Source organism: Glycine soja, chromosome 1 (genome assembly GCF_004193775.1).
Source record: "Glycine soja cultivar W05 chromosome 1, ASM419377v2, whole genome shotgun sequence".
In the NCBI taxonomy this organism is placed as follows: domain Eukaryota; kingdom Viridiplantae; phylum Streptophyta; class Magnoliopsida; order Fabales; family Fabaceae; genus Glycine; species Glycine soja.
Window position 1 is genome coordinate 51,211,965 of NC_041002.1, and position 121,896 is coordinate 51,333,860.

Genomic DNA, 121,896 nt, shown 5'->3' on the forward strand with positions numbered 1-121,896 from the left:
ACTTATTGTTTTGTTAAAAGAAAAATTATATGCCCTAACACACATCATCAAAAGAAACAAGTTAATAAAAAAACAGATTTGGTTCATCTAAAATAAGTAGGAAAAAATTATTAATTTCAATTATTGTTGATGAGAAGATTAATAATCAATATTACAAAACATTCATGAATTATTATACATATTGACAGTTATTTATTTCATCAATAAACGAAGTTACTTATTTTATCATTTAAATGAATTGTTCACTTTAGAAGAATTAGATTAAAAAAAAACTCTTATAATTTTAGTGAGACTACTGACCAGGTCCTTTTCTATACACCCCACAACAATGAACTTTCAAATTCTAAACAATTCAGTGTATTTGGCTTGCGGTACGTATGATGGTTGTTGGTGGCGTATCCAATACATATTCTACTGACCAGGATATTTTTCTTTTCTTTTTACGACCAGTTTAGATATTTTTGTTAGATATAGATAGACTTAATTACATTTTTAATCTTTTTTATTTAGATTTTATTATGTGTGGTTTTAGTCCTTTGAATTTTTTTAAGCAAATTAAGTCATTCTATTCTTAAAATTTATAAATTTTTGTGCATGCTGTATCTATTAATTGATTTTCTTTTATTTAAAATGTTAGAATTTTTTATTCTAATAATTAATATGGACTAATATTATAAAATAATTATATTAACTATTTATTATTTGTAAGTTTTATTTTATGTGATTAACTTAAATGAGTCTATTAGACAATTAAATAATAATATGAAACAGATGTCAGTACTGACCCAGTAGAGATAATGAAAATCCTATTAGATTAAGAAGCTATAAAAAAGTTATGATCCACAATATATCAAACTGTCACACATTGAGGAATAAAGTGATTTCGATTGAAGAAAAATTATAATGACATTGTTCGTAATCATGATAAATAACCGTAAAGATCTTACAATAAACATCTAAAAATGCTTAGATTAGGAGTCAACTACGGATTTCGATATTTTATCTAATCTTTAATAATCAAGCATATTGTAGATCCTAGGACTTTTAGTGAATTATCATAGAATAGAAACTTGTGAATTTTTAGTTTCCACGTAAAGAATAAAGATTAAAGATATTTCAACATAAAACTCATATTTTCCTTTTCTATCTCAATATTTAGGGCTTTGTGATAAACTTGGGATATAAATAAATTTAAAAGATTGACCATTAAAAAAATAATTATAAAAATTTAAAAGTCATTTTTGTACAAATCTGATTAAATCTGAATGATTTTGTAATGTGATATTAGGGTTTGAAAAGGGGTTTTTTTAGATTTTTATTTAATTTTAAATAAAATTTACTTTGTGAGATTTCATATATCACTCAAATATAATTAGTGAATCCAAACAGAACATCAGCTTTTGTCATTAATATGTTTCATTTTTTTTATAGAAATTTTTACTTGAATTAGAATATTTTTAAAAGTATATTTATTTGTTTAATCGCTTTATTGTTTTTACTCTATATCTTTAGCTGATATGCACGTATCATAATTTTTTATTTTAAGAATATCATATACCATATCTTTACAAGTGTCACACTTATCCACATAAATTAATTAAAGGATATTTGATTTTGTTAGAAATGTTTTTATTTATTTTTAACTCTAAAACTATTACATCATTTTCAATTTTTTATATTTTAATTACATTACAAACAGTAAAAATAATTAAAAATGTTTTTAATATTTCCTAGGCCTGCACAATTTTTTTCTAAAAATAAAATAAACATAAGCTATTTTTTATAATTAAAAATAATAAATAAAAATATTATATATCTCATACCAAACAACTCTTTAATTTACTATGTTAGTGATAATGGTCATGTGCAGTGCAGACAACAAAAGGCATTACCAATATGGGTGGCCCTCTCCTTGACATTCACCAAATAACATGGCAAATTTTAAACTGTTTCTACGTTCATTCCAAAATATCAAAATAAGGACCTGTGTGGTGTCTAGCCATATATCTGATTCATTTGTATTTACCGGGCCAACAATTTGACTTCGTTCATAAGCTCGAATCAGGCCATGTCTGGGTCAAAAAAAATTATAATTTGGTTTATATTTATTTTGTGTGATTTTATATTTCCGTCATTTTAAATTATTTTATTATTTCAACAAATAATTTTATCAAATAACTATGATTTAATAAGTTAGCTTAATAATTTTTAATTATCTATTAAATTTTTTTAGTTAATTTTATCAAATATAATCTTACAATTTTCACCAACTATGATAAAATTCAATAATTAACTTTTTTAATCTCACATTAAAAAAATATTCTCTTACTTAAATATATATTATTTTATAATAATGATATTTAGACATCTCTAAATATGATATATCAAACACTGGTCAACATCTCATTTTTTTTTCTCTTTTTATTATATCATATCATTAATCGTACTTATATTTTTCTTTTCTCTCTATTTCTGAGTCTCATTTAATTTTTGGTGTTGATGTATTTTTCTCCCATAATTTTAAGGTAAAAAAAGAGGATGAGTTCTGGCACAATGATAAGGTTGTGTCTCTTAAGTGATTGATTGCTTATGTTTTATGAAAACAGTTTCTTTGTATGAGTAAGGATAAGACTATATACTACAATGACCATCCCTTATACTTTTGCATAGAGAGACCTTCCGGGCATATAACTTGCAGAAATAGAGGCCATATAATTTGCAGATAATAAAAATAAGCTCAGTGGAATATCTGCATTCCGCAGATACCAAGAGTAATTAAAGTAATTCTTTTTATCAAAATTGAAATAATCAATAGTAATACATCTAATTAGGTATAAATGATCGTTTCTACAACTTGACGTGGTCTGGACATCATCCTCAATCGCTACCTAGCAAGTCTCGGCGAAAAGAATGTTATAATATATCACTTACACAGTAGCCATTATTATACTTTAAAGTTTAAACAGGATGCTTATCCATTTTTAACCAATACTAATGAAACCCGGCATGCTTGGGTGCTGCACTCCTCCACAAATCTTAATTTCCAAATTGATGTATTGGTGCAGTCAATTATTGACTACTTGAGTTTCCTAGAGAGACAGTGGACAGACAAATGATAGTGAACTAGTGACATTATCCTCAACTGTAGGAGTACCTCCATTCTTTTCTTTTCTTTTATTATGTTCATATACCCCAGTTGAGGATCTTCACATCCAATTTCTGACTTTTTAAAAGTTCCACCGCCCATTAAATTTTTAAGTGCATGTACTTTTGATGTAGCTCGGCATAAAAATTCAGTAAAAATACATATATATAGGTGTGGGGAATATGGCATTACAAGGAAAATCACATTTCTATATATTCATCATCTTTACGCCTAGCTTTTGCACTCGTAAGATTAAGGAGCCGGTGAGTGATCATTAAATAAATTTTGGATTGGATCAGAATGGATGGGTTAATACAAATTACATCATTTAAGGTTCGGTGTAGAAAACAGTTAAAACATTATGGCCAATTTTTAACGACGGGATCTCCGGTTCATCATTCATAAATCATGATATTTAACTCACCTATTTAAAATTAGTTTTAATACACTCAATATTGACATATTTTCTTTCAAAATATGAAATGTGAATATATAAGTGTGTACGCGTATATAACCTAAATAATATATTTATATATCAGCACATTTTTTGGTCAAAGTTTTGTGTTTTATTTATATTTGAGATTGAATATGGACTTCACTTCATCTCATGAGTCTCAACAAGTCCATTGAATAGGTTCCAAATTGGATATCTAAAAGATATTGATTGATTATTATTTTAGTTGGTACTTTAACTAAAACTGACATTTATTGTTGTAAATATATGAATATTTGGATTGGATTTAGATATGAATAGATTGGAAAAATGATGCACTAATAAATCCATTTGTGACCCCTAAGCCATATGCAAATATTATATATGGAATTTGTAGCTTAGGAAGTGTTATTGCAGGGCAGTACTAAAACGGTGTTATCACGGAAGCTAGTTAGTGAAATGCATAGTATATGTACTTGTTTGGATATAAGTCATAAGCTCTTTTGAGAGTTTCTCTACTAAAAATATAGAGTATATATTCATAGAAGCTCTAAAAAAAGCTTATATCTGCTACAGTGCTCCTGGTGGTGATCTTAATTAAGTCATTGTTAATTTGGATAATCAAGAGTAGTGGATAACGCACTCAAGTTAGATCCACTAAATTCATGGGAGAATCTTTGTCAGTTGTCACATGCTAATTAACGATATGTGCTAGACTGCTAGGGCGAAGGTAATGGCAAGTTCGGATGTTGGGTGTTGGGGTACGGTGAGCACTGAGCAGAGAATATATATCAGACACATTCATTTCTTCAAGTATGGTTACGCAACTTGAATCACTACCAACCGCGTTTCAACATATTTTCTTGTATACAAAATTCTTACAGCTTGACATTTCTTTTATTCATTTGGTTACGGTGCTGCAACTGACTCTGACAGCCAACAACAATGTATTAATTAACATCAATTTTTCACAGTAGTCCCATTATATCCTCAATTGACTAATTACTTGTATTAATACAATAATGTATTAATTATTATATAGCATGTTGCCTCAGTCATGTGGGAAATCTATTTATCTTTAAATTGGTGCTGTTAATATTTTTTCTGAGAATATGTTAAAAATAAAATAAAAAATATATTAAATAGAAAACACAACTATTTAACATTTTAAATTAAAGTATTTCACATTTTCTGCAAGAAAATAAAATAAACAACACATATAACATGTATTACACAAGCAGGGCTTCTATATTTTTTTATCTATAAAGCTCAAATTTAATTGAAATATATAGTACTTAAAAGAGATTTGAAGTTATGGGACGAATATAATGTTAGTGATAATATACCTCAATCTCTAACTTAAACATAACCCTTTTCTTTTTATTTTAATTCAACTCCTAATAAAAGAACCAATTACTTTGACTTGAGTTTGTAAAAGAGAATGAAACTCAAAAACCAACTTGTGAAAGAGTATCATGAGTATCATCATATCTAAAACATCAGGTTATTACTAAAGCAGCTATTGGGCTTTTCCACCTGATAATCAGTTTTTGGGTTGATTCTCCTCCCATTAAGAATACATGATAACAAGTTTGATTTTTGGGTCCAGGCATATGTTTGACAAAATACTTCAAAATCTATTAGAAATCTCGTTGGATTAATTTGTTGTTTCAGTTTTTCTTAATAAAATAGGATTAGGATATGGTGTTCTAATATAAAATATAAAAAACTTATAATTTCAAAAGTATATATATATATATATTGTTGTATTCAATCGAAATAGAATTATCTCTAGTAAAAAATACTTGTGGTCTCTAAATATGATTATTATTCCATTCACAATTTATTTTTAGCAATCATTCCATTCAGTGATAGGAGATTGAGAATTTGTGTATCAGCAGGAGCTTGAGAATGGTGGTTCTATTCGATCTTTTTTACTTGGATACACATATCATTGTTAGGAGGAGACCTGGAGAAGATTAAGACTATATTCTCTAACACACTTCTTTAAAGTTTAAACATACTCTCTTTAATTGGTTAAACTTTATAGAAAACCGTAAAATTAGGAATGACAATCATTAAATATGATTTGAGAGCCATAAAATTTTTTCATCTTCAATTTAAATCAAAATGAGTTGCAAGGGGTATCCATGATTATTTAGTTTATTATCACTCATAGCCAGCTACTTGTTGTTTGGGTTCTATTGAATATAATAATAAATAAATAAATAAACAAGTCTTTTAATTTTCTTTGGGCCAAGCAATATATTCTGGACTAGGAGGCAATCGTCACGGCTAATCGGAGATACGCCCATCCAGAATGCTTTAGTAGTGGATTAAAATAGTGGGCCTATGAAGTTGCTGTGGGTTGTAATCTAAGTTCAAAATTAAAAGGGTACAGGAGGTGTGTTCAGAAAAAGAAAACAAATAGTTGGGCCCAAGTATTGCAGACATTAATAACGATGGGCACGGAAATTAAATAACAGGAAGTTATTTAAACTACATTTTTAGGAGAATTACTTAAATTTTACTATTACTAATATTGAATTTGAACAGGGAGTTGTGTTAAGAATTAATAGAAAGAGCTTTGTTAATTTGTTACTTCTATTATGTAAAATTTGTCTAAGTTTGAAACTTATGTATAGTTTGATGAACTTGTACCAAGAGAAATAGAATAATACATTCAAAAGGATCAACCTATGAACTAAAATTTAGAAAGTTGAATGCGTCATCCAATAAATTTATTTTAAATCGAAAATGATGGTTTGGATTACTTCATTAAGGTACGTGAGATTGGAAAGCACTCAAAAGCAATATCTTTTCGATAATTGAAATATCAGTTGAAGCAGTTACAGAGAAGTTGTACGAAAATCAAATGACATTAGATCTACGTATTTAAAAATATCATTATACATATGTCAAAATCATAGAGTTCGACTATTAGTATTAGAAGTTTATAATAAGAAACATTACTTAATTTATCAAACATTGACAACACTATTGAAGTATAATAATTATGAAAATTAACCTTTAGAAACATTACTATAAAAGTTACTTACAAATCATTTTTTAGATCATTGTAAAATATTACTATAATTAAAAATGAATATCTTTATTAAAATTACTATTATTATATGTATTAAGTATTAGATAATTCTCTAATAAGTTGAAAATTAAAAACTTGTTTGTTTGATTTAAAAGAACTTACAATCGAAAATGGATTCAATGTCTCATCTTCAAACATTTATTTGTTAATAAAATAATTTAATAAAAATTACTTAATTTATTACAAAATATTTTTTTTTCAAGAAATAAGTATAATTTTCATGATTAACATAATTTTTACCAGTTCCCTTTGGCTCGAGCTTCAATAGGATAAGTAAAAATAATGTTGAGAAATTGTACTAAAAAATATTCAAGGAAAACAAATGTTTTTAACATATTCAAATATTATTTGATTTTATTAAAATAATGGACCAAACAAAAACATATTGTTCTATCAGCAGATCAAAGGAGTCCTTTCTCAATTTATTGAAAGATGCAAGTTACATAGTTTTCATGATTCTAATTTGTAAAAATTGGTATTTAAATAAGAGAAGAAGAAAAAAAGTGATTCAGTGACCGTATAAAACGTTTTATATAACCATCCAAACATAATTTATGATATATGATAAATTTATTAACTTTTAAAATAATTATTTTAAAATAATTCAAACAATAATTAATAATTAAAATTTAATTGCATTAAATCTTTAAATAATTAGTGTTTATAGATGATGAGAAGTGAAATTAAATGCCAAATAACACCCAACTAAAGAAAATTCTATTTTAAAAGCAATATCAATATTGTAACATAAAATAATTATTATTAAAATTGAGACGTATACAATGTTTGATGATAGGTAAAACTGTAGAAGCTTGTGTACTTGTTGCAGAGAGAACTGAAACCCTGTGTGATGTGTCTGTAGGCAGTAAGACGATTATTTGTATTTCAATATGGCAACGTGATCAAACACCTTTTGCTACAACAAAATTAGAATTTATTAAAAAGGTAATTTTGTAATTGTTATGAAAAGGACATAATTGTATTAAATAATATGTAATCTTTCTATAATAAAGAACAAGTTATTTATTTATTTTATCCATTTTCATGTATAATGGTTGATCACGTGAAGGTTCATATCTATGGAATCATGCATACTATTCTAATGTCACCACTAAATCAAACTTAGTGGGTATTTCTTCTAAGTTTATCTATAAATTATTGAGTATCGACATAAATGAATTTGAGTCTAAATATATGACTTTTTAGAATTTAGAGTCAGGTAAATACAAGTTAAATTCATTCAAACCCTTCCTATCAATATCCCTAACATAAGGAACATCTTACCATTTCAAATTTTATATAGTAGCTTTTGTATTAAAATTGAATGTATAAAATTAATTAAGGGGCATAACTGCATATGATGGAGATCCGGTGCTAGGAACATCACATAAAGGTCTGAATGAAAATGTCAAGTGGGAACTTTTTTCACCACAATCGAATTGTTCGTTGTATTGATTGTTAACATTTGAAAGACTACCTACTAAAACAAACGCTACCAGATACAGATACCAATCCAAATAAGCGATTCTCTTCTAAGACACTCAAGTTAAACTCAATGAAGAAACCTTGAGTAAGTTCGAAAACAATGTGTAACCCTCCACGCTTTTTTGATCTTATCAGTTACACAGATTCTTTTCTTACCTGATGAACCGATCATTAATTCTTTAACAGTGAGTTAAGACTTAAAATAGATACCATTATTCAGTCTTATTTGTTTTGATTGAAAGAAAATAACATATTAACATCATATTTTATTAATAAAATTTTCTGTTGTGATTCATTTTAAGATGTGACCAAATTGCTACACAAGAATTATCATTACTCATTTGATTAGCTTTCTGCAACATCAATCCCTCAATTAATTGGAAATACGCTAATGTACATTACATCGTGGTCATAGGTTCATAGCCCTAGAGAATTTCCTCGCAAGGTTGCAACTTACAACCACATAAAATGCTAAGATATCCGGCTCTGTTAGTAAAGCACTTACAGTATACTGCTCCATCCGAACAATCTAGCTTCGTTTGGGTGTTCAGTTTTCAACAATTAATTTGATAGCTCTACGTCCTTTTACCAAACGTTGTGAAAGATCGAAGTCGATATGCTGATTACCATGATGCTATTTTTAGTGCCAATGATAAATAAACCCGAAATGTCATATTAATTAGCCACTCTATTTCATCCAACATTTTTTACATTATTGAGATTCCAATTTGCCACCCTCTTATTGTTTTTTGTAGGCCCACAGACATGGCGTGTAATACTTCAAAATCTTGTTTTGCTGTTACATTCCAGCAGAGGCATGGAAACGAAGTAAATAAATGGAAGAAATAGAATATTTCACATGTTTCAAGGATAAATCCAAATGAGAAAACCAATATGAGAGTGATTATTAATAAATAATTTTATTTTTTAAGCATGGGAAGATGAATTCCATTTTTTTTCTTCACTGGTATGAAAAAACATTTGTGAAAAATCAAATACCTTAAATAAATCTGATGGGACGGAAGAAGGAAGCTTGTTTCACTTATAAATAAACGGTGGTGCCCCACTATAACAGGTCAGTCCAAAATCAAGTGTCGCATAAAAATCCAAAGCAAGTTCAAGTTTAAGATTACTATGCCCCGGCACGTTACTTCTCACTTGTTGGAAGTGATGATGATGGCAAAAGAGGAACTTCATGATCATGGACCGTTTGATTTCTTTTGATACCATCCATCTTTGTGCAGTTTCCAAATGCTTTCGGTTTCCCAAAGTACGTCCAACTTACGACACAAAGAAGCCGTTTAGTTTAACCACTTCTCTTTGCGATGTTTCGTTCACAATGTTCATGCCTCTAAACGGCCACCCAGTTTCATTTCAATTTGTAAAACCACTAACCCAAACCACCCCATACCCATTATTACATTACATTAAATATGTTCAAATTAAAAATGAAAAATAAAAATAAAAGGTAAAAGGACTTGCATTACATATCAAAGTCTCCTAATGGGTTACAAAAGCTAACACATACCGCACTCAATACAAGGGAAAAAAATGTACACTAACTCGGGTCCCATTGAACCGGGTCTAAAGTCTGCGCTACCTTTCTCTAATCTGAGTAATCAATCACTACAGCACCTAGTTTTTTTTTTTCTTTTCTTTTCTTATGTAATAAAAAGAATCAGAAACTGGGAACAACATGAGCAGGGGCAAAACCAGTCTCATCCACAGAAACTGTCTCCTTCTTTTGCCGCATCTCGAGCACTTTACGATGATGGTTCGAGTGAAATTCACTTGAAAATGTTGGGCTACAAGCAGGCCTGTATTCGGGTAAGAGCCGGCCCGACTTGAAGCGGACCCCACACGCGTTGCATAGTGTTTTTGGGCCTAGCGGCCCAGTTCTCCACTGAGGGGTTTTCTGCACGCCGCAATGACTGCACCTTCGCGGCGCCAGGGTATCGGAAGAGGGTTTTTTCTTCATTTTTTTGGTATTTGGCTCGGAGCACAGGTGGTCGAGGCTTTGGGTGTAAATTAGCAAGGGGCTAGAGGGTGAAGAAGAGGAAGAGGAAGAGGTGGTGGAGCTTGAGGAAGAATCGGTGAAGGAAGGTGAACCGAATGGCCAAACACGAAGACCGTTTCTGGTTCGCTTGCTTCTTGCTTTGGTCTGAACCGGGGTTTTGAAAGAGAAAACCGGGATTTCCGGTTCAGGCTCTGCCTCTTTAAGGCATGCTGTTGGGTTCTCCGTTACGGTGGGGAAGGCCGCAGAGAATTCCGAGAAGGAATCCTCCACGAAATGAGACAGCCACTCCAAGTCCGCCAAGTCATCCGCCTGTAAAAATCGCAACTTTCTTCGTCAACCACTAACACAGAACAATTAAAATACAAATTGAGTGGAAAAAAAAGGTACCAAGACGCTAAGCTCGCTAGTGGGCACAGAGGCATAATCGTCTTTGAAAGTACAGGGCTCGTGGCTTGGGTTTTCATGCTGAAGGGAGACACAAGGAGTGTCTTCTTGTTGTTCGGGTTCTTCTTCGACGTGAGAGAAGTCAAGGAGGTCGTTAACGAAAAAGTCGTCGCAGGTTGTGCCGTTTTGGACACTAACCTCTTCCGTGAAGGTTTGTGGGCTCAGTTTTAAGGTCATTTCTTTCCTATAATTGCTCTTCAACGCTGCCTCCACGCACTCCATTTCTTTTTCGGCCTGACAGGAAAACCACGACCCAATATTAGAAAGAAAGAAAGAAAGAAAAAAGACAGAGACTTTAACAAAACTCGGTCGTTTTTGCTTGTTTTGAAATTGAGAAAAATTTAGATGCAGAGAGAGTGAATAGTGAATACCTGAGGGAAAGGGAGATAGAGAGGAGGTGGTGTGGTTGGAACTGCAAGGAGAGGGGAGAAGGAAGAAGGCAAAGGATGATGAAATTGAAAGGGTTGAGGATAGGGAGTTTGGTAAAGCATTGAATAAGGGGCGAAAGCGTCACTTGATTATTACTACTACTAAAAGCTCCCGTTTCTTCCTCTCTCTCTCTATATAGATATCCCCACTCCTACCTTATTTACTTTTTCCCACTCTCTTTCCGGTATTTATACGTTTTAAATACGTTTGTATTTTTTTATACGTAACTGTACATGCTCATAAATAAGTGAAAAAATCAAACACAAACCTGAAATTTCGAGCGAGGATTCCCATTTGCGTTTTGCGGGAGGACTAGGACGACTCGTTCCGTAAGTAACTATCCGCCACTATGTGCTACCAAATTTATACTACATTTTACCGTTTCTTCAAATTTTTATTTTATTTTCGAGACAAGGTTGGTACATACCATGTTATACAAGACTTACTGTTACCCTTTTCCCACCGGAAACCAAAATCGTGAAGACCTAGGAAACCACAATCTTTCTTTCTTTAAAAAAAAATCTCCTTCTCTTTTAACTTTTCCTTTTCCTCTTTGGGAATATTATGAGAGTAGAAAACTGGAATTTGGGCCAAGTCTTTAAATAAATTAACTTAAATACCTGCCTTACCTGGTTGTTGCTGCACATCGCCGCTCATTTTGGATGGTTTACTTTTCCCGCTCTCTGTTTTCTAAATTTCTAATTATCAGTTAGCAAAATTAACTAAATAAAAAGGAGCAAAGGCCATCGTAGATTCACAGGATAAACTCCTTAGTCTTATTTGAAAACACTAATGAACTTTTGGTGAAGCTTTTTAAATATTTCTTTATTAGGCTTTATATCTATCCGTAATAATGAAAATCTATTTACGTATGTCAAGGCAAAAGGCTAATAGAAACTTGGAAAGAGTTATGGATCTATACTCTTAATACAAACTTCGCGTTGGCGTGAAATACATGTATACACTGATACGCATAATGCATGTGCCTTTAACTGGCAATGGTACAGACCAATAGGAAATCAATCGTCTAATGTAAAGTAGTACTTCTTAGTTCTTACATTGGGTTAATTTGGGGGTTGCAAATTGATTTGTCCAATGTATTATTTCATCAATTAAACCACACCGTTTTTTGTCTTAAAATTGAACCTGCTTAAATAAAAGGGTTTAAGGTTTGAAACTTGAACTGGAGCGTAGAATAATTGTGACAAGAAAAACATAAATGCTCCGACAATGACTGTACTTCACATCGGTTAAAAAAAATGGAATTCCCTCTCGTTTCTGCGACTGCTCACCCGGGACAAATCGTGACTCGCATGGCCAATAAATAAATGAAATGGATGAAATTGTTAGCAGTAGGATTAATGTACAGTATCTAATAATCTTTTGATCATTATGTATCTAATAATCTTAAACTACAGATTTTTTTTTTGATGATTTTAAATCTTTCAATTTATTACTCCTATTATTTCCGTTTTTGTTTGTCTTTTTAAAATTTTACACACATGATAAGAAATATATGTAATATATTAAAATTCTATTTAAATTTTTAATACATCCTTAATTTATTTTATTCATTTTCTCCATAATTATCTATTTTGTTCATAAAAAATAATAATTAATGTCACCTATTTTCTAAAATAAGGGGGGAATAAGAAATACTGTTGTCTTAACCATTTAAAATAGCCGATGAAAAAAAAAATCAAAAAGTCGCAATTAAAAAAACAGATATAATAAATAATGAAACTATTTTTTAATAAAGTAATGAGTTTATTCAGAATTAACAAGAAGAGAGCATTATTCTAAGAGGAATAATAAATAAATAAATATTTAATATCTTAAAATTATGAAAAATACTGTATGTTTTATTTAATAAATAAATTAAAATTATTTGTATTGATTTAAAAATGGCTCCCTCGTGCTTTATGCCAGTTTGGGTCTTCTCCCAATCTCCCATGCCATATGGCATATGTTAATACTAAACACAATTCAGTGAAATTAAACCAAACCCAACTACATGTTTCACCGTGTCCGTAGGTTGAGTTGTGTTTTCTTTGTTCTCGAAAAAGAAAAAAAAAACAATAACATCATATACAGAGTATTTCACATTTCTAGGTATTTATTTGAAGTGAATAATAACTGAAAATAATAGGGTTGAAATTCCCTGTGTAGGCTTGATCGGTTTGGATTTGGGACATGGCATGACTTAGAAGCAAAGTGAGTAAAAGTGATGCCCAGCAATGACACCAATCAGCTTTTGTCGCTCATTAACACAACTGACATTATTCCTCACCCACACCCCGCTTCCTAAATTAATCTATAATAACCACTCTCTTGCCTAAATATTCATACTTTCACCATTATTAAATACTCCATTTAAATTAGGCTCAACTAGGTTCAGTAAGTAAAAATAGGTTACTAAATTGATTCCATCTTTTTATATGCCGCCCCATAACTTCTTTTCATAATATTTAGTAAGTTCATTTACTTTTAGCTCGCTATAATTAAACAAAACCCTTAAAATTTGTCTGAAACCCACACATTTAGTTGAAGTATTCCGTCTACTTTTAAAATAATTCGGATTAAAAATATAATTAATATTTTTGTTTATATTAAAATTGTTTTTAACTTTTGTATATGACTTTATTATTATTCTCATTTATGATAAATATATAAGTATTTAAAACTAAATAAAATGTATAATAAAAAACAAAACTGATATTATCTTTAATTTTTATATGAATAAATAAGTATATTTTTTCTCTAAAAGTAGTAGTATTAATTAATAGTCTGATGTCTCTTGATAAATTAATACTCCTTTCACTCATTTCGTAGTATAAAATAAATACTTATTAACTAGCTAGCCGCGCCCATAAATTTATTTATTATAAGATAACAATAATTCTTACAAATTTATCAGAAAAAGAAAACACAAGATCGTTTTTGACTATACACAGTCAAGCATAAAACATTTTACATGTTAATTAATTGAAAATTATTAATTATATAACTTTTAAAATAATTATTATAAAATCAATGTATATATAATAATTTATAATTAAATAACAGTATAAAATTTCATTAAACATTAAACACTAGACAATGCTGCATAGTGAGAAAAATAACCACCAAAGCTGTTATTATAATATTACAAGTTGTGTTACCACGGAATTGACTTAATATACAACGAGGGGATTGTTTATGCGTTTAGCATAGAAATTTTTTTGGGTTGCATTATAAATTTGAATATATATAATAACACTAGTAATTAGTAAATTACTTATATACGTAACAACCTAGTATTTTAGATAATATTTTTAAAAAAAAAATTCAGTGATCAAATTGTTTAATATAGAATCCATGATCGGATTAACAGCAAGTGAGAGTTAAAATAACTTTTTTCTAATAAATATGGTCTTTTTTACTTTTTTTAAAAACTAAAAGTAATTTTTTAGGTGAACCTAAAGTTTAAATTTTAATTGTTTTATTTTTGGACGGATCCCGTTAGAATCAAGTAATTTTTATTATTTTAACATTATTCGTACCTTTAATTTACTAACTTTGATTGTTTGTAATAAAATTTTACATATATTTCACTTTTAGTTATCTTACAATAAATTTTATTAATTTTATAATTCAGCAAAAAAACACAATAACTTTGTACTTTTTAAAAAAAAAATATTTATAATAACAATTAGCACTAAATGCACAATAAATTCAGATGTTGCAATTTTAAACCTTAGAATATTAACTTTTTCCTATAATACATCACATCTTCCAAATTCAATTCAATTACAGACATCAATATCTAAAAATGCAAAATTTAAAAAAAAAATCAATTCAAATTTCAATTTTGCTTTCATTATTTCCTTTCATCCCTTCAAACACACCCTTACAATTAATCGTTCAATTAATCAATTCAAAGTTGTTGTTATTTTCAGCCGACCCAGGTCGTTTTATATATTTTATGTGTATTGGTATGATTGAGTATGGAATTGATAAGTGACGTTGTTCACGAATCTGTGATTTGAAGGTTATCCTTTTCTTTTTCCTTCTTCTTTAGGCGTGATTTACTGCTTGCTCAGTTGCTTTCTTAATTTTCTTTTTCTTAAAAATGCCTTGTTGCCCAACAACGACAATGGGTTCATTAATCGTTATCCAGTAGGGTTTTTTTATATATAAATAAAAAGAATAAAAGGAAGAAGGTGGCGTTTAAATTCAAGAAAAAAAATAAATATCTAAACTTAAAAAGTAATAATAGCAAGCTTATTCTATTTACTCATACTAAGAAAATGAATTAAAGTTTAAATCTGCGACATGTTACGTGTGGGGTCTTATTTTAGTTTATTCAATCAACATTTTACTTTATTCAATGAATTAACGTTTTAATATACTCGTCATAATCCTTTTTAAAATAATAAAACAAACCTGATACCTGAAAACTTTCAACAATTTTAATTAAAAAATATCACTTCAGAGCCAGTGATATTACATGTTTTTAGGTGTTTTTCTTTATCTCAAAATATTTATTATTTTAGAAAATTAAAAATATTTATTATTTTAATAATACTATCATTTATTAAATAAGATCACAAGTGCATTTTAACTTTTTAGCGAAGGTAATTTAATAAAAAATATTACTTTATCACAATAATTTATGGAATTAATATTTTTAATAAAAAAAATAAACACTAGATTGAAACATATAAAGAATACGAAATGAAGGGAATACCTATTTGAAGTATTTATTAAAGAAAATAAAATATAATTAAAATTATAAAAAACATTTAGTGATTTCCATATTTAGTTTCTTAATAAATATCATTCATATGATATAATTCATAAGCTTATAGAAAAAGGTATTGGAATTAATAAAAACATTTTTTTTAAAAAAGGACTCAAATCAAACACGCGTTTGATACTTATTATAAAAAATGTTATTTATCTATGTATTTAAAACTTTTTTTGAGTAAATTCTTTAAGGGGTTTTTTTACGACATAAATGTTTGTTTAATATGAAGTAAAAATTATAATTCAAAATTCAATTGATTTATATTTTTTTTCAAACCAATTTTTACATCATATGAAACTTATCCTAAAAGAGAACAAAAAAAATAAGAAAGGAATGGCAAAGGGAACTCTGCGCGCGTGAAGCCTGGCTCCAAAAAGAGAATGACAATAGACTTGGAGATACCATAATTTGTCTCTGTGACGCATTTGTATATGTACACACACTCGAAAATTCGTCTATACTACGGATCTTAATAATTTCATTATTTAAACATACACCATTAACATTATATATAAGATTTATACTATTTTTTATTTTTATAGATTTATCTATTTATTTATTTTTATCTTTTTTCGCATGTATCTATCTAAAAAAACATATCTAAAATTATAGAGGGGGATTTCTTTATTCGCAAAATATTTTCATGTACCCAAGGGTAAATTAGGCGAATGACGTTGGCTTGTTCTCTTCAATTTTCGTAGCGTAACGTTGAAACAATGAATCGCATAATAAATGGGAATTAAACGTAGCTGGAGCAGGTACTACGGGTTACTATACGTCTTGTTCGTATGAGTTTGTACGTAAAAAGCAGAAAGTGATAAAGAAAGAAACCAAAAATACGGAACTTTGTGGAGTTTCCAATGAAAGGCTTTTCCTCAGAACTCAGAAGTGAACACGAAGAAAGAGTGAGCAAGTCAGAGATGGGAAAGAGTCCTAGATTATCATAAAGGACACGTATTTACTACGACTTGAGGAAAGCTCACTCAATACTACCAACCCTATTAAAAAATATTATATGATCTAATAAATTAGTAACTTAGTATTTGTTAAAAACATTATATTAACAAATGAAAAGGAGCCAAAATCAATTTTTTTTGGAGTAAATTTGAACTATTTTCAGTAGAAAAACATTAACTAATTCTTTAAGATATTAAAAATTAGGTCTAATTACTCTTTTAGTCCTTATAATTTTTAAATTTATTCATTTTAATCTCCATAATTAATAAGTGGATTTTTTAATTCTTGAAATTTATATTTTAATTCCTAAAAGATCCTAACGTTAAAATTCTTTAACTAATGAAGTTTAAAAAAAATTAACAATTGGGACATTAAAATATAAATTTCAGAGATTAAGAAATTTACTTATTAGCTATAAAAACTAAAAAAAAATAAGTTTAAAAATTATAGGGATTAAATAGATGATTAAACTTAAAAATTATTTAAAGAATTAATTTCTCTTAATTGATGCTATTATGGGTAGTATATACAAAGATCTAAGAATCAAACTTTTAACAATTTTGAAGTCTAAAGAGAAATAATGAGGATTTAAGACTAGAATTTTAAAACTCAAACCTTAAAAAGTTATCCGATAAAGATTAAATATTAATAAAAAAATGATAAATACTTGAGTTGTAAATTTTATAAATCCTAAACTGAAGCATACGAATGCCATTTGCTCTTTTACTTAAGGTTGTTATTATAGTACTGGCTGATAAATGCATTAGAGATCACTCATATTAAGTCTACTTTGTATGCTCATTTTGGTATTGAAAAGGTGGGACGCTTAAATAATTTTTGGGCCTCAAAATAACACACTCAAGGACTATTGTTTTATGTAAAAAATAGTACAATTACCTGGACCTAATTTCATATGTAGGCATTATTTGGTTGTAAATCCGTTAGTTCAACTAGAGTTGTTAAAATGAGTCAAATTCATGGGTCAATTTTATTTATCATAGGTTTGAATCAAATTGGATCAAAAAAGGAAGAAAATTATAATTGGTTATAAAATTTGATCCGATTTACTTGTGGTTCAACCTACCTAATTCGTCTAAAAAAAATAAACTATTAGTATTTTATAATATTTTTTAAAATTTTAAAGTGTTTTACTCATTTAACTAGAAATAGAGTAAAACTCACCTAAAATACACTTTTAGTATTTTGTAATATTATTTTATTTTGTGTTTTGTTTAAGATTAATTTTTAAATTTTTGTTATTATAGTTCTAGGCTTCTAATTTGTGATAATATATCTTACTGTGGTGTGTGAATAGTGAAAGATTTCATTTAACTAATATTTTCCTAATTTATTTAAATTTATTTTTCTAAAACAATTAAATTTTTGTTGAATTTGCTTGTTTTTAAAAAAGCAAATTTTTTTAGGTGGATTGGTGGACCAATCCATAATGGGTCAGGCTAGACCACTTTTTTTAGGAATTAACTTTAAGTGATTCGAATTGGACTGGTCCATTTAAGGGACATATCAAGGTGGGCTAGACCAGTTATTTTAACAATCCTAAGTTCAACCATGACTCGTGCGATTCTAATTATATCAAAATAATGACTTAGATTTTAAAAGTGGCCTATGGTTTCGAGGGCTCTACTATTAGGTCACAATTGCAAGTATGACTTACCATCGTTTGAATAAAATAAGACTTACCATCATTTAAACAAGAAGGGAAAATTGATGAATTTCCACAACCCTAGACTCACTTGGGCCAATATGAATATCAGGCATGTAAATTCCCACCTTTTATTGACTTATTTTCAAGCTTAAAAACAATATGGTTTATAAATGCTGAAAACATGTAAAATCAAGCTAACAAGTCACGCTTGTACGTTCCTCTTCCAAACCTGAATAAAGGGCTTTAGATTGTGAAACTTCTGAGTTGCAATGGCTTGTTTTCTTGTTGTGTGATATATATATATTTCATGTTCTAAGAAACATGTGTTATTGTGTTTACTGAGCTAATCTCAATGCAGCCTACATTGCTAAGAACTTGGTCTTTCACAAGTGCACGAAACATTTGGAGATTGACTACCATGTTCCACAAGAAGTGTCAAACTAGGCTAGTGCATTTAGCTCTCCATTCCAAATTTTGCTTTGCAAATTGGGGTTGATCAATATCTATCAACCTCCAATTGTGGGGTGTATATCACCTAATTGTGCAGGGACTAATAGTAATATATAATTAGTCTATTAATTCATCATCTTAGTTAGTTTTATCAATTACTTATTTTCAATAATTAAGTTTGTTAGTCGTATTAACAACTAGAACTAGTTGTTTAGCTGGTTCTGCTACTTTTTGTATCAGTTCATTGATCAGTTAAATAAATACATTTTTTTCTCTTATTTGACTAATTCTCTTCCTCTCCATTTTGTATGAGATGTAACATGCATAAGAACGAGTCTACAAAGCGTGCGTAAAAAGTGAAATGAGTAAGCAAAAGGGTCCAAAAGAACATTTGTGTTTATGTGTGACACGCACTCAAGCAATTCCAAAGTGCTAACCACCTAATCTTATCCTTGCATTACATGCAAAAACTTTACAAGCTACTTTTAGTTTTTATCAAAAGCTTATTATGGTTCCAACAATTTCAAAACTCTTCTAAATTTGAGTCGTGGTCACTTTGTAGTGTTGTGGTCTTTTATCCAATATAATTAAGGGTGGAAATAGATCAGGTCAGGTTAGACTTTGATAGACCTAAGCCTAGCCTGCACCACTAACATTAAGTCTAAGTCTGATTTGTTATCTATTAAAAATAATTTATTAAGGCTTGAGCTTGCCCTGCATAAAGGCCTAACTTGAAAGCCTATATACAAAACATAACCTAATTAAATACACAAAAAGACCTGAAAGCATATATACAAGGCCTGATCAAACTAGAACAAACAATTAAAAGTAAAAAATCAGCATAATAGATATCCTTTGCTTATAAGTTATAAATTATCAAACATGATCTTGTTAAACATAAAAGTGACGTGAGTCAAGTGACGGACAAAGAGTTCAAGACAAACTTACTATTGAAAGAAAGAAACTAAGAAAATAGGAATGTATTCAGTATGTAGGAATGTGAAAGTAGGAATGAAAGTGATTAACCGATTCTAAACTTACATACTATGTGACTCTTGTAGATCACATGTATTTTAGCAGAAAGGTAAAAGTCTTTGATGGACCACGTGACTCTTATGGCCTACAGGCAAGTGAAGCAACCGATAAATAGAAGTAGAAATATATTTAGTTTAGACAGGTCCACTATATAGGCTTAGTGGGCTTATCTTAAAGCCTATGACTTGACCTTTTTAATTAAAAAGACTTTTTAAAAAAACTCAAATTTGACATTTTCAAAAAACAGATCAGGCCGATCTAGGCCAGGTCATGGGTCTCTAATAGGCTGTCTAACTTATTTTCACCCCTAAATATGATCTAGAGTGACGTGACTATGGCGACAATTGCAAATGTGATATTGTTGCTGCATTAGATGATTTGAATCCATATATTTCAATCCCTAGCTTATACTATGGTGTATATCTTGAGTAAAAGTCATATTTAGAATTTTTTTTTAGTGTGGTCTCATATCATATCTAATTTGATTTTCTGAAAATACTTGGGATGATTATTAGTAGTTTGAGTTAATTTGGAGTAAATTGATGGTTGTAATTGAGTAGGCAAACTAACTGGAAGGTTGAACTCCTTAATACTACTAACACCACCCGATCAGTTCACGTTTCATGCCCAATCATTGCTAAACAAATTCGATAACCTGGTTTAACGTGGAAAAGCCTACATTTCTCCAGAATTGTTAATGGACTACCATTTGCACTTGATCCAAATCCGGAATTGGGGCTTTTTGCAGCTGGGCCATATTGTTTCTATACTAGGCCGAGCACTCAAGGCCATATTGATTTCAAAACTACATATTAAAAAAACCTAACCCAGAGTAAATGTACCAACAAAAAATCTTCGTAGAGTAAATCCTAAAATTCTTAAAAAAATAAGTAAAAAGCCTGCTTTAAAAACTTAACTCTGAAACTAATTTAAGTTAATTATTTTCTATTTTAAAATTTTGGACGGTTATATCGTAAAAAAAAACTGACGTGAATATGATTTTATAAAGTCATGATTTTTTTTTTTAAAAAAAAAAACTCAAAAACTAAATGGTCATGCAATGTACCCCATTAATATACGTCTGCTGATATAAAAAAAATTAAATTAACATTTTATTCGTTTAATTTATTATTTAGATTTAATTTAATTTTTTAATTTCAATTTAATTATCTAATTTTTAAATTGATTTAATTTAATCTTTCAATTTAAATTATAATAAATCACATGGTGATTCAAAATCACACTACTAAGCGGTTTTAAACCGTTCCAAAAAATATATATATATATATATATATATATATATATATATATAATAAATCGATTTTAAAAATTAGGAAATCAAATTAAAAAATCAAATTAAATTAAAAAAATAAACTTAAATAATAAATTAAAGTAACCAAATAGTAATTTAACCTAAAAAAATGGAATGTTATTTTTTGTTGAGAATAATATAAATTATATTAAACCCAAACAGGTGGATCCAAATCCAACGTCTAGGAGGGACAAAATCTGGCAGTGGATCATCTTAGCGTTGAGGCAAACCTTGTGATGATTGTGTTGCATTTAAGACAAGATCTCTCACCATAAATCAACAAAGAAAAGAACTATACAATACACGAGTTGAAACAGAGAGAATCTAGAAGTGAAAGTTAAAGAGGTTAAGGAGTGGAGGCAGGGCTAAATCTATTACACTGTGCCAAGGACTTCTGTTGGCCACCCTGGCAGAAAAAGAAACTATGAGGGCACCTGTATAAGCAGTTATCAACCAAACTCACGTTCGCAGAATCGCGTTTCAGCGCTAACAAGGGTCGAGGTATCCCTCCCAGCAAGTAATTCCCACCTAACAGAAGCCTCCCGAACGAAGACACCCCCTTTTCGGGAAACACCGTTTTCACCCCAAACTGGGTCGGTATTCTCCCCGTGAACTCGTTGTTCTCCAACGATAACGACGAAAGCTTCGGCATCACCGCCATGAACGACGGCAAAAACCCCTTAAGCCTGTTGTTGCTCAGATCAACCGCTACAAGCCCGCTCTGAGATTCCGTTCCCTTATAAGGCGCTTCGAGATTCGTGAATTCGTTGAAGGACAGTGTCAACTGCTGCAACGACGGAAGCTGGAAGAAAACAGAGGGAACAGCACCACTCAATTGGTTGGAGCTGAAATCCACCACCTGCAACCTCGTCAAGCTCTTGAAACTTTCACCAACTAAGACGCCGCTTAAGTTGTTGTTCCTGAGTGAAATCTGAACCAAGGAAACAGGGAGAGAAGCCGGCAATGTTCCAGTGACGGAGTTGTCGCTTAGGTAGAGAAATTTAAGGTTTCTTAGGGACCCCAGGTTTGGAAGGCGGGTGTTGAGTTTGTTTGACTGGAGTTCGAGTCTTTTAAGGTTGGCCAGGTTGTCGAAACTTTGTGGGATTGTTCCTCGCAGGTTGTTGTTGTCGAGGTAAAGCTCTTGGAGGTTGGAGAGTGTGCCGAGAGAAGAGGGTATCTCGCCGGAGAACGAGTTGGACGAGAGACTGAGTCGGCTCAGACGAGTGAGATTTGAGAAGGAATATGGAATTTGACCGGAGAAGTAGTTGTTGGAGAGATCGAGAGTTTGTAGATAAGGAAGGTTCCAAGTGAAGGAGAGGGAGCCAGAGTAACCAGCTTGGTCTAAGGCGAGTTCCGTGACTCGACTCAGCCCCGAAACGACGACGTCGCATCTGAAGCCACACGTGAACTTGTCGCCGAAAAGGTTGTCGCATGGGTCCAAGGTGAAGTCCCAGGAGCTCACGCACGAGCCTGGCTTCACCGAACCAGGCTCCAAACCTTGCTTCAGCTCCTTCAGAACCTCTGCATCTCCGACATGTGTTTTTGATTCTGCTCCTAACAATAGCCCCCAAATTGCCATGGTCGCAAATAGAGGGAAGCAGAGAGTCCCCATTCGCGATGTTTTCACTCTTCTCTGTGTGTGGAATTGGAGGCAAATTAGAGGAAGTGGGCAATAAATCAGGACCTTTGGATGCGGAGTGAAAGTGAGAGTTTTGATGGTGATGGAAGAAAAAGGTGAGTTTTTTTTTTTGTGTGGAGCGTAGGCTTCAATCCCACTCAAAGTGGTCAGAGATCTTTTTGGCTTCACGGGCGGAGCTGATTCAACTCAGAAACTTGTCCGATGCACCAACACTTTTCCAAATTCAGATTTTTGTGTCTGTGTTTTTATTGTTTCTTTGCTAGCTGTTTGCACAGAGAGTGTTGTGTCTTGGTAAAATGGTAACGACTCCTTCGCTGTTTATATGTATGAATCTCGGGTTAGTTTCGTTTCGGACATTATTATTTTTAATTTTTAATGTATTTTTTGTTCTCTAGCTGGGCTAGCCGTTATGTATGATTCTCCTTCTGGCCCCGCTTCTTATCCAACGTTGATAGTTTGTCCTTGGAAATGTCATATACTTAAGAAAAGAATGGGGTATGAATGGAAAACCTGAAATAGCTAGTTTCCTAATATTAATATTATTGTTTCACGAGGGGACGTAGAATAGGTTATTTTTATCTTTTAGATAATTTTTTTAAGAATTATAAAATTACGTATATGTTTATTGATCATTGTAGTTATTTATTATATTATATAATTTAATAAAAAATAACATAATATATTTACTGTAATTTAAAATTTTTAAAAAGTTAAATTTTCACATCTTTTGTGAGAAATTTTCGCAAAAAATTAATAAAAAAATATCATTTCTTAAAAATATTATTTTTTTAAAATACATATAAAACATGAAAAATTAACCTATAATTCCCCCATAAAGCAAAAATTTCTCAACTAGCAAATGGGCCTTGTTGTTAATAGGTAGTGGTGGGATGGAAGGAAGTTCTTAAGGTTGGTGAGGATTAGTAAATCAAATGGCAGGCAATGTGGCATCTTGTGCGATAGCGGTGGTTGCAATTGCAAAGTGGATTGGGCATCGGATCCCAATGCTAAAGCATAGTTATTTGTGTTTAGACATTTTTATCATTATCATAACTAACAAACTTTCAATTTTGGCAAAGTCATTCAGAGGGCTCGCCTATCTCTTACAAGCACAATTTCTATTGGTGCTTCCAACCAACTTATCAAACCATTAGTAATTCTGGAAGAAACAGTGTATTTGATGGATTAGGTGTCGCCCAAAGTCATGCATTTGGTACATGTCATTTCCTCATCAGCACAATGATTGCTAGATGAACAACAATTATAAACCCAAGTTACTTTCGACTTCTGTTCTAATTAATCTCACACATGTCTAGTAATAAAATTATTATTCTACAAATGTCAACACTGTATTTATTACACTTTAAGTTTAGGATTGCAAACCATATTCTAGAGTATTCATTATATTCTAATTCCACTGCAAATTCATCTTTAAGTAAATGTAGCCTAGATTTTGATGTTGGTTTTGCGAATTAAAAAAATTATGCACAACTTTCCTTCTTGGTTTTTTATTGCTTCTTCTTTTTTTCCCTTTAAAGATTCATTCTTATTGACATTTTCAAGGTTTGCCCCGGATGAGTTTTCTTTTAATTGTAAAACAACAACCGTCTAAAATCTCAAGTTTTAAAAATTCTCTCATTTTATTATAAACATATTTAATTACATTTTTAGTTCTTGAGGAAAAACCAATGGATCAAGATTTGGGGAATGAAATGATAAGTTGAACCGCATAACAAGTTAACTACCTTTTTTTTTATATTATTTGTCCTTATTTAACTGTTAACTATTAAATGAAATAAGTTAGGATTCTAACTTTTAAGCCCATTTATTAAATTCAGCAGCTGGACCCAGTTTGGGTGATATGGCTAACCTGTCTCGGGACCAGGCCTGCACTTAACCAGTTTTTTTAACTCTATTATTTTGGACTTGTGGACTAGTGGTACACTGTGAGTTTAAATAATATAACTGGACCAAAAATATTAAGAGTATCTTTGCCATATATTTTTTAGTTTAAGAAAGCTATTGAATCAAGAAAAGCTGTCTCTGTTAGCCTTCTTTCACGTTAAGATAATTTAATTATAATATTTATTTATTTTTCTTAGAAAACAACCCATTTTATAATAAATAAAATTTTCAAATTTTCTGCGGAAAATTCAGATATTTTTTTTTTGGTTTTTTTATCTCTAATAATTAAAGGTTTTTAATATAAAATTAGTAATTAGAAATAATTTCACACCTTCCTATAATTTTACTGTAAACAATGGTTATTTATATAATACAAAAAAATTTAACACAAAACCAGTTTTCACTCGTCAGATATAAACATAGAGTTTATTTCATGTTATATAATAAATTGTTGAAATACATTTTTTCCACAAATGAATTCAAACATACACATACTTTTTCAGCTTTGGAGAATCGGTGATAGAAAAATAGTGTTCATGAATTTAATTAATTCTATTTTCAAGAAAAAAAAATATTGGATTCAATCTGGTGATTTTTTATTTTATTTTTAACATTTAAATAAATTTATTTTAAATTTAATTTTAATTTAGTTTTTTAAAATCAAAATAGCTTGAATTAGATTATTTTTATGCTGCTTATAAAACTATATTTGAGTTTTCGCTCTATTTTATTTTAATTGATTCTCACTTGCATAAGACAGGTTGACTCCTTTGTTTTTTTTTTTTAATAATAAATTTAAAAACTTAATCCACCCCTTTTGGAGGTGGGCGGTGATCCACTAACTCAATTAAAAAATTAAAAATTAGACTAATTTGGCCCACCCAAGCCGAAAAGAATATAAAAAAACATCAAATAAATAAAATATCAAAACTTAATAAAAATCATTAGTTTTTGAAATATTTTTTATCCTAAGCTTGCTTTTTTTATGGGTAGATTAAACGTGATAGATTAAGTGCAGTAACTAATAAAAGGATAGGTTAAATGGGCAGGTTTGATGAATAAGCTCATTAGATTATCCAAGTATTTTTTGTTCACAAATTATAAGTATCAAATTCTTGCAAAATCATATAAAAAATTATAGACTTGGTCTGTTCAATAAAAACATTTAATTCAATGATTAGATTATTAAAATTAATTTAATATGCATAAGTTATTGAAGAGAATAATTTATTTTGAAAAGTTATTGATTAACAAAACCTGCAAAGTAAAAATGTCCTCTCACATCATTAATTTTTAATAAATCTTGATTTTGTTTTATCTACTCGGGTCGGGTAGACTAGTTTTATCTATAAGTAGTATGATTACACTTAAGCAACGTACCAAGCAATTAACATAACATAATCACTCAATGTAAACTTATACTAACAAATAAAGTACAGTCTTTCTGTTTTTCATAGCACGCTCTTGCCAAACACTATATAAGCTTAGCTAATTCTCTACCTGGATAGAAACTAGAGAGGTTGCAAGCAAAGTTGGGTTTAACAGGTCCAATTAATACAAATTAAAGCATAAATAACAAGTGCTTAGTGCTGGCTAGCTAGTTAATTTACATTATTGCTAGTTAATTGTTGCACTGGATCAAGCAAGGCGAAGGTCATGATCAGTTTTAAAGGGTTGCTCTTCTCCATTAGAATGGTGGGAGAAAAGGTTCAGATGAGAATGGTGCTGATGACAGAATGCATACAGGGTGGAGGCACCGTTGGCCAGTGCAACTGCTGCTGCTGCTGCTGATTCCTCGTCTCCTTCATCGTGCAAAAGAAATTGTGGATGGATCACACACTTTTCCTTCTTAATATTCAATCAAACATCAATGAAACCAAATCAAAAACAAAATATATATGCAACAACTTTCATATCTATTATATTCAACTCAAAAGAAATAACTAGTTCTTACAAGTTCAAGCAGCAGATTTCCATTCATCTGCTTCAGGCTTTTAACCTGTATATTATATTATTCCCATCAATTTCATCAGATTATCAAGAGATAAAAGAGTGGACCATAACCAAGAAAAGCACTAATTAGTACTAATTATGCTACTAAACTTGAGCTACTTATTAATCATTACAATATATTGCTGACCTTTTTCCTACAGGTATCAGTCCGAGTTTTGATCACGTGAAACTGTGAAATAAAAGTGCATGCACAAAAAAAAACACAACATGTCAGTTTATAGCCTAAGGACAAACAGTCACGCAGCTAAATCAGCAATCTCACTTAAAAAGTTGGTTTACGATTCCTTTTTATTGAGAAGAAACAACACAAAAATATTGCTAGATAAAATTGGAAAGAAAGGAAAATTAATAGTTTATAAAAAAAGGATGAAGAAATGGGAAACTACTGAATTGAACGAAGTCAAACCACATTAACCCTAAACTCCTTTACCATTCCACTATTTAACTAAAGAAACATTATCTTTGTCCCGCTAGATAAGTTGTGCTCTTTTTTCTTTTAGTAACTAGTATGATAAATATCTTGGCACCTTTCTTCTTCTGCATAATTAATTAATTTCTTCACAGGTTTGGTCCTGTACTTACGTTTTTCCAGCTTCCAATTTTAGAGGCCATTTAAGAAGTCATCTTAATTAGTGAAAGGGAAAAGTCTGGAGCAGTTGTGGATGACAATATGATTGGTAGTCACATGGTGTGTTTGGATTCATAGAAATGCAATACTTTTTAAGAAGGAAAGTTTGACTTAATCCGATTATTGGACCTTATTAAGGTTTAAATCATGATTGACTGTCTTCAAACTTTGTAGTTAGGGAAATCTTTTCCATTTTAACATGCTGCTGTGTTAATCCTTTACAGCGTTTGAAGAAGCTATACAGTATTATTTTAGCTCATAAACAAAAACTGATTAACTGAAGCAAGTGTGAAAGAATTTTGTACCTTTCGTTCGCGTATTTTCCCTATGGATGAAACCATATCTTCTTCAAGAGTGCGCAGTTGCTGGAAGCTCATGTCGTCCATGTCCAAGCCCTCACCTATCCTATGCCTTTTTCAATTCACACAACACAACTCCACCAATGAGCTTACTTCAACCGTACCAAAACAGTGAACACGTGTACAAAGAACATCAACTATTTTTTTCATGTTTTATTTACCTGATCTGTCTCCTGAGCTTATTGTTAATATCTTTCAGCTTCTTCAAGTTTTCAAGCATTTTCTGATACCAAGAAAAAACCTAACAAAGTCAGAAAGCAAAACAAAAGAGAGAGAAATTAAGAAGAGTGATTGGTTAACCTCATAGTGAGAATGCCACAGATCAATATCCCCCAAAGTCTTCTGATACTGATCAATGATCTTTTTTGTCCTATTTTACACAAGTGATGACAACCAAATGGAATGAAAAAAATAAGTAAATAAAAAAGAAGTGATTTTCCACAACAAGAGATAGAAAGAGTAGGGTACGGACGTGAGGCCAGGGCTAATGTATTCATGCATCTTGTTGTTTTTAGAGAACATGATGAGTGAAACCTTGGCATCACAGAGAACACTGAGTTCATGAGCTTTCTTGAAGATACCATTCCTTCGCTTGGAGTAGGTGACTTGCCTGTTGGTGGGGTTCTCAATCAACTTTATCTCAATCTTGCCACGACCCATCTCGAGATCTATCTTAGCTATGGATCTTCTCTTCTGCTTTCCAAGCACTGATATTTATTAATAAGAGTGCAGTGAATAGAGTAGAAGAGAAGCTCATACACATACACACAAAAAAGGTGGGAGAGCAGTGAAGAGGGTTTCCAAAATAGGAAGGCTAAGCTGCCAAAGAAAAAGTAGACTTGGAGTGTAACTGCAAATAATTTATAAATTGGTGAAAGTGTGTGGAAAGCACTATTTGACAGCTGGTACCCTCCCTTTAATTAATATCCAGCGACCTCTTCATGCTTCTATTTATTGGACACTGCCACAATCTATGTTAAATACTAACCTTCATATATAGTACTTCACTTGCTTAAATCATTATCAATGTGTTAATTAATACTAAACTTCACCCTCGTGTACATACATATGTGTAGTCTTAATTAATTAATCATATATAGTTGAGATGGAGCTTAAGATTAATCATGTTGTTAAAGTTGCAATTAACCATTGGTTGAATTGGTCGTGGTTTTGTCAATTAGTAGTACTATATGTATAATTTTCTGCATTGAGTTTTCTCATGCTTAAGCTTGATGGCTATTTGCGGTGTTTAATGTTGCCTACTAACTTCCGGCGTGCTTTATTTGAGTCATGGTGACACTGGAAGTTTTATAATTAGTTCAATTAAGTAGATTTCCTCACTCAGGTTAATTGAGGATATCAGATTAATTTACGAATTATATAACTGGGATTAAAAAGGTTCTTCTGTTTCAACATATGAAGAAAACACGGGCAAGACACAAAGAAAACCAGTACAGTAGTTTATTCATTTTCAAGGGGTGACTGAAGGGAGAAATATCAACTCACTAATCACAATAAAACACGACCCTTAGAGTATCTTTAAACCGAGCAACTCAAGCGAGTTTCTATATATACACTAAATTTTATATTTTTATATAATGTCATATCATTTTTATTATTTTAAACAACTTCAGTAAGTAAGTTGTTTCTCCAATTTAACAATTCTATTTTTTTTTTAAAATAACCTCACAATTTCATATTGCATTAAAATTGCTACATTAATTTACCTAGTTTTACATAAGAGTGATGGAGTTGCCGTCATGATATTTTTACACGTTTTATAAACTTATTTTATAATCATTTTCGTCACTGATAAAACTTCCCAACAAACACATGCTGATGACCATAACTTGCTCATGTAAAATATTTACCTAACCATCGTATGCTTTCCACTCCAACTTTTGCCTTTTGTGTTTATTTTAATATGGGAATAAATTGGACCCAAATGAGACAAATTAAGGTTTAAGGCACAGATAAGATAAGAACATTCAAAGTTTCAACTAGTAGGTCTATCTATCTATCAGGTATATATCAGCAACACAATACAACACAATGATGTTGAAAGCAAACAGCACAGTGGCGGTATGAGCATGTGGTGTCATTACACTACTAATATATAGGTTGTATAGCTACCTGAGCTTGTCACTGCTTACAAATTACTCCTTTCTTTATATATAAAATTTAATTATCTAATTTATTATGATTAAAAAAATAATTTAGTTAATAATAATAAATTCATCTTAAATTCATAATTTTTAATAATTATTCTTTTAATTAATATTTTTCTATTTCCTAATTATTTTTTGATATATTTTTTATTTTTTAAATTAAGAAATATTTCCAATCTAAAAATAATAACAAATTTATAAATTAAGTCTTATAAAAAAATATTTTAAACTTGGATGAGAGGGAGAGATTATTATTAATCGCTGATGAATATCGAGGCACGGTACGGCAATGTGATAGAGAAAGTTCGAAGATATTAACGTTGTTGGGTTGCGTACGACCCGTCCCATCTTTCTCTAACTCAATGCCCACAGTCTCCTTCCTTCCTGCCTTTCTCACTTCGATCACATGATTTTCACTGTAAATTGTAAGTTTTTTTTACCACTGATTCAAGCTGCTTCTCATTCTAAGATCTTATATAATTAGGAGTAACATTATTTACGCCATAAAATTTCAAGTCAATTTTTACGTGAGACAGATTAAAAGAAAAAGGAAAGAGTACTCACTAAAAAAACGAGACGTGCGTGATGAGATTTATAAATTTTTGGTTTACAAGACCAGATATATAATTTGATAAAGAGAAACAAAAAAAGTATATATATATATATATATATATATATAAATTTATCTTTTTTCAGTAAAAAATAAATAAATTTACCGTGTTAGTAACATTAATAACAACCACCAGTATGAACCTCTACTGTCTCTCCATCAAAGGCTTCTTTACCCGTTTATTATATTTTCTCCCTTCCTTGATTGTTGTGCAATAAATAATGAAGGCTTAAGATCGATGCTGAAACTTGTAAGACATTGGCTGCATGATGATTCGGGGAAGGATACAATTTCATCAATCAATCATGCCATCGTCTCAATCTATCTATCATAAGTGAACAATATTATTATTTGTAGAACAAATCATGTATCCAATTTTACAACAATAATTGAGAAAAGGATAAATGAAAAACATATAGAAAACTAAAAAACGTGACAGATGATATAACCAATAATAGATCGAGGTAAAAAAAATATTAAATAATTGTTATCGGAATAGTACAACTCATAAAATTCTTCTGTTTGTGATATAAATATAGATACTTGTGATAAAAAAAAGAAGCAAACATTCTTATTATACAAGATGGAGCATAAAAATTAATAATTAATATAATTTTATTACTCATTATTTTATGTATATTGATTAAGAAATTGAAAATAAAAATGTAATATTTAATGTTATAAATATACTCCATTTTTAATAAAAATTATATTTATTAATTTATTAATCATTATCCTTTATGTTGGAATTTTAATGTAAAAAAATTACTTTTAATTTTTCAAGTATTACTCTGAAACCCTTATTATCATTCATTCTGTTTTTGTTATTTGGTAACCCAGTAATTAACCACAATCCTGTTTTGATTCTCTTTTTTCATCATCTGTTATGTTAATAACCCAACCAAAGCAAGTGCATGGATTCCTTGTGGCGTGAAAATGTTGTTTATTTGTGGAAGCACAGAGCCACAGCAGACAGAAGCTAGGCGTAGGTCTGCTGGATTTGACGTTCAGTCTAAATTCTGACCGTGTCAATGGACCTCGATTGGACATGAAACCCAAACCTTGCCTGCCTTTGTTTTCGCATATACTTATATTATGTGAAAAAATAATAATAAACGTGCACAGCATTTTAGTGGGGCGAAAGGACGAGAGAGACGTATAAAGAATAATGATGTAATAAGTAAAATTAAGAAAAAAATATGTTGTGTACGTTTATTATTACTAATAATTTACTATTCATAAAATTTTTGATATTAATTTGATTCATGTATAAATAAAACATATATTTTTTTATAATTCTTAGTAATAACTCTGTTAGATAATAATCTAACATGACTATTAAATTTTCACATGTAATTTTTTTTTTTCAATTAGTCAAAAATTATAATTTTTCATCATTTTTTGTGTGATTTTCTCATGAGATTAAGGGACAAGATGAAACAATAATAAAATAATACATTATCAAAAAATATGTTGTCATTGAAGCCTATCAAAGTTGTTATTAAAAACCCGTCTAACAAAGTTATCATTGAAGACTATAAAAAATATGTTTTATTTTTATAAAAATCAAATTAATAAAAAAAATTATAAAGACCAAACTTTTTTTTTTCAAATTTTACGAAAACCCCAAACTTATTTTATCAAAAAATTAGAACAATAAAAAGACAAAATGTTATATACATATATATATATATATATATATATATATATATATATAATAACTCTTGTATTCAAAAGCCATAACCCAAACATTCACAATAGTAAGGACACAGAGGAATGGAAAGACGAATGGAAATAGGAAGATAAGAAACTGAGAGAAAAAGTAAATAATAAAAAATATAGCAAAAATAAAATTATTAGTTTGTTTGATCTGAAAGAAAGAAAAAAAATTAAATTATTAATAAAAACATCATTTTACCTTTACAATGCTAATATTTTTTGACGTATCTCCCCATAATTAATTATTAGCATATTTGGATAAAATTTTGGTTTATACGTGACGTGAATTTTGTGAAACAACTATTGTTAACTTTTGCATCAAAATAAGAAGCCTTAAATATATTTTTCATCCTTGAAAAAGATATTATTTTTAAATTATTATTTTAAATTTATTTTTGATCAATTACGTACCTGAAAATTTCTTATGTTTCAATGTAATATCTGTGATTAGTCTCATTTTATTAGGTGATAACATAACATGTTGTCACGTCATCAAGTCTAATAACTAACACCTTGATGTCATATCATTTTTTATTATTTAAAAAAATTCAATTCTCCTTCTTCTCCTCCTCCATCAAAAAATAATCTCATGCCATCACTGTCGCTCAATCTAGTGTCACCACTGTTGATCATGCCGTCGACTTTTTCCTTGGCACTGATCTCAGCCTCCGCCTCCCCTCCTCCTTCGGATCTGAAGTTTCTATTAACGGAAACGACTAAGAAGTCGATAATCCTGGTGAAGGATCTAGATCGATTTATGGAATTGGGGATAGCGACTTGGTTTTCGCATCGAGAATCTAGAGCTTAATGGATGGGATCATTAGCACGTGTTGTGACAAGGATTGGGTGATGGTGTTCACCCATGAATAGCAAGGAGTGCGTGGACCTAAACCTGCTGTAGCCGAGTCGAGTCAACATGCACATCCACTTTTCGGTGTGCAATTTGTCTCGTTCAAGGTGCTGGCAAGTAACTACCTCAGCGTGAGGGTTGGATGACGATGGTAAATCATTGGAGAAAGAGAATAAGAAGGGGAAGAAAAAATTAAAATTTTTAAATAATAACAAATGATGTGACGCTGATGTGTTAGTGATTAAGCTTGATGATGTGACACTCTATTTATCACGTCATCACTTAAGAAAATGAGACTAACGATAGATATTACATTGAAAAAAAAATTAGGTACATAATTGACCAAAAAATAAATTTGAAATAGTACTCTAAAAATAACCTATTTTTCAGTTATAAAAAACATTTTTAATCCAAATAAAAATTAAACATGAAAATAAAAAAATAGTCTCTAACACCATTCCGGACACACATTTTGTTACACCATGGATTATGTGTGTTTGATTATGCATGAGTGTAGAACCAAATTCAAATCCAATTGCCTGCAGAAACTTGTATTCATTGCTTCAAGTTTTCACGTAATTATAACACATATAGCCTCCCTCCGCCGATGCGGAATCAAACGGACACTATGATAATCAATTTTGCTCCACATAATAGAGTAATTCATTCCTTGTATACAAGTACCAACACACGCCAAGTATAATTGATTATGCTCCTGCACATAGTTGATTAACTCGTGTCTAGTACACAACAAATCACACAAATTTAAGCTACATTGAGACGAAAAGTTGGAGCTTGAGAGGTAGAAGACAGAGAAACCCAACATGAGCACGAGCATGAGTCCCCAAGTTGCAGCTTGCAAGGAAGAAGACACACAAGGAGCACATGGGCACATGTTTAGTTTTGTAAAACAATGGACGGCTGAAGATTTTCCACACAAATCTTTGATATCTTGAGTGCAACCTCAAAACTATTGACTCTACCAATTTTTTTGAATATTTCTTGTTTATTTCCACCCTAATAAACTAAAAAAATATATATCTAAAAAATTTGAGAGACTAAAAAATGTAAATTTTAGTTTGGAGGGACTAAAATATAAGAAATAACAAATAAATAATTAGTTTTAATGACATCAAACTCAATTCCTTTAAACAACGTCTCAAATTCAAATCTTAAATGAAAAATAATTAAAAAATATGTCTCAAATTCAAGTCTTATAAATGAAAAATAATTTAAAAAAAACCTCATTAAGGTGACTAATCAGATTTTTTCACCGAAAATTTATCATGAACAAAGCTAATAGATGCTTTGCACTAATAACATGATTAAAAATATATATAAGAAATAAAAAACACATTTTTCTGGTATCAAATATTAGAAAATTTTCAATATTTTATTGAAGATTTTTATGCTGGTTTATTATGAAGATATAAAACTATTCACTGCAAAAAAAAAGTTTTATAATTTCGATCCACAGTTAAATTTTCAACTTTATAGAATCCTAATCCTTCACTGAAGGATATGAATAAACCTGTCCTTTCTGACAAATCCTATATCTTATATCCTTACTAGAAACAGAAGTACTAAACAAAAAAAGAACTGAGAAAACTAACAATGTTTAATAATTTCTACATAATAATTATTTGGAAGATATAGAATTATTCACGCGCAGTCTTCACAAACAAATGCAATGTTTAGCGAATAACTGTCTCCCATTCTATTTCTTTTGGGCAAGAAGGGTTAACCATTTTTCTTCCCAAAAAAATAAGAACAAAATGCACTAGGTGCTATAAATAATAAATATCAGGAGTTATTTTCTATATCAATACTCGGAATATTGGCAATGCATATGGTCAATTATGAGAAATAATGGGGATTGCATATGGTCAATGCTGAGATATAATGGGGAGTATTTGCAATGCATATAATCAAATTCTGAGATATAATGGGGGAGTATTTGCAATGCATATAGTCAATTCTGAGATATAATGGGCAACTCTTAAAAGAAGTATTAAACACAAGTTGTCAATACGGGGGTTAATCAGACCATTCTATATCCACATCCAAGTAGCTGTGAGATTAACCACAATGTTGAGTTTGTTTGCTCCTTAAGTTGCTTAAGACACATAGTTTCCCCTTCCTTTACAAATGCCAGGCAATGCCAATTTACAGCAGAGTTATTATCCATTTAATTTAAAGGGATCCTGGTTTCTCAAAATGCATTTTCCCATTTCATCATTTTGTTTTCAAAAGGATAATCCTCTACTCTACTTTTGTGGACTTATTAGAGAAACTGGTTTATTATACTTTGTCATCATGGAACCACCACCTTGTCTCCTTGGGTGATCTGCCATTTCTGCAGTTCTTTACATAGCGGTCATTATCTTCAGGGCGTTGCTGCCAAAGAAATCAAGAAATGAGTTATTAAGCCAAAATGACACCCATTTGATGATGGATCAATGACCTACCTAAATTCACCAGTAGAATCTTAAATAATAACCAATCATTTATCAAATTAATGTTTATTTAAAACCTTGGTTAAAAATATAGCATGTCCTATATGGTCCAGTAATCTTATCATAGCACAAAAGGAATTAGGAAAATACAAGATTCATGGTTAAAAAATTCTCACCTTTGTGGTTGAGCTTGAAAGCATTGAGAGAATACTGATGCAGATAGAACTAACTGTCATCGCAGGGGACCATGAATCATACAATATATCTGCATGATGTCAAGCACATCAAATGTCAGCTCACCACCAAGTCAATCATGCTTTTATCTAAATTTAAAAAGAAAAAAATGGTTAACTATAAAGTATGACACTAATATAGATGGGATTTCAGAGCACATAAAATTCCCAGAAGCAAAAGTTTTTTTTTTTTCTATCCGCCAGAAGCAAAAGGTTGATGCTTCTTAAATCCCTTCCATGTCTTAACCCCAAAATGAATGATAACGAGAATTATCATCAACTAGTATTTTAACAAGTACATTATAAGGGATAAATATTTTCTTTTATACAATTAAAATTCATAATAAATTACTATCTAGTATCTACGAATATATAGATTACATTTTTTATTTAAAATGAACAATTTAAATAGTAATAAAATATTGTTTTTAACTATTGACAGTTTCTTTTAAAAACTTATTGAAAATTAATTTAGAGATATAAATAAAAGGGGCTAGATTAAATGGAATAGATGGTTAAGAAAATTAAGTATACAAATAAAAATAAAATAATGATAATTTAAGATGGTTAAGAGCAATTATTTGGGAAGTATGGGGATAGTATATGAAATGCACGTCTAAATATGAGATTGAAAATGTCTAATTGAGAAGATGTGCATCTAAATATGTATTCAAATTTATAATATAAGAGTTAGATATCTAGACAGGCATGAATGAATAAAGGAGAAAACAATGCATTCTTAACTTCAACTATACCCACTCTCCATTGCTACCCTTCTTCAAATGCCTATTTTTAATAACAAAAAGGGGTGTTGGGGTGGGGGGAGAAGCCTTACAGAAACTTCTTGATATGACTGACAACAATTTGCTGAAACAGCAAAAAAAAGAAAAAAGGAAGACAAAACAAGCATTTGCCTGACCAGTCATGTACAATTTCACTTAATCAAATATCATACAACTCATTTAGAAAGTCAAACCATTTTGCAGTACAAACTCCTACACAATTCATCCCAGAATAGATAGAGAGAAAAAGAAAACAACAGAAGTAGATCAAACCCAAATTTAGACCCTCGTGAGGAAGGTGGAGACATTTTCAAAGATGAATATGAACATTGAAATATACTTAAAAGTTGTCAAATCATGAATCATATCAAGAATCATTGTTCAATTTTAGAAACATGAGTTATAACATATATACATTTTTAAATAACACATTAGTTAAAAAAAATTAAATATCCATGATTCAACACCTAAAACATCAAGGAAATACTCAAAAGTCTCAAATAGTACTTATATTTCACAAATCACCAAGGAAAAAGTAAATTCCAATAATACCATAATATCATCATAAGCCAAGTCAGGTGAATTCATAAATCATAATTCCTTACATGCTCCTATTAAATGATAGTGCATCCTAAGTGCAATCTATTGTCAAAAACGGTACAAAGTTATGAGAAACCATCCTGCTTCTCCTTAGCCTTAGGAGCTACATAATGTTACATTACTGCTTGAAAAACAGAGCAATGATACAGCAAATTAAGGTGCATATAGAGTAAGCAGGTGACTTTTAAAGCTTCTATTTCAGAAGAATGAGAATGGAGCAATAGAACAACCATATAGGGTGCATAGAGTAAGTGAATGAGTGACCATATGAAGTCCCTATTTCTAAAGTATAAAAAACAAAGAATAGGAACGAAAATTTTCTTTTCATTTGACAATTTGAGCTTCTTTGAATTTAAAATTTCTCATGAATATTGGAATGAAAAATAAAAAATAAACGAACAAATTATTGAATCATTTGTCTCATGTCTATGATATAAAATCACATCAATTCAAGCATGCATCACACAATTCAAAGCCATCTACAGTTTATTGGAAGAAACAAATTACTAGCTAGGCAAATTGCATCCAACTGTGCAATTTGAATAGTGAATCATACCATTCTAACAACCACACAAAACAAGATATGCGGGCATGGAAACACCAAAAAGAAAATCACTTTGTAAGATACAAAGGACCCATACTTCTCTCTATTCCCCACATATATGATATACCATACTTTTTCTATAGTTTTGCTAGGTTATCATCATAACCATAAAATAGCATTCCTAACATATTTAAACTTGTATTATGGTCCAATTAAATTCTTGGACATGCCAAACCAGGGAGATACACATCTGCAAAAAGTCAAGGTCATTTACTACAAGATTCTCTTGTTTCATCCATTTTCTAAATTTTATTAACTTCTTGAATATGAGCTATTTTCAATAAAAAAAATGCTGTATCTTGCTAACAAATATTCCTAATTATTCAAAGCAGTAAGTATTCAACAGCAATGTAACAGCATTCACTGTCTTCGAAACTTCAAATGCACCCGATCATTAATATTTTCTTTTAATGAATTAGGAGAATTTTGTTAGGAAAAAGATAGAATTATTCCTTTAAAATTACAAAATAAATTGATTTCCTCAGGTACTACAGAAAATTAAACAAGTAACCAACCGATTGCCATCCTCTTCCCCAAAATTCACAGCAAGCAATCATAATTTTGAATTTCCAGACTTCAAAGAAAAGTCCGAAGCAGATTACAACAAAAGTCAGAATCTGAAACAATTCACAACATAAAAGCCAAAACAAACAAAAAATACAAGCAACAACACATAACAAAACCATATACCAAAAGGGTGTGCCAGAATATAAACAAAAAAAAAAAATGGACATAACACTAACAAACAGAATATCCCATAAGATTAGACAACAAAACACGGTAAGTGAAAAATTCATATACATACCTAAACAAATATGACCGTTACTGTAGATATGGGGATGCAGCGGAGCCGGATGCAAGAATATCACCTGCAAAACCGTGGATAACAGAAGAATAACATCACTGAAAACCAAAAGTCGGTACAAATTTATGTATGAAAGGGACAAAAGAAGAACCTGAGGAGCTTCCATCGGGTAATTCTCAGGAAAATCGACCTGAAGCTGGTAGGTCTCGTTAGCGTAAAGTGTCCCAGGAGCTCCAGTGACTTCAACCACCCACCTTCCAGAGAGAAACAAAGCAAAGGAACAAAAAACAATGTAAAGGGAACAATGGAAGAAGGAAATCGAGAATATTTAGGGTGTTGATTGAGAGGGGAATTAGAAGAATCTGGTACCTCTGGAGATTGTCGGTGACTTTGTGCTTGAAACCAGTTGGGGGATTGACCTGCCACTCCACGAGCTCTTTCTGGAGCCTATTGCAGGCAATCTTACTCAGATTCTGAAACATTCATCATCATCATCAAATAAAATCCCAATTCAACCTAAGAAACGAATGAACAAGCAGAGAGGGAGGATCGAAGGAGAGAGTGAGTTAGGTTTTAGGGCTAACCTTGCGAGCGGCAGCAGAGGAACTCGTCATGATTCTTTTGCGGGTACACGAATGGAAGAGAGGAACAATTCTCAATTGACAAAGGAAAAGAAGAAAGCGAGAGAGAGAGACAGAGAGAGAGTAGTGAAAATGTGTATTAAATAGCGAAATGTGAAACCAAGAGAGGGGTTTGACGACACTTTGGTACCGGCGACTACGGTTATAATATTTTTATTATTTATTTATCTCTCATACAGTGTTATAATTTATAAAGTTTTTTTTTTATAAGAAGATTTATCATAATTCATAAACTTATCCAACTGACTAAATTATATTTCCTCCCAAAAGAATGTAAATTCAAATCACTTTTATGACATTTTGAAAATAATTATTATAAAAATTAATAAATTTATAAAAATTTAATTTCTTTATGCTGTTAATTTAATAATTTTTATATTATTAATAATAAAAATTATAATAAATGTGATTTTTAACATAGTTGATAAGAAAATTAATGATTAATATTATGTGCATATAAGAATAATTAAGTATAATGAGTTAAAAATTTAACTGTTAATTTTCATCATTAACAGCTAACATTTCTTATTTTATTGTTACTCATTTCAAGGAGTTAAATCTGAAAACATGTATACTGTTTTAAAAATAATGGATTTTCACGATTACTATTTGATAAAAAAAATAGTAAGAGATGAATATGATTAATGATCAATAAAGTCTATTCATATTCTTTCCTGTTATCAGTTTTTTATTAAGAGTTTAATAATATTTTTTAAAAATATTTCAGTTAATTTTTTTATTTTTTTACTAATTAAAAATCTTATTTGATTGTTTAATAAATAAGTTTTTTTAAAATAATTTTTAATAGTTTTTGAAACTTGACACAGTATTTTTTATAACGCTAACTTTTAATTTTTTATATTTTTATTCTTAATATATTTATTTAATTTTTTAGTTATTTTTAAAAATAAATTATTATTTTATTATTTTTTGTAATTTTATACTTTTAGTTATTTTAGTTTTATTAAACATTTATAATGTAATAAATTAATTTTTCAGTTTTTAACTTTCAAATTCTAACTAACTTTTTAGCTTCTAGGTTACTTTTCAGTCTTAACTAATTTTTCAACATGTTTTATTAAACATAATCAAAGTAATATTTTTTAAAATATTAATTTTTAACTTTTAGTTTTTTATATTTTTCTCTTTTTTATTCTTAATATATATTACCATATTTTCTTATTACTTTTTGAAATAAATTAATATTTTATTATTTTTATATCATTTTATATGTTTTTAATAAACTAACTTTTCACTTAATTTTGTAAAACATAAACTAACTTTTATATTTTGTTGGTGTAAAAGTTCTTTATTGAATCAACTAATTAAAAATAATTGTAGATATAGACTTTTAAAATGATAATAACAAAAAATCAGAGATCTTATATAAATGTCAATAATTAATGACAATTAAAAAAAATCTTATTTTACTTATTTGTTACATACTCCTATATACGGAAATATGGAAAGTCAAAGTGCAATTTAAATTAAGTTTCCTTATTTTACTATCTTGTAGGGATTACTCACGTGTACATTCTAAGTAATGCATTCTTCTTTTGATACAAATCTTTCTCTCTTTGTTTTCCCTTCCACATAAGATATTCCAAATTGTTTTGCCAAGAGACCTTCCTCGTGGCAATAATCACTAAAAAAATTAAAATGTATACAAGACATTTTACCTTCCTCCAACTGAAGTTTCGATTTCTTGCTACAAAAGTCTACAGAAATAGTTGTAAAAGGATTTGAATCTTCAGCATATAGAATATATATAATCATAATAGAGAGGGGGGAACCCATGCAAAAAATATCGATAGTCATGATCAGTAATAATAAGACGTGGACGTTAGGGGGAGCTTCATCCTCAACCTCAGTGACACCTACAAAAAATCTGCACACATAATGCTCTTCTTGGATAGAAAGAATGATGGAGTTCTATCTTGTCATATAGGTAGCCACCAAAACGTGCAGAACAAAACACTTTAGTGGTTTGCAGATTACTGATAATTAGGATTTAGGACTCGTGTTCTTAACCCAGGATACAATATTGTTACTACTTCTCGAGTATAGAAAGTAGAAACAGTTTTTTTTTAATGCAAAAAATTTAGATGAGTTAAGTATTAGAGGCTTCAAAATGTTTAAATATTAAGAAATACACATTATTTTAACACACTCAGTTATTGTTTTTTTAAGTCTCTCTATTATCATTTAAATTAGTTAAAATTTTAAAAAATGCGGCATGTACTTTATATTTAATAATTATCACCTATAAATTAAGATTTTATATTTATATAATTTTTAATAAATTTTATCCAATGTATTAAAAATGGTGCACCGAAAAGTATTACTAACATCCTCCTCTTAAGAATATATGTAATAATTCGAATTAAATATTAGAATGCATGTTCATAGACCTTATTTTTATTTGTCACACCGACTCTTTAAAAGTTTTTTTGTTTAATTTCCCAATTAATTTCCATACTTGAACAATTTTTACCCTTAAAAATTATTCCTGTACAAATAAGATCTTTATATTTTAGTCCCTATTAGTCTTAATAACATTACCTTTACTCTGCCATGCACCTTTACCTTTATACTTTATCCAGCCATGTTATATATTGTCTACAGTTGTATATTAATTAATTTACATATAAATATTAATGATATAAAAGTCAGCAAGGCACTGTGATTTGTATACAAATTGCTAAGATTTTAAATTTTTTATAGAAGATAAAAACAAATTAAATATACATCAATCGTGTAAAAAAGTTATTTAGATAAAGAAAATCTTAAAAAAAATAGTTAAGTGAAAAGGCAATAAATTTCTATCACAAAACAAAATAATCTCCAACTATTATCTAAAAATATATATATTAATGATATAGTGAAAGTTTGACAGTTTTTTTTTTCATAAAAAGTTATTGAAAGCATTTGGTGTAACGGGACGGTAAAATCATATTCAGTTTTCATATTAAATATAAAGTTGCTTGATATCATAAATATTTCTAGGTTCTTTCACGATTTTAGAGGGTTGACGGTTGAACCCGTAAAACAGTAAAGGTGGCACAAAAGTCAAAAAAGGCATATTAAAGTTTATCTCTACATAAGTACATATGTTAGGCCTGTAAGATAAATTGTTTTCAGGTAAAGATTAAAATAAATAAATAATATTAACAAATAAGTAGTTTTATTTTGCAAATTATTTATTAATTGAGATTTTAATTTTTAAAGTGAAAGAAAAAAAAAACAAATATGATTGTTGTGTATTTGTATGAAAGAACATCCGTTGAAAAAATAGAAGTCTTTTAATCATGATGAATTAGACCTTAATTTTTTTACTAAAGATATGCAAGTTCACCCAAAAATATAGTAAAAAAACATATAAATCAATCTAATTTGCAAAGTAAATCAAATTCAATCTAATGCCAACATTATAGATAAATTATAAGTCTGTTAAACAACCTTATCTAATACCTAGAAAGAGAAACAAGAGAGAAGTGAAAACATAATAGAATAATGATTTAATAAAAAGAGATACATAAAAAAATAATTATAAATAAAATGTATTATATATGTGATGCAAACATTTGGTCTAACAGTGCGGTAAAAGAAAATCATATCCAAATTTTATATTAAATGTAAAGTTACTTGTTATCATAAATATTTTTATACTTTTTTTACGATTTTAGATGGTTAGCCGTGTGAACTCGTAAAATAATAAAGCCACCTTTGTGGCACAAAAGTGAAAAGAGACATCTTAAAATTTATATCTACATAAGTACATATCCTAGGCTTGTAAATTGGCTGGAGGGTGGAAACTTTGCAATCAACATTCAATGCTTAAAATCAAGTCTTTGACTATAAATAACAAGCCATTTGATGAATTTTATGACTTTATCATCCCATCCAACACAGACAATTATGAGAGTTGTTCAAGTGATTCCCTATTTTTAAAAAAATGTGTACTCTCCTATAAGAAGAAGATTGTAATTATTTTTTCCTTATACTTAGAGAGATTATGATTTTTCTTTCACTTAGTTTAGTAAAATTATTTCTTTAGTGTTTTCTGTTTTTTTTTCTTACAAGTTGAGAATTTTCCCGTATTAAAATATTATAAGTGTCAATTTCTATTTTTCTTAACTCTAATTTTTATTATTTTGATACACAACAAGCAAAACCAAACAAGTTGGATATCTTTAACAAGTTTATCTCTTTCTTTTTATACACCATACAAGATCGATACATCATACATAAGACAGCGAATGAGATTCATTGTCGTTATGATATATAACACTAGAAGAGAAATGATCATAATTTAAACATAATCCAAGATACACAAAGGTGTTGCATAACCATTGAAAATCTAAGTTCTTTTAAGAAAAATAAAATTCCACAAATATCTTTTCTCAAAACAATGTTTTTTTTTCCGGTAGGCAAATAAAATTTTACTAATAGAACTCTGTATCACAAGATGTAATTGAGCAACAAATTTAAATAATGTTGACATTTTTCCCAACACAAATTTAAATATCAGTTTATGGCACTGTAAGGAATTAATCTCTTCAACTCGACCTAACCCTAATAGTTAAAAAAATCAAGATATTGTGCATAATTTCATATCAAAACTCTTTTTTAACAAACCATTGGCCGAGCTGCGAAAATTGAAGAAAGGTATTCAATGATCCCTCACAAAGATCCTTAGCAATAGTGATGCACTGATGCTCATAGAATAAACTAAAGATAGAAAAGGAAGAAATGTAGCCCATATAGACTTTCCTGTTTGTTTTATTTTAAAGTTAAAAAAATACTTTGTTATGCTTTTTAATTACAAAAACTAACGTTTTAATATAAATATACAACTTAGATTCATTAAAATGCAAATTTCTATTACATTTAACTGTTTTAATTTTTTTTATTAAACTTCAGAGAAAGAACCTTGAGTAAAATTTCATGCACGAGCGCTGCTTCTGATCATTGCATAACAAATTGCTTTGGCTATGGATAATGAGAGATATAATAACTCAGCCAGGCTGTCAAGTGAAAATCCCAACAGTTATGCACTATTATTTGCCTTGACATGAATCTAATGGTCCCTCCACTAACAATGGGGGAAATAGCCGAATAGGGAGTTCGACCAAAAAAATTGCAGAAGCTGAACAAATGTTCTCAAATAATGTAACATGCTAAATGATCTACTATGGTAGCCTAGTCATAGGGAGTTATCATTTTAGTCCATCAAATTATAAAGTACTATCAACTTAATTTCTAAAATTATTAAAATTTCGAAATAGTCTCTAAACTTGAAGATTGTCAATCAAGTTAGTCTAATCATGACTTTTAATCAACTAATGATGTAAGAGTGTTGATGTAGCACCTTAAGTTCCTTTTTGCTATCTCACGTTGGCCCATACATGGCAAAATTATACACATAAACCATGTTGGCAATTTTTTCATGCAATGTTCACCTTTAATTTTCCTCTTGTTAAAACACATTCATGGAATGCTAAAGAGGTAATGATAACGAGTGTTGTAGGACCATCTGCACAATCAAGTTAGAACAAAAAAGAGGTACAATTAGGAATTGGAGCGCATGCACAAGCTCGAGATCTAGAGTCAATGACTAGAAAAACAAGGCTCAGAATTTTGTGTTTTTGCAAGTATGGTTTGATAATAGTTATGCAAATTCTTCCTGGGATTAATTTGAGTTTTATAGGTTTAAATATATGCTCTTAAACCACATAGCAAAAATGCAAAATCACAAATTATATTTTTTTTCTTCTTTTTAATCAATGATCCTCTGGCCTACAGATGTATTGCAATTCCAACTTGTGTCTTTTCTGTTATGTCTTAATTGCACAAACAATCCTACATTGCTCAATGTCATTACCTTTATGTTGTCTTTCTTTAAACTTTGGTTTTGCATACTACGAAGTTTCAGGGACGTTTTGAACAAAAGGAGGAAAAAGATGAAAGAAGGTAAATGTTGCAAAAAAAATAATTAAAAATCAAAGTGGTCTTTAATCACGAGCAATGAGCACTAAATTTAATAATGGTCTTTAATTTCATGAACTATATGTAATCACTTCTCTTATTAGAAATTCAAATTTTGGCTCATTATTATGTGAGAAATTATCCCATTTTGTTAGAGTCAACCCCTTTGATGCACTCGTATGCGAAACATGAGATCAAACTCACTCCATATCCTTCTCAATATATTTTCTCTTTTATTCTGTTTATTTGTTAGATATGCTTGTCGAACAAAAAAAAAACTGTTAGATATTCCTGATATATAAAGTTATTCTCGAGCCTAATTAATCTGAGTTAAATTGAGCGGTTATACTGCTTTTTTCCCAAGACTTGAACTTTAAGTATTGTTTTAGAAGAGCCAAATTCTTCATCACTTTTGCTAATTAACATTAGTTTTTATTCCTTTCTTCAATTCTTTTATCCCAAGTGGACGCGTTGGATTGACTTTCCTAACTTGAGAGCACCGGCAATTTATACCTCGAGATTATGCTTATTCTCATGGCAAATTCAGGATTAAAGGTAGGCATATTCCACGAGTGATTAGTGGAAAACTTACATCACGGTTAGTCCTTTGGAAAAACCTTGGGTCAAAACATGGCAAGTCGTTGAAAGTATAAAAAGTAGAAAGTTGAAAGATGGGGCATAGGTGTACTATTGACAAACACGAATGAATTGCCTACTTACCCTTATTGGGAATATCAAGTAAAAGGCATATGCATATCTACTTGATATCACCAATCAAATAGTTGGAGGGGGGTGAGATAATAAAAGATTGTTACCAATTTATTACACTTTAGTCAAATATCTATATTTATTATTCATAATGTAGCAATACACTTTTTAGATGAGTGAGGGCACTGTCATGTGGAGAGAATTCCTGTGTACTTACTGGATCAAGTAAAGAAGTTTGTCTCACTTCAAGGAAGTGACAAAGATATGAATACAACATCAAGTTTTCGACAAGAGATTATGAAATGAGAGACTGAGGAAGAACTTTATATGGGTTGAGTATGTGATTGGGGTCCAGCAAATTCTTGATTGAAGCCATCACTTGTACCTGTCCAATTTCTTACTAGTTTAGACATTAAATTCACAAGTTTACATTCTCAAATGGAGAACTACAACTTGAGTCAATAATATACATACAGTTTCATGTGATTTGCTGTAGAAAATTTCGTTGGCTTTCATTAGTCCCAGGCCATGCTCCGCGCTAATGCTACCTCGGTGCTTAGATGTCCATTCATATACATAAGGTTCAATATGTGACAAAATCTGCAAATTTTAACGCTGATGATGTTATAAAAAGCATAATTTCATACCCAAACAGTTTTTTTTGAGTTTGCTTGAGCTACCTTGTCATCGTAATGAGAAGTAGAAATGTTTAAATGCAAATTACCATCTCCAAGGTGACCATATCCTATTACATTAGCTGTGTTACCTACAACTCAAAAATAAATAAATAAAATACAATATCATGTTTGCACGATTGTGATACAACAGATAGCACATATCTTCCATAAAAGCCTCATGTATGCATAGATTTTCTAAGACATAACTAAAGGAATTAAGCATATACTTGCTACATCCATTACGTCTGCTACTTTCTCATCTGAACTATACCACAAACTTAGGAAAACAAAAATATAATAAATAAATGGCAACGTTAGCCTGTTCCTTACCTAGTCTAGAGCGCATTTCTTCAACAAGATTGTACATGTGTTCAAGAGGTATTGATAAATCATACTTGTAAACAGCTCCTGCTCTCATCAATGCCTCTGGTATACCCTGAAATCATCAGATAACGTATAATACAACCGAATTCTTCAATAGTCATCTCATAGAAAAACAATTAAAAAATTACATATTAAACTGAAATTTTAATTACTGATGACAAATCATTGCTGAACAACAAACAGAAGAATAACTCCTATGAAAATTAGAAAATGAATCTAGATTCTACAGCTCAATAACTGTGATTCTGCCACTCAATATGTCCAATGATCAAACATTTAGTTAATTTTGTCCATGTCAATAATGGTCTACACTAAAAAAGCATCCACGAGAGTCAAATGACAACAGCTGAAATCAGAATAAATATGATCAATTTGGCTCATAAATATGAAAAATAAGAATATGAGCAATTTAGCAGGAAGTTCATACCGAGTAAAGAGTAAAAGAACGAAAAAACATACAAAGTTTGAATTGAAATCTTCTCTAGGGATGAAACAGCCAGTAGAGCCTTAGTAGTCAAGCAAGTGGATAATAAGGGCAAGTATATAACAATAACCTTGATGTGACATTGGTATAAAAATTCCAAAATGCAAGTGTATAGCCTATCTAGCTTGGTCAAGCTTGTTGATTTTTAAAAAACTGAAGTATGAATCCAGAAGAGGTTAAAATACTGACTACAAAAATTAGAAAACAAGCTAAGAGTAATGAGACCACTAATATGAAAACTGAAAAGCAAAGCATGGCAGGGATATCTGCTTAATTTTGAATAGAGATAAAGTATTTTTTCCTAAGAAAGATAATCACAGAGTGAAAAATGTCAACCTCACGTAGAAGCCAAAAAGACGATGCTTGGTTTATGTCTTGTGCAAGAACACCATCGGATATCAATTCATTCTCCATGGAGCCAAGTAGAAATGCTTCAAGCTTTTGCCTGGAGGTATCAAAATAAAATGTGACATCATATGTGAAGGGACTTATTACATGCTCAGAATTGATAACTGAAAAAAAGGAAAATAAGTCACATGTGAAGGGATTTAGTTACATGCTCAGAATTGATAACTAATAAAAGGAAAATAAGTTAAGGAACATGTTCAGGAAGATTTTAAGGCTCATACTTCATAGCATAGAATATTTCATTTGGATCAAACTTGGGATGCTGTAAGTGAAATAATGGAGGATGAGATATTTATAATAACAGTCCCCTTATCAGTTATTTATTAGACCCTGCAATTCATGTCTGCCACCCAACCCCTTAAAAAGTTGAAGTAGCTGGTGCAAATTTTTAACCCCAGCAGAAGCCCGAGATGAGAAGGAAAAAAATTCAGCATTAAACAAATCCATTAATGTACCAAATTCCACTAATCTCTGTTGAGGATGCTAAATTACAATTTAATTGGATGTATGTGATTGATCAAAAATCAGAACAGCAGAAGTCAATGTAATTTACTCTGCTAAAATGACAAACTACATCTAGTTAAAATGCAAGGACTTTATTCACACACAAAAATTGCAAGGACTTATTACTTGTCAGAAGATTCATCACTGCCTGTTGTCTCAATCAAAACATAAAAGTTATGCAATGACGGCAATGGATTTCGTGCACCTTCCATGTGATTTAAAACCTGTCAGAAATCCAATCAAAACAGGATGACTATGGCCCAACCAAGGGGAAAAGGAAAAAAAGAAATGAAGTTCTAATAATGTTCTCAATAGTAGGACCTAGGTTTTTATAGGAGTAACTTGTCTCAATCCAAAACAAACAAATAAATCTCAACTAAGAGAGCTGTTATGATTGATGAAAATTTTAAAAATTGCAATGATCAGATATTACTTACTAATTCATGTAAAGTTCATAATGAATTACATGACAACAAAGAGAACAGTTTGTAGGTCCTTTTGGGAAACCATAGATCAAAGTCAAGACTCGAGCTCCCAAAGCATGTTACTATGCCTGATTGTCTATATCATAATATCGGACAGAAATTCTTAATATGCTTTTTCATTAGTGTTTTACAGAGTGTACTTTACCTTTTGTTTATTTCAAACATTTGGGAAGTAGACGAGATTTTATCAATGGAATAAAATGAAAGTGGAAAAAGGAAATGCATGCATGAATTCCTACATAATGAATATGTGATCTTTAAGTGTTTTAGATGTTAAATCCAAAATAGCAGCAAAAACTAAAACTTTAATCAAAATAGAATTTCATCAATAAGACACACCATCAGTTTTATCTATGGTCTCTATGTTTCCACGTCTACCTTGTCAGTATAAAATCACTACAAGAGATGCAGTTTTAAATTTTCTAAATTGTCTACATCATTAAGTGATAATTATTATTCTGTTTGTTACCCCTGTGCCTAACATTTTACACTCACCTCACCATCAATGCTACTCCTTTTTCCGTGTAACACATTAATTCAGACTACAAGACATAAATACATGCACATGGACAGTCTGTCAGCTGTAGCCTCATCAATCTCTAAGATGCAGGATTGCTAAACTATCATTTGCACTCAAGTTAGTAATACCAAGCTTAAGTTAAACCAAACATAAAGTTAGATCAAGTTTTAGCATATGAGTATGCATCAAGACAACTTTAATGAACTTATAAGTAGCAATCATCACACACATTAATTTCATCACAAAGTATCACTTGAGGTTACCAAATTCATAGACTGGACATCCAGAAATTCAAATGCAGATAAAATCTCCCCAAGTTTCCCTTTTGCCTCCTGTAGCAATTTCTGATAAGAGGTACAGAAACAAAAGTAATCTGATAAGATGAATGCCTGTTTCATTCTGAAAACTAAAGGGGCAAGCATATTGGCACAAACTTTTCTAGTAAAATTGACTATCAACTGTAAGTATTTCACTGCACAAGAAAACATGACCTTGCAAATTTCAGATAATTTTTACTTTTTTAGCAGTATAAATTGTTAAAAATTCATAAACCAACACAAAAAGGGTACAATACATAAGTTTATATACGATTTCACCTAATTCATAACAGAATGTTCCTATATAGTTTAATATCTTATCATTTGAGACCTAGTTTCACCTTGCTTATTCAGAGTTACTTGTGGTTAGATGATGATAAGAAAATTAAAATGAATTTGAAAGACAAGGGCATGTTTAGTCTAAGAAAAGGTTTTCTGTTTTCATTTCATGTTTTCAAATGTATAGGAAATGGCAAAAATGACAAAAGGTTAATTTCACCATTTCCAGGAAAAATTATTGGAAAAAAAATAGTAAAAACAAAAAGACATTTATGTAATTATTTGCTAAAAAACACGAAATGAAAAAGAAAAAGAAAAAAGAAAACATATAATGCTTCCCAATCACTCTGTATAATATTATCAAAATCGTATATAGGGCAACCAATTTAGGTAACCCACAGAAGTGACTAAAGAAATCAATGCGTCACCAGAATAAAACAACAATTAGTTTAAGAAATTCATTAAGCAAAATATATTTGAAAATAGGAACATTGATCATACCTGGCAGCTGCTATAGTCTTTACAAGCAAGAAAAGCCACATTCACTGAAGATAACTTTGGTGGGGTAAGTATTGAAACCTTAGTAACAATTCCCAAGGAACCTTCACTTCCTACATCATTGGTAAGTTAATTTACAATCAGATTATATACTTGTTTCCGGGATTGAATTGTTGTTCACAACATACCTATAAATAGATGTTTCAAATCATAGCCAGTATTATCTTTGCGCAATGTCTTAAGCATGTCAAGTACAGTACCATTTGCCAGAACAGCTTCAACACCTGCCAGTCAATCAAAAGTTTGTTTCAGAATAAATTTAATAGAATTGAAAGAAAAATAGATTGAAGATGCCAAGTGTGCAATATATTGATCAATTCTGATGCTTTGATATCCCAACCTCAAAATGGTTCCACCTTTCAACTGGACTTCATTCTAGATTAGAAACAACTAAATGAATACAATCATGTTGCACTGATTATAGAAATATTAAATTCAGATGACGTAGAAAAACAAGTAAAAGTCAACCTGTTTGAATTGACAAGTTTAATGGGTCAAAATTATTTTCTTACCAAGTACACTTCCATGAAGCGATCCATAGCGAACAAGACGCAAACCACCAGCATTAGTTGAAACATTTCCACCAATCTGACAACTCCCTTTTGCACCTAAGTCTAGTGGCATAATAAATCTGAATGAAAAGTGTACATAATTTAAATACAGAAAGCATAATCAAAGTTATGAGTTTTATAACTTAAATGGACAAAGAAAGGGCAACTGATCATCTAAAATTTTCAAGACATAAGTTATGACACTGCGCTTGCACCAGCACTACTTAGAACTTCAAGAAGAGAACAAACCAAAGAGAAAACTTTTTTCTAATATTAATATGAGTTTGTTAAGCAGAGAACCAAAACCGAAACAGTTCTGTTTCAGAATTATTATAATTCATAATATGGAAGAAAAGTCAATTTCGGTATTATTGTTAATTCTTCTTCCAAAAGTAGCCAGCATAAAATTACCCAAATTTTAAAATAAAGATAATTACAGTTCTATGAAATTGATCCAAATTACAATAACTTTATAAAGTGAACAGGATTACCCTTCATTGTCCAGGAATGACATTATATTTTCCAATATGCACCCAGCTTCACATACCAATATTCCACTAACCTAAAAAAAGACATTGACAGAAACTTCAGAGTTAAGTATACAAACCTGCCATTTTAACGTTTGAATTGACTTTTATTCCATTGAGATAATTAATGAAAATTTTATGCAAATGGGTGTTGCAGAGTGACTAGCAGAATTAGATGTCGTTTGCCCTCAAGAGGAGAAACGGCTGCATTAAGATGTACTGCATATGGGTGTTTGTGAATGATAATTCACATAGTTTTGCTTAATTTTTATGCAGAAACTACTTTTCAGCTACAAGCTCTATCTGCAGCATCTTGATTATAAAGCTTTCTGAAAGCAAAATAAGCTACATTTTTTTTACAGAAAAAAGGCTAAAAGATAAGAAAGCACTAATCTGTCAATAAATCGATATAAGAAATATATTAATGATTCTATTTTTTATGTGCAAATGCAGTACAGTGCAAAACAAAAATAATACTAAGTTCACAAAACAATTAACAAAAATTCCAAACAGAACTAGAGACACCAAGATAAATACACAGGGAAGGAGGCAGCTCATAACTCATAACAAATGCAGTAAATGGTCTACCTTGTCGAAAGATATGATCTTATTCATAGAACTAAGACTAACAATCACCTGCGATATCAGATATAAGAAAACTATTAATAATCACATAATCATGAGTTTGTTTTCTAATATATTGAAGGTTGACCTCTTGTCACCCAAGAGAATGAATTAAAGGGTATACTTCATCAAAGACAGGCACACTTCCTCCTACAAGACCAGTATTTCCACCTTGGGGAACAACAGCCAAGTTTCTGGAGTTACAATATTTAAGAATCTGAGAAACCTGCAAAAGGAAACACAGAATAAAGCCAATTTCCAAATGCTACACTGAACCAAGGTCCTAAAGGGTAATTGTTCATTCAATTCAACAGAGGCAAACTAAATAATAATATAAAACAATAAAAGAACCTGATCAGCGGTCCTAGGTTGTAACAGGAGCTTACTGGAGCCTTTGTATTTATGCATCCAATCAGTGTTTGAAGTGACAAGCTTGTCCTCATCTTGAACAACATTTTTGGAACCCAATATACCCTCTAAGTATCGAACATCATCATCATTCAACTTTGAGAATCTGGGGTTCCTTTGAACCGACCCAGCCATAGAACCAAAACATTTGTGCCGAATTCCAACACCCCATTGTTTGGTTTCCGCGAAATTTCTTGAAGGATTGAAAAAAGACAAAACTTGACGATGATCCCCGCGAACAATATTGCTCGGTAACTGCGTGAATTTTTCATCAAAAGCTGTCCCCGAAGTTAACCGAGGACATGACGTTGCTGAAGGGAGAAGAGGTGAGTTCATTCGGCGATGGAAGAAGGGGATGAAGGAGCGTAAGAGGAATCTGCTATTGTGATTCGCCATTGTCTCAGGTTCAGCCTCGAACTTGTTAGGTAGCTTGCGATGAACAATAGCAGCTGAGGCACACAAAGTCAAGTTTGTTACGTTACGGTACTTTGGAATTGGATTGAAGATGATGGAAAGTGGAGGTTGTGTGTGTATTTTAGATGGTGTTAAACTAGGAGGTTCACTTGTTCTGAGTTCTGACACACTACACGTGCCAGGTACCATCTGAAGAACTGATAAATATGTGATAAAAAGAAAAAAAAGAAAGAATAACTGATGAATATTTAAGAAAGCTGTGATTTTAACGTTAGAAAGTATATAATTGTCACAGTAGTTTGTTTTCTATTTTTTTTTTAAATAACTAAATATATTTTGTCAATCAAATTAGTTAAATATGATTTAAGTGGTGATCTTAACATATATTTATACATCATCAAAATGACAGTAAATAATTAAATTTAAAAATTTGAACAAAGCAACTAATTTTTTTCTTAATTTCATTAACTAATAAGATAACTTTAGAAAATCATTAACTTGTAAATTAACTGTTATAAAATTGATCAAGTTTATAACAGAGTATGTTAACTCGCTTTATTTTAAATGAGATAAAATGATTGATTTGACCTACCAAAAAATTGTAACTCACCCAGCTTAGAAGTGAATTGATGGATTAAAGAATTGATTTATTAAATGACATGTTGACATATTTTAAACATGCAACTTATCATCCATTCCTATAATCTAATTTTATTCAGAGAATCATGTATGATTTAATAAGTATTAATGTCTTTAATTATGGACAATTGTTTAAATTAATCATTCACGAACTTAAAAATACATAAAATCTTAAATGTTGTCAAGTTGGTAATTTTTTTTTAATTTATATGAATTGAAAATAGTATATTAGGACTTTATAATAATTCACACCGATATATATTCTTTAATCAATTGAGCTAGATTTTCTAGATTAGACAAGTTTAAAAGGCGAATGAAATTTTAAAAACTATTTGGTTTCTACAAATCTTTCGGTGATTAAATTATCCACTTTTATATTTTTTCGAGGACAAAAAATAAAGATTTACTCTCTTATTATTTATTAAAATTATAAAACTAAAAAGTAAAAAAAGAAAAAAAAACTAACAATTTTTTACTAATATGAGAAAAACGAATCAAGTGAAATTAAGGATAAAAATAAAACAGGCATTCATTAAATCTATTAATAATTTTACCTTTTAATTCTTAAATTTAAAAACATCTTATTTTAGTTCTTTTACTTAATTTCTAATATCTTTTAGTCTTTATAATAGGTATTATTTTAATTTTTAGCCTTCATAACAAAGAACTAAAAAAAATTAAAAAAATTATATATGTAATGACTAAAATGAAATGTTTTTAAATATAAGAATTAAAAAAAAATCCTAACTATAATATAAGGAGTATTTGTTATTCTAAAATTACATGGTGATTTGCAAGTAGAAAGTGAGAATGTAAGGTGATAGGGCGAGAAATGCAAATGCAAAACTTTTCCATTGTGACCGCACGGACCCTATCTAGCTCTTAACAGCGGCAATTCAGTTCAGAACTCAGACAAACATGGCTTCCTCACTGTCTTCCGTTGTCAACCAACCTCACTTAGCTCAGCGCCTCAAGCTTCACCGTCCATCTTCTCTTACCACTCTCACAATTTTCTTCCACAAACACAAACACCAACACCAACACAATGCTTCATTTCCACACCCATATACGTCATCGCCTCGCTCACGCCCTCTCAATCTCATCATGGCATCCAGAACCCACTCTCCTTCCTACACTCTCCGCCGTCACTTCATCCCTCAAGCTACACTCACTGCTTCCGAAGCTCAACCCCGGTGAGTTTAAGTTTTCATTGCAATTGCGAACACCCCACACCTTTTTATTTTCATGGGCTTTAATGATTACATGATATTTGCTACAAAGTTTAGTTTTTGCTTTGTGGGTATTTTCTCATCGCCTCAGTTTCTATGAATTGAATCAAAAGACCACTTTTTTTTGTTACTTCTGCATTTTTGAATATTACTACTCGTGGCTTTTGGGAGAATGAATATGAGAATGTTCATGGGAAGACGCAAAATTCTTTTTTTTTCCCTTCTATATCATCATTGCAGAATTGCAAGTTTTAGATAGGATAGAGTAGGGTTTAGGGGATGAAATCTATTTACTCGTTATTTGTTTATTTATTTATTTTTATTTGTGCGGGTAGCCTTGTACCAGATACTGAAGTTCCTCCCACTGGTCGAATATATCATGAGACTTATGGATGTCAAATGAATGTTAATGATATGGAGATTGTTCTGTCTATAATGAAAAATGCTGGTTATGGTGAAATTGTGAGTGTTCCCGAGAGTGCAGAAATAATATTCATCAATACCTGTGCCATTAGAGACAATGCAGAGCAGAAGGTATGGCAGAGGCTTAATTACTTTTGGTTTCTTAAGAGGCATTGGAAGAGCAACGTTGCTACTGGAAGGTCGCAATCCATGCGCCCTCCAAAAGTGGTGGTTTTGGGATGTATGGCTGAGAGGTTAAAGGAGAAGATACTTGATTCAGACAAAATGGTTGATGTGGTTTGTGGGCCTGATGCTTACAGGGATTTGCCGCGATTACTGGAGGAGGTTGATTATGGTCAGAGAGGGATCAATACTCTCCTTTCACTCGAGGAGACTTATGCTGATATTAATCCAGTTCGAATCTCCAAGAACTCAGTTACTGCATTTGTCTCAGTGATGAGGGGTTGCAACAATATGTGTTCGTTTTGTATTGTACCTTTTACTAGAGGCAGAGAGCGATCACGCCCTGTGGAGTCAATTGTGAGAGAGGTAGCAGAGCTTTGGAAAGAGGGTGTTAAGGAAGTAATGCTTCTTGGCCAGAATGTGAACAGCTACAATGATGCATCTGGAATTGAGAGAGAGGTTGAATCAGGGTCCAATTGGAAACTTAGTGAAGGATTTTCCAGCATGGCTAAGGTCAAGAATATGGGTTTAAGGTTCTCTGATCTACTGGATCGATTGTCCTCAGAATTTCCTGAGATGCGATTCAGATTCACGTCTCCACACCCTAAAGATTTTCCTGATGATTTGCTTTATCTAATGCGAGAAAGACATAATATATGCAAATTGATACATTTACCTGCTCAAACTGGAAGTAGCACAGTGCTTGAGAGAATGAGAAGAGGATATACACGAGAGGCTTACTTGGATCTTGTGCAAAAAATTCGGAGTATTATTCCAGATGTGGCTTTGAGCAGTGATTTCATTTGTGGTAATACGTTTTTTAAATTTCTTTCTCCTTGTCCTTTTTCCTTTCCTTTGTTATTCATTAATTTGGCATTCTACAATTGTAGCGCCTTAATTTCAACTAACAAGGGCTGGGGCTTCACATTTATAGTTTCGTTTATTTTAGAATCATGTTGTACATATTCTCAAGCTGAGTCAACTTCAGAATACACAATCTACTTGTTTATAATAAACCCATCTTGTGCACATATTCTGTAGGTGTAAATTTTGCATTTCTGAAATTATTGAACACTTCAATAATTTTTCACAACAAAATGAAATGGATGAATAAAATCTTTATTTGCTAATGTCATTGTCAATTTTTTGTTTGTTTTAGAATACAAAGTTTACTTGTTTTTTTAAAATAAATTTATCTAGTATACATCTCCTAGAGGTGTAAATTTTGCATCTCTGAAATTATTGCACACTTATTCAATAATTTTTCACAATAAAATAAAAAGGATCCATAAAATCTTTATGTGCAAACATTATTGTCAAGTTTTTTGTTTGTGTTATTGAGGAATAACATAATATCAGTATTGACATATCGTATAAGCAAAATGTTTATTTTGTTGGAAGTATTGATGGTGTATCACATGGCTTTTAGCCCCATGAAAAGAGGTAGAGGGAGACTAACAAGGATATTAGATGAAATTGTTAAAAAGGAACTCATGGTGAGTAATATCCTTGAGAATTTGGTTTTTAATTGAGTCCAACTTTGTTGTCATACATGAATCTGATCTTACCTAGTATGATATGACCATTATTGTTGTTGTATTGATGGTGTATGAACTCGGTGACTATTTAATATTTATCTATGAAGTCATAGTTCCTAAAACCTAGTTATTACGCAGTTTTTCTTTGCCACACCAATATTTTACTGTATAAGCAACTTGCCTCTGCTTGCAATCTTTAATGTTTGCAATGCTAACAGGATTTTGTGGAGAAACAGAGGAGGAGCATTCTGAGACGTTGACTCTAATAAAAGCTGTTGGTTATGATATGGCATTCTTGTTTGCTTATAGCATGAGGGAGAAAACTCATGCCCACAGAAATTATGTTGATGATGTTCCGGAGGAAATAAAGCAGAGAAGGCTAGCTGAACTTATTGAGACTTTCCGTGAGAGCACAGGACAGTGTTTTGACTCTCAGATTGGAACTACACAGCTTGTATTAGTCGAAGGACCCAATAAAAGAGCTCCAGATACTGAGCTTATGGGCAAGAGCGACAAGGGCCATCGAGTGTTGTTTGTCAATATGCCAATCCCAGACAGGGAAGACATTAATACAAAGCGAAATCCTGTGGTTGGTGATTATGTTGAAGTCCACATAACAAGATCTACGAGGGCGTCACTCTTTGGTGAAGCACTTGCTATAACTAAACTGACTTCGTTTGACAATAATCTGGATAAAGAAGCTGCTGCATGCAGCATGTAATCTTGTAGCATCCATTGGTTGTCATGGCAATTTTTGGATATAGTTATTCATAAATCGCTGTTTCCCTTGTTTGGCTGACTGCACAACATGGCAACACATTTTATGGGAGAAGCCACTGCAAGGGAGTGAGATTTTGCATTTACCAGGGACTTGTCAGCGAGATCAAGATTGTGTATTCTTTGTTAATCCTCTCTTCACATTAAAAGGGTTCGAGTCTGCATTATGATACACTATGGATTACTGAGAATCCCATTGGCAACCTGCAATGCAACATGAAAATCAAATAGCCGCAGAAAGGATTGTTCTGTTCTGATTTTTTACCGTTTAATAACGGTTAAGTGTGTTTTGATGAGGTAGAATGTGGCTTTTGGCTCATCACATTTCCAGTTTAAATAGAACATCACAGGTCTTACGAGTCTATTGTCATCATTCATCAAAATTATCCTTGTTAGTAGTATTTTTCTTTGCTCTCTGGATACCTGTCCCTATGTTATGTTTTGGAGCAGCACAGGGAAAGTGATTTAAGTGCATGTTTGGTTGCGCGTGGAGAGACAATCCGCGTAAAAAATGTGGAAATCTGGAAGCGATAAACACTTGTGGCACTGTAAACGTGAAAAGTTAATTGTCTTCATCACACCACAAAAGTGACAAAACTAAACACACTATAAATGTTATAGGAGTAGGGAGTGACAAAACTAAACACACTATAAATGTTATAGGAGTAGGGAGGCAGTCGCTAGGACAATAATAAACACTAGCATGGCATCCACCTTTATCATTTAATTTGTATTCATAAATTTTCTTGTTACATAATTACATTCCACAATTCTCTCTGGAAGGCGTAGAATGAATTTAAATACAATGTGGTGTCTGCAAATGCTACTAGATGTCAAGCTGATTGTGTTCCCTGACCTCGAAATGGTGACCAAACATAAGTGTGCAAGTGCAAAATGACTTGAGTTGTCAAAAGATCAGAATCTTTATTTTTATTGGTTGAATTTCCATTGGAACACGTGTCATAATAATTTCATCTGCAAATCAAGCATACATTGGTAATTGGAATATCATTTGGGAATTAAAACGATGATTCAATGTTGGGTCTGATGCCTGTGACTACACTTACTATGGCTCGTCCATACTGCACTAGCACGGTCAATTGTGCATAGCATTAGCAGTAGCATTGAAACCATTAATAAAAGCAATGTCAAATACAGAACACTGGCTAGAAAAACCTTCCCACCCACCCCCGGTTCACATGAATTAATAATCGGACCACTTGATATTTTCTGGCTCAACCAACCATACATTAAGAATCACTATTCAGCTTTCAAAGAAAAGACTTGAAAATTCATGTTGTTGGGTCAAAAGTGTTTGAAAGAAGAGAGTGCAAAGACAGTTTTGTATGCATAATTATGGTGCATGAAAAAATGGGAGAGATAGAAACGCGGGAGAGTGGTGTGGTGTTGGTGAAGACTGTGTAGTACCGAGGAATGATGCAGACTAGACGAAAGCACCTACACTGTGAGTCCACAATGGAAAAGTGGAAGAAGGAAAAGACGTTAACGAGTTCGGCACCGTTTTTTCATTGGGCCATAAGTTTTCTCTCACATGCACACTTGCAGGCTAGTGTAGTGGTGCACTGCGTGATAGTAGAGTGTAGAGACACAACCCGAGGTTGTCTTTCTGTTCTGGCTCCATTTCTTCTTAACAAACAGTCTTAATGCACACATTAACAATTTTATAACTTAAATAGTTGTAATTAATTTTTCTATGTATACACTTTAGTTCTGACACCTTAACAGCTAAGAAAGATATGGGATGGAAAAATAATGCATTGCATTGTGATTGTGCATTATTCTTTTCTCGCGGTGTGATAATGTGCATCTGCCACAAAACTGAGCCCAGCACCCACTAATATACGATTAGACATTTCATTGCCACTCCTTTACATTCTTTCAACTACTGCTAGCATTCCAAACCATAATAATAACTAGAGTGAAGACGAAAGTAATAGATTGGAAATAAAAAAGGTTAACTTGTTTGTTAAAGGGGAAAATGAGGGAGAATAGAAATTTAAAATTATAGGTCCCCTGGTTATTTCTATTAAAAAATATTATTCAATAATTCAAATATAAAGTATAAACTCTAGAGAAGAGAAAAAGGATTTGTATGTTGCATTTACAAAATATTACAAAGTCACTAAGATATCTTACAAGAGCAGTATTTAAATTGTAAATTCAGTTGTAACTAAGATCTAACTAGAGCTAACTGCTAGCTGACTACAATTATAAAACTAACCAGAGTTAGTTACTCATATACGCTTATATCCCCTGCAAACTCAATGGAACTAAAAAACCAAAGGATCTCAGCTACATTGAGTTTGGAACTCAAATAGGTAAATCTAGTAGGAAACAAGGACTTGGTAAGTAGATTTACCCATTGGTCTGTCCCAGGGGGATATTCTGAACCACTAGTTTCTTGGTGAGGATCTCTTGTTAAGTTAATTAAATATAACAATAAACTTCAACCCTAAACTCTTAAACTTAGATGTCATATTTTTTTTGGTCCATAGTGGTAGTTACAAGGTTTGAAATTAAAATTTGGGCCAGTAGACTCACCTTAGGTTAATTTAAATGTAAAGTGCTAGCATTCTTTATCATTGGTGATGGTAAAGGGATAAGGTAGGCACAAGTAATACTCATCAACTAGAACTATCAAATGGGCTGACCCAACCTGACTGGACCCAATGAGTTAAATGTTGAAAATGGATTTGTTTGGCCTAATCCGAAATTTTCATAGGTCATATTTTTCTTGCCCTATGGAATGAGGTCAAATTGACCTATTTATCTATCTTTAAATTTATACTAATGTTATAATGAAAAATAAAAATAAAATATTAGGCCAAATAGGTTTAATAGTGTCTAGGTCAAGAATTTTCAGGTTTGTTGAACTTGTTAAACCGAATCAAATTGACTCGGTTCCTATTAGGCCAACCTTTTTATAACCCAACTTGACTTGACCTACCAGTTCATCAAGTCAAGTCTGCCCATCCAGACTAGCCAATTTTGACAATTCTACTACCTGCTACTTGTCCTATATGTGGATACTCATTAAGTGAATTTTTTCTAATTTCCACGAATTCAACAAGTATGCATGGATATTTACTAAAACAAAAAATAGTTTACAAAATGCACCCAACTTTGACTTTATCATTATTTCTATCTTAATTACTTATTATATTTCATAATTATTATCATTTTAGTTTTTTTTTTTAAAAAAACTGATAAAAGAATATCAAATTTATAAAATTAATCATATAATCATTATTTTTTTTCTGTTATTTGTCATGAAGGACTTGTTTTCCTTCTAACACACAGTAGTAATCTATATTTATACTCTATAGTATATATACCAAAATGATTTCAAAAAGAAAATTTTCACAAAAACGATTTCTAAAAGGAAAGTTTACAAATGTCATTCTCCAAAGTTCTTAACAATTTTTTGTTAACTTATAAATTTTAAAAATGATTTACACGTTTGCTTTTTATTAATATTTAATGAAAAAAAATGAAATCAAATTGCTCTTAAAATTTGTATCCGATATGAAGATTTAATGCAAAAAAGAATCATATCAATCTAATATTAAAAAAAAGGTATCATCTCATTGCTCTTAACTCAAATGTGTATCCGATCTCAAGATTTAATGCAAAAAATTGTCAAATCAATCAGATATTAAAAAAAAGTGAAATCAAATCGCTCTGAAATTTTTAATCTATGGTATTAAGATTTAATGCAAAAAATAATCATATACATCTGATATTAAAAAAGTGATATCTCATTGGTCTAAAAATTTGTATCCGATATCAATATTTAATGGAAAAAAACAATTTGATATTCCTTTTCCTATTTTTTTTTTAAATATGTGATTTTAATTTTTCTTCTTTGAAATTGCTCCCCACTTTCTATACACCTAATTTTTAGTCTTTTATTTTTTAATTAAAACATTTTATCTTCAATTTTTAAAAAACATTTTATTTTAGACCTGTGACCAATTTCAAATGTTGATCATGTATTTTTTAATTTTTTATATATAATATAAATTTATCAGCAATCAAATAATTTAAAAAAATTATCACGTGATTATTAAATTGATAGTACACAATCAACATTTAAAATTGGTCATAAAAATTAAAATTGTAAAATTTTAAAAGTGAAAAATGAAATATTTCATTTAAAAAATAGACAAATTAAAATTACGAATTTGAGAAAATAAAGAAATAAAAAATACATTTTAGTCTTTTAAAAATCATAATCAACTAAATGTCTAATCAACTATTTATAGTGGACACCAATAATTAATAGCTAAAATTTTTATACTTTACAATATATGATTAAAATAAATTAGCTTTGTTAATAGTAAATAATTCCTATTTTAATATGTCATGTGTGATTTTAAATTGTTTAAAATTAAAAAAAAAATATTTATATAAGTATATATTGTTTGAGTTGCTTAATTTTGTATTAAATATATCAGAAATAAATACAATATTTACAAGTTAAACAACTTATTAATAGAAATATCCATTAGAAAGAAAATTAATTAAATTAGTTAAGATTAAAGTGACAAAAATTAAATTACTTATATCAAAACCACTGGAGATGCTTTAACACAAATTTTTAGAAAAAATTACATATTTAAAATATTTAATAAAACACTCGCATGAACATTCTAGTTACAAATTTTATTTATTTTAAGTACAGCATCAAATATTATAACCAATTTTCTTAATTTTCCAAATCTGAATATTTTATGGTATAAAAACAATAAATTAATTAAAAAATAAATTAATGTGTTTTTGGTCAACAATAAATTAATGTTTTTGAAAAGAAAAAGAAAATCACTGGGTCATGATCTAGCCTTCTAGGGCCAGAAAAAAGCATAAGAGAGAGAAAAGTAAGGTAGCAATGGCATGGGTGGGTTGAACATGCGGGTAATATCTGTCTGAATTGAGTGAAGACAAGAAACGAGGGTGGCGCATTAGGTGAACCCAATATGGCCATCTCAATAAATGATTGTTTCGGAGCCCTAGATCTTCACAATCTCCCTTCTCAATATATATCTTTCCACACTCAACTCTCATTTATAACTCTTCAAAGGGAAGGACAAAAAATAAGTTTCTCCCTTGTGACTTACTATCAAACATTTAACATTTCTTTCTCTCTCTATATATATGTATATATTATACCCTTTCCTCTCTTTCTCTTTCACCCAAACAATACAGTGATCAAGTACAATAAACCACCTGCATGAACTGAAAACCGACAACAAGTCATCACTGATCAGCCAGCTCTTGGTAGTGCCATAACTCACAACAAAGATTTGGGTGTTTTTTTTTAAAGGTATGGAATGGATCATATGTGTTTGTGTTGTGATGGGCATGTTGTTCATAATGAATCGGTGGATTCTATGTGGCAAGAATGATGAGAAAACAGTGGCAAAGGGCAAAGTTCCAAAAGGGAACTCCGGTTGGCCTTTACTCGGAGAGACCCTTGATTTCATTGCTTCTGGCTACACCTCAACCCCTGTCAGTTTCTTGGAAAAGCGCAAGTCTTTGTAAGCTTCTATCCCCCATTATATTCCCCTCCACGCATGGATATGGATCATTTTGATTAGTGCTTCTCATTGCTTTTTCTATTCTCATCCTTTCATTTCCATGAAGCCAATGACATGCATGCCTATCTAATATGCATTCAAAATTCCTAATAGTTTTTTTGTTTTTTACTTTTTTTTTCTTTTCCTCTTTATACTCTCCACAGAGACGGCTACATCATTGATGCATTGCACATAAATGAATTTCCTCACTCATTTGCCAATTTACGAAACTGAAGTGTGAATGTTATTTGGAATGATATTATATACAGATATATGTAATAACACAAAAATTAATCAAAACCGCCAAAAGATTTTGTTATCCACCGTAGCCATATCTTGTCTATTCCTTGTGATGGCCCAATTTCTTAAGATGTCTATGGTCCTTTGCGATATTCGCATGTGTTGATGACAATTTTGTCCTCGTGGTCCACATGTTAGATAACGACTATTGGTTCAAGTGATAGTGATGGAGTATTATTTGCCTTAATTAAGATTTTGGATTTGAGTTGCTTCTGGGAGAATTTTGTCCCATAATCCATTGTTGCTTCCATGGCAATAGAGAATTGAGAGGAATGAAATGGAGAAAAAGGAAGATGAGATAAAAATAATAAAGGTTTTGTTTGATTTCTTCTTTTTTTTAAAACTTTTTTATTTTAAAAACTGCGTTTTAGAATATTTTCACGCTATTTGTAATTGATTTTTCATTCAAAAACTATAAATTTAAAAATTATTTCCAAAACTAGTATTTAAAAAAAACAATATTGAGAGATATTTTCTCATTTTCTCTAATTCTGTTTTCTTTAAATGTTCAAATGATAACTTTTAGGGTGTGTTTCGAACTGTAGAGAGAAAGTGAAATGAGAAAAGAGAAAAAAAAAATCAAATTTTAATTGAAAAAAAAAATTGAAGGAAAGAAAATTTTGAACTTTTACTTCTATAGATGACGTACAACTTTTCTTTAGCTCCCTCATTCTTTCATTTTTCTCTCCAATTAATCAAAAGAAAATACATCATTAATCATGTTTTCTTTCCTCTCCACTTTCCTTCTTCCCAATTAAACATACCATTAGAAAACATAAATATACTTTAGGGAATAAACCATTATAAATAGCTTAGGAGACAAACAAATTTTAGAAAATAGAGTCTTTTTTTTAAAACAACATTTAACGAAACAAGGCCTAAATTTTTACTATTTGTGTAGGAGAGAAGTTTTCTATGAAACTTACAAGAAAAACTCTTCCCTAAATTAGCATGAAATGGCAAGGGGGAAATGATCTCTTTGTTTCATTTTTTATTTTAGTTTCTTAAAAAAATAGCATTTTATAACAAAAATAAATAATTTTTATGTTAAAAAAATCATTTTTAGGTTTAAATTAATTAGTAAAGAAACTATTTGCGCATGAGTATTTCTTTTTGTTCTTTCTTTTCACTCATCTAAACAAGAATATATTTTTTTTACTTCTTTTCTTTTTATTTCTATTCACCTGCATATTTTTTTCTACTTTATTTCTCTATTGTTTCTATTTTTCATATTTCTTTCCTTTTTATTTCTCTTTTTTTTTTCCTATTAGATTAAATGAATCTAGTCCACTCAATTCAGAAGAATTAGTCTTCGATTCAATTTATTTTGGGAAAAAAATATTTTTTTAAGGTTTTTGACTACTTTTAAAAACTAAGTAGTATTTTCCAAAAGAAAAAAACGGTTATTATCAAACATCCACTTATATAGGGAAAGAATATTTAGTTTTCAAAATTTATTTACTTTGCAGTTTTGTAGTTTTGAAACGATTTTTTTCTTTCTCTTTTCTAATAGTTTTGTAGTTTTGAATGTTACTACTAACTTCTATTTATGATGTTCCACTTATCTAATTAACACACTAGCGATATACTACTAGTTGGGTATGGCATATGTGCACGGTGAGCAGAAATGAAAGATAAAAGCTAGTTTGACGCGTTTCACTCTATGTAGCTAGCAAGGTGAAACAAAGAAGATACTTGAAATTAATGTCAACAATAAATTAACAATGCCATAACTGTTTAGAAGAGTCATGCGCCCTTTCAATAATCAAAAGTGATTCGAAAGGGTGTTCAACCTATAATGAAACAGGATCTGCAGGTTCCTTAAACCTTTTTTTCTTAAAAAAAATTGCAAGTGAAACACAAAAATATATTTATTTGATGCAAATTACAATATTTTATAAATTTAACCTGCTTAACTCAAACTTGAAAGGTGACTTTTAAACAGAATTAGTTATGACAAAATGTAATTAAACAGTGTGTTTGGAAAAACGTTAGAAGAAGATGTTAAACGTGAATCTCTAACGCAACTAATAGTGTTACTCTACTTTTACATCACTTTTAATGTAATTTTGCTCTAAATGTGGATCTTAGATGTGGAACCAAATACCTAATATTAAACCCTACATGGGATTAAAACAAGTTAAAGATCTCCTTACTCAGCGCATTTGCATTGCATGCTCCCCCGTGGTCCAATAATAAATATAGCCTCCCCCCTTGTCTTGTGGTCCTTCATCGATCATACACATTTTCAAAGAAGAAAGAGCAGACAAAGCCTGCTTCTGCAGTAACTACAACTAGCTATAGTAGATTGCCTCTTCAATTATGTGGAAGGGAATGAATAACGTACAGTCTCTATGCATGTGATACTGCATCTATACATATTCTAAGTCTTCCCTTAATAAATACAATAAAACTCAGATAAAGAAACACAGATTTATATTGTTAAACTATGTGAATAGGTACGGGAATGTGTTTAAGACATGCATTTTGGGAAGCAATGTGATAGTTTCCACTGACCCGGACGTGAACAAGGTGGTTCTGCAGAACCAAGCCAACAACTTCGTCCCCGCTTATCCAAAATCAATTAGAGAATTAATGGGGGAACAATCCATACTCAAAATGAACGGGACCATGCATAAGAAAGTGCACACACTCATCGCAGGGTTCCTACGATCCCCACAACTCAAAGCTCGAATCACCAGAGACATTGAGCACGCTGTCAAACAATGCTTCGCTTCTTGGACGCCCCACCAACCAATCTATGTTCAAGATCAAGTCAAAAAGGTTTCTTCTCTCTTTTTCATTAATTTCTATCTCTTGCACTTCTTTCTTTTTCGTCCCTTTAATTACTTATTCTTTGTATATAATTAATCTCTCCTAATTGGCTTATATTTTTTCTCTTGAACTTTTTGTGCGTGCATGTATATCAGATTACATTTCCTGTTTTGATCAAAGTTCTGATGAGCGTTGGTCCTGGTGAAGATTTGGACTTCCTGTATAGAGAATTTGCAGAATTCATCAAAGGGTTGATTTGCTTACCACTCAAATTTCCAGGAACAAGACTATATAAATCCTTGAAGGTCCTACAAACTATACCTAACTATTTTATTGTTGTTATTGGTATTTTTTGAATTTTTATAAATTAAACAATATATACAATACCATTCAATCACAGAATATCATATACGGTAAATTTATTTAATTTTACAATAACTACATAGTCACACAAGAGATGGGTGTTTTTTTATCGATTGACAATTTAAATTTTTTTTACTAACAATATATGCCTATCATACATTCTTTTATACTTTAAACCTAGTATGTGTGTGTATATATATATATTGCTGAATAACCTACTATATATTTATATAAGCTAAAGGAAATGTATTCTCTTGAATAGTTTGTAATTTTATATGAAATAAATATTTTTTAATAAACTTTTATTTTTGTCATGTACTAATTTTGAGTTTTGCAGGCTAAAGATAGGATGGTGAAGATGGTGAGGAAGATAGTAGAGGAGAGGAAGAAGCAACTGAAAGATTATAATGCAGATGATCATGGTGATGCAGCAGTGAATGATGTGGTGGACGTACTATTAAGGGATAAGGTTGACTCGAACTCTAGCTCACGTTTGACTCCAGAAATGATAAGCCAAAACATAATAGAGATGATGATACCGGGGGAGGAAACTCTTCCTACGGCCATGACCATGGCCCTTAAGTTCCTCAGTGACTCCCCTCTCGCTGTATCCAAACTTCAGGTACATTCAAAACTTATGGAACGGATTTATTTTAAAACAAATAAATATGGACAATGACCATCCCACAACAATGGAAGTTTTAACCAAAATGTTGTTGATGATACAATTAAACACATATACACTCAGATAAAATAAATAGAAAAATTAAATAAAAGTGTTTTCAATCAAGTAATATTATACTGTAGTTTTTATAAGTATTAAGTAGTTTTATATAATCTGTAAAAAGAAAAATAGTTTTATATTATTATATATAAAGTAGTAAATACAGTTTAATGTTCTTAAAAAAAATTGTGGTTTCATATTTCAAAATTATGATGTAAAAGCTTTAACGATAGTAACAAGTTTAATTTTTATGTATTATTAGTGTAAATTGTTTTTGTATATATTGTTAGCCATTTATAAATCATTTTAAATATGATTGTTAAAATAATTATTGAAAAATCAACAATATTGTTAAAATAATTATTGAAAAATCAACAATATTGTCCTACATGACCATCATTGATTGGATGGGAGTGTAAACAAAATTTAAATTTAAATTAAGTTCTTCACTGTTAAACTCATGGAGTACTATGATAGAATGAAGCTGAATGAAACAGCAAAACTGAAAATGAGGATGAATGAAAGAGTTTTACTTACCGAAAGGAACGGAAACAGTTGGTAGTTGCGATTGAGCATTGGGTTTAGGCCCCTTAAGGAGGAGTGATCCTCTGTGGTGTGGACCAACGATATGCCCTAGAAGTGTTTGACTTACTCTAAGAAGTCGCTTTCGAAAATAGCACTGTAAAACGCACACGAGGGAGTGTGGGGCTTACATGGTGTGTGTGTGTGCTTTCTGACCGTACGATATGTTGTTGGTATCATTTGAACTCAACGGTTGTAAAAATAGCTCCACTAATTGAATTTCTGCCTCCAAAGGACCCAACTATTGAGTGCGGAACATAGAGGTAATAAAGGTGTTGCTTTTGAAAAAATACTTGTTAAGTTGAACGGAATGTTTTTCCAAACACGTCCTTGGTTGTTTCATTGCAGTACAGCCATTATTCTTGTTTTTTTGTTTAAATATTCATAACAAATAACATATTAATGACAATTAGAATATAGTATTTTTTTAAACTTAAAGTGGTTAATCTATTAAAACTTTTGCATCTTAGTTTCTAAACTAAAAACCTTTTCACAACATTATAATCACTTTTTTTCTCTCTATGTATGTATATACTAGTATATGAGTGTCCATGAATAATTTTTCTTCTGTTTATGAATTCACGCACGATAACTCTGTCTGACTCCCTCTGACAATAATGTGAGTGAATCATCGTTTTCTATATAAAATAGAGCACCCATCACTTTTTCGAGGGTGCTGAGAACGAACCGACAATGAAAATTGATAGCCAATGTTTTCATGTACGGTATTTTCGAAGATTATTACAATAGTATTTCCATATTTCACATGACGTAACACTGACAAGTCTATTTTACATTCTGCTAAGCAAAGATTTCTGAAGTTTGTAAATTTACTCAAAGTATTTTGTCAATTAATTAAATTCACCTTCAAAGATGATTTTACATTTGGTCAAACTGATTTTATTTTATTTTGTTATCAGGAGGAGAACATGGAACTGAAGAGGCTGAAGACTAATTGCTCAGATGATTATGCATGGACTGATTACATGTCACTGCCATTTACTCAAAATGTGAGTCTCTAAAGTTATCTACCATATGCAAAATCAGCTGCCATTGATACATTATAATTTTTCAGTGTATATGACATTTTTGTTCATTGTTTTGTCCTTCACTTCCTAATTCTGAAAGGTAATCAGTGAAACTCTTAGAATGGCCAATATTGTCAATGGCATTTGGAGGAAATCCGTCAATGACATAGAAATTAAAGGTGAGTTCTTCATAAGAGGACACTGTATTTGGCCTCCTGTAATTAATGCATACAGAGAAAATACTTATGCAGTTTCACTATTCTGCATATCCAGGGTACCTAATTCCGAAACACTGGTGTGTTATGGCATCTCTTACTTCTGTTCACATGGATGGGAAGAACTATGAAAACCCTTTTAACTTTGATCCATGGAGATGGGAGGTAAACTTCTAAAGCTATATCGCATCAATTTTATTAAGGAATTAATAACAGTTATTCTAATGCTCTATGCTGTTGTAGAAAATTGGAATTGTGGCTGGTAACAATTGTTTTACCCCATTTGGCGGTGGACATAGACTATGCCCTGGATTAGAACTCTCCAGGCTAGAGCTATCTATTTTCCTTCACCACCTTGTTACAACTTACAGGTCATATAAATGTGACATATTTAATTGCTTGATTAATTATTTTTGAAGATGTTCACTTAATGATTTTAGTATGTAATTGATTTTAATTACCATGCAGATGGATCGCTGAGAAGGATGAAATTATCTACTTTCCAACTGTCAAGATGAAGAGGAAGCTCCCAATTAGTGTGCAACCCATTATCGCATGATTGGATTTAATTGTACAACACCAAGAAATTGGAAAGATATGTGTATGTGTTTGCTTACTTCAACCTAGACCTAGAGGGTAAATTATTGAAATTATGGACTGTAGGCACCGAAGGAGTAGATTGAGATAGAAAAGACTTCGAATAACGTTTCTGTGTACTGTTAATTATGAATTGAAGATATAGAGCATCGATAACTTTATTGAGCAAGTGCTTGTCAGCTCATGTATATAAGTTGTTTTTATAGTTAAAGAGAAAATAAAGTTATATTATTTAATTTTTGTATAACGAACGAGATCTAGCATAATTGATAGATAATTGAATTTCTTAAACATCAAGATAAATTTATATTTTGAATAAGTATGATTTGAGTCGTGTCTTCTCTGTTGATAACATTTGAGGTTGGAGGACTGTGTATCTTTTATGTTCGTTGGTCGACCAAGTGTGTTTTTGAGTAATTCCTTCTTAATCAACAATAGAAGAATTTATCTAGTTGAACTGCATTTGTGGACAACTAACCCATGATAAGGAAAAATTGCTTAAAAAAACTTGAAAACAAACCTAATCACAACCACAACATAAAAACTTAGGCTTGACCAACAAAGGACATAATGCTTTGCATAGACAACATTGAACCCTAGCTGAGGAAACCTATGCCAAAACATAAATTAGTAATCTTAATCATATAAAAAATAATCAGAGAATATTTTTTTTACTGTATTAATAATAGAATATTATAAAATAGAAAAATAATTTTACATTATAGGTTTTAAAATCTTTTAAATACGATACTGCTATCATGAAATATTATAATAACATAAATTTTAAGTCAACAGAAGAGATCAATGAGATGAGATGGGCTTTGAAGAAACTGGGATTATGCATTATTGTTTTAGTTGTTAGCTCTTGTGTCACATCGGTTTTCAGAGAAGAAAGGTACCTTGGGCCCTGCATCCATCTACGAAAACAGAATGCAAGTGGGGATGATTGAAGCTAACTCACACATCGTGAGTCTATATAATTAATTTATTTCTGTTTGATGTCAATGCAACGTTTGTGGTGGGTTTGTTCTCCATGTGGGTTTTGCAGTACACTTGGTCCCATGTCAGGACACCAGCTCGTGCTCCACTACCCGCTGTTATTATCTCATCAATTAGTGGACTCGTAGTACAACTCTAGTACCAGCCAGCACCATGATTCGGCAATCAACATTCAACACCAATCGGTTTCAAAACTAAAAAATGCAAAGCCAAAGTGCACCCACAAGCAAAACAAATATGTAAGGAACCAGTATTGCAGAAATTCAGTAATGTTTTACATTTTATCTCACAAACATAATAAACAAACAAACTAATACTGAACACTCTTGCTTCTTCTTAAACCTCTCGGACGTTATAAATATGCCAAGCCTATAATAGTACTGATGCGATCTGGCATGCCAAATCTTGATAGGAAAACGAACCTCTTGAATTGATGGAGAAGTCAACACAGGAGTGGACGTGGGGGCTGAAGGAGTTGGCAGAAACCCACCTGAACTTTTATTAATTAACGTGTAAAACATTGATTGGAGGATTGAAAATGGAAGTGGCATCCCACCTCATTCGTATGATTTTCACAAAATCTAGTTTGTACGAACCAACTTTTTGCTTGTCATCATTTATTTATGAACACTACTTAATAGTACGAGACCAAATGTAACAAATTAAGGTTTAGAGAATTAGAGTAAAGTAGTTGCATTGGGAGAAACCATAATGAAATCAAAATATACATTAATTTATATAATGACATATTATTTGTATAACTTTTGTGTTTGTTGGTATAAAAAATACTAATTAATTTCTTTAAATTATCATCAATTGTACAATTTTATACTTATATAATTTATAAATTAATTCATTCCAATAAGTATTTGATTCATTCATTCGTCACTTTCACTCGAAGTATGCTAGGAGTTATTGACATTGTCTCATCTCTTTGCGCCAATGATATCTCCACCCTCGACACCATAGAAATGTTAGAACATTTTTAATGGAAATTTCTTGAAGGATTTCTTAAGTCAAAAAATCATATCTTACAATTTCTTCCCATTGCAACAAATCTACATGACAGAAAGAATTTCTTAAAAATAAGATCTACATCTTTTATAAGAAACTGTTTCTTACCATTAAAAAATAATTATTTATGTTACAAAACTAGTATAGAATTGCATCTCAAACCACCATGGTGTCACCACCACTTCGCCTTGTCAAGGAAGCCGCGACTCAACAAATCTCAATTGTGGCGAAACCCTCTGTCGCACCACCTCCATTCCGTCACAACACCTCTATGTCGTAGCCGCTAAAACCACCTCAGTGCTACCATTACTCCACCTTCTCATGGTGGGTGGGTTGCAAATCTAAGTCACGACAAAGCTCCCTCTGCCTATGCTGTCGAAACTCCCGCTCTGATATGAATTACTTGTGCGGTTCATGATCGACATTGCAGAGAACAAGAGCGAAAGCCACCATGGCCACTAGTGAGAACGAGAGCCAGCAAGAGCATAGGCAGGGAAGAGAGCAAAAAGAGGCAGCTCGTAGAGAGGAAGAGGATGAAAACGTTGACATAATTAAGTGAAAATAAAAATAAATAGAAAAGTGTAAGTTTCTTGAAATTTCTTACAATTGGAATAAAATTGTATATAAATTTCTTAAGAATACATGACATTGTAAGGATCACAAAAAGTACTGAAGGAACCACGAAAATAACTTAAGAAACCCACTTAAAAAATTTTCATTAGAGATTCTTTTATATATCCGGTAACTTGTACTTGATTCATCCCCAATCCACACCGTATTAGGAGAGAGTACGAATAACAATAGATAAGAGGTACTACCCTTATTGTCAATATTCATACTCAACTACATATCTGTTTGAGTAATAATTTTAATTCACATCCTCAAATTTGTTGAATACGTGTATACCTATGCCCACACCATGCAAAATCATGACAAAAAATTCTAAGGTTTTCTCAAAATTTGTATTCAATATTTAATCAATGATATTTTGTTAGATCTTATTTTATTCTTTCATCAACTACTACTATATGATCAAAGTCCCATTTTTTTTAACACTTCACAATCAATAAATATATATATATATATATATATATATATATATATATATATATATATATATATATATAAACACTTCAATTTATGCTTTAACAATAATTACAAGTATTGTCAATAATATTTTAAAAGCAATGGATGTATTTTAGAAGCAATAGTTGTCAATAATATTTACAAGCACTGTTCGTATATATGTGTGTGTAATATTTACAAGTATTGTTCGTATATATGTGTGTGTATGTGCCTGGAAAAATATCAAATAAATCTCTAAAATTGAAATATGTTAGTTCATGTTGTTAACTCCGTTAAGGACTATAATTATAATTAGACATCAAATTTAGAGATTATAATGACAATAAATGATACATTTTAGGAAGTAAAATGATAGTAATTTCTATTGGAGAGAACTACGTTCAAAACCTAAACCATTGAGGATTTATGCCTAACATCCTTCAAGCAGTACGATTGATTCCAATAACTAAAAGGAAATTGTAGAGACTAGAGAGCTTCCACGAAGACATCGAGATGGAGCTTGGAAACGATGTGGTTAAGGTTCTCTACAATGAAAATGAGGTAAAGCAATTCATTCTGAGTTCAGCACGACAAATGCTGGGAATTGTGGGCTCTATACTTGGCCCGAGGAGTTCAGCCCAAAACATATAAATGCTGGGAACGGGTATTTGATCCATACAAATGCATGATAATTACTTTAGGCACCACAGTATTTGCTTTGGTGTACCCCCAATTGCATTAGGGGGCAATGCGGGCAATGCATAAGTTGTACTAAAGATTGTCCGATCCATAATGCAATCGGGGTGCAGCAAATCAAATACACCGGTGCATTAAGTAATTGCCCAAATGCTTTATGATTACTAGATCAAATTAAAAATGAACAATTGGTTCACAACAGCCTTCCAAAAATGCATTTTGGATTCACAATAGCCTTTTCAACCATGCATAGTGAGCATACTAATCCAAAGTTCCTTCATTAGCAACAAATAAACCAAGAAAGATCTTAACCATCTTAAATATGCAGCAATCATTGAAGAAACGAAACAGTATAATAATAGATTAATAGTTGGCATAAAAAGTTGATTTTCTATCAAAGTATTTAAACCAGAAAAGTAACATGCACGCTTTGATTTTCTACAACTTAAATCCTACAGGTACAATAGAACATCGTTCTTTAGCACTAGGATGCCAAGAGTTAGCTTCAACTTGTTCTATAAAAACTACAATTGAACCCTATGGCAAACCTAATGAATCTTTTATTTGCTTCTAAAATATTGCCATTTGGAAACAACCACTGGCAAATTTGATAACTATCATTTACTGTACCATGAATTCATTATGCAGCTTCTGGCCTTTGCCAATGCAGCCATCAGGATGCATCTTTTCAATACATATACATAGAGGGTGTATCAAGTGAGAGCATAAAAAGAACTGATTTTGGTCATTCAATCTCACATTGATGTTTTATTTAAGTAAAATCAATCTTGACCAACCAAGCAAGATTTAATGGTTAGAGTGAACTCTTCTCATTTTCATACTCTCACTTTTGCTTTGGTGTGCATTACTTTTTCTCAAAATATCATCAAATCAAGGATGCTTGCTTTCTAGTGAAAAAACAAACCGATGATGATGTTATACACAAAGCAGTTGATAAGCATCTCAGCAGGGTGCACTATTCATCATCGGTGTCAAACGTATCTTCAATCTTGTGACGTCCACGGTGATTAAAATAAATGCCAGCTTGATTGAACAAAGAGAGCAAATGCAGAAGCTCCTGGAGAGAAAGTTTTGCAGGCCTTTTATCTTCAAACCCACCCGATGTAACCACTCCAATAATCTTTTCCTTGAACAAGGCCAACCCTCGTTCATCTTGAGCCTCATCACCCTTGTGGGGAGAACATTCATCATTTCCATTGGAGATTTTGAACAACTCAAAAACTTTCCCCTTGAGCTTAAACAATGCCCCAAGTGTCTTGTTCCTGTTACTACTAAAACAAGTCCGGGTGAAAGCCCTCCACTCATGGAGATCCACATTGGGAATTTGAGGCTTGGGGCGGATTATGACCACAGAAGAGTCAACTTTAGGAGAAGGGAGAAAGTCCCTCTTGCTTACGTCCATCACAAGCTCCACGTCAGCCACAAGCTTCACATTCGCCGACAACCGGTTAAACCCACCGGAGTCACCGGGGCAAGTCAGTAACCTCCGAGCGAACTCTTTCTGAAGCAGAAGCGTGGCACTCCTAAACGGCGTCGCTCCATACACCAGTTTAATCACGAGAGGGGAAGATATCCGGTAAGGAATGTTGGCCACAACAAGATCAAACCGCGGGAACGGGGCTCTCATTGCATCTCTTTCTATAACCTGCTAAGACAAAGACAAAAACAAAACCCACGTGTCATGTTTTCTTCCATTTTTGTTTTTTTGGCTTAGGCATTTCATCAAACAGGTAAAGTGCGAGATGTGTGGTCAAGTGAGTTAGCACTTACCCTGAGCTTGTCTTGGAGGCCGCGTTGGAGGACGCGCTTCTCGAGAACCTGGACCATGCGGTGGTCGATCTCGATAGCTACGACCTTGTGCGCGGCTTCGAGAAGCTTGAGGGTGAGGTTGCCGGTGCCGGGTCCGATTTCGAGGACCGTGTCGGTGGGGTTTATCGCGGATCTCCGAAAGATGGTGTCCAGAATTCGAGGGTTGATGAAAATGTGTTGGCCTCTGCTCTTGTAGAAACGTAGAGCTTCTTCGCCATCGCCATCGCCATCCCCATCTCCATGCAATTGCCGCACTGATCGTAACCTCCGAGGAATGAATCCAACTACGCGTCTAGAGGCACCAAGCATGTGCCACTCTCATGTACATTTTTTATGCGTTTCCCAAGCATAAGCATAGATACCTAGTTTGTTTGCTCCTTTCTTCCAAAGGCCCATCAAAGCCCAACTGGATTTCCTTTATCTTTGGGCTTGGGACGAAGACCCTTGGATCCTCAGCAACCCAGGCCCAATAAGTAATAACAATGTAAATTAAATTTGACCATAAATAACCAATTTCAAAAGGTGTAAGACATTTACAAGTTTTTGAAAATTTTAAATTTAATATCTAAATGTGCAGAAATTACAATAAATTAACCCCGCTGATAATTTATTGATAAATTAATCCTTAAATTTTGTAACTTAATCTTAAATTAGTCATAAAATATTTAATTTACCATCAAATTTATCTTTAAACATTATGACTTAATTAATAAATAGTCTCATAAATTTAAATGTAAGATTAATTTATCGTACTTTTTACCCAGACTAAAATTAAAATTTTTATCTTTCAATGATTAATTTATGAGCATCTCATATTTTTAGAGAAAATTTCACTATTTATCCTTTAAACTATTTATATTATTTTACCTGTTCCTGAAAAAGTAATTATTCTGCCAGGTCAAACTGAAACGTGGGAAAACTGATTTGATAGCAGCCATGATCTTCCTAGTTCTATGCTATATGGTCAAAGCGAATTGCATAAAAGGCTTCTCAGCATTATTTGTGAAGTAACGTGTCCGCTGGTGCGCCAATACATCATTACATACGCATATTGTGGGACACAAATGACTTTGAGTTTGAGCTGATCATGCAATTAGATTGGAGTCATCTTCCTGTCATTGGTATCATTGCAAGCTTTCTACTTGTCTATTTATACGAATAATTGGAGCCAAACTCGGCCCAAAAGTGCTGTTCTTCTAGACTGCTACCAAAATGAAGAAACATAAGCAAAGCATGGAACGAACCAATGATTGTTTCAAGCTTGGGGGAATTCGTAATTCATTACAATTTACATGTGTGTCGTACTCTCAATCCCTTTGATGAATGAAATACTTTTTTTGAGCATTTGCAATCGAAAATGATTGATCCTTGCTTGGTTAGGGGTATACTGTGGGTGAGAAAAAACAATGATATTCTCTCATCTTTGTTCTGTTTTATGTTATCCAGGTTATTTTGGTGGTTGCTATGTCAGTGCTCTGTTGGGTGCCAAAATAATTAGATTCAAATTTTCGGTTTTTCTTTTTTGTTAATTATGGTTTTTGATACGACACATTCTTAATTGGTATAAATTTTCTTTTTATTTTCTAAGTGCAAGTGCTACTTATGTTGATTCAAAATTGTCTCCATACATATCGATTCGCTTTATGTTGTAATACTCCATTAGCATTAACTGATAATGTTTTAAAACTTTACTTGGACCAACCCAAAAAGAAGAGGCTCGTTATTACAGCATAATAGTCTCATTCAGACAGTCCAAAACATGTTTTATTACATGTGACCCACGGGAAACAGCGAGAAGTGATGGCCACATTCTTTTTTTGGATATTTTTCTTATGATTGGTTAAAATTTATTAAAAATTAATAATTTTGATAGATTTTATTTTTTTATTAATGTTTTCTCTTTTAAATTTATTGAAAATTGATGATTTTTAATAAATTTTAATTAATTGCAAAGAAAATATCGAAAATAAAATATGATTAACACTCTTTGTTTAGTTTGAGAAGCATGTGTTTCTTGGGGCCATGTATAAAATATAAAATACATCACTATCCGGCAAAAACGAGAAAAGTGAATAAAGTTTGTGAAATCAATTCACTTCACGAAGATTGTCTAATTATTGAATGCTGAGCGCATATTAGGATGATGGACCAAAAAGGATTATTTAATTTATAACTGAGCTACTTTACGCCATAAAAAATTTAATCATTATTATTCCATTAAAATAAATAATATAGGCATAAACTTGTCAAAAATAAGAGAAATGCTAGTAATACGCTACTCTTTACACGTTCTCTTTTATTAGTGTAAAAAGAGAGTCATTAAAAGTTTGATGGTAAATTATTATTTTTATGATATTAATAAATAAAATGTCTTTTCATTCTAAGCAAATTAAAAGCTAAATATTAAATAAAATCAAAATAGAAGGATCTTAAGATTCAACTGAAAGGACCAATATCACACAATAGAATACCAAAATAACTAAAAAATGCAATTAACCCAGTTTTCATAATATTCACCTTAAAAATTATATTAAGAAATAGAAAATAATTAATTTACTTTTAAAGTAGTACATCTATTAAATTCATTTCAATAAGTCAACTTTGTAGTGTCTCTGTTGCATTTTTTTTTTTTACTTTTAAACTCATGAAAAAAATAATTTAGTATCACAACATTAAATTTTGCTCAAATTGGAGTTAACTTATGCCAACTTAACGGTCAACATTGACAATTAGAGATGAAAACCAAAATCATTAATTTGTTAAAGTATTAAATGTTTCAACTTTAAAATAGGTGAATCAAAATTATAATTTGGTAAAAAAAATCCTTATTATATTGATTCAATTTAAAAAAAAAGTTTTTATATTTTTATTTTTATTGTTTTGTTTTATACAATCTGATTAAAATATTAAGAAAACAAATTTCATGATTTATTTAAGAAAAGAATAAAAGAAAATGAAAGTGTGAGGATGACTTTAGAAAACCTCCACGAGAGACATGAAAGTCGGGGATGGGAAATTGGTTATCTTTTCTGTTTTAAGATTTACATAACAGTTTTATAACATTAAAAAAGCAAATTTTATATTGATAAAAATAATAAGTTTTTAATGTATTTAGATTAAATTAAAATTTTAAAATAATATACCTTTATTTATGTATTTTTTGACATTTTTATACCTATTTAAATAAGTAAAAAAATATTTAATTTTAGTACGTTTATTTATCTAAATACCACATTTATTTCTCTACTTTTTTTATAAAAAAAAATCCATTTTTTCTACGTTTTTTTCCTTCCAAATTTCACTCTTGAACGGTTGAACCAAAACAAATGTACTGAGACTGGCCTTTGGAGTTTGGATTTTAGCTAACTGAAAAAAGTGTACGTACTATTTAGAGTAAATCTTAGGGTCCGAAGGAATCTCCATAGAAGCGCGTGCACAATGCTAACGAATCCTATTCTCCTTTTTTATCAAAGCATATTCATGGGTCATTCTAGCAATAAGTGGTTGATATAATTTTAATAAGGGTCATTCAAGCCATGTGCTAATGACTAATAAGTCATGTATTCAGAATTGTTACCTAATTAAGGTATATGGTAAACTGTAGAATACAATTGTCCACTATAAAAACATAAAAATTATCTCAACAAATAAAATCTTTAGATCATAAACCGACCGTAAGTGATGATATAAATTAAAAGAAACACGCATATGTATAAAATATAATAGAAGAAGAATCTTAAACTAGTAAAATTAGTAAAATGAGAATTTTAGGGACATTAGTGAGGGAATCTTTTCATGTTTTTAATTGTAATTGGCAAGCAAAAGAACATAAGAAAGGGGGGATTGTCTGCGTTTAATGGTGCTGTGGGTACCCAAATTTTCCCATACGATAATAGTGCCCAAATCTATCTTTTTTCTTTTTATACGATGACTGGTATATTTGGTGGTGCCAACTTTGCTCACTCTCAAAATATGATGATATTCTGCTTACTAACAATAAGTTAATAAATAAATGCCAAGCCCGGATAAAATAACTGAATGTCATAATAGTAAAATTCAAAGAACAATATATAGATTTGTCTTCGAAAATCCGGCCAAGCAACAAATACAATAATGAAATGAAAAGTATACAATTTAGGATGCAGTAAAGGTTGAATCTATATCTATATATAGTATAATTTATAACACTCACGAAGTTTTATTTACAAGATAATGAAAGTATTCATTTTTTAAAATAACTTACATTCATAGATGTTAATGAGGAGCTACTTTAAGTTACAGTTTAAAATTAAATAAAAAATAAAAAATAATATAAGTCATTTCATAATTTTGGTTTAATAATTTATTTTTAACCTAAAAAGTTTCATTTCATATAGTCTCACATAAATAAATTCATATATTGATAAAAAAAAATTTAATTCATATGAGAAGGGAAAAGAAAAACTAGATATGCAATTTTTGGAGTTAATTTAGTTATTTTTTAAACTACATTATATATATATATAACGAGTTTCTCTTAATTTTTTAAGAATTATTTTTTCAAGTGTGTTTTAATCCAACTTCTATTTTAAGAGTTTTTTTTTAAAAAAAAAAGAACAGTTGAGGCAAACACTACCATAATTCCAGTGAGCAGACCATGATTATTATCTTATTAAAACTTTAGGCTTTAGTCTTATTATTAAAAGTATGACTGCCTTAATTATCCCTACAAATAATCTTTCTTGGTCAGCATTAAAATATGCATATATGAAATTTGAAATTCTTCGTGAAAGATAAGAGACAAATGAAGTCATGGAGGGCATTCAAATGCCCATACTTTATATGCTTTTATAGGGCATTATAATATCACTCATTGAATATTTCATCGGAGCAAAGTGAGTTGAGCTAAATTTATGGAGGAATAACACAAAAGCATAATTTACTTTATAGTTTGGGATGAAAATGGATAAGGACCTATAGTACTATATTTATTCCTATATTTAAAAATAATATTTCTATTTGATCTCATATTTATATGAATAGTGATTTTGATTCTTATTTTTTATTTATTAGATACTTACACATTCATATTTACATCTATAATCCATATTTTACTTATATATAAAATTAATAATAATAAACCAATAAAAAAATTAATTAAAACAATTATTATAATTATACTAAAAATTCATTCTTAATTCAAATTTAACATTAAAAATATGCATACATAATATTAAAAATAAACAAACATGACATTAATTTATCTAAACTTAAAGATACTAACATAAAAATTGTTAAAGTTAATGTTATGAACGTTTAATAAAAACTCTAATTAAAAATTTAAGATTTTTGACTCTCTAATAATCATTCATCCTAACGATTTAAGACTTCTCACTTTATAATAATGATACTATTAGAAATCAGAAACGTATATGAGACTCACTTTTGTACTTATATCTATGCATAAAGTTATGAATATATATCTATCTTATACGTACCCAATTTTAATATTATGACTAATTACTTATTCTGCTTGCGAATATTTTTTCAGTGATATGATTGGAGTACATTTTATGATTTCTATTTGTACCTAATCGTACATGAATAAAAACTATGTATGTATGGCCGATTAACACAAGCTAAGTATGATATAGTATGAGTAATGAGAGTTCAAAGTGGAAGAAATGGGTGGACCACCATCAGATCTAGAAAAGCCCCACTGCCTTTGGGTTCCAAAATTCGAATCTCCATCCGTTCCTTTCGCCGTCAAACGTTGATGAAAGCTGGAACACCAAACCAAATAAAAACTAGACAAACATCAAATTTAATTAATAAGAATTCAGAACATCGTAAACGACACTATGAAACGCTATTACTAACCAAACATGCCCATGTGCTACGTGCTTCAACTTCTAGGACAAATATCATGACTTACCCACCATATAAACCACATTTACCCATGCTTAACCCTATCACTCTGGGTTGGTCACGACTTCAAATTAATTTAAGGAGCACATGCATGGTAGAATGATTTTTCAGGCTTTAATAATGGGGTTAATGTAAAGTATTTTAGGGGAGCATCTACACATACAAGTGAACAAAATATACTTTTGCTTTCTCTATCTTTTGGTGTCTTTTTACTGTTTTTGAAAAAAGAATACTCGGTTAATGAATAACGAACTTTAATTCTTTATCTCGGATCAAGATATTCACCCCTAAGCCTGCACAATGCATGCCTATTTGGCTATATCTCCATCATCAAATATGTTTCTAAATTTTATAAAAATATGTTATTTTTTAGTTTCTCGATGTTTTAAATATGTTTTATTAGTATACAATATACAACTTCTACATAATAATCAATATGCGGATTAACAGATACAAGGTTGTCTCACGTTAATTAATTATTCCGTGTATCTTTTCGTTTATTTTATTAACAGTAAATTATATTGATATCTCATGAAATCTTGTGATATTGTATAAAATTTTCTTGTTTTTTTTTTTAATGTTTACGATAACATTCCTTATCGAAAAATACAATATAATATTTTTCAAACAATTCAAGAATTAATATAATATCTAAGGACAATTAATGTAATATTTTTTAAACAATTAAATTGTGATAACGTAATAGAAAAATTAATTTTTGACAATTTCACTAAATCACAAAGAATATGAATGTAATTTACTTTTTTAATTAAGAGAGATGCATATGGTGTTTTTGACTCACCTTGCAACTCAAAAACAATGTATTGCTTAAGCACAAAAAATTATAGTTAAATTTTGACTTCATACTTCTTTGTTCACTTAGAATTATCACTTTGTCAAAATTATCATCAAAGGAATTTGTAAGCCTTGTTTTTTTTTATTTAACTTCTTTTGTTTTATTTTCCTTTCTGGCCCCAAGACCCCTTTTTACATATTAAAAAAGACTACTTTATTTTTCCAGTACTTTCCTTTTCTTTTTTCTTTTGGTTACAGTTGGCTATGGAGAACTTGATGGACGAAATTATTTTATATATACTTAAAACTTGCTTACATTTACATGGACACAAATAAGTAGTGACCCAACTAAAATAAATGGCAGCTTGTCCTCATGTGGCGTCCTTCATTTAATTTTTCCTTATGCTTCGGTCATTAGCGGAAAGTTGAGACAAAAAATAAAGGTGGTAGGAGTTTGGTACCACTTGAAAGGCTAAAGAATTTGACAAAAAAAGGCAAGGCTTGATTTTTTTTTTCTTCCCTCTTTGGTATCCAAGGTGAGGGTTGTGTGTGTTATGGTTCTAGTAATTAATTATTTTGTATATCACTTTGTTTTCTCCATTTTTTTCAAAAAGAAAATGCTCAACATTGTGAAATTGTGACAATGGTGAATGGCTGCTGAAGGCAATACGTTAGGGAGTTGGTTCACCGTTGGTTCACATGACATAACCAATTAACACCACAAAGAAGGCAAAGGAATAATTTAAAAGGGGTTTTCCTTTCTGTTTCGGGTTCACATGAAATCAGCACTCATGTGTGGGCCATCATTGCTCATAAATATCGCATTCATTCACTCAAATTGCTTAATAGTTCTTCTTCTTGTATTATTAATGATTTAATTCTGTGTTAAGCTATACGCAAGAGGTTATTTTTTGTGTCGTGGCACGTTGTTAATATTTTCCCAGTTCGTAATTATAGATCTTTTAATTAATTCATTTTTTTAAAATAATTAATTTAGTTAATCACATTAAATTGGTTAATTAATTGTATTATTATTTCAATATTTTTATTTTTCTATTTATTTAATTACTTTTGATTAATGTTTGGAAAAAAATAATTAAATGAAGATATATAAGAAAATAAATAATTAATGTATTTATTTTTTTAAAAAAAAATTATAAAAAGATTTCTAAAAGAATCTTACGTATAAATAGAGACGAAAAATTACAAAGTTACTGGTAGTACTTACTAATGATCACCAGTTTTTATGCGCGAATTGAATTTCATTAATTCTTTGCACGTTATCAACTGAAAATAGCGTTACTACAATCAGTCAACTAAAATATTGTTCGAGAATAAAGCTCATTCTTACCCTTTTTAAGTGTTAGTGGCAACTGATTGAATTTGATTTATTTTAAATAATTCGAGTCTCACTAATGAAAAATTAAGCCGATTTACTGGTAGTACTTACTAATGATCACCAGTTTTTATTAAAATAAAAAAATGTCCAACAAAAGAATATAGAGTTGTTCTATTATATTTTAGCAGTATTTATTATTTAGATCACATTCTTTCTGTTATACTACATGATTACATTACTTTAGAGTGTTGGTAGTGGCTACGAATGAGTGTGCGAAAAACAAAAGTTGTTTTCCATTACGTCTTATATAAATTGGTCTACTCATCACTCATCAGAGTCTCAGACTTTAGTGCTTAACACCGAGTTAAATTGACCTACTTGGCACCTTCAATAGTCTCTTCTCTTTCTCTTTCTCTTTGGATACCATTAACAAAAACCACAGCACTCAAAGCAACAACACCCTCTCTCTCTCTCTCTCTCTCTCTCCATTCTCCACTGTCTTCGAGAGTGAGAGTGGTAGGGAAAACATGGAAACCACCTCGGTTTCCAAAATGCAGTTTGCAGCATTCTTTTGTTTGGCTTTGTGGTTGGGTTTTCAGCTTGAGCAGGTTCACTGTAGCGTTACCTACGACAGAAAAGCCATCCTCATCAATGGCCAAAGGAGAATCCTTTTTTCTGGCTCTATACATTACCCCAGAAGCACCCCTGATGTATTCTTCTTCTTCTTCTTCCATTTCCCATATTTTTATTTTCTATTATGCCCAAAAGAAACTTTACCTTATTCACTGTTTTTTTTATAATCTGTGTAGATGTGGGAAGATCTGATTTACAAGGCCAAAGAGGGAGGTCTGGACGTCATTGAAACCTACGTCTTTTGGAATGTTCACGAGCCTTCTCGTGGCAATGTACCTCTATCAGCCACTTAATCATGTTTTTCTTTTTAGTTTTTTTTTCTTGTTGAAATTGAGGTTTACTCTCTCTGTGTTCTCTCTGCTTGCAATTTGGTTCAGTACAACTTTGAAGGAAGGTATGATCTGGTGAGGTTCGTGAAGACAATACAGAAAGCGGGGCTATATGCTAATCTTCGCATTGGACCTTATGTCTGTGCCGAATGGAATTTCGGGTACCTTAAATTTTTTCACCGTCTTATGTTTTTTCTAGCACCCGAGGTTTTAGCCTTGTGGTGTTCGATGGTTTAATGATTTTCTCTTGTAATGTGCAGAGGCTTTCCTGTTTGGCTCAAGTATGTTCCCGGCATCAGCTTTAGAACAGACAATGAACCTTTCAAGGTCTCTCCCTCTCTTTCTCTCTCCTCAAAACCAATTTTTATTACTTCATTATTGAAATGGTCTTATTGATGACCCTTCAACGGTGTTGCAGAAAGCAATGCAAGGGTTCACTGAGAAGATTGTGGGCATGATGAAGAGTGAACGTCTCTATGAATCCCAAGGTGGCCCTATCATACTCTCTCAGGTGTTGTATAGTTTCCATTGCTAACTTGCTTTTTGTGTATGTATAAACTATATCAGTTTTCTGTAAATCTTTTAGGAAAGGCACTTGATAGAGCACTAGTGGCTGTAGAGTTTTCAGTTTAGATCTGGCTAAGTGGCTATAATAATAGTGAGACATGCACACATTATGCTGTTTCAGATTGAGAATGAGTATGGGGCACAGAGTAAATTACTTGGATCCGCTGGCCAAAATTATGTGAACTGGGCTGCAAAAATGGCCGTGGAAACGGGAACTGGGGTCCCCTGGGTGATGTGCAAAGAAGATGATGCGCCAGATCCTGTGGTGAGAATTCTCATCCTTCCTTGCTCTTGAAAGTTATGTACTGTAGTATTAAATGCTGTCCTCAGAGGCTCCATCGAAATTGTAGCCCCAATTTTTCTTTTTCAAGAACCTTGAATGTTCAGGAATGTGGTTGATATATTAATCTGTTTCTGTTTCTTGTTTAATGACAGATAAACACGTGCAATGGCTTTTATTGTGACTATTTTACTCCTAATAAACCCTATAAGCCTTCAATTTGGACAGAGGCTTGGAGTGGCTGGTAATCTTTTTTATTGTTACTCTCAAGTTTTAGAATTAAAGAAATGAGCTTCAATAATTTTTTTTCCCGTCGAATATGAAGGTTTTCTGAATTCGGAGGTCCAAATCATGAAAGACCTGTTCAGGATTTGGCATTTGGAGTTGCCCGATTCATACAAAAAGGAGGATCCTTTGTAAACTATTACATGGTTGATTTTTCTTATACTGCCTTAACACTTGAAAACTTGATAATGATGATGACAACGACGACAATGACATTTACACTTGTAACTTTCCTTTGCACATGTAGTATCATGGAGGAACCAATTTTGGCCGTACAGCTGGAGGCCCTTTCATCACTACAAGTTATGACTATGATGCTCCACTGGATGAATATGGTGAGAACTGAAATTTTTGTAGATTATGCTACTGCTGGCTGTTTCTGTTCTTTTTTCTAAGTTGCTTCTAATGCATATATATAAACTATTTCAAGTCAAGACACTCACCACACTTAACTAGTCTGAAGTAACACACTCTAAATGGTTTCACCTAAGATTTAATTCTCATTTCTCAGCAGTAACCCCCAGACTATATTACTGATGACTTGACTGACTACATTTGTTGACAAAAATGACAGGTTTGATTAGGCAACCAAAGTATGGTCATCTAAAGGAGCTTCATAAGGCCATCAAGATGTGTGAGCGGGCTTTAGTTTCAACTGACCCAGCTGTTACTTCATTGGGGAACTTCCAACAGGTTTAACCTACTCTTTCTTTTTATTTTTGCTGTGCCACAATTTTCTTTGCTGACTCTAGTGCACCTTTTATCAGGCTCATGTATACTCTGCAAAATCTGGAGACTGTGCTGCTTTCCTCTCAAACTTTGATACAAAATCTTCTGTTAGAGTGATGTTCAACAATATGCACTATAACTTACCTCCTTGGTCCATCAGCATCCTCCCTGATTGCAGAAATGTAGTTTTTAATACAGCAAAAGTATGTAACAGAAGTCTGATATTTGAAATCATCATATTCCTTTGGTACTCTGGGATCACCATTATGCTTCCTAGGACACAATTTATTCACATTTAATATCTCTATCGATGAGATTCAACAATTTAAAATTGTTTAAAACCACTAAAATCATCTTGTCTTCTATTAGGTTGGAGTGCAAACATCTCAGATGCAAATGTTACCAACAAATACTCGTATGTTCTCCTGGGAGAGTTTTGATGAAGATATTTCTTCTCTCGATGACGGCTCTTCAATTACAACCACTACTTCTGGTCTCTTGGAACAAATAAATGTTACACGGGATACAAGTGATTATCTTTGGTATATAACTAGGTAAGCTTGATTTTCTAGATTTGATTAGGTTTGCTCCTTAAGTAAGTGGCTTTGTCAATTTACTATTGAAATTCTTTACGCTTGTTTGTTGAAGAAATGTAAGAGTTGTTTTAATTCTACCACATTGACAAGTATCTAGTCCTCTTGCTTAACAATCTTTGTTCATTTTTCAAACACACAGCAGATCACTTGCATCAACCATGAAAATAAACGTTTAATTTTATAGATTTTGAATATGGAATTAACATAGCTGTGATGCCCACATCTTAAATCTGTCTTCCTGAATAGCATGACTTTGACATTTAATGGAATCTCTCAGGTTGCTGCTGTTAAATGATAATTGTTTAGAAACCATTTTGACCATACTAATTTATTTCATGTCAACTTGTCTGTAGTGTTGATATAGGTTCATCTGAATCCTTTCTCCGTGGAGGCAAACTACCCACTCTCATTGTTCAATCTACTGGCCATGCTGTGCATGTTTTTATCAATGGTCAACTTTCTGGTGTGTATTCTGTTTCCTTGTTTTCCTGATCTCCTTTCCATTTTATTAGACAAAGGAATCATGATAATTATGATTGAAAACAGGTTCTGCCTATGGAACAAGGGAGGATAGGAGATTCACCTATACTGGCACAGTAAACCTCCGTGCTGGAACAAACAGAATAGCTCTGCTCAGTGTTGCTGTTGGACTTCCAGTAAGTTTTGCTTCCCACCTTTACTTTCCAAAATCCTATTACATACAATACAATTGATGCAATCCATTGTCAAAAACCAAATTTTCAGAAAAATTGTTCAAAGTTTATTTTTGTTTATTTTATATGGTTTCTCATTAAGTTTTCTTATGAAAGGTTTCTACCCTTTTTTATCTGAATGAATTGTCATCACAAACAATCATCCTCCTTATTTGTCTCAGCTGCGCTTACAAAGGCTTTATTCTTTGTTTATTAATGACTAATATCATTCTTTTGTGATGCGTTGTCATAGAATGTGGGAGGACATTTCGAGACTTGGAACACAGGAATCCTTGGTCCAGTTGTACTCCGTGGATTTGACCAAGGAAAGTTGGACTTATCTTGGCAGAAATGGACTTATCAGGTTCTTACTCTTTCTTTAGCTACTCAAGTTGTCCCAGTTACAAAGAAAAATATATATGAAGATATGCCAATTCTTAAAACAGGTTGGGCTGAAAGGAGAGGCCATGAATCTTGCATCACCAAATGGTATCTCTTCTGTAGAGTGGATGCAGTCAGCATTAGTTTCAGACAAAAATCAACCACTGACATGGCACAAGGTAAAAATGAACAGAAACATACTTAAGGTTCATCGAAACCAAATATTGGCCATAAAATATGATAATTTTTTTTGGTATATTTGCAGACTTATTTCGATGCTCCAGATGGAGACGAGCGGTTGGCATTGGACATGGAGGGTATGGGTAAAGGTCAAATATGGATTAATGGGCTGAGCATCGGAAGATACTGGACTGCTCTGGCTGCTGGTAATTGCAATGGTTGCAGCTATGCCGGGACATTCAGACCTCCAAAGTGCCAGGTTGGTTGTGGCCAACCAACCCAGAGATGGTAAGTATTGTTTTTGGTTGATATTATATATAGGTAATTATGCATGGCTCACTAAGGCCCAAAGTCCCTTGTATTTGGTTCTAAATATTTCAGGTACCATGTACCTCGATCTTGGTTGAAGCCAGATCATAACCTGTTAGTTGTTTTTGAGGAACTTGGGGGAGATCCTTCAAAAATTTCACTTGTAAAGAGATCAGTGAGCAGTGTCTGTGCTGATGTGTCTGAGTACCACCCAAACATTAGGAATTGGCACATTGATAGCTACGGAAAATCAGAAGAGTTCCATCCTCCAAAAGTTCACTTGCATTGTAGTCCTGGCCAGACCATTTCTTCCATTAAATTTGCAAGCTTTGGAACACCTTTGGGAACATGTGGGAATTATGAGAAGGGAGTTTGTCATTCTTCCACTTCCCATGCCACCCTAGAGAAGGTACTCTTCAACTTCATTTTACAATCCAACTCATCAACTTTGTAACAAGTTTTTCTTTATTTGGACGATAATATAACTTATGCTTTGCCATTTCTTTTTCCACAGAAATGTATAGGAAAGCCAAGATGCACGGTCACTGTATCAAACAGTAACTTTGGGCAAGACCCTTGTCCTAATGTGTTGAAGCGGTTATCAGTTGAAGCTGTTTGCGCTCCCAACTAATTGGAGAGGCTGAATGATTAAGGAAGCACCCTTTTACGTGTAGTGTGAAGTGACTTAACAAGCACACGAAAGAACAATAATAGTATAGGTAAAGTGCCATAGTTGTTTTTAGGGAGAGAAAGTAACTATGTTCTGACATGTTGGTGCCGAAGGCACGAGGTTTTATAGTTTCATTTGGTGATGTTTTTACGGGAGTGTATAAATTAGTGATTGTTGGATAGGTGAATCTTTAATCAGGGAGTCCAAAATTTGGACCCCTGGTGTAGTAGTTCCCGGCCTTTTAAGTTTTAACTATAGGCACGGGGAAGAGAGGGAGTTTGGTTGGTGTGATGTTTTTTCGTTTTACTTTGTGGGGTAAAATTAATCTCCAAATCAGGTTCAAGTTGGGAGCGGATCCTACTGTAACCATTCTACGTTTATTTAAAGTCTCCATTGTTATGTGCATTTTGCCTCCTATTCTTTAGTTGCAATAACTACCAATGACATAGCCAATGACCAGGCAGAATTAAATTTAAAATTGCAACTAAATTTACTTGGCCAAAGACATTCCTCTCGGAAATGGTTAAGACTAAGTGAAACTATTTATTTGGAGATTTATGTTATCTGAGAAGCTAGTGCTAGCTCCTACTTTCAGTGGTTTATATATATAATCTATCGAGATAAATGAAAATAGTTAAGTTTATTAATTTTAGTTAATGTCATGATTTTAATATTACTTAAAAAGTATTCATAAAATTAAATAGTTTTAAGTGTATTTTATAATTCAAGAGATAATTAGTGTGACGTATTGTTAATAAGTTAAAGAGTGTATCCACATAAGTGGGTTTCTCATCAAGAGACTTCTTAAGGATATAAACAAATATCAATTAATATATTCAAAAATGAGTCAATATTTCTTATATTTAGTACTAAGTAAATGTACCTATTTATTTTTTATACAAACTTTCTTATAATATAATAGAAATAAATTAGTTTTTAACCATCCATTGCTTTATTTATTTTAAAGAAGAGAAAGGTAAGTAATCAACAACCTTGCATCCCATTATTCATTCTTCAACTTCAACTTCTCTCTCATGTTCTAAACATACCAATAAGAAGAAACAAATACCAGTAAAATAGAATTCCCATATGTTTTAATACTAAAAGGGAAAACAGGAAGGTCTATGTAATTAAGATTCATGATATAGCACCATCCACTATTATTTAAGACGGAAGAAAGGACCAGTTACTACTATTCAGAAATAGATGATAGGAGTCATCACCTTTGAAAAGCTGATTGGTGCAATAACAGAAATACCAACATAAGTCTAGTACAAGATTATGAAAAGAAAGCGCATATATAAAGTTTCTGAAGGTGAGCTAGATTAAGCACTAGCTGAAGCCACATGTTTCTGTATTTTCTGCTGCAGCTCATCCTTCTTTGCTCCCACCACTTTGTCCAGAAGCGTTCCCTCTTTCACAAACACAAAAGTGGGCATAGCCTCAATAGCCCAATCTTGAGAAACACTCTGCAATCAACAAATTATCTTATGATTACTTTCTAAATGAATTCTTTCTTAGTTTCTCTGCTTTTTTGGTAGGGTTTTTTTTTACCTTTAATTCGTCCACATCCACCTTTAGGAATATGACACTTGTGAACTTCTTAGCCAGCTCAGCCAAGAATGGTGCAATGAAACGGCATGGTCCACACCAAGAAGCAGTAAAATCCACAACAATCTGACACAATTAGAAAAGTTATCTCAAATTTGACGTGATAGAAGAGCAATTATACAAGACAATGCATGATCTAAGTCAAAATTGCATTTGTAAACTTCACTGCATTTATTTTACAGATATAAGAGCAATTGTATAATGCATGATTTAAGTAAAAATTTATGGGTAGGTGAACCAATGAACCATACAGAGCTGTTGGAATGCTAAAGATCATCGAACTAGAATAAACTGAAAATGAAATTATAAATTCTGGTTTTATAAAAAAAATGTTTCTTTTCACGTTTCTTATTTCAACAACTAATTATAAACCTTTATTCATTTATTTGTTATTTCTTCTTTTAAAAGATTTATATAATATGTTATTTTCATCATTTTTTTAAAATAATGTGATAGTTTTAACCATAAAACTCTATAAATTTAAGATATGATAAAATATTTTAAAAAGAGTCGAGATATAAACATAATTTCATGAGTTTCTAAGTCTTACATTACATTTTACACAAATTTAAGATATAATAAAACAATGGAAATGTCTTGGAGTAAATCACACAAAAGTGGATACATTCAAATTCGACATGCAACATGCAGTTTTATAATTAGAAACAATAGATATCTTCCTGACAAACATCATCTCATGCCAAAAATAATAAAATTCCTTAAGAAGCAGTGCATAACAACTACCACCAATGATAGGCAGGTGTTTGTTGTTGGAGTATTTTCTTCACAATTTGCAGACTCTCTACAGTTCTCGTAATCATTATTTCAAATTAATGATATTAAAAAACTAAGTTGCTTTAACATAGTCTTTTATTTACACATATATACTAGAGTTGCTTCTCTTTTTTTTATTTTTTTTAAATTTAATGATTAAAATTAATTATTTATTATAATCATTAGATTTAAAAAATAATGATGGTGATGGGGAAATAAAACAATAAACAGAAAAGAAACACAAACCACTATCTAACAAAACTATTAAAAAATAACTTGTTTTATGTAATAAATATTTTTTCTAATAAAATCTTTTCACTTCTGCATTTTTATAAGGTCAACCATAAGATTTGATAATACCAGAAAACAAATTGTAGAAAAGGGATGCAGATATAATATTTATGTGTCTATCTATCAAGTATATAACACGTTTACAAAATATGTCCCTTTTCCTTCATGAATTGCACTATTGCAGATTAGTTTCATCAACAGCCAACACTCAACCGAACAATTAATTTTCTTTCGGTGGTACTCTTTCTTGAATATTGACTAAGTCCAAACAATCTAGTTATCCCCTGACAACAATTTTGGTTGCTTGTCACATCCGCTAGCACTCTTTATAGATCAAAACAAAACTTATTTACGAAATATGCATTGTGTTTTCTCTCATTTTATTAGTCAATTCTAGATAAAATATTTTATTTCTACATTTCCATTCCTCTTTTATCCCTTTTTCATTTTTCTTTTAACATCAAATATCTCATTTTTCTCTCCCTTTCCCCCCCTCTTTCTAAGCTCTTCTCTGCACCCATGTCACACTGCCTTGGGGTTGTGAGAAAATCATATCTCTATAAATGGCATTTCCCTAATGATCCTATATCTCACAGATCTTGCAAAAAGACAAAGAAGTGTAAAGGGTCTAAAAGCAGTGTGACTGCTTTCAAAGCTTAATAATAACAACTTGTGGATAAAAAATTAATCCATCTGATGACTGATTGCTTAGTGTTTACAAACATATAATTTTTATAGATAAATCTGATATACGGCACTCAAGATCCGGAATACTCAATTTGAGAAAAAGGTACCTATGTTTATAATTACTGGTAGAAATTGTTTGTTATTTTCCCCCCCTGAAGTGTTGTTTTTCTATTGAGGAGATAGGAAAGGCATCAGACAAAGGGAACACTAGTTGATTTGGCTTTTGATCCTATAGTTACCAATAGTGCAATTCTCACATGAGTATAGTATGCACAACCTATGAAAAACCTAACATGTAAATACATCCTATTAAAATTGCCATCAAAGCATTCCATATGAGTAGATTAACAAGGCCATCTAAGTAATTATAAATTGTATAATGAAAAATAAAATCAGCCTAGTTCTCTACAGAACAAAAACGACAACGTTTTATAGAAGTCCCATAATCAAGTTTCAGAATCAATTAAGGTCACATGAAAGTAACAATAATAATGATAATAACAATCACGTTAAGGACAGATCGAATCCGTGGATGGCCTTTTAACATTATATTCATAAGGCAGATATGACTCATATGAGGCATAAACCACCAAGTCACGGATGCATCATGTCAAACAATAACAAAACCGAAACAAAGTAATATTGTTTAGAATGATGCCATAAATTGAGATCCATATATTGAAATTGAGATTGATGAGTTGATGATACGTACGAGTTTCTTGGATTCGTTGCCCTTCTGGAGTTGATCGTTCCATTCTTCAACGGTGTGGCAGCTAATGACTTGTCCCTCTTCCGATGAGCCAGCCATTCTCTCAATAATAATCCTTATTTTCTCAGAAAACTTTGTCAGTTACAACTAAAGAATTTCAATATGTATCACATAGCCATAGATGCTACAATGTCACAACTTTATATAAGCAACACAGGTAGGCCTTATCGTGAAAAGGGGCTCGCCTTTCTCACTTTTTACAAATTTGCCATCAACCATAGATATTCTCATCTCATGCATTTCTTTTTGCTGCGATGCATGCAAATTAATGTAATTGCTCAATTAATTAGTAACGATCCTTCGGGATTAGGATTTGGAATTAAGTACACGCTTTCTTTCTCTCTCACCCCCTTTTTTTTTTTAAGATGTACACGGTTTCTCAAAACTTTGAATTCATTTAACGTAAAATATAAAGTACAGTAATTAATTGAGTCGTGTTTGTTCTATTTATTATGATATCATTTATTTATTTTGAATATTGTGGTAAAGGGTTCCTTTTTTTATGTATTTATATTTGTGGTATGAGGATTTTGAATTTAGCAGTGTTTTGCTCTTTATGGAACACACTTGTTATATATAATGATAGTTTTAAATAAATTAATAAATAACACTGAACACATTCATAAACTAATACGATGTTATTTTAATTTAACTAGTAGTATTAGATCCAGCCTTAGTTATATAGTCGTGTCAAATACTTAGAAAAAAATCTTATAAACTTGAAGAAAATTGTCTCTTCTAAAATATACATGTGATTTTTTTATAAAAAAGGTAATAAATATATAATATCTTATTCAATGAATTCAAAAGTTTCACTATTAATTCAAAAGTTTAAAGTTTAATTTACTTTCTATTTGTTGAAAAACAGGCACTCTGTGTCTTATGCCTTAATATTCTTTTTTTGTTTTTTTAGTTAAATGTAATTGTAATAACTATTATATTGAAAAACGATTAGACATAACTACTTATGCCGGTGAGTGATTTTTAAAAGTAGCTGAAGAATAAATTAGAAACCATAAATATGTATATCAAATGGGATAATTACATTTATTAATATTTATAGATAATAATTGTTATGTTGAAAAGTTATTAGATAGTAATTACTTGTGATTGTGAGTAGTTTTTAATAGTAGTTGAAGAATAAATTAGAAATAAGAAATATGTATATCAAATGAGATAATTATCTTTATTGATAGTTATTGATGTACTAACAATATAAATTTTTTTACATTGTTAACTAATTGGAATTTATCGTATTTATAACTTTTAAGTGTTATTAATTTATTATAAATGAAAATGTGGTTAGATGGGATTATAAAACCCTTTTACATTATCTCTGCAATAACTATTCTGTCTTAATTCAGATGAATTTGATTTATATATCTGTCAGTATGATAAATAAAAAATACATTATTAACCATATACCTGAATTTGTGATGGAATAAGAGTTTAAAAGCTTTTCATAACGTGAGTGGATAATTATTTTCTCAATTCAGTTTCTTATTTCTTGTAGTCCAGAAATAGAGTGAAACTGACAAATGGGCCACGCCTATAACACGGAATCGCTGAGAGACAAGTAAAGGGTTACTTTTGTTAGCGTCCTGGCCAATGTTTTGTAACCAATGGATTCCGATTACAAAGAAAATAACATATGCATGAAAGCAAGGATACGAAAAGGATCTATATCCTCTCATTTCTACATGATGGAATATGATTTTATTAGAGAGAGAAAGAGGTACGTTTTAACTAGTAATTATCTCATGTATTGTATGGATATTAATTTTAAGTAAAACTAAAAAAAGTATATAAAAAATCTTATAACAAGTGTTTAAATGTAAATGGAATATCACTACCAAATTCCCCCCCCCCCCCCCAAGAAATGGCCATGCATAAGGCACACAACTTGATAAAGAATGCCCATGTTTACAAAGAGAATAATTTATGCTTTTATTTTTGGCCATTCCTTTTCGAATTCTTCACGATTTGATTTTGACACACGGATGTTAGTCGCACCAGAACAAAAATCTTTTTTCAAGAGTTTGACATGTTCATATTGTACGCAAAAATGTTCCCCTTCCCCCTTCCTTTGTTGGTTACACACTGCTTTAAAAGAATTTCTTTAAAAATAAAAAGGGTGGCAAAGTTGTATTGAGTATTCACACATGCCCATGTTCTCGTTAATGACAATGTGATTTTTTTTTTTTAAAAGTGAAAATAGATAAGCTAGAAGAATAAGATGATGCCCAGATGGTGAAGCATTCGTTTTTTATGTGCAGATATTTTGCACTGTGCTTTTTCATGCTCGTGAAATTCACAGTGACTTGATCACTTAAACAAATAAAAGTTCAAAGATGTTACAGAGAACAGACAGTCTTGGCATCAAATTAGATATGGGGCAGGAAGGGGCCAATCGTGTGAAAATAACTATGTGAGAATGAGAAATTAAATCTTAGCCATTTTAATAATTAATAAGAAAGTCATTCTCCCTATATATATATATATATCAGGCAAGATATCATCTAACAAATTGATACCACAAGAACAAGCCTTTAACATTTAGCAACAAAATTTATCTGAATACAAAGTATATGGTTAATTGGGTCACTTCCATCACTTCGAACGTATTACAGTTTTATACAAAGTAGAACAAGAGAAACAGATACTACAACTGAATCAGGTTCTTGAAACAATAAGTACCAAGAAGGAACCACCCAATAAGAATGGAAGTGAAGAAGAACCAAAACTTTAGGAAGGTGAAGCCCCAGAATGTGACTCCAAGAAAAAATACAACCACAAATGGTAAGATAGATCGAAGCATAGATGCTTTGCTGACCCAACGTCCATTGAATAAAATGAAAATTGCCAGATTCACCACATTCCATCCACCAGTCAGAAAACCCAACTTGTTCAAATTATTGGCAACAAACGAGTGGCAGTTGCAGGTAAAGAGATTGTAAGATAGATGTTGGAATTCTTGAGTGCTTTTCCTTAGTGCATCATCCCAAGTCCTCAAATCTCCTCTAGTTTCACCCTGCATGTAGTGTTCCTCACCATTGTACACAGACTGGACTAAGGGGACACAACACTGCCAACAGTTATTTTAAACAACATTAGATAAGCAATAGATGAACAGAAAACCGAAGGGCTAAAATCAAGTTCCTTTGATATATAACTCTTCACAGCTTCCATCTAGTGTATATCACAGCATGATGAAGAAATAAAAGCACAAGAAAGTTACAGACTCGAAGTTGTTTTGACAAAGAACTAAGAGTCTCATGGCATAGTCTTGCTTTCTAATTCTTGATTTGTCCCTGCCTTAGTTTAGGACAATTTGTTTACAAAGGGGAAGCATACCTTTTCTGTGTTCACTTCCCATAAAGAAAGAATAAACAATAGCATATACCTTTTCTTTGGGGATTTGAAGATAGCGAGTGGCAGCTCCAAATGCAAAACTGTCCACACACACAAAATTAGGCCCTGCAAAATCCAATATCACCCCATCCTCTCTGCAGATGCCAATGTGACCAATGCAAGGAATGAACCACGAGATTACAGGAAGTGGTGACCACACAACGGAGCATGGAAATCGAGCCCTTTTTGGATCAATTTGCATAGTTTGGGAATAGCTTCCTTCCGTCATTTGCTGCTGCTGCTCGGTATCCAACTCTGCTTCCATGGCAACAAAACTGACTTTCCAATACACAACAAGCAATTATAAAACTGAAACTCATCAACATGTACATAAGCATAGTGTCTAATAATATTTCCAATTATATATATATATATATATATATATATATATATACTATTTGAACCTATGCCAAATCATCACACCAAGAATGCAGGTCTAGTATCTACTATTTCCAATTTAAATGATTCAAGTGAAGAAACGATGGAATTCAAATGTTGCATCTTTTAAGGTCCCCAAATTCGGGTTTCAAGAACAATCATGATGCAGAGGGCTAATAGTTACTTACACAGATTCAGATTTCAAAATTCGAGATTGAAGTTTGTTTCGCGGAATAAATTGATGGGAGAGTGATACCTAAACTGACTTATAAACAATACGGGCGATTGACGATAAAATTACAAAGCAGGACGAGAAACCCTAGCAAACGCATGAATTATAGTCAACACAGAACATAGAATTATAGAAATAAGAGAAAGGGATCCGATCCAATCACCTTGTAAAGCAGAAGCAGAAGAACAGCTACTCGCACACAATTAGAAGAAGGGACCGTAATTTCTATAATTCTCCACTAAACTCTAATTTTCCTACGTTTTTCATCTTATTTGTTGTCTCTCTCTCTGTGTTTCCTAAAGTGTGAAACAAATACTATTATTCAAACTTTTTTCTATCATGTCGTCTTAAATTTTAATTTTATTTGCTTTTTTTTTATATAGATATGAACAAAAATTGTGTGAGTAATTACATCAGGCAAATTGATAAAGTAAAAGTGGTTTAAGTTAAAATGACTAGAGAATGTATATACCTTATAGTTTCAAAATAGATTAAAATAAATAAATAAAATAGATGCTACTAGTAATATGATAGAAAAATAGATAAAGTATGAAATAAACATAAAAAAATGGGATATAAAAAAATAAAATTGAAAACAAAATGATTTTGAAATTGAGTGCATGTAGGATAATTTTTATGAAATTGTTTGAGCTGATTTTATTGATTAATTACTTGATTAAGTATTTGGTTAAATTTCTAAACGTGGTTTTTTTATTTAAGTTCTGAATCTGATTGATTTTTTTATATAAATAATTATAAAAAGAATGAGGAAGGAAAATAAATTGAATTTCCCCCAATAAGTTGTCTTTTAATTGAGAACAGAGCAGCAAATTGTAAAAAAAAAAAAAAGCACAAATTAAGCCCTGAAGTCACCAGTCCCTCATAGATCATAGATCCTAATAGTTAAAATGAGTTCTCTTGATGTCAAAAGGTCACCAATTGTGATCCTTGATCAAGTAAGAAGCTAAAGCCAACTTCCTACAGTGATAACATTGATGCAGGAATGCATTGTCTTTGAATTTTAACTTCTATCATCAGCAAAAAAAAAAAAAAAAAACAGCACATTGAATTTTCAAAAGCATTCCTCTCTTCACTTCCATATCAAACTGAGTTTGAAGACAAAATTGAGGCAAAACTCAGTTCAATTTTACCTTTTGAACCTAAGCTGGAGATCTCCCAACTGAAATTATGATTGTAGCTCCTCCAAAAGAAACAAGGACTCCAAGGACCTTAGCCACAGCATCAATCCTATTCAAGTGTACACTCTCATCAGATTTCTGTGTAGCAGCAGCTAACTTAAGTGATGTGTTCTTCAAACTCAAGAGAAAGAATCCTTCTTTCATTGCTATTCTTGCAGTACCAGAAGTGAGGTTTTATAACTATGCCAAATGTGTCTTATTTGATCAAGGAAGAGTGGCTTCATGAAGAGAGATCGTACCCAACAAGTCCAAGTAAGAAAAAGTGTACCTCACAATAACTGGTTATTTGATTGGGTTGGTCCCTGATATGTTTTGATTCCAACCTCCAAAAGTAGTGGGAAAATAATTTACAGGTATGGTGTTTTAGTTGTACTGTGATCCTATTACTCAGCATAGTGATTGCAACGTCAGAATGCTCAGTGTAAAATTAAACTACCAAAGATCAAGGATATAGAACCTTTTGCTAAGTAGTGGGAAAATAATTTACAGTTGTAATTGCAACGTCAGAATTGTTATTGTATTTTGAACCAAATTAAACTAGCAAAGATCAAGGACATAGAACTTAACCATGAAAACAAAACAAAACAAAACAATGCCGGATACCAACATTTTTGTTCAGGATAGCACACGCAAAGACTGAAAGACTGTGATCCCTCCCTTGTACATAACCCCTCCCTTGATTGAATATATATATATATATATAATTTGGATATTTTAGTTTTTTTAAAATAAGTAAATATAATTTTTCATCAAATTTTTTTGTATATTTTTTTAAAATTATCATTTTCTTGCAAAATTTTTACTAATTGAATCGATTAATTCATTTTGAATATTTTTTTTACATAAACCTTAGTAATCAAAACATCAGATTCTAATTAAAAAAATCAATTTTTTCTTCAAACTCTAATATTACATTCAATAAAATTGTACAAATTTTGACTATAAATATATTGCTTCTGCACTCTTAAGATTGTTATTTTTTCTTTTCATATTTCAAATTTATCCTAAGTAACCAAATAACTAAAAATTAAAATAAAGAACAATCTCTGCCACCTAAATGTTTAGGGGTTCAAATTCCCCAATTATGATTATGTGTAGACAATAGCAGAGGTTGCCAGAATTAGTAATAAAACAACTGATAACCCCGTTGCAACAAAGAAATGTTGTGACAATGGGTCACCATAAGGGACTTTCACATATTTACCATCATATAAATTCTTTCCCCTCTGACTTCTAAGAGCTCTGTGTAGTAATCAATGGTTGGGTGAGGGAAGAACTGTCACTTTTTTCTTCCCAATGATTCTTGGGATCAATGGGGACTATGACCTCTTTGGCAGACTTGGTTTCTTGACTTCTTCCCCAGACAACAAGGTACAAGCCGGATATAATTAAGAATGCTCCAATAATCCTGCACCTCAAAATTGAAAATAATAAGATTACTGTAACATAAACCAACAACACTACAACGTTTAGACTTCCCTTTAATAGCATATAACATATTGTCATTAGAACAAAAGATGCTTGGATTATAAGAACCTACCCTCCCAAGAAGAATTCTTCACCGAAAATAAAAGATGACATCAAAGAGTAATGTTTGTAAAGGTAGATAAATTGAAGCAAGAACTGGCCCTCCTTTGCCAATAGTCCATATCTGTATTGCTGATGCCAGCCCTGAAGTCACCAGTCCCTGATACAAACCAACAAAAAGAAAACTCAGATGTCATGAAAATAGAAACATCAAACCAACATGCCAAAGAAAAAAAGCAGATTGAGCAATCAGTTTAATTTACCAACCGAGAACAAAACACTGCAGATCTCTCGACTAGAATTGAACTGCCAGGCTTTGTAATCCTTCTCAAAAAAGGCTGCATTTGTCAAAAACTGCACAACACCAAAGAAGCATGTAAATGCAGAAACTGTGAGTGGGGCCAAGTATTTTTTTCATAATGCTTGCATCACAATCCAACCAGACCAACATAAGGAGTGACCAAAGAGATAGATGCCACCCAAGTTCCAGTTCTTTCCTGTGGCATCTCCCAATGTAGACAAGTATTGTTCCTGATGTAATCCTAAATGTGGAGTATAAATAACAGGTCCCTTGTAAAGGGTAATGATTGAAGCTCCTCCAACAGAAGCAAGGACTCCTCCAAGGACCTTAGCCAGACCATCAATCCTATTGAAGTGCACACTCTCATATCTGCACTTCATATATATAATTGAACAAATAAGTTATACTCAAGAGTTTAATTAATGAATAAATTGTCTATGCAGTTTAGAGGATCTATACACTTTCATCCAATTACATATTGTCATGTATGATAAGTTTGCTAACCGTGCATTAAAGTTAAACTATTTATACAAACATTCAATGTAAAACATATTCATACAAGCATTCAATAAAATTTGATCATTTTATCAGGATATCATCCTATTTATTAGGCTTTTAATTAACTTTTTAGAGGTTAAGGATTTTAGCTTGCCTGAGTAGGGCAGTCATCAGCAAGGTGAGGGCTGGAACAGAATTCTGCATAGCTGCAGCAAAGGTAGGTGATGATTTCTCCAAACCCAAGAGGTAGAATCCTTCTTTCATTGTTATTCTACCAGAAGTGGGGTTTTAAAATTACACCAAATATGTCTTCTTGACCAATGAAGAGTGATTTCATGAAGAGATTGTACCCAACAAGTCCAAGTAGGAAAAAGTGTAGCATACAATAACTGGTTATTGATGGCCTGTCTTTCCTTGCAGATAGGAAAACAGATACAAAAAAAAGAAAAAAAGGTGAATAGCTTAACTGGGGATAATTAAAGAGATAGAACCAAAGTGCATACTTGTCTGAGAAATATGCGGGGGAGCCAGAAGAACCAAGGCGGTGATGTTTCTATAGACAGGAAAGATAAGCTTGCTTACGCCTGTATCAAGTGCAATTCTCAGAAATATATGATTTCCTGCATAACAAAATTGTTAAAATGTTAAGGCTATGTGAAGATTAGCTCGTTGAGGCATCATGTTCTTATAGTCTTTTATATATTGGTTGCTGATACTGATGACTCTCTTATCTCACTAGAGATGCTGATAGTAGGAATAGTGAATGAGGAGTGTTGAGAGTTCAATCGTTTAGAACTGTTTGACCAGGAGAACGGGAGGGAGGGGGGAGCTGTCTGTAGGGTAGAGATCCATCCACCTTGTGGACAAACAAAAGAAAAACAAAAAAATCTCATGTGTTTTTTTAATGTACAACATCTAAAAATGAATTCTGTCGTTTATGGGTTAAAACTTGTTTATGAACTCGTATCTACTGCTCCTCTGCTTGTAATAAGATCGCTTGCTTGCATGTGAATATGTGATTGTAAACTGTTCTTTGCTGTTATTTTAATATATCTCAAAATTTTGTATTCTTTTTCTTCAGTTAAAGATCACAGATGTCTTATAATCAATTAGATTAGAGACTAATTCGATTTGTTATCTTATAGTTAAACTTTGTATCTCTGTATTTTTTTTTTTTACCCTCTATTTTATTCCATGTAAGTATAACCCTTCACTTTAGTGTTTAAACTTTATAATAAAAATGTAAAATATAGTAAAAATATACAGTTTAATGAAATTAACAATTAAAATGAATAATTCTTAGACTTTAAATACTAAAGGATATTAATAACTTTTCTAATCCTGCATCTCTCTCATTTTCTCAATTAAATGGTATACTAATATCTTTTAATCCATTTTGATTTGAACTTTCTCATAGCTTTGTAATTAAGGTTTCTAAAGCTTGTTTTTTATTCTTTATCGTTGGAACTCCAGTATCACACAAATGATCTTTGGATTGATTGGTTAAATGTTTGTTTCTTATTTAACCCTTCTTTTATTATATTGTTATGTTAGCATATTTGTGCAACATCATCGTTAACCTATCACAACAATAATTTTTATTAAAAAATTGACAATATATTAATAGTGAACTAAAATTATTAAATTTTTAAAATGTGAGAGATCAAATGTAAATGTGTAGTATAATATTTGAATAATCAAAATTACACAATCATAAAATTATAAAGATTTTTTTAAAACCTATTATTTATTCAAAATTAAAGAATAATATTAAAAAATGTTATAATTTACTATACTTTATTATTCACTCTTTTTATTTCAAAATAAAATAAAAACGTAAAAAAAACAACATAATTTGATACATAAGTAAATAATTATATTTTTTTCAAGTCTTATAAGATAAAAAAAAAATCTTATCCGTTAAATAATGTGATCAAGGTTAAATTCTAGTTGATGCATGTGAAGATATCCGTAACTCGAGATTAGTTTTTAGTTTAAGCCGGATTAAAAAAAAAAAAAAAAAAGAGCAAACATATTTTGGGCTTCTTCTAGAAGAAAAAAAAATAAAATAAAAATTATCTTCACTGGTTTCAGGCATACACAAGACCTAAACAGTAGAGTGTACAAGTCAATGTTTAGAAGACGAAGACGAGACAGTAGCTGAATTGCACACACGAGTCATGAGAAAGCGGGATTTGGCCATTCTCATGCTCTCCGCTTTCGCTATTTTCTTCACTCTTCAGGTACCATACCCTTTATTCTTCCCCTCTTCCCCATCATTCGCTCCCTGTAAAACCCTAATAGATGCAATCTCGCACGATCCAATTTCACTTTTTATTGCTTAATTTGATTTCTTTTTAGCAAGATGGCGGTATTTCGTTCAAAGACGCATGGATGCACCTAACCGATGAATATCCAATCAAATATGAAGCCGAACGCCTTCCGCCGCCGCTCGTCGCTGATCTCAACGGAGACGGCAAAAAGGAAGTACTTGTGGCTACACACGACGCTAAAATTCAGGTACATTCAATCCAGAACTTGTTTACCCTTCTTTACTGCTCTCAATTTTGGTTCACTTGTAATTTTTTATTTCTGGTTTTGGCATCCTTCACAATTCAAGTGTCAATGTGTGCATAACACTAACATTTTTTAATCTTTACTTGCTTGCTGATTTAGCTTGATAATAATAACTTTGTTCTGAGTGGTACTTGTATTGGTAACTGGATTATGTACTTGTGGTGGGGGTCTCACAGGTTTTGGAGCCCCATAGTAGGCGTGTCGATGAAGGATTCAGTGAGGCGCGTGTGTTGGCTGAGGTGTCTTTGTTGCCTGACAAAGTACGTGTGATGACTGGGAGACGCCCTGTTGCTATGGCAACCGGCTATATTGACCGCTATAAAATTGGGCAGCCGCAGAAACAGGTTTTGGTTGTGGTAACATCGGGTTGGTCCGTGATGTGTTTTGATTCCAACCTCCAAAAGTTGTGGGAAAATAATTTACAGGTATGATGTTTTAGCTGTACTATATGATCCTGTTATTATATTAGGTTGAGTTCACTAATTCTTTAAGTGATTGTTATAGGAGGATTTTCCACATAATGCTCACCATAGGGAAGTTGCAATCTCTATAAGCAATTATACTCTAAAGCATGGAGATACAGGATTAATAATTGTCGGTGGCAGGATGGAAATGCAGCCACATGTATGAGTCACTTCCCCCCTTGTTTCCTGGTTTATTATTCTATTTTGCTACATATGTCTCTTCCTATGTGCTAATGGCAAAACTTGCAATATATACCCTTCCTATGTGCTAACAGCAACACTCGCTATATATCGTGTATGGTGTTTATCATCCTTTTCAAAAAGTAAAGACTAATAACAGCTTATGAGTGACATAAGGTTGTGGCCATCTTATTTTCTTTTACACTCTGCAAGGGCAGATATGAAAGTTCCTCAGCAATTTTATTTGATGAAATATGATAGTAATGCAGGTTTCAAGATCTTTCTTGAATTTCTGAAATTTCTATTTGTTCTTTGATTCTTATAAATCATAATGATTTTGGATTTGTACGTCTCTAATATATGCTCAGAATTATTACTATTTAGCATTGTCTTCTAATCCAAACTTGTTTCTTTGCTAAAATTGGTAACTTGGTCTTTTTGCTGTCTTAATTTGTGAATCAATTGTTTTGGTATAGCTGTTAATTGCTTTCTACTTTCAGATTTTTATGGATCCTTTTGAAGAAATGGGGATGGGTGCAAGGTTTGCCGAGCAACATCGAAGAAGTGCTGCTGAAAAGGAGGTATAAACATGTTGCTGATGGATGCTAAATTGTTTTGTTTTCTTTTGCCATCTTGTAGCATACTAAAGGATACCTGCCAAAAACACTGTTGTAGTTGTAGTGCTTAATTAAAGTGCTGGATTTTTGTTTAACATATTTGTTTTATTTAGTTTAGTTCAATTCAATTTTGGGTCTTCAAGGTTGATCTTATTTTTCTTTCTTAAACTGTCAATTTGAATTCTTATACTGAATGATAGATGACTGTAAAATTTCACTAAGGCTTGGTATAATTAAGCCAATAAACTCTATGCACTTTGCAGCAAGTAGCCTAAGAATCTGGACCTATATAATCAGGCTGCTATAAATAGGAGACAGTTTAACTCCTTACTGTAACTTCTTCCTTTAAATTTCTCTTTTTGGTGAAAAATGAATCAGGTAGATGTCTGCTCTCTTATCTTTAAGTGGTGTGGTGAATATTTTGACTATTTATTCTGATCCTTGCCTTGCATAGGCTTCTGAAAACTCCGGAACTGTGGATTTACGACATTTTGCATTTTATGCATTTGCTGGTCGATCTGGTGTTGAACGATGGAGCAGAAAAAATGAGGTGCTGTGCTCTATTCTTTGGTCTTCAGTATGTTCTACTGTTTGGGTGTTGTCATCATGCTAAAATCAAAGGGAAATAATTTTATTATTTAAGAATGCATTTTTCTTCCTTTTTATTTTCTTGGTTTGAAGGATAGTTTTTTCTACCTTTAAATTCATTTAGTGCACTTTCTCTAATCTCTCACATCTGCTATATGTTTGAAAGATAATCAAGGTGGTTGCAATCCAGGAAGGAACATGAAAACTGAAGAAAACTTATAATTAAAGTAAAAAAAAAAATACAGAATGTATTGAGCTATAGTCTGGTGTCAATAAATTATACTCTCGAGGAAGGATGCTAAACCTATGCTGTTAGCATATGTACTAGCATTTAATCCACTGGTGCACAATCATATATTTTCCCAAAAATACCCATGAAATATATGGAAGCAACTCCCAACCAGTTTCAAAGTTAGCCTTGTCTGTTTTTGACACCAGATTAGATGTTTTACAACCAACATTATGGTCAAGTCTGATTGAATGTGATTGATGCTAATCTGACATTTAACAACAACTTCAACCGAGCCTTGGCTACATGGATAAAACAACATTAATGTTCACTAATCTAACATCTATTATGTTGAATACTCTTGTGTAGTGTTATCCTTTATTCTAATGACTGGTATTGTCTTTTCATTATTTAGAACATTGAAGTGCATTCTTCAGATGCATCACAGTTACTTCCGCAACATAACTACAAGCTTGATGTTCATGCTCTGAATACCCACCAACCTGGAGAGGTACTTACATTTTAGCTGTTCAACTAAATCCTATGGGTATGCTGGATTAGTGAAATGTGATGGAATAATGGTGTAAAGAATTATTACCTTCATAACCTCTCATCAGTCACCAGGCTGGATTTTGGGGAAAGCAATGAAATCATTGTTTTCCTTTTTCAAATATATTGATTTTACAAAGCCTATAGAAATATAGTTGTTGGTCTTACTATTCATCCTTTTAGTTCAGTTTAAATGTTGTTATGAGTAAGTAATGATGTAATTCCAAATTAATAACTTTTTCATTCCTTTCCTTTCCTCATTAATCCTCTAAAGTCTAAGCAACTTCCAAACAGAGACTAAGTAACACCATCCCTTCCCACTCCATTGTATTCCACTATAATACACTAAAAAATCCAAACATAAATTTGTTTAAAAGTGTTGCCTTGCTTATTGTCAATGTGTATCTAACTTCCTATAGATTGGAGACTTGTCACATATTCATGTTATCCACCTTTTCTCTTACAATGGTCAACCATTAAAACATATATTTTCTGGTTAGTATGAGCTTTACCAGAAGAACTCCAGTCATCAATCCCTCCATTATGTGTGGAAACACTAACATATGCACATAATAGAGTATTTTGTTTAAATTTAATGTTATTGTAAAATCTTTGTTTTTAATTATAGATATCCTCCTAAAGGTTGCTTCCTGTGACATGTGAAATTCTAGTATGAATGCAGGGAATTCAGAGAATCAATCCTGGGAGTTATGCCTCACCAATGGGTACATTTATCAACCTTGATTATCCTTCTGTACTAAGGCTTAATCTTAATTACTGTCCGTTCTTGAATAAATATGTTTATCAGGCTAGGAGAGAAGATACTTTATTGAAGCTTGCCCACTTCAGGCGGCACAAGAGGAAAACATTGAAGAAAACACCCGGAAAGGCTATGAGTTACCCTTTTCACAAGCCTGAGGAAAACCATCCTCCAGGGAAGGACTCAACCAAAAAAATTTCAAACATAATTGGAAAAGCAGCAAATTATGCTGGTTCCGCAAAATCTAAGAAGGTTAAATGCTAACCATCATGCAACTGCTAACAAAACTGGTTATATTTGATAATTTTTAGTCATTGAAATTCAGTTGTGTTGATGTAATGATAATTAGTTTTAAGATGACTATAATTCAACAACTCATTCTTTTCCAAACGATTTAAGCTAGAAGCTCATTTTCTTCATCCAGTTATAGAAACTGCCTGTTTACTTGCTAACTGCTACATATCCAATTTTTATTTTATGATTTAAACTATTGGTATTCATATGCATCACCTATTGGTGGCATATTGGCACATTGATAGATAGTATCAATAGCATGTGGCCCCCAGTTTGCTATGTTGAAGTAATCTGTGTCAACATTATTTATTTATAGTTTTCATGTCATTGGCTAATACGAGATTACTTTTCTAACAAATAAAATCAACATGTTATGACACTGAGAAGATAAACTTTTTGAAAGAGATGGAGAAATAATTTGCAGTCATAATGTTTCTCTCTTGCAATGCAGCACCTTCCTTACGTTCCCACCATAACCAACTACACTCAAGTTTGGTGGGTTCCTAATGTTGTTGTGGCTCATCAGAAGGAGGGCATAGAAGCTCTTCATTTGGCATCTGGTCGAACAATATGCAAGGTAAACATAAAGCCTACGGTCAACTTGAACCTATTTATTTACCATGCATATCTTGATAAGGTTACAACACAACTTTTTCTAAATAATCTAGGCCATTGAAGGCTGCATCTCCTGATACTTTTTTCCGTTTATGGAGCACATTGATTTCTTAGTCTAAAAATTATTTTATCCTGTGGTTGTACTATTTAGCCAAAATTCTATTTAACTCCATTTAATTTTTTCACAAACTTTTTCATGTCTAATGTAATGACATTTGTTTATTTCAGCTTCATCTCCAGGAAGGTGGTCTACATGCTGATATTAATGGTGATGGAGTTCTAGATCATGTGCAGGTTCATATTTTTTTTTTTTTTTACCTTTTTTTGATTAAAAACTCGAGCTAGATCATATTAATTTGGCATGATAGCAAATGGAGAATGTTCTTCTGCTGATGTCTGGAATATTCATCTTATCAGGCTGTTGGAGGAAATGGTGCTGAGCAGACTGTAGTTAGTGGGTCCATGGAAGTGCTACGTCCTTGTTGGGCTATTGCAACGTCTGGTGTACCAATACGTGAACAACTCTTCAATGTATCTATTTGTCATTATACCCATTTTAACTTATTCCAGCATGGAGAACTATATAGAAGCTACAGTCAAGGTTCAGATATTGCTTCTTTAGAGGTAGCAACACCTATTCTAATTCCTAGAAGTGACGGTCATAGGCATCGGAAGGGAAGCCATGGTGATGTTATCTTCTTGACAAATCGTGGAGAGGTATCCCATTGTTTGACTTCTTAGGGTTATAATATTTGTTAAATTGTTTGTTGAGCACCAATACTGTTTCTCCATTTTTGTTTATCTAAGTGTTTCCTGTCACAATTAATTTATATTGGTGGTTTTTTGAGATATTCATGAGGGATTACTTCTCTGAAAGAAACTTGTACAGAATCTGGTGAAATATGGAATTTTTGGATTAAATTGGATGTGACCATTTGAAAAATGATCTTTCAAAATATCGAGATGCTTTTTCTAGTGCTTGAATAGGCTCAAATATAAAAATATAATAATAATAATAATAATAATAATAATAATAATAGTATTGTTGACACTGATCTTGGTGACTTGAAAAATATTGTTCCCTGCAGATTACATCATACTCCCCTGGCTTGCATGGTCATGATGCTATTTGGCAGTGGCAACAATCAACTGGTGTTACATGGTCAAATCTACCTTCCCCATCAGGAGTGATGGAAGGTGGTGGTCTGGTGATTCCCACACTAAAGCCTCTTTCCTTGCGGTTGCATGATAATCAGGAAATGATCCTTGCAGCCGGGGAACAAGAAGCGGTGATAATATCACCTGGAGGTAGTTTATTGGCCACAATTGAACTACCTGGTCCACCAACACACGTCTTAATTGCTGAGGACTTTTCAAATGATGGGCTCACTGACCTTATTCTTGTCACCTCTAATGGAGTGTATGGCTTTGTTCAGACCAGGCAACCGGGTGCTCTCTTCTTCAGCATGTTGGTTGGCTGTCTCATAGTCGTGATGGGGGTTATATTTGTCACCCAGCACTTGAATTCCACAAAGGGGAAGCCTCGCCCCTCATCCGGTTCACGGTAAAAAGCCGGAATTGAAATTATACTCGCTTAACTTTGCAGGCACTATTGAAGAAACAGAAAACAGTGAGCTCTGCGCAACCAGTGGAGAGTCAAAAGTATTCAAAATGCGTAGAATTTAAGGAAATTTTGAGGAGGTGACGAACAGTCTTATAGACTGTTGATTGTAAAATTTGGACAGAATGTAGGAAATTTGATGTTATAATGTATGCTGTCCGCTTCAGGGATTTTTGACTGCCGTTATGAGGAAGCTATACTGTACACACTTGTTACCTGTTCAAAATTAGTTGATGCACAAGAGAAACTCACCAGCCGGTCTTTCCTCCCAAGGATTTTCTTGCTTTAAAGGTGGTATATATTTCACCGTCCCAAAACTCCTCTCCATGTTTAGGCCAACTGCCCAAGTTCCTTATATATAAATCTGAATGAGAATAAGATGTTATATACAGTTCTTGAAAAATGAGTAAATGATGGTTTGTTGAGAAAATGACATTTTTTTTTATAATCTTGAGAAAATTACTTGTTGAAAAGTGATTTTTTTTTCAATTTGATCAGTCTTTTTTTTTAATATTTAGTGTTTTAATCCATTTCAGTTTAGTTTTTTATAGAGCATTTTTACGAAACAACACGGACCAAATAGAGAAAATTTCTTTCGTGGAACGAAATATCAATTTTTCTCCCTAGGATGTAATACTTCATTTGCATATCTTTTTGACGTTTAAGATTTATTGCATATAGATTAAGAAATATTTAATGGAACTAAATTATTATATTTGAACTAAAATAATCTTTTTAATACATTGATCTTTAATACTTGCATCACTAGTACTGGATACTAAATATAGATTGGAGAAAAATGTATTAATTAGATTTTGAAATTCTTAAACATCAAGGTTATTGGGAAGAAAAGCTAAACATCAAAAGACAGGGAAAGGAGTTAGTATCTGTTTAAAAGTAGCATATACTGCAACATATGTAGATCAATTGTGGAATTTTGCATCAATAATAAACCTAGAATGTGTCGTGCATTTTGATTTTTGACTAAAGATCAATCAGCTGATAATAATGCTTTATTCAGAACGGTAGTGATGACCCACACCCCTAAAAAGGAATGCTAGTGATAGTCTTTGTTTTGTTAGAGTGAAAGAACATGCTTTTACTCATGAAAAGGAAGAAAAGGATTAGAAAGAGAAATCAGTTTATTGATACTTTATTACTGTTACTTTCGGGAAAAAGAAGCGTAGACGTGCGCAGCTATTTTCAAGGTATGTCTGGATCACTTTGGGGAATTAGTAATTTACTTGAAATTTGAAAGAGTTTTCTTATTGAAATTATTACTTGCTTTTTGTTTCAAAAGTTCAATTCAGTCAGCAAATAATTAAATTTCTTCAACATATTTATTAAGGTTTGATTTCTGATAGAGTATAAAAAAGCATTTAGAAAAGATAAAATCTACTTTAATAATGTTTATTTTAGAAACGTACTATACGTCTATACCTAAAGCTATTCCTAACCCACCACATTTAACCTTAGCAGGAACGTTTGATTTATTAAAACTCAAAAGGTAGACATAGCATAAAAAAATTTAACAGGAATGGATCCATTTTTCTTGTTTCCTGTTTGATTTTCAAAATGGAAAAAAGACAGACATCACAAAAGTTGAAAACATGACCAAAGTTTAAATACTATTATTACTCAATAAACCTAAGACGACCTTTTGTCCCACATATAATATTACCAAAATATTAAAAATATTAAGCTACTATGATTAAGTTAGTTGTGAGAGATTTGAATAGTTTATATCCGGTGATAGGTTCAAACTTAATGATCACAAATTTATTAAACAATGTTAAGACTATCAATCAATTTAGCTAAACTCTATTAATAATGCTAATTGACAACAAACATTAGGTAAAACAAATAGCTATACTATGAAACCTAGAAAGACATGGTGGAATAAGAAAAAGAAAAAAAAAAGCAAATGAAATGAAATGAAATGAAGTAAACATCCTCTATGAAGCCTTTAAGATTTGTTCCTAACTTGATGTTCAAATGGAATGAATTGAGAAGCTTCCCACCTAAGAATACATAATAGATTTTTTTTTACAAAAAAGAAGACTTAATAGATCTAATTAGATCGCACTTTTATATTGTATTTTTTTCTAAATAAAGTTCAATCATCAATGAGTGATAAAACTTCTGTTAAGTTTCTTATAGTGGTCATTTATGATACTAATAGTGGCATATTAGAATATACTTGGTTGAAGACGATATATCGCACAGTTGATTCCGTGACAAAAGCAAGCCTTCATGATTTCACTCAATGTTTTTGTTTATTATATTTTTTTTTTGAAGTCATTTTTGTTTATTATTGAGTGATGCTTCATTTGGCACCATATTGCTTGACGATCCCGAGTCTTCACTGGGCAATTCTTGCTTTATAAGAACACAATGGAAATTAAAGAAAAATTAGAAATATTACTACATATTTATAAATGTTATACTAAAAAAAATACTAATATATTAATTATTGTCCTCAATTAATCCCAAAATTATTTATTCTAACACTAATTCACAAAGTTCATTATCAATTAAACCCAATAAATGTATATGCATTTTAAATTTATCAAATTTATTTTATTTTCGTTGTGCGATCAAATTAAGAGAACTTAATTATATATTAAAGAAAAATTGCTATTAACTATTTTCTATTCAATTTGCATAAAAAATACTTGGAGCGAATTGAACCCAAATGTTAATGTATACGCATGCCTTTTAGTCTTGATGAGATCAAGGAAGGCCTTCAAGACAAGAAACAAGAGCTAGGAAGAAGCTTAGTTAGGTTACGAGGCCTAATGTAGAATCTTGGTTGAAAAGCAAGTCAACACCTATAAGCTCAAATCTGAAGTAAAAAAAGAACTCGAGATTCAAGTAATCCAAGTGAAAGAAGGCTTCCCTTAACCCTAGCCTTAAGGCACATTCTTTAAGTCTTCATTATGTTTCAATTTGTTTTTAATTGCTCCTATATTAGAATAGCATTGCCTATTAATTCAAGCTGAAGAGCTTTTAATAATAATTGATACAATAAGCCGAAGAGCTTATTGTTTCTGAGCAGTCTAATTTACATCTCGATAATCTAAGGAACGCCATTTCAATTATATCAATTACATATTTTTAATTTCTAATTGTAGCTCTTATTAAATATTATTATGACATTTGATTTGATTTCTTGTTTAATTTTGAATATTATATGTTATGAGTTATCATATTTAGGAAATGGAATTAAACTTTTAATATTATAAAGTATGAATACTATAATTTGTATCCAATATTACATAATATATATTATCTGAAAAATAAAATTATTTTCAATTACTATTAAATCAATCATGATTAGTTCATTAAACTTTAAATAATTATATTTATCAATTGAATAACCAAAGAATCTAATTCAATTAGTTGAAAAATATATGTCGTAAATTTCCTAATATTTGAGTTTAATTCCTACCCATTAATAAAAATATTTGTTAAATGAACTCTAAAATAGCACTAGTATATGTCATACATGTGCAAAAATAGTTTCTTACAATTACTTGAAACTACTACCCAGCGCTGCTACGAGCCCACGGTCATATCATATAAACATATTTAATGGCAGATATGTTTAGTAAAATTAGTTGAAAAACTTATAGATGATTGAAAAACTAATCACTTAATGTACTTTTGGTCTATTAAATTTTCGTATTTTTATTTTACTTTTGATATTTTAATTTTTTAAAGTTTTATTTTAATATTTTATGTTTACAACAGTTTTATTTTTATACAAAAAAATTAAAAGTTTTATTTTTATTTTTTATATTTTTAAAAGTTTGATTTTAATCCTTTATTTTATTTTCGGTCAAAAAAATGTTAATGTTACATCAATGCTTTATTGTGAAATAATTAATTATTTTGAAAAAAGTGTTCTTTTTTATAATAATTAATTAACTAACACAATATCAAGTCATATATAAGTTTTAATAAAAAAAATCTATTAAGCAATGTTTGTATAACTTTAAGCATTCATTTAAGCACCCGTATTGATGCTTTAATGAATTTTTTTTTTCGAAAAGTTTTTAACTCTCAAATAAGCTAAATGTCGTCTCGAACATATCTCTTATATTTGATTTCTTAAACAAAATAACGGTATAGACGCCATAAAATACAATACTTGTTGCACGAGAGTAGATCCTGTAACTTATTAAGAAGGATTATACAACACTATATATATATAGAGAGAGAGAGAGAGAGAGAATGAGTAAAATTTTAATATTTCTTACAGAGAGACACACACTTCACATTCAGAATGTTAAATCTAATTCATGAATAAATCCAAATTCCATCAATGCTAATCCACCGCTAAATAACATGGCAGGCATGCAGAACAAAAAAAAGGTTATATTATCAGTTGACTAGTTGTGTAGTTATGTTGTGTTGTATGTACTATCCTTCCACATGCATCAAATGAACCTACAAAAATTAAACTACTCAAACATCACAAGACATGCGCATCATCAAAAACACTCCCCCCCGTCCACTAGTGGCCACACACACAACAGGCATTAATTCATTTGAATATTTCATATCATAATATTCAGTAAATCAAATAAATACGAGGGTTTGTTGATCACTTTGTTCCATACGTGCATTATTTTCGACCTTGACATTATCAATCCTTAAATCTCCTCTCCCCATATTCCGTTGTAATTAACAACACAAACACCTTCCTTAATTCTCTCACTAGCTAAAAAGACTTATTTGAAGAAGAAAGAAAGACATGGCAGAGTCATCCCTAACCAACCAGCAGAAGAAGTTTTGGTGGGACCACCACCACTGCTATGCCACAGAGCTGAGACCACCATTCCATTATGGTGCACACTAGGCTCCTACACACGTCAGGCTCACCCTATGGTACTGCTATCTATGCTGCTGCTGAAGCAGTACGAAAATTATCACCTCCCATTATTCTGCAAGAAGCCCTAGTGTTCATTAGATTTGGTGCTTTGGTCCGGCTTTGCAAATAAAATCTGTTCAAATCAGACTTCCATTGGCTTACACCTTCCCCTCAGAAGCCTTATTCAATTATACAACAATTATTATGGACACGTGACCTGTTATGTCTATTTCAAACTGGGCAGTGCATGCCAGTGGCATCTGTTTCCCAACCCTTTTGACCTTTTTTACACAATATATATAGCTCTGGAAAACTTGCATTCACAACAACAGTACACAACACCATAAACCACTACTGAAGCATAGCTTATGCATGATCCTTGTGACACCGGGAAGCTGTTTTCATTAGAGTTTTCAAACGCTGGGGCAACTGGAAGAAAGGCTATGAAAATTATCAAGGTGTGTATATGCTATTCCCTCGTATGTCAGTTTTAATAGTTTTAACTTCATTTGTAACAATCAGTACTGATATGTGTGTGATAGAAAGAACCTTTCATATCTGCAAAACAACCAGGGCATAAACGCAGATAGAAGCTGGATTTTCTTGTTTTGATTTTTTAATAGAGCGGAATATGCTAGGGCTGAACACAAAAGGCTGTGAAGTTAAGATAATTTGTTAATCAAAGCAAGGGAAACGGTTGAATTTTATCAATAACCCCATTGGAGTTTGAGTTTATTCCCTTGCTTTTGAGTTGGCACTGGCACAAGTCCACTTGCTATTGTACTTTTCATTGCATGAGAAAAAATATGAATCCAAGAAAGAAAGAAAGAAAAATTAAAGCAGGAAGAACACGGAGGTCGCCACTATCATCCACGTCTGTGGCAATTGGTGAAGTAGTCTGAGTGAGTATTTTACACTTGGGAAACAAAAGAATCCACAAAAAATACTTCCTATTTCCTTTGGCTTTATTTTGTGCCCAAGACTTGCACGTACATATTTAGTAGAGGTCTAATTTGCTATTAGTGCTAAATATAGAGCTGTCCCACGTGATACTACCATTTTGCATCTACAAATTAATGCTTGTGATTTTATTTTTCTCTAAGGTAAATTTTGTGAAGAAAAAAGTTCATTACCTGAAATGAATTAGACCTTGTACAACAAACACCAGGAGGCAGCATCTCTTGTCAGAACCCAAAGCAAACATACTTTTCTACTGCTCTATATACATTTATGTCAAATTTAAATATGGAAGAATGTTTAAATTGTATTTATTTCTTATTGTACAATTTAAGTATATTAGCTCAAAATATTTATAATTTATATTTTAATAAAATATTTAAACATGACCATTCCTGCACTAGAGAGAAATCATTCATATAAAAACATGGAAGTACGAAGCAGTTGCACCAATAGAATAATATTGGTGAAGTCCAATACCAATGTTAGTTGTGGTGATTAAGGTTTGGTTATTCACTTAGATATGATGACAAAGTCAAAACCACAGTACAAAAAAAAAAGAGATTCTACATTAGCTTTTTTTAATTTTTTAACGCATACAAGTTCTAATTAGTAAACCAAATGACAAATTGCCTGTTTATATGCCAACATTAATGTAGTCTACCGTATTCATCCATTAAATTAATGATTTTTTTCTCGTATATATATTTCTAACACTGCCCTCTAAAAACCCGATGTCGTAGGTTCAAATCCTACAGAGCGTGATGATTCAAATCCTACAGAACGTGATTCTTGTATTTTTCGAATGATAATTACACTGAAATAATTGAACATTAAAAAGTCTGAATTTAATCCTTGTAGATTAGGATAGCCCAAGCATGATAATGTCTTCACAAATAGATTGCGTCCTTGGTTTATTACGTTTTGCGTATATAAACACGGAAAATATCAAAAATAAGACTTTAATACTTTTTTTTCTCCTGTAATTTAACAATTTTTATTTTAATCCATAAAAAAATCATTCTAATCTTTATAAAATATATTTATTTTATTTTTCATCTTAAAACGCTTTAAATGATACTTTATATTATTTAAAACACTATCTAAAACGGTTTAAAAATAAATAAAAAAAACATATTTTACAAGAATTAAAACAAAAAATTATAATAATAACAAAAAAAACTCAAAATTGCATAAAGAAAAAATATTTAAACCTAAAAATAATTCCACAACGCAAAATTCTTAAATAACAATTAAAAGTTCTGACATTTCTTTATCATTCCCGTGAACCATGACCAACAAAAAAAATAAATTCAAACTCAGGACTAAAACCTCCTTATGTAGAAGAGAGAATAGCATTAACACAAGTTTTTGTAACACTATATAAATTCCAGACTTCATGCAACCGAGGAAAACTAAACATAATGGCCAATGAACTGTCAAGTCCCCAAGATATATTAAACATATAATCCATAAGTAGTCAAATCGAAACAGAAAACCATTTCAGAATCCAGAGACAAATTAAAAGAATCAGGAAGATCAGAATTGTCAGTTAGATTCCTATACCTTCATGCATCATTCTTCATATGTATCCATAATCTTAGTCCAAAGTCACGATGCACTACAAACTCAACAATGTATGACATCCATTTTCAAATGTTATTTACTTTTACTTTTCTTTCCTAATCTAGTGTTATTTACTTGAATAAATTATGTTACCATGTTTTCCATTATAAGTAAAACTTTATACAAAGCTACTAATATTTTGACATATGTATTTCCATAGAACTCCATAATTAAGAGTGAAAATGGAAGAGTGAATATTAAGAAGCGTTAGAAATATTTATATAGAGAAAAGGAGAATTGATTACAATACATCATTGTTTATGTTTAGACATGCTTAATGCTTCGGATTAGGAATTGAAACCTTCATAACTCGATCAAGCCATATGGAGTGTGCAAAATCTCATAAAGTCGATGAGAAAATTTCGGTTCAAAATTAAATATTACTATTTATTAGAATAAAACATTCCAAATACGGCTTGCAAGGAAAAGGCATGTTGTTCAAAGACATAAAATTGCATAAAGAAATGGAAGTTGGTCTCGTCTCTATTAATTTCTTCCATTTAACATCTATATGTCAAACATTAAAATCTGAAATTATTAAATTAAAATAAAATAAGAATATATTGTGGTTCATAACATTATAAAAAGTTGACTATTGGTGCTAGTTATGATCTATAGGATATGCAATTGTGACTAGCTATAAAACGTATAAATAATTGTTTTTATTATCACAGATGTTAGCACACATCTCTTGACAAAAACTGAATTATGTGATACTGATCAGAGAGTACAGGGGTAAGCAGTCATGAGATGGAGAGAGCATGTTGCATCACAAGGTTTCGTATCATGCTGACATCTTAACCTTTTCTTTTGTTTTTATTACTTATTTTAGTGTTTTTGGATCAAGCAACATTTTGTATTATGCTATATGCTATACTTCTTAGACATAAAATGGAGTGTTCCCCTACATACGTATAGTTTCCTGCATGTGCATTAAATTTTTTAACATCTTGATTAGAAACATTTCCTCCTTAGTAATCAACGTCACATCTATGCAAAGTTGGAATGAATAAGTTGTTAGAATTACAGTATCACATGGGAAAGAGGGAGAGAGATCTTTCACCTTTCAAACTTGAATGCTCATATGCATGGTTGGACCGCCCATACCGAAATATGAAAAATTATTTAAAATGCAAAAGAAAAAAAATCATCGTTGAGAACTTAATCCAAATGAAGACCAAAACCGTGTTTCCGGTTCAATTTCAAACCGGCAAGCATACGGATAAACACGAAAAAACAACTTGGAAGTTGAGAAAAACAACCAGACACCGTGTTATGATTCAACATGGAAGGGAAAAACCAACCCCTAAAAATAACATTGAAAAAAAAAAACACAAAGACGCAGTACAACCCAGTATTAGAGCCAGATGTCCATTAATATTGTTGTACAGAGAAAGAAACAAATTAAATAGCATTAGCTAGGTAACTAAATATATATCCTTAATTACCAAGAAAATAAGACTAAAAGAACGATACATTATCAAACTAATTAAGCATTGATAATAATTTGCATTTGCTTAAAAAACAAAACACGGCACGTTTGCATTTTCTTTTGTTCTCCTTTACTTCATTCTTTTTTTTTTCATCATCAAGTTTACGACTACAAGATGATCATAAAATAGTGGAAATTAAGACAAAGTTGGCGAGGGGAGTAGTAAGATAAATGGAGAGGATGCAGTAAATTAAACCATTGATTAAAAGAAAATGAAAATTCTGTGTGTGCTTTTGTTTGGCGTTTGTTTGTTCAAGATCGTGGGTGAGGGAAGAATTGCGTACCGCTACCAGGGATGAAGGTGTTAAGAGGAGCCGTATACAAGGAAGAAGGATCAACAATTGGCTCAGAAACAATGGCACCAGTGGTTAGGTTCAAGGCACCAACACCAGTAGAAGAGCTTTCCCCAGCACCAGCCATGTAATTAGTGTTACCTTCTGGACCATAGTCATATAAAATTCCTTTGAAAACATGTCCTGCAATGTTTACAGCCGTTGAGTATGCGTACTCCTCCTCCGCCTCCTCGTCCATGGAGCTCACACGTACGCATCTGAACTCCGCATCGGACCTCACCAAAGCCGGGAAATTCACCTCCTCTAACCCTTTTATTTTGTACAAAATAGTATTTAGAAAAATAAAATAAAAACATGAACGAGTTAGGATTAGGTAAATATATAGAATATAGATGATGTATGTATGTATGTATGTGAGTAGTGAGAGTTAACAAAAGAAAAGAAACAGAAAGATCTAGGCAAAGATACTGAGACAAATACATATGATAGAAGGAGTGAATGGTGTTGTGTTGGTTTGCGCCAGTGAGTGTTTGCAAAGGAAAAAAGGAGTACACAGTCAGTAGTCACGCAGAGAAAGAGAGTGAGAGAACAGCTTCTTCTCCACTGTCAATCTAATGGGTCAGGTCAGGGCTACCAAAACAACAGTGTTTCGGTAAAGAAAAAGGGGAGAGAAAAATTTTTGCTTCACAAACACACGCAATCGATACCGTCCTTGCTTGTGTGTATGCTTCCAAAACTTTCTCAGTGGCTACCCATATCTTTTCAGAGAATTTATAATTCCCTCGACGAGTCTCTCCATTATTCTTTTCTTTAATCCTCGTTTCGTTTCCTTTTTCTCTCAATAGTCAATCACGGAAACTGTGAGGTGCATGTGCAAACACATGTAGTATGACAAGACACGACATGGAGAAGCTGTATTATTGTATTAGTGTATACCTGAGGACAAGGGGTTTGAAGGGAAGCGAGTGCAGGCGAGAGGAGAATGATAATGATGGTCTCTCTCTCTGTGCCTTTTGGGAAGGTCACCTCCTCCAGAAGAAGGTGGTTCGAGGGTTTGTTGCAAAGCGGAGAATTGTTGTAATCGTTCGCGGCGGCGTGAAGCGGGGACCCAAGTACTCTTGACGTGGGTTTGGCAATCGAAGCCGCGGCTCTTGCAGCACGTCCTGCACCGCATGTGAGGGCAATCTTTCTTGGCTTGGTTCCCGCAGTCCTGACAGCTAATCCCTCCTCCTCCTCCTGCGCTTCCAAGCATGAACCCGGATCTCGACGACGACTGATCGTCTGAGATGGGCCTGCTGGGCCCAACGCCCAGCGCGGAGTAGACATCTTGGTGAAAGAGAGGCCGCGGTTGAGGAGGAGGGCCCTGGCCCATGAGTTGTTGCTGGTTCCATAACTCAAACCCGCCACCTCGGTGGTAAGAGGAAACGTCATCATTTTTGTTGTTATACCAGAATAAGGTATCCGGAGGAGGAATTTCCTCTTGTTGGGTGTTCCCTCTACTACTACTACCACCCCCTAGTGAGAATAAACCCGCCATTCTTCTGCCTCCTCTACTGATCCCGACCTTCGAAAATCCATATCAAGAACAATACTACCTCGATCGCCAGCCAACCCCACTCTACGCTCAACACAATTATAATTAATTTACTAAAATACTCCAATCCACGACAACTGCTTCTGCTTCAATTAATTCCCTGCGTCCACAATTTGGGAGAGAGAACCGCACAACAACTAGGGATAGTTTTCTTCTTTTTTTTTGCTCTTAAATTCTTTGGTTTTTGTGTGTGCGCGTGTGTTGTGTTTTGTTTTTGTTCTCTCTCCTTGTATGCTTAAGATGTAGAGGTAGGTGTTGTGTGGTGGCTGGTTAAAGAGTGGAATTGATTAGAAGGGTTGTGGTTGAGGACAGAGGAGAAACAGTATCGGGGGCAGCAGCCTTCAACTCATTCTCTCTCGGCCAGCGGCACCAAGGCAAGGTGCATTAATAAAAGCCTCAATCACAAAAGCGCGATTTTCAGCACTGCAAACGCCGCCATGACCTTCTGTGCTGTGCTGTGCTGCCTCTCTAATTTAAGTTTCCCATCCCATTCTTCTTTTCCTTCTCTCTCTCTGATTCTTTGCCAGAGTTTATGAGAGAGCTTTTTTTTTTGTTCTGACCACTTCCCCTTTTGTGTCTGTGGCTTGTGGTGTGGTTAAGTTAGCAACTTAGCACTATCACAAAACCCAGTAAGGTAATAATAACTTCTCTCTCTTTCCTTTTTATCAAAACAACAAAATTCTAATGGAATGGATGTCATTCATCTCATCTCCACGGCCCATACTAATTCCCATCCTCATCCTACGTTCCTTATCTTGCCACGTGTCAAAACAAACCCCTTTCTGCGCCCCTCGTCCTTTCCTACCGGAAAACCCGCTGCTTTTCGTGACACATTGCCCCTTTTATCTTCCTTAATTTCTATTAAAATTAAAATTCTTCTCTCCCCTCTCCTATATTTATTCTTATTAGTAGTAATTATTTATTCCCATAAACAACTACTGTACCTGTTAAAATTATTATACACAGTACGTATTTGGTTTATTTTAATTTTCATTCTCTGTAGAATTAGTATTTTTAGACACAATGACGTGTTGGGAGTATATTTATGAAATTAAAATAAACGCCGGATAAATTGGCCTTGGGAGAAATTTCTCGCGTTTGCCTAATCGAGGGTTTCGTTTTCCCTATTGCAATGAACGAATGTAATCAACTTTGGTGCAAATTAAATACTTTGTTTATGAGAGATTTTGGATGGTGAAAAAGAGGTAACTTGATCGGGTTTCCATAAAAATAATCATGTGGCCTCAAACATTATGTGCCGATGAAGGGGAACACAGCGCCACCACATCGTGATCGTACTTGTATTCTTTTCGTGTTCAAAATTTAATTTTGTACTATTATTTTGTTATTGGTTTTAATGAAAAGCAGCTTCAACTGAAAGGTTTTTATTATAGGGCAGTGAATGTAATTTGCAGTAGAATAATAGTAGCAGCAATATAATATTATTCAGTGACCCTTAGGTCTATGTGACTGTTTCCTTAAATAATGTGCAATTAGGAAAGGAATGGACAGAAAATTGAAGAAG

General features: G+C 31.7%; 11 protein-coding genes and 3 pseudogenes across 19 annotated transcripts; 4 read left to right on the forward strand and 10 right to left on the reverse strand.

Annotated features, from left to right (window-relative positions):
- Positions 1–9,497: 9,497 nt before the first annotated feature.
- Positions 9,498–11,303, reverse strand: LOC114420108 (GATA transcription factor 5-like). The gene is made up of 3 exons (XM_028385971.1): positions 11,002–11,303; positions 10,574–10,864; positions 9,498–10,495 (listed from the first exon to the last, which is right to left on the reverse strand). Exons 1-3 carry the CDS (start codon positions 11,119–11,121, stop codon positions 9,848–9,850), a joined length of 1,059 nt encoding a protein of 352 aa, XP_028241772.1. The 5' UTR covers positions 11,122–11,303; the 3' UTR covers positions 9,498–9,847.
- Positions 11,304–21,363: 10,060 nt separating this feature from the next.
- Positions 21,364–23,301, reverse strand: LOC114420117 (receptor-like protein 43). The gene has a single exon (XM_028385982.1). It carries the CDS (start codon positions 22,878–22,880, stop codon positions 21,615–21,617), a length of 1,266 nt encoding a protein of 421 aa, XP_028241783.1. The 5' UTR covers positions 22,881–23,301; the 3' UTR covers positions 21,364–21,614.
- A 2,892-nt stretch (positions 23,302–26,193) lies between these two features.
- Positions 26,194–28,729, reverse strand: LOC114420124 (floral homeotic protein DEFICIENS-like). Of its 3 annotated transcripts, none has more exons than XM_028386011.1 (7): positions 28,285–28,729; positions 28,113–28,182; positions 27,974–28,035; positions 27,759–27,864; positions 26,953–26,994; positions 26,767–26,811; positions 26,194–26,614 (listed from the first exon to the last, which is right to left on the reverse strand). In XM_028386011.1, exons 1-7 carry the CDS (start codon positions 28,470–28,472, stop codon positions 26,522–26,524), a joined length of 606 nt encoding a protein of 201 aa, XP_028241812.1. In that variant the 5' UTR covers positions 28,473–28,729; the 3' UTR covers positions 26,194–26,521. The 3 variants fall into 3 exon arrangements, with proteins under 3 accessions (XP_028241812.1, XP_028241802.1, XP_028241794.1); XM_028386001.1 differs by having other exon boundaries at positions 26,194–26,657; XM_028385993.1 differs by having other exon boundaries at positions 26,200–26,660.
- Positions 28,730–35,078: 6,349 nt separating this feature from the next.
- On the reverse strand, positions 35,079–39,384 carry LOC114420144 (annotated as a pseudogene).
- Positions 39,385–46,066: 6,682 nt separating this feature from the next.
- Positions 46,067–53,312, reverse strand: LOC114420153 (D-2-hydroxyglutarate dehydrogenase, mitochondrial). Of its 2 annotated transcripts, none has more exons than XR_003668351.1 (14): positions 52,646–53,312; positions 52,419–52,520; positions 52,259–52,306; positions 51,635–51,705; positions 51,105–51,223; positions 50,721–50,816; positions 50,536–50,645; positions 49,702–49,782; positions 48,560–48,657; positions 47,858–47,966; positions 46,984–47,089; positions 46,701–46,742; positions 46,451–46,576; positions 46,067–46,361 (listed from the first exon to the last, which is right to left on the reverse strand). XR_003668351.1 is itself a non-coding variant. In XM_028386033.1 (14 exons), exons 1-14 carry the CDS (start codon positions 53,303–53,305, stop codon positions 46,272–46,274), a joined length of 1,902 nt encoding a protein of 633 aa, XP_028241834.1. In that variant the 5' UTR covers positions 53,306–53,312; the 3' UTR covers positions 46,067–46,271. The 2 variants fall into 2 exon arrangements, 1 of the variants encoding a protein (XP_028241834.1); XM_028386033.1 differs by having other exon boundaries at positions 46,657–46,742.
- Positions 53,313–54,552: 1,240 nt separating this feature from the next.
- Positions 54,553–58,302, forward strand: LOC114420164 (CDK5RAP1-like protein). Its single transcript, XM_028386048.1, has 3 exons — positions 54,553–54,948; positions 55,320–56,377; positions 57,326–58,302. The coding sequence occupies exons 1-3, from the start codon at positions 54,674–54,676 to the stop codon at positions 57,826–57,828; spliced, it is 1,836 nt and encodes a 611-aa protein (XP_028241849.1). The 5' UTR covers positions 54,553–54,673; the 3' UTR covers positions 57,829–58,302.
- A 4,660-nt stretch (positions 58,303–62,962) lies between these two features.
- On the forward strand, positions 62,963–70,301 carry LOC114420172 (3-epi-6-deoxocathasterone 23-monooxygenase CYP90C1-like). The gene is made up of 9 exons (XM_028386060.1): positions 62,963–63,442; positions 66,241–66,565; positions 66,712–66,861; positions 67,257–67,541; positions 69,146–69,235; positions 69,354–69,432; positions 69,527–69,633; positions 69,712–69,839; positions 69,937–70,301. Exons 1-9 carry the CDS (start codon positions 63,231–63,233, stop codon positions 70,025–70,027), a joined length of 1,467 nt encoding a protein of 488 aa, XP_028241861.1. The 5' UTR covers positions 62,963–63,230; the 3' UTR covers positions 70,028–70,301.
- A 3,894-nt stretch (positions 70,302–74,195) lies between these two features.
- On the reverse strand, positions 74,196–76,014 carry LOC114420181 (ribosomal RNA small subunit methyltransferase, mitochondrial-like). Its single transcript, XM_028386071.1, has 2 exons — positions 75,631–76,014; positions 74,196–75,505 (listed from the first exon to the last, which is right to left on the reverse strand). Exons 1-2 carry the CDS (start codon positions 75,976–75,978, stop codon positions 74,816–74,818), a joined length of 1,038 nt encoding a protein of 345 aa, XP_028241872.1. The 5' UTR covers positions 75,979–76,014; the 3' UTR covers positions 74,196–74,815.
- An 8,018-nt stretch (positions 76,015–84,032) lies between these two features.
- Positions 84,033–89,766, forward strand: LOC114420191 (annotated as a pseudogene). The gene is made up of 19 exons (XR_003668359.1): positions 84,033–84,420; positions 84,520–84,615; positions 84,721–84,833; positions 84,933–84,999; positions 85,091–85,183; positions 85,361–85,504; positions 85,675–85,763; positions 85,845–85,950; positions 86,052–86,139; positions 86,379–86,497; positions 86,572–86,736; positions 86,903–87,087; positions 87,483–87,592; positions 87,676–87,785; positions 88,075–88,185; positions 88,268–88,381; positions 88,468–88,670; positions 88,764–89,100; positions 89,206–89,766. The product of XR_003668359.1 is annotated as a beta-galactosidase 3-like (transcript).
- Positions 89,767–90,427: 661 nt separating this feature from the next.
- Positions 90,428–93,617, reverse strand: LOC114420200 (thioredoxin H1-like). Its single transcript, XM_028386091.1, has 3 exons — positions 93,437–93,617; positions 90,916–91,038; positions 90,428–90,830 (listed from the first exon to the last, which is right to left on the reverse strand). The coding sequence occupies exons 1-3, from the start codon at positions 93,530–93,532 to the stop codon at positions 90,687–90,689; spliced, it is 363 nt and encodes a 120-aa protein (XP_028241892.1). The 5' UTR covers positions 93,533–93,617; the 3' UTR covers positions 90,428–90,686.
- A 2,396-nt stretch (positions 93,618–96,013) lies between these two features.
- LOC114420211 (protein RTE1-HOMOLOG-like) lies at positions 96,014–97,835 on the reverse strand. Of its 4 annotated transcripts, XM_028386110.1 has the most exons (4): positions 97,678–97,819; positions 97,471–97,601; positions 96,897–97,179; positions 96,014–96,578 (listed from the first exon to the last, which is right to left on the reverse strand). In XM_028386110.1, exons 3-4 carry the CDS (start codon positions 97,167–97,169, stop codon positions 96,156–96,158), a joined length of 696 nt encoding a protein of 231 aa, XP_028241911.1. In that variant the 5' UTR covers positions 97,170–97,179; positions 97,471–97,601; positions 97,678–97,819; the 3' UTR covers positions 96,014–96,155. The 4 variants fall into 4 exon arrangements, with proteins under 4 accessions (XP_028241911.1, XP_028241903.1, XP_028241927.1 ...); XM_028386102.1 differs by lacking the exon at positions 97,471–97,601 and having other exon boundaries at positions 97,678–97,835; XM_028386126.1 differs by lacking the exon at positions 97,471–97,601 and having other exon boundaries at positions 96,897–97,159; positions 97,678–97,825.
- Positions 97,836–99,648: 1,813 nt separating this feature from the next.
- Positions 99,649–101,303, reverse strand: LOC114394322 (annotated as a pseudogene).
- A 1,819-nt stretch (positions 101,304–103,122) lies between these two features.
- LOC114420236 lies at positions 103,123–109,963 on the forward strand. The gene is made up of 13 exons (XM_028386140.1): positions 103,123–103,282; positions 103,401–103,559; positions 103,793–104,041; positions 104,121–104,240; positions 104,761–104,841; positions 105,332–105,427; positions 106,110–106,205; positions 106,915–106,968; positions 107,052–107,255; positions 107,749–107,874; positions 108,141–108,206; positions 108,330–108,629; positions 109,001–109,963. Exons 1-13 carry the CDS (start codon positions 103,220–103,222, stop codon positions 109,478–109,480), a joined length of 2,094 nt encoding a protein of 697 aa, XP_028241941.1. The 5' UTR covers positions 103,123–103,219; the 3' UTR covers positions 109,481–109,963.
- A 4,105-nt stretch (positions 109,964–114,068) lies between these two features.
- On the reverse strand, positions 114,069–121,007 carry LOC114420242 (protein SHI RELATED SEQUENCE 1-like). Of its 2 annotated transcripts, XM_028386158.1 has the most exons (3): positions 119,714–121,007; positions 118,769–119,086; positions 114,069–114,482 (listed from the first exon to the last, which is right to left on the reverse strand). In XM_028386158.1, exons 1-3 carry the CDS (start codon positions 120,312–120,314, stop codon positions 114,478–114,480), a joined length of 924 nt encoding a protein of 307 aa, XP_028241959.1. In that variant the 5' UTR covers positions 120,315–121,007; the 3' UTR covers positions 114,069–114,477. The 2 variants fall into 2 exon arrangements, with proteins under 2 accessions (XP_028241959.1, XP_028241950.1); XM_028386149.1 differs by lacking the exon at positions 114,069–114,482 and having other exon boundaries at positions 118,566–119,086; positions 119,714–121,006.
- Between the last annotated feature and the right edge of the window lie 889 nt (positions 121,008–121,896).

What these genes read in the sequence shown, in the direction of transcription:
- LOC114420108 (XM_028385971.1), bottom strand. Translation starts at nt 11,121, where the DNA reads ATGCTTTACCAAACTCCCTATCCTCAACCCTTTCAATTTCATCATCCT. An exon ending in TCTATCTCCCTTTCCCTCAG is followed by an intron (nt 10,865 to 11,001) that starts GTATTCACTATT and finishes TTTTCCTGTCAG; the next exon opens with GCCGAAAAAGAAATGGAGTG. An exon ending in CTAGCGAGCTTAGCGTCTTG is followed by an intron (nt 10,496 to 10,573) that starts GTACCTTTTTTT and finishes CGATTTTTACAG; the next exon opens with GCGGATGACTTGGCGGACTT.
- LOC114420117 (XM_028385982.1), bottom strand. Translation starts at nt 22,880, where the DNA reads ATGGGGACTCTCTGCTTCCCTCTATTTGCGACCATGGCAATTTGGGGG.
- LOC114420124 (XM_028385993.1), bottom strand. Translation starts at nt 28,472, where the DNA reads ATGGGTCGTGGCAAGATTGAGATAAAGTTGATTGAGAACCCCACCAAC. An exon ending in TACATTAGCCCTGGCCTCAC is followed by an intron (nt 28,183 to 28,284) that starts GTCCGTACCCTA and finishes TGTGTAAAATAG; the next exon opens with GACAAAAAAGATCATTGATC. An exon ending in AAGCTCAGGAGACAGATCAG is followed by an intron (nt 27,865 to 27,973) that starts GTAAATAAAACA and finishes GAATTGAAAAAG; the next exon opens with GCATAGGATAGGTGAGGGCT.
- LOC114420153 (XM_028386033.1), bottom strand. Translation starts at nt 53,305, where the DNA reads ATGGTACCTGGCACGTGTAGTGTGTCAGAACTCAGAACAAGTGAACCT. An exon ending in AACCTAGGACCGCTGATCAG is followed by an intron (nt 52,521 to 52,645) that starts GTTCTTTTATTG and finishes TTCCTTTTGCAG; the next exon opens with GTTTCTCAGATTCTTAAATA. An exon ending in AGTGATGAATCTTCTGACAA is followed by an intron (nt 47,967 to 48,559) that starts GTAATAAGTCCT and finishes TGATACCTCCAG; the next exon opens with GCAAAAGCTTGAAGCATTTC.
- LOC114420164 (XM_028386048.1), top strand. Translation starts at nt 54,674, where the DNA reads ATGGCTTCCTCACTGTCTTCCGTTGTCAACCAACCTCACTTAGCTCAG. An exon ending in GCTTCCGAAGCTCAACCCCG is followed by an intron (nt 54,949 to 55,319) that starts GTGAGTTTAAGT and finishes TTGTGCGGGTAG; the next exon opens with CCTTGTACCAGATACTGAAG. An exon ending in GAGCAGTGATTTCATTTGTG is followed by an intron (nt 56,378 to 57,325) that starts GTAATACGTTTT and finishes CAATGCTAACAG; the next exon opens with GATTTTGTGGAGAAACAGAG.
- LOC114420172 (XM_028386060.1), top strand. Translation starts at nt 63,231, where the DNA reads ATGGAATGGATCATATGTGTTTGTGTTGTGATGGGCATGTTGTTCATA. An exon ending in TTGGAAAAGCGCAAGTCTTT is followed by an intron (nt 63,443 to 66,240) that starts GTAAGCTTCTAT and finishes CTATGTGAATAG; the next exon opens with GTACGGGAATGTGTTTAAGA. An exon ending in CAATGACATAGAAATTAAAG is followed by an intron (nt 69,433 to 69,526) that starts GTGAGTTCTTCA and finishes CTGCATATCCAG; the next exon opens with GGTACCTAATTCCGAAACAC.
- LOC114420181 (XM_028386071.1), bottom strand. Translation starts at nt 75,978, where the DNA reads ATGCTTGGTGCCTCTAGACGCGTAGTTGGATTCATTCCTCGGAGGTTA. An exon ending in GCCTCCAAGACAAGCTCAGG is followed by an intron (nt 75,506 to 75,630) that starts GTAAGTGCTAAC and finishes TTGTCTTAGCAG; the next exon opens with GTTATAGAAAGAGATGCAAT.
- LOC114420200 (XM_028386091.1), bottom strand. Translation starts at nt 93,532, where the DNA reads ATGGCTGGCTCATCGGAAGAGGGACAAGTCATTAGCTGCCACACCGTT. An exon ending in GCAACGAATCCAAGAAACTC is followed by an intron (nt 91,039 to 93,436) that starts GTACGTATCATC and finishes TAATTGTGTCAG; the next exon opens with ATTGTTGTGGATTTTACTGC. An exon ending in TGGATGTGGACGAATTAAAG is followed by an intron (nt 90,831 to 90,915) that starts GTAAAAAAAAAC and finishes TGTTGATTGCAG; the next exon opens with AGTGTTTCTCAAGATTGGGC.
- LOC114420211 (XM_028386102.1), bottom strand. Translation starts at nt 97,169, where the DNA reads ATGGAAGCAGAGTTGGATACCGAGCAGCAGCAGCAAATGACGGAAGGA. An exon ending in TTCAAATCCCCAAAGAAAAG is followed by an intron (nt 96,579 to 96,896) that starts GTATATGCTATT and finishes AACTGTTGGCAG; the next exon opens with TGTTGTGTCCCCTTAGTCCA.
- LOC114420236 (XM_028386140.1), top strand. Translation starts at nt 103,220, where the DNA reads ATGAGAAAGCGGGATTTGGCCATTCTCATGCTCTCCGCTTTCGCTATT. An exon ending in GAAGTGCTGCTGAAAAGGAG is followed by an intron (nt 104,842 to 105,331) that starts GTATAAACATGT and finishes TGCCTTGCATAG; the next exon opens with GCTTCTGAAAACTCCGGAAC. An exon ending in GATGGAGCAGAAAAAATGAG is followed by an intron (nt 105,428 to 106,109) that starts GTGCTGTGCTCT and finishes TTCATTATTTAG; the next exon opens with AACATTGAAGTGCATTCTTC.
- LOC114420242 (XM_028386149.1), bottom strand. Translation starts at nt 120,314, where the DNA reads ATGGCGGGTTTATTCTCACTAGGGGGTGGTAGTAGTAGTAGAGGGAAC. An exon ending in TTCAAACCCCTTGTCCTCAG is followed by an intron (nt 119,087 to 119,713) that starts GTATACACTAAT and finishes ACAAAATAAAAG; the next exon opens with GGTTAGAGGAGGTGAATTTC.